The sequence below is a fragment of the Solea senegalensis genome, linkage group LG2 (genome assembly GCF_019176455.1).
Source record: "Solea senegalensis isolate Sse05_10M linkage group LG2, IFAPA_SoseM_1, whole genome shotgun sequence".
NCBI classification, from domain to species: domain Eukaryota; kingdom Metazoa; phylum Chordata; class Actinopteri; order Pleuronectiformes; family Soleidae; genus Solea; species Solea senegalensis.
In genome coordinates, this window is record NC_058022.1 from 20366698 (window position 1) to 20510876 (window position 144179).

Below are 144179 nucleotides of genomic sequence, written 5' to 3' on the forward strand. Positions count from 1 at the left end.
AAAAGAACCATATAATAGAAAATGTTATTTGTCATTCTGCAGAATACATAATATTGTGCAACCCTAGTCCGTGAATGTTGTAAAACTTACAAACAATTATAACAATATATATATTTGAATGATTTTATGGATAAACATGTCACTTTAAATCTGTTAAATTGCACAACCAGTATTCACTTTATGTACAGTTCTTTTTTCTTGTTTATATGCATATGTTTACACTTATTTTATGCATATATGTTATGTTAGTTTTTTTGTAATATTCTCATTCCTTGCATATATGCATATGTTTACACTTATTTTATGCATATTATTTTAGTTTCTTTGTAATATTTATATTTTTCTTATGTATATTTATACTTTTCTACTTTATGCTGGTGTTTTTGAGTGGACAGCAAAGTAAGAATTTCATTGTACAGGGAAACGTGTTTCTTTACTGTGCATATGACAATAAACACTTTGAATCTTGAATCTTGAATCTTGAATCTAATACACTAAACACAGAAACAGAACAAAAGGATCTCAAAAATATCCTTTATAAAACTATGCAATTGTTAACAGCGTATTCATTTTTGTTTTGTTCTGTTTTTCAGATTAAAATCTTTTATTGTCTGGTCTCTTTTCCATAAGCAAAACACAATTCAGACATTGATTACTCAAATGTACAGAGGGTTTGATACACATGCAGGCAGTCAGATGCAAAAGGGGCAACTGGATGAAGAAATCAGGGTGCCTGGGGAATCACTGGGGCAGGAATAGAGCAATAAGTGGTGATTATTTCAAAATAAAACAAGGTAAAAAGGATGACAAAACATAAAACATGACATGAGTCACACATGTGACTGTTAATTGGTGAGTTTATGTGATGCTTAACGACATTTCTTTTACTCAGCCATGAAACAACAAAAGAGCAAGTTTTAAAAAAGCTTTCAATAAGAATTATGATTGGAGCAAAAGAGGAAGTGAGGTGATGCTATGCAGTTTAGTGTCAGGATGGATGAATTATGCCAATAAAACATTGTTCCAAAGCCTGAATCCTGTTTATTCAAGGTTCCCTATGGTCCCCCTTTCATACACTAGTGGATTTTTAACATAAAATGATTTCTGACTTAAGATTAACCATGACATTATATCACAGACCCAATATTTTATTCAGACACAGAAAGATGTTGCTGAAAAGAGCGACAGAGCACAAAACATTCATTTAAAAAAAGTCCCTTTACTCTACTTTCCTAAAGTAGCTTTAGGTAGCTGCTGAAACTTTGAGGTGGTCATGTTCCCACATCCACGCCTATACAGGATAAATATGAAGTTACAGTTGTACTAGGTTAGCTCATCTTAGCACAAATAATGGAGACAGAGCGAAAGAGATTTCCATGGCTAATTTATTCAGTGTGACAAAATCTCACCCACTCTTTTTTTTTTCTTTTGTCACTACAAGCACAAAGCTTTAGACAGCAGTGGCATGAGGCCAGTCATACATTGTAAGTGAGTTCTTTCAAAATTAAAGGACCAATGTGCAATATTCAGGTAGGTTTATTGGCAGGCGTTGAATATAATACCCATAAGTATGTTTATGTGACGAATTAGCCGCCCCTGTGGCAAAAAACACCTGTCTGTGTGTGCCTTCTATAAAACAAACATATGTACTGTGTGGCAATATGAGCCAGAAAACCTACATATATATCTATATAGATATATAGATATATATATATAAACCATATATGCATAATGACAGTGCTAAACGATGTGGAAATAACATGAGCATATGTTGCATACCTCTTATACGGAGGAGGCACACCTTTTAATACCAGGTAATAAAAGGTGTGCCTCCCATGGGGGGACAGAATGTATGTTAGCATGTCATATTAAAATAAATATACTATTTACATTCATTTTGTTAAATTATAACATAAAAAGATACAAACTGACCGTGTTACATGTATATGAGTGTAAAAATTCTTAATAAAATAAATAATAATTTGGCTTTTGTAGCATTAGATTAAGTATTTTATATGCACTCGGGACAAACCAGCCAGAGCATGTGCTTCATGTTTTAAAGTATAGTAGATGGGTGAGTGGAGGAGTCTTCATTTGCTATTATCTGCAGTCTTACCGTACAACAGTCACTAATTAGTTCACACTGGACCTTTAACGTCATCATTAACCGTTCTATGGGCTATCAGCTCAGGGGCCCCAAAAATGGGTTTGCATTGCCTTCGTTGCAACATCCCTGGTAAAAATAAAAGGTCGTTATTTAAGGCGGGAAATAGTCCACCACGCTAACCCTGTAAAACCACACCCGCTCTTTTTTATCCTCTGGTTTTTGTATGGGTTTAACAAACGAGGTACAGTGCGTTCATTTTTAAGCCCCTTGTGTAGTTTTTGTGTGTCCTTCCATGTTTTGTTTTTTTCTTAGTGCAGTCACAGCCAGGCCAACTGTTAACCCCTGTTTACAGGAATATTGGTACGCTGCACCAAACCATCAACATTAATGTGAAAAACAGTGCTTCTCAGTTCATTAAACTCAATCTTTTACCGGAATTTTACACAGAACTGCGAGTCTTAAATATAACCGTGTTAACAACAGACAATAGTGCCAAAAATAATTCAGACAGTTTATGGCGTTCCTCCATGTACTAGTTTCCATCTTAATGACAGTGTGCGCCTGGGCTTTGTGGTGTTATGGTAGCAGCAATATTGTGTAATTAAACTAACTTGCCCTTCAGAGCCCAAGCCCTTCGCCACACCTCCACTCTTCTTTGTCTACCCTCACAGAAACACCACTACTGCTCTATAAGAATACCTCACCTCCTTTCTCCTTCATTGTGTGTGTGTGTGTGTGTGTGAGCACTTGTGCTAGCATGGCAGTTTGGCTGATGGTCAGACTGTAGTGTATGTGTATCAAACAGCACCTTCCCTCAAAGGAAAGAAGCAAAGTAAAGGTTGTGTGTGTGCGCGCGCCTGTGTGTGTGTCCTCATGGGGAGACCAAAACCTGGTCCTAATGAGGCGGAACCTCGGAACTGGTTGAGTTTAGGGCTAAGATTTTAATTGTGGTTAGGGTTAGGCATTAACTGGTTATGGTTAAGGTAAGGGGGAAATGCTTTGTTCAGGCTGTCCAAATGAATAGAATCAATGAGAGTCCTAAGAAGAATAGCAGCGCCGACCTATGTGTTTGGTATGTGTGTGTGTGTGTGCGTGTGTGTGTGTGTGTGTGGTGTGGTTAGGGGTGGGTGGGGGGGTTAAGTGGGCACACACACTTACACACATAGTAGACACTCTCACACAAACACACACACACACCCTGCATGGTGATGTCATCTGAAATGACATCATCCAATGGAGGGGAGCCAAGGGACCTGATGGGTTAGCATCCTCGAGTGAGTTAAAGGGGTGGAGAGAGAGAGAGAGAGAGAGGGAGAGAGAGAGAGAGAGAGAGAGAGAGAGTTGTACATAAAGAGGAAGAATAGACACTGTAAGAAAGACAGACTGTGATCTTTTGTTTTCGACATTACTGCCGCTGCCTCTTGTTCAATCTCCGCGTCCCTCTTTCAGGAATACTTGCTTCATTTCCATTTGCAGGTGTTTGTGTCCTGAGGGAAGTATATGCATGAGTGCAGCTAAAGTGCAGCTAGAGTGCATGTGAATCGATATGAGTGAGCTAATACAAACTCTTGCACATAAACACATCGCACACACAGTGATAACATCTGCCAGGCGGCACACACGCTACACATGTGTGTACTGCAGCATATGAATACATGCATACATACATACAACATGTTTGCATGTGTACACGTGGACATGGGCTCACAAATAAACACACTTGCACATGAAGTAGGGACACCTGTGTCTCTGCGTGTTTCCATTGTTGTCCACTTGGCTGTGCTGTGCTCCACACTGTGCTCCCTGCATGCCTGCCATCTGAAACCAGACACCTATGGACCAGCATCCTGCTGGAGTGAGACACCTCTCCGGAGCTACAGCCGTTGCTGAGGACAGTTCACTTGTCTCACTCTGATGCCTTCTCTGTTAAGAATCGGCAGACTTTGCTCTCTTCATTTGACAGCGAGGTCATGATAATGCCCAGTTTTCTTAGTTGCAGGTCATGTCTCTCGGACACTTTGATGAACTACAAGTAACACTCAGTGTTTGCTTTTAAGTTGGTGTTTAAAATGCACTGATGATTCAGTCTTCCTTATCGCTCTTTGCTGTCAGCGGCTAACTGACTCAACAGTTTGTGGTGAGGGACATGGAGAGCAGGGAAGAGAGACAGGAAGAGAATGAATGAGGGAGGGCTTGCTTGTTGTGATGTAAGTTCACAAAATGGAGGAAACTTTTTGGTAATGGCTAATCAAATAAAAATAACCCGAGAAGATCATTGTTAACTCTTTCTCTCTGTTTTACCCTGACCAGTGCACTTTTTTTAACACTCCAATGTAATTACTTATGTTGAACAAATAATGAACATAGAAGAGGAAGGAGACACTTTTAGTCATTATTTTCCCCTTTAAGTTCCTTCATGTTATGTTTTCTTGAAATGGCTTCTTGCATGTGACTGAATCCTCATGAATTGATAACTCACAGCCACAGACAAGAACGTTGTTCTGATTCTGAGCTCTCAGAGGTCACCAAAATGTCAATATTTACTTAAATGAGGCACTGCTACCCCACTCAACACACACACAAACACACACACACTGCCAATTTTTGGTCTTATTTAGTGCATCTGAACCCACTCCAATCACCATCCACTCTTCCCTACCTTCTTTCTTTGCTCTGCAGTATTGGTATAGCAACATTGGCACATCAGGCCCACTCCTACTCTCTTCTGATCTTAGTCATAGGCCTCACTCGTGAGGCACCGGCTGAAGCTCTTCCAGCCTGTTGATATGTTTGGCCACTTCTGTGTCTTTTCTCTCTGTGCCTTTATTACTTCTATACACACATGCTGCACACATGCAAATGGCGCCTATGTCCAGCTCATAACTGTGAATCAAGAAGAGAGAGAGAGAGCTGACTCTCTACTTTTGCCTGATTCCAGTTCAGTTTTTGAATGCACCTGAGTCATGGTGAGCCTTTATAGGTCAAAAAACAGAGAGCATACAATATAAGGTGTTCTTTGGAAAACATGTTGGGCTCAGGTCGCTAAGTTACCTGTTTATTCCCATTGTCCTGACAGGCTGAGCAGAGTAGGACAGAGAACTTATCACCGGAAAACTTCTTGTCCCTGTGGACACCAGCCCATAAGCACACTGTGAATGTGGGCCACCTTTTGTGCATGCAAAAGGTTGCATTGAGGGTCTGTCTGTGTGTTTTACTTCCTGTTAGGATGTGTCAGATTATGCTATCTACAGTAAATAACCTCACACAATACACAAGAGAGGTAAACAGCAAGTCTTTAATTCATTAACTTCTTCTCCAGTAGTAACTCTGTGACACGTTCAAGTGACCTTTGTTTTCTCGTCTCTACATGGGTTTCATGTCAGCGTGACTGTTTTTTTGATTTTACTGATGCTTAAGGTACAGTAACATGAAGGCCTCAGTCAGTGCAGGGAGAGGAATAATAAGGGTTAATGATGTCCTTTATTCTAATGATTCTCCAAAGCCTCTGCAGAGTGACGACTTTCAAATCACTTCTCAAAGCACATGAAGAGCATCCCAAAGTCTGGTTTTACAGCTTGTCGTATCACCGCCCGCGTCCATTAACATCCTGTGTTCTGTGGTTTAATATTCCTCAGATCTTCTTGCTCCTTTTGTCCACTTACTGCACGTCATGTACTGTAGTTTCTTTGTTCGGCAAAGCTCTTTCACGTAATTCCCATTCAGAGTGTTTTTGTCATACATCTTCACCAAAGCTGTGCCAGTAAATGCAGCTTTATACTGTGGCGATGACTGTGTAATTGACTGAGTGCTTTAGCACACACTGGACATCTTTGAATATAAGTTGTGATGGAGACAAAAGAGAGTGTAAAAAGCATAATGGGTGGGGGGTCCACTCAAACCCACTCCCAACCAAATGACCAACAGTTTATTTAAGAGGACAAATAGGTCAAACAGTTGCCAATTATTCCTCAATCGAAGGCAAGGATATTTTTTTTCTCCTGCTTTTTTTCCCCTCCTCCCTCCTTTTCTTTCCTGTGTGTGTGAGAGAGCAGCATCGTTCCAACTCGCCAACCAGCGCTCTCTGTTGACCTAGTTCTGCTCTGGACACAGGGACAGGCCTCAGCCACTGTGTCCTCTGGGCCGGTCCAGATATATTAACATGTTAACATGTTAACACTCAACGATAAGCTTCACACGCATATCATCCATAACCCCACTGATATTTTATCCATCAGTTTAATTGAGTGAACATCATTCATCTTGGCTCCGTCCCCAGCTGACAGGGATCCCATTGTCAGAGTGACAGTGATCGTGTTTGCATGCTGGCAGTGCATTTTCAGTCCATACATCAGAATCGAAGAAACTGTCCTGTGTGAAGTGTGAAGATCTTTCAGAGCTATAGCGCAGACTTGGCCGATACCTGTTTGTTTGATTTCATAAAGATTTGTTTACAGGATGTTTAGTGTGTGAGTTTTTTACAACATTAAACTAATAATATCTTTATAAATCTGACTGAGATGTGAAGTTGCTGCCTGTGTGTGCCTTGTTGCACACACACACACACACACACACACAGTTACTGAATCTTTCCTTGTGAGTCATATAGATTCCTCCCACACAATATGACCTTTCAGTTGCTTCTCATATTCTAAATATTTTACCCAAAAGAAGGTGTGTGTTTCTTAACGGTCCTCCTGCAGTTGTTGCATAGTTGAATGTACTGTACTTCTGATAGAAAAGGAAAAGTATATAGGCTTAAGGAGGAACTGTTACAAAGCTTAGAGCAGCAGGAGCCGTTCTGGATCATATTTCTTCTTCTTCTTTTCCGCTCCAGATTGTGCGCACGAGCCTCACACATCCAATATTTAACAATTTTCATTAAAGGACATGAACTTGGGTGCAAAAAAAAGCAAGCGTTTGATTGTTTTGTCCTGACAGACTGATGTGAGAAAGGAGCGGTCGTCCTTGGTCCGTGCGCAACTTGGAGACAATCGAAAACTTTTACAGATGTCTTTTACGCACGTCGCTGTTTTATTTTCAACAAGCCAGCAGTCAAGTGTAAAAGCAGACGCCGGGAGAGCACGATCCAAACTCTCTGAAACAACACGCTAAGGGTGTTTAAGGTGAAATCTCTCCTTGCCCCAACAGGGTTTTTTTTGTCTGGCATTCTCCATCAGTGCGAGCTTCTTCTTCATATCGATGACCTTTAAGAAAAACCGCAGCCCATCAGATAACTTTACCAAGCAACTATTTCTCTTTGCATTCTGACTGTGCATCAGCCCACACATCAGGCACATATTCAAATAGGCTACAAGCGTGACGTGTCAGAGACAGTGGCTTCAGTGGGTCTTTTCTTGACAGTTCCAGTCAATTTGGCACTTAAATGTACACCAACGCAGAGTGTTACCTATATACTGTGTATATATATATATATATATACATATTTACACACACATATGTATATATATATATATATATATATATATACATATATATATATATATATATACATATATGAATATATATATATGAATATACATATATGCAGTTGCAGAAAACTATGTGCATTCAAATAATTTGCAGTGTTTAGTCAAGTTAGTACAGTTAAGTGAATAACGACAGTATGTTTTCCAAACACCTGCTAATTTTGGAGTTTTGTCATATGTTGTTGAAATAGAATAGCCAACTGTCAGATCAGGTCCTGTAAGACAGAAATGTATCCATGCGCCTTTCCGGCACATTTCCAGTCATCAGCTTCATGCACGTGCGGGGTTACATCATGGCAATGTTCAAACAGATTTCTCAGTAGAAATCAAAGGACCAGTGACAACACAAAACAAACACGGATACATAAATATTTTTAAGAATGCATGTTTTCTTTTGTTCTTCGTCGGCGTCACAGTGTGACTCGTGGTCCTTGGAACAGATGAGCGGTGGTGACGTGATGCTGATGCAGAATAAAACATGAACTTTATAGAAACACACTCACCTCGTCATACTCACACGTGTTGGCACATTAGTGGTTCTTAAATAAGGAAGATACTATCAGTCAAATGGTTCATTATGAAAAAAACCTTGTCATTGAACAAAAACAGCATGTTTTGGACTAATTGACTCGGATTTGCCTCTGTCATTTGACCCTAAAATTTGTGCCACATATTGTTATTAGTAGTACAAACTTATTTGATATTCCTATGTAACGAATATAATCTATAGTAAAATGACAAGTTTCCACTCTTTTGCGCAGCGTCTTTACTCATACATGCCAAGGGTATAACACAGTGTCAATGTTTTGAGCTTACTGTGAATTAAAACTCCACAAAATAATGTATTATTTCAAAAAATACACCAGAGGTGCAGGATATCCAGCCCAAAGGCCTCATTGTGCCCGTTTCATACGAGCTCGTCGTGCGCGCATCAGATGTGCGTTTCATTAGCACTCGGCGTTCTCTTCAAACTCACCGTCAACCTACGGAACTTACATTTATCGTGAGGTAAATCTCCGGACTTTTATTTACATTGAGTGCAAACTTTTTTTTGCCTCATCCTGTGAGGTCAAAGCTATTCTTCTTCGGAGATATTTGGGAGCTGAAGACACTGGCTGATAGACATGATCTACGCTCGTTCATCTCCTGCATAATATGCCACTTGTTGTCAGGCGGTATGGAGAGTGAGAGAGAGCGAGAGAGCGTCTTGGTTGGTGGTGACTTCACTGACACCAACAACTTCCTGACGCAACGCTGCTGTAACAGCGGCGGGGAAACAGGGAGCTTACCTTTTTTATATCCGGTGAACCTACAGCACATGATCCTGTTTCTGCAAATAATGCGCCCCGACTCTCCCTCCGCGCTGCCTCCAAGAACAGCCACGGGCTCTATATATCAAACATTCCTGTCTTATTTATTTATTTATTTATTCATTCATTCATTTATTAATTTATTTATTTTTACAACAGCATGTGCCATACTTGTTGCATCGCTCTCCGGTCCTTTGTCGAAATCGCATTACCTGTCCTGTAGTTTCCGTCCAAACTTACTGCAGCCTACGATCATCAAAAATGTGATCACTCAAATAAAGTGAAATGATCTGCCTCATAAAGACAGATGTATGACAGAGGAACTAAAATGAATGACTGTATAGGACAGATTCTCAACTTCACCCCAGCTTCCAGTGAACATGCACATCATCATTATTATTATTATTATCATCATTATTATTATTATCATTGTTATTGTGATGGCAAAGAGTTGTTTTGACTTGGAGGAAATAATAACAGTGTAGTAACGCGTTCGCGTATCGTTACCGCCCAACTGCTCGGGAACTAGCGTTTGGAGAGGAAAAGCAAAGGCATGTAGGCTGCACTCATCCTCCAGCTCCGCGATGTATAGCGCATGTGTGTGTGTGTGTGTGTGCGCGCGCGCGCGTGTGTGTGTGTGCAGAAATCCAAAGTTACGGAGCTGGGGCTGTGTGGTATACAACCATCCCTGTTCCGCGCGCGCGTATAAAGGAACGAGGGTGGTTTATCTTGGACAGCCCTATCGGACCCGGGCACCGTGTCGTGTGGCGCTTGTCTATTCCACTTTGAAGAAAGGGATGCTGCTCGTCCCAGATCATGTGACACGAGCTGACGAGATGGACTTTGTCGCGGATTTGGATGAGGCTCTGTGTCTCAGCCTGTGCGTTAAAATGGCCAGCAGCCGTGCGAGCCAAAGCTGTAGTGCGCTCTGGTGTCTGTGCGTGTAGTGTGTGTGTAGCTACTCTCTCTCTCTCTCTCTCTCTCTCTCTCTCTCGCTCTCTCTCTCCCTGTATCCACCGCTCCGCCCCCCCCTTTTCGCAACATTGACGCAACCAAAAATACTGGAACAAAAGAAACAACTTCCTTGAAGCTTTGCTGAAACTGCACTTGAGTCGGAGAACGGAAGCTCGTTGTCAACTTGCCTAGATGGAAATGTCGAGGTGTGGGTGTCAGTCCGTCAGCGGCGGCCGGCGGAGAGAGAGAGAGAGAGGGAGCGGGAGAGAGAGAGATGCACAGTCGATGACTCCGGTCCGGAACGCATCCAGGCTTTATCGGGTAAGTGCAATTAAACAGTCACTGGAGTCATTTCAACTTTTTTTTTATGTGTGTGTGTGACCCCTTCGCGAGTGGAGTTTGTCGTGTACAGTGACAGTCACTGCGATAAAAAAAGTCATTTTTGCTCGATTCTCTGTGACGTTTAGAACAAAGTAAAGTCAGTTTCTGGCAATGCTGTCGAATTAATGCTGTACCATAGAATCATTGACTTCAAGAGCCGTAAATGATATTCTTTGTGCGGGGTGTTTATATGCTCCCTGTGCCCGAAATTACAAGTTTGTGCTCTGTGTGTGTGCGGGTTTTTTTTTTTTAATCCGATTGAGGAACCCATTGATACATTCACTGTCAACATAAAAGTCTGCATATATTATGAAAGAGAAATGACTTTATTTGAGGTGAATGTGGAATAACAACGTGCTGTGTGCGCTGACAGGACTTGAACACTGGCTGCCAGTTTGTTTGTTTGTTATTCGTGCAGCAGAGCAGTCGCCGGTTGCATGAAGATCCCGGTGATCGACAAACATGTCCTCAATAACACAGCAGCAGCAGCAGCAGCAGCAGCACTAATAATACTAGCCCTATGCTTTTGTTGGACACATATGTTGTCGCTGTGTCCTGGTGCGTGTATATACGTGTGTGTGTGTGTGTGTAACTTTGAGGTGTGAGCCGCAGTTTGGGCGGACGGTCGCTCCGCTGTGTCGCGTCGGTGTTTTTTACTGCATGAACAAAGAACTGGATGGAGTAGTCGGCTGGGGCACAGAGCGTCGGTGGAGAGCAGGCGGGCTGTTTACAATAATAACACGGTCGCGGTGGCGTCACGTGACTGACAGCGGCGCGGGCCAATGAGGAGGGCGCGTAGCCTTCAGCAACACGCTATATTTGGAAAGTGGTTACATCATCGAGGTAGAGCGGCTGCTCGTGGAGGGAGGGACTTCCGCAGGAATTCTCAGTTTGTAGTCCAGAAACAGGACAATGAAGGGATCAGCTTTGCTCATGGAGCTTTAAGTGTTGGCAGAGCTGCTGTCTATTTACACGACCTGGTTTTTGTCTCATTAGGTCAGGATGCTTCACAGCACTGTGCAATTTCAACATTTTTAACAAAGCACACATTTAGGTATACAGGTGATCTGATACCACACTCCCATTAAAATGTTTAAACTCAGGTTTAAATGGTACGTGGGAATTTATTTAATCAACATTCACTCCAGTGTCAAATTATGCTCATAGGTTTTGCCTCCTATCATCATTAGTGGGTATGATAGACTGTATGTAATGCAGAACCAGGAGTGACATCACCTCAGAACCGACTGTGTTCCAGTTGAGAAGTCTTAGAAAAACATGAATGTAAAGGTCTTAGTCAGTCATTGTTAGCAATACCAGTCGATAACAACCCTCTATGTGGTATTTTGCACACACAAACAGTTAAGTAAAGCCATGTGTTTCCATCAAGTGAAGCGGCTCGGTTTGGTACAGTACGGCACATGTTTTTTTCTCCAACCGTTCCATTTTTTGGCACCCCTTCCCCCAGGGTAGCAGAATGAAATGGTGCCAACCGATTGGACGACAGAAAAAGTCACTTTCTTGCAATCGTTGTAAATATCGCATGGACGTCGAGGCAACTGCCCACAGTCAGTTCTTTTATAATGCTTGACATCTTTGTCGACAAATACCGCAAACTGAGTAGGGAAAAAGAGCTGCTGGATGCGTTCATTGTCGCATTGGTACGTCATGCTACATATCTCATAGACTTGGCCATCGGGCACAGCCCACAACCCACCTACCAAGTAAAGGTACTGTTCTCAGTCGAAACGCAATCCTTACAGGCCCTAGTTGGAGTTTTGATTATAGCGTAAAGCAACACTTTGCAGGTTTGCTTCACAATGAAATTGATATAAAAGTTTGAATTTATAGCCTGACACTTGGCTCAAGCACTACAAATTTGTTCAGATGCATCTGAATTAATCACGAGAAGGAGCCTGCAAAGCTGCAGCAAAGTCGAAATGATTTTCACTGAGAGATGCTTTTCACTACTGCAGTTACGACAGTCTGTAGTAATAATGACAATGACAGTCATAATAATAATGATACTAACAAATGAAAGATTGCAGACATCCATTTGTTTCGTTGTGATTATAAGTAATTTTTCTTTCATTTAAATGTCAACACTATGAGTGAGTGTACCTGACCGAGTGTGCGTTTTTACACTTTGGTGTAGATGCAAATCCTCCTCCATAAAATTCTGTTCAATGCAAATTATATGCATTTTCACTATTAGTATCAGTGACACTCTGACATTACTTGGTTTATTTCAAACTAAACATGTAAGGTAATGCCTATCATTACAATGAGACAGATTTGGAGTCACACACTCTGTGTTGTGCTGAATGTTTAAAAGAAGCTAGACCACAAACTCTTATGGAGCCAGTCTCCATTTAGTTTAATTTCTAACAGAAAGTGCATAAAACAATCAGAAAACCCTGGTCAGCCACTCTTTCCTGGTGAAAGGGTGACATGACAACTGAATGCGAAGCGTATCTGATAGAAAGGGTGTAAAAAAAAGACAACAAAAAACACCATTAAGACACATGTGGAGCCCTTAAACACATGAAATAATAATGAGACGTTTACAAAAATAAGGAAGCTACAGCACAACATTTGGCAAATCACTGCAGAAATTAAAGCACCTTTATAGACAGGGGCATCAAAAAAAAATTGACAACAGGGAAACATTCAAGTCCCACGTCTGTCAGATAAAACGATAGACAGTGAAAATGTATGTTGTGGAATTATGCAAATTTACACATTACAAAATAATAACTGGACACAATTTTTTGTGAAAGCAAAACATGATTGGTGTATAGTTAGTACAAGGAGACAGGAGCGAATGTTATCACAAAACAAGCTCAAATGCATTGACGTTGACTGCAGTGTAAAGACACGTTTCAGTTTTTGGCGTCATCAGTGTAAGCGCAAATTCTGATACAGTGGCTGACAGAAATCCAACAATGCAGGACGCTGGGTGTGACAATGGAGTCTCACATTAGTTAAGTGTTAACACTCTTGAGTACAATTGGAATTAAAAATATATCTTAAAGGTACTGTGTGTGTACATTTATTGGTGAGGTTGCATGTTGTAGCTGAACATCATTCACCTCACTTCCAAGTGTGTTGGAGAACCTACGTAGCCTTCACTTAGTATCAAAAGTCAAAAGATGTTTAGTATGTCTGTTGTGGGCTATAGTAAAAACACAGTGGTTCTAACTAGTGGCCTTTGTAGAGCTGACCCTGCTCATTTTGAGTTAATGAAAAACAACTATCCATACAAGCAAGCAATTGTACATTTATTTAAAAAAATATATATATACATGTATACTGTATATAACTATTTTATTACATTTCTGCCACGTAAACATGTTTTGCACACACTGGAGCTTTAAAGGTTTACACACTCTGTGTATTTTATTTTGAAAACCGATCTTGTCATTCCAGCAGTGCTGTCTTTTTTTGAGCTTTTTTTCTCACACACACACACACACACATCTAAAGGTGTGTGGGTGTCAAGACATAGGTATCAGAATTTGGTTCAGTTAAATATGGATTTGCATCCCTTGGCTGTGAGGCAACATTACTAACCGATTCCACTCCCCTTTATATTTTCAGATATCAAACTTCACTTTGTGTGTAATGGCTGTGCCTACATTATGGAGAATGTCAACAAGCGTCAAGTGTAAACATGACTGAAACGTTATCATTATTTATATAGCGTGAACACAACAGTGGTGTTTCACACTGGTGTATGCATTTCTTGGAAACTGTTTAAGGGCAGATCCCTATCTGTAACTGTTGTTACAGTTAAATATAAGTGATGGCAACTGAAAAAAAAGATAATTTGCATAATACTGAAACGTAAATAAATAGTCCACTGAGTCTCCTTTAGCGTTTTAATCGTCAAATGAGACAGTGACTAATGTCAGACTGACGTAACATTCTTTGCAAATGGTCTGTTGGCCTTGTGGATATCGATCTGTCCTCTGTGACTTAATGATGGATTACTTGCGTGACAATTTATTTAAAGGTACACCTGTCAAAATACCAGATTTGTTTTAAATTCAGAATTTATGTATATGTTGTTTTCCTCATCAGTCAGTGGCGAGTCTTAGGTCCTGAGGTGAAGCTGCACTTCATCCTTACATTTATATAATAATAATGTGGACACAAAATATTTTCAATCCCTGGCTTCAGAGAAAACAGCACTGTTGACATGGGCCTTCAAAAAATGTCTTTGTCGAGGCCTCTCTAACTCTGCTGGCCTATAGGATTAGATCTTGCTTGTGTTTAGCTTTCCCTGTAATCCCTCTCAGCAGTCTGCCTCTGTGAAGAAAAAAACAAAACACTAACGGGTGTGGGCAAATGCAGTCGAGATAAAAAAAAAATTATAATAATTACTACTAAAGCAGGAAGCAACATGAACAATGTTTTTGTTGAGTGATTCAAACCTGCCCCAACAATAACATCACTTCATGTAGTAGTAGTACATACCTGTGATTAGTTTGTATTTCTCTGTGGATATTACAGTGTTTTGGCAGCTGTGTTGACACATTTAATTTTTTTTATGAAAACTTTACAGACAACAAGCTTAGAAAACAAAATTCATAGACTGTATTTTTTAAAACGTATGCAGTCTCTTCCTCTTTCTTTCTTTTCTTTTGTTTGAAAATTGAAACCCAGGAAGTATGATGGAAGTATCCGCTTGCCGCCAGGGACGACTCTACTGGTTATCTCAGTTAGAATGGAAATATATTGGAAAATAAGACACTACTTCTCACTTGATTTATAATCATAATCGGTAGACATTTTCAATCATTTGAAAATGATGTTGAGGAACATAGACGATAAAGCACTGCACTGCACATACGTGTGGACAGCAGTGTGACTGACAGCGGGTCTCTCTGATAGATGCCTGTTTCCATGTGACGTCTGTAAATCGTCTGTATTGTGTCTTGTGTCTGACATTGTGTCATTGCGAGACTACAGACCTATTGCAGTGTCTGCCATGAAGCTTTTGCTGACTTTTAGTTTCTTCACTTTGCCTCCCTTTCCTATTACTAAACACCAGTTTGTAATGTAATTTTAGCCGGCTCTATAATTTATGTGCACTTAATTTGACTGCCATGTGTGAGAATGTCTGTAAGATTATAGAGAGACAAAATAAAAAAGGACGTCTTGTGCTGTTACATCTAAAGTTACTGGCCAAGCATGTGATACTGTTTAACAGAACCCTGGCTATAAAAGTTTGTGTTTTTCTTCTTTTTCTTTTTCTTTTTTTTTGTTTTTACTCTAAGCTAAAAAAATTTATTATTTGATTAGGTCAGAGGATATATTGTTAGAAAACAAAGTTATAAATAATATTTATGATAGAAAATAATTTATGTGTGTGTGTACATATATATATATATATATATATATATATATATATATATATATATATATATATATATATATATATATATATATATATAAAAATGCAATTGTGTCTCGGGGGCTAATGTGACCACCTCACAGGCTTTGTGCTAAAAGAGGTCAGGGGTCTCTGTTGTGTTTTCAGGGTGACCTGCTAGTGACTATTAGCCATTGATAAATGTGATGTCCCACAAGTGTGCGGGGCTAGACCCCTCCAAATGAGGAGGTGTCACAATACGCCCCACACTAACCTCCCAGCCAACCCCACCTCGACTAGTGCACACACACACACACACAAACACACTCTGCCCTGCTGACAGGAGCACAAGGGGGCAGCTGCTACAGATGTAGAGGGGGAGGGGAACCAAGGAGACATCAATGGAGAGTCTCTCTCCAGTGTGGAGTTCTCAGTAGGGCTCATTGTGTTCTCTAAAGACCAAGACAAGGGAATAGACCACATTAATATAGTAAGCCTTTCGTCTCCTACACTTTTTTTTAGTGTGTTGCTCATTTTGACTGTTTCATTCTCTCTCGTTGCCAAATGCAGGGTTCATGCAGGTGCTTGAAATACTTAAACATGCTTGAATTGTCATTGTTGTGTTTTCAAAGTTTGAAAAGTGCTTGGATTTTGGATGAAGTGTTTGAATGTGCTAGGGATTGGAACTGTATTTCTTTCACAACAATTAACTGTCTGACTGAGTGGAGAAATGAAAATATGTTGCAAAAAGAAAACTGTTTTCGCCTGGGCCCCTTGTTGCTCTGTAAGTCTATTTACAGACAAAAACAACAACTAAAACTTTGTGCTTTCCTTTCATTTAGGATCCCTCTGCCATTACAGAACACAAACATGTATCGCACCCTCTCTTGTACTGTGATTTAAGTCAGGCAGTCAGAGGTTTTTATTGTCACTGTACAAAGTACAACGAAATATATCTATATGGAGTATAAATATTTTATAACAATTACCGTATTTTGTATAAATATGTGGAATTTGCTGAAAAGGCTTGTAATTGGATATTCAAAGTACTAGTATTTGACCTTAGAAAACATGTATGAACCCTGCCACTTTGAATTTAAGTTACCAAGTTAAGTAAGGTAAATTTCATAAAACCTGCTAACTTCACTTTATGTGCACTTAATTCATTTGAGTCTCACTTACTGAAGTAGAACTTTCAGTGAGACAAATAATCTTTTTTTACACCCTCCCTCTCTTTATGTAGTTTGTGCAAGGTAATCCTCAATCCTCAATAGGATGTGACGTCTGATGGTTTTCAAAAGAACGATTCACTGTTCGTTCGCACTCCAAAACCTAATGCTCTCGTGAAAAAGGTGATTTCAACGTATAGCATGAATTCAACAAGGCTGACGTGACGTCACCTACCGGTGCCACAAGTTGACATGAAAACTGGGAAGAAGATGCTGTCAGTCTGCTGCAGTACATCGATGCTTATCCATAGTTTAATTTCACACCCTGACTTTAATTTACTCTTGAAGCATGTTGTGAGTAAGAGAAATGCAGTTTGGTGGTGTATTGGCGGGCCACCACTCGAGCTGCAGGAAGAGATAAATAGAAAATAAAATGGTAAAACTCCTCCTTGAATACAAAGCAGTTGTGTAACAGCCAACCATGCGTGCAATTCTTCTAACATGGAATCAAATTACATTGAACTAAATGTGCCTCAGAGTGGCAACTTTTTGCAGCCGGGGTTATCTTGCGGTGCCAAACACCACAGTACATGACAGTGTGGCTCTTGTTTAGCTCGTCTACCAGAAGACAAGGGAGAGCCCCACTCCTTCTCAGCACTCCTAATGAAGAGATGCATTATGATGTGATTTCATTTGGGCCTGCAGAAAATGCTGCTGTGGATAACAGAGCAGTCTGAGTAGCATAGTTCATTTGTGTAGTAACATGTGACTTGTGTTTTCGTGAGTCATAAGGGTCTCCTGCCTAATGGAAGGCAGTGTGTGCTCATGTGACAGTGACACAATGCAGGATGAACTGTGTAGTATTCACCACAGCTCAGCTTGGCTACTGTTTGACTCCCATGAGCAAATTTCTATCCTGTTTTTTTTTTTTGCCATAGTTATACTAAGCGAAAAACAACTTCTGTTCATGTTACTGAAGGTTACTTAACAGTATACCAATCTGCTAGCACGGCATAGGTGTATTTGTAAATAGTGTGTATGTTTGTGTAAGAATGCGTGTGTGTAATGCCTCTCTAAGTACTGCATCATGATCTTCCCTATGGTCATGGTGGTGTTTTTGCTGGCTCATCCCTGCCTCGCCACATGCCTGTTTAACAACACAGAGCTCCTCCTTACTGGCTTCCTGTCCAAACCAGTTTATCTGTAAACAAGTGTGTTTTTTTCCTCTCCGCCCCATTGTCCACGCCACACCAGAATACATACACAATGGGCGCCCTCTTTCTCCCAGGCTGCTTTTGTACTCCAAAGTAGAAAACATATTTTTTACTTAAGAAATGACATGCTTCACGATGAAGGCCAAAAAAATAGTGACATTTAGAAAATGGAGGTAAATGTACCTGTGTATTTCACAGACAAGTAGAAACATTAACTCAGTTTAAGATTGGTCTCTATTCACTAAAGCACACTTCAGAACTAATACCAGGTTGCGGTCCATTCTTGTTCCAAGTGCAGCCTGATGGAGCCACTGACTGGCATCGCAGGTGAATGTTAGGTATTGTTATTATGTGTGCATTGGGATGAAATGGCTGCCTCTGTTTACCTTACCCGAGGTACACTGTGTTACAGTAGATATGTTAACAGCAGTGTTATTGTGGCAGAGCCCAGCCCCGTTCGTGCTTTGGCCATATGTACCACAGTTTGTACGTGTGTACACTTGTGTGTGTGTGTGTGTGATTTTGCCAAGTGCATCTTAAATTGAGAAGTATGCTGCAGAATTTCCTGCCTTTAATCTCTGTTTGAAAGGTGTGGAAAACAAATTGGTCAAATGTAAAAGGAAAAGAAAGGGCAGTTTAATTAAAGCTAGAATATCACTCAGTAGAGGGCATCCAGCTGCCAAGGCCAAACAAACCTACACATGTCTAGGTAGCTCTTCTAAGATGAATATAAAAACGAAAAGTAAGTCTAAAAATCTGCATCCACCTGGCCACACTCATAGACCTCAGTGCCATAAATATGTCTGGGGTTTTTTAAAGAAACTGTAGAATGTAGAATCCTGGAAATGCCCCTTCAATTTTAATCTGCACCATTTAATGGGCTCTTCCCTGGCCCGTGCCCCAACCCTCCACCAAGTTTGTTGCAAATCGGTTAAGTGTGTTTTGCATAATCCTGCTGACAAATAAACAAACAAACACCCCAACAAATACAGCCTCCCTGACTGAGGTAATTAGAGAGACCAATATGATGTCACAGCAGTTCAAGTTAAAAAATAAAATAAAATAAAATAAAAGCAGTGCCCTTATTTGCACTGTGGAAAATGAACTAAGTCAGAGTTCTCTCAAACCAAACTCAATATGCAATATGATCAAAAAGAGGGTGGAAGGAGAACTAAACCTTTAGCTCTCTGACTTAGAGTTAAGCTGTCACTGCTGTCTTTTGCTCCCTGACATGACTTGGTCCACATCTCCTTGGCCTTGGGACTCTGTGACCTAATAATACACATTCCAGATGTTATACTTCTGTCCTCTTTAACTGCAACTTTAACTGTTTTTTGTTTTGTTTTTTTTTTGGCTGTCCACCGATTGTGTTTGATAGGCCTGAGTCTCCAAGACAAGAACTATTGTGCTAACTGCAGATAACCACACATTCTGTGAATAAGGAGCATACATTCATAGTGCCTGTATCACGGAGGGATAGAGAAGTTAAATGTAGCATTCTTCTGCACACTCAGGGCCATGCTTTATATGCACTTCATACGGGAAAGACTCAATTTCCTGTGACGAAATCTTTGAAAATCCAAAAACTCAGAAGAGTGTGCTTGTGTATGTATATTTTAAAATGCTGTTATGACAAGACGTGCGTGTGTGTGTGTGTGTGTGTGTGTGTGTGTACGTAAAACAATCATTGAGTGAAAGTGTAATCATAGACAGATAACACCATTTAATGTGGGTCATCTGCAGAACAGTGTATTTTAATCATGAGGCCAGTAGCAACTCTGAATCACAAGAGTAGCTTGTGAAAGTTTTAGTTCAAGTTTTAGTCATTTTTATTCACTGGTGGCAAGAATTGTAATGTTTTGTCTGCACCTATAATTAGACACATAGAACATGTACAGTATTGGTCCACAGTGGTATCCGATAATAGCTAATGATGTCATTAGTATTGACTTTATTGGACGTATGATTCACACTAATATTGTATCGGGCCTTGCATCAAGATGGAGCTGTTCTATTTTCTGGCTGCCAGAATGGCAGGGTCATAATGGAAAATAGATCGAAGCCATTTCTATACTTGTTCAAGTATGTCTTTATATATTTGCCACATTTATTACCTTAAAACAACCTTTTCTGTTTGTAAACGACAAACAGACAAAAAATCTGTGATTTTACAACGTGGCTTAAAAAAGTTGTTCCACTGCTGCCTCTATCACTAAGTTCAAATATGTTATCATGTGACTTCCGTGTTTGGAATTGTTTGTTTGGATTTACTTAAGTGACACACACTTACCAAAAGAGACAGTCATAGACCAGCAACTACCATTTGAGAGAGAATGAGCTGCACAGAAACATCAGCTTCCACCTGGAAAAGACTGTCTAGAGGTTTAACAAAGCAGTGAAGATATCAGAGAGTTCAATTGGCATACGTTTTATAAGATGAGCCTTTTGTCAAGTGAGTGTTGCTTCTGTCCCTGTTGGCAGCCATGTTATTAGTGAGAGCAAGTGTCTGGGTCCTAGGCTGTTTTACCGATGGTGATGTACATGATCATTGAAACACCGTCATGATAATCTGTCAGTACCTCAAACAATCACACAACCTTAAAAAAGGACCTGCACTATCCCTTTAAAATGTACTTTTCTTCAAAAAAATACTGGTTCATGCAATTAAGTGCCTTTGCCACTGTTGGCTGTTTACTTATGCTCACACTGACATGCCCCCACATGAGTGACTGAGTGTTTAATGTTATTAAGCTTTTCTGAAGATATTCTATGGTTACACACCAATACATTTTAATTTAGGGAATTAAAATGTTGCAATTACAATTTTCAAAAATGTCATCTTGTTGCCAGATCTGTGTTGTGTTCCCACATTGTTGTGCCACATTCGATTTGTGACCTGTAAAAGAAACTGCACGTTGTTATTTATACATTGATTTTCAGCCGTTAAAAAAAATTGTGATACAAATTTTATGAATCAGAAATAGTGTTGATAAAGTTTTCAAAGGAGAGGCGTTCGGGTGACGGCTGTAAAACGTTTCTGTGGGTCGTCAAGGGTTAATTTGTGTCTCTGCTGGGCTGCGTGATCATTCGAGAGTGCATTTTCAGCAACCAATCACGGGCGCGGATTCTACTCCGCGTTCGACCAATAGGAGCGATGGGTGGCTCTATCGAATTTGAATGAGGAGTGTATCTTTCGGCGCCATTTTCGAGTGAGCAGCGATCGCCTCAGCAGCTGCGGAGAGAGGATGCTGCGAATATGTAAAGCTGTCGCCGAGACGGGGAGGGGGAAGAGTCCGAGCGCTCAAAATTAAACTGTGCTTTCAGGAGAGGGGGAAATCACGTTATTTCTAAGGAGACAGGTAAATGCCGCCACAACATTGTGCACTTTGGTTTGAGTCGGTCAGTCATGAACGGAGCGGAGGGGACGAATACGTGTGGAGGAAAAGAGAAGAGACCGACCGCGGCGAGGAGACGTTAGCCATTTGGCCAGTTTGTACTACTCCATAGCAGCTAGCCTGGTACCTTAGCATGCTAGCACACCGAGAGGGATTCTGACTTTGCTGCGCTGTAACGGTGAGGGAGAAAAAAAAATGCGCTCATACTGCGTTCCGTCTTATCCGGGCTCATGAGGATGGATTTATTTTAAAAATAAAATAAAATATAAATTGGGTTAGTGCTGTTTCGTGTGTATGAGACTGCTGTTCAAAGTTTTGGGGGAAAAAAATAGTATTTTGTTTCGTATCGGAGTCCAGTTTTTTTGAGCGGGAGGTGCATAGGCAGCCAGGGCAGAGCAGAGCAGAGGAGCAGCACCGTCGGCAGTGTCAACAAATGCACACGGCACCTACACTGGCTTGGGAGGGAAAAACATCGAAACGATAGACGGACACAGTGCCTTATGTGATAACTTAATTTTACCAAGCTCGTTAGCTGAGGCAGACTTTTCGTCCGAGCTGGTAAACTGCATGACGTTACGATTTGTTTGAAGCGGGTTTTTTCTTCTTCTTTTTTCCTTTTTTTTTTTTTTTTTTTTTTTTTTGTCTCACTGTTGGAGCAGAAAGCACCGGGTAAGTTTGTCATAGTGTGTCATAGTGTGCTCTTCTACTCAGTAATACCTTTAGCGATAAAGATTGTTTTATTGTACTGTCCTTGCCGTCTATATTACTGCGTACAGCCCTTGTATTCACGCCCCTCTGATTTCTATTGAAACAAAGAAATATATATATATACTTATAATAAAAACACTGTAGTTGCAAATGCTGACTCGGCATTCCCGAATAATTACATGGATCTTACCCTGTGTTTAGTGTGTGACCCGTGTTTGTATCTGTCAACAAATTTGAATGTGTTAAATTAACAGTAAGTGGCTTTGAGCCAAGTGACAGCAGCCATAGCTCGAAACATATGATGGTCCAACTTTAATAGGTGTGTTAAATGTGAGAAGAATGACTCATAACCACTAACGATACAGTAAAGTTGAATTAACGCTAGTTAATAAAAAATAATATTTATTGGTGTATTGTTAGTTGTGGTGCTGCTCCTCACTCGCTGGAATGAGTGGGGGGTTTTCAACACAGTTTGCTGTTGAATGCTTTCCAGTCATTGCCTTTTCTACTCTTACTAGTTAAACTATACTATATATTTTTCTTTTTTTTCTTTTTTTTTCCGAACCCTTATTACATTCGACTTCATGCACATTAAATGATAAAAAAAAACACCCCCTTGCTTTAATCTGTTTTAATAAGGAGTGAAACAAGGTGATCCTAATCAGTAGTTACTTGATAGGATTACAGCATGTGTGATGATTTATGCTGCTTTTGTGCTTTTCATCATCTTTGAGTAATAAAGCATATGAGAGGAAAAGGCTTCATATAATTGTGCTGCTGAACCCGCCCCCTTTTACTTCCCTCTAAGTAGGGATCGGTTTAATGCGTTACATAATGCAAGGCCATCCTATGTTTTACAGTGATGCATTTAATTAAGCAAATATAGTCTCTACTGTCGAGTATCAAAAAACTTGAAAATAATTATTCTTCTTGCACAGTTTCCATGGAATATTTTTCCTTCCTTATGAGTCACATCTTACAGTGTGTTTAGCTGTAGCCTATTTGTCATTCACACTTTGTAGCAGTAAGGCTAAGATTTCATGTTATTCTTCGATTAGATATGACGGGCCAAATCTAAAGTGTAACTAAATACCATGGACTTGTGTGTAGTTGTGTTTGCGTGGAATCCCTGACCATATAGTATAGTAATTGCTGTACAGATGGGTGCCAATTTCTTCAAAGAGACCTCCAACTTCATATAATTAAGTGTTGTTTATTTATTAAGTGCATTTAGTTGGAGGGAATTTATCAATGTATGTAATGTAATGCATATTTCCACGGATAACTAGGAATGGACAAAAAAAATATTGTAGTGTAAGACCTGGTGTGTCACTGACGAGAAAACACCGTGATTAGTATAATGAGGTGATTATCTGCTGAAGTTGTGAATACATTTGTTGATTTATTTTTTTGTAATGTGCCCCACATGGTGTATTTAAAATTGATGGTCAAATTATATGCAAACAGAGTTCTCATTTACACGGTAAATGTAATGTAACTGTGTTAATTATGCTTCAATATGTAACACACACACACTGTAAAAAAGAAAAAGAGAGAAAGCATGTCAAAATATTTTCATCATTGGGGGATTTTATTTTATTTTTTTGTCTTAACATTTTGGATGCTACACACCTAGTGTGTGTGTGAATGTGCACTAACCACACCATGCCATCGTATTTCTTGTTGAAAGTTGAATTTATTCAGCCATGTTATCAGATGCACTTTTAAAGATAGAAAGTCAAATTGCTCTAATCCTTTAAGTGGCTAAAATGTAAGTGAATGCTTTGCTTTTTAAGTGCAAACATGGGGGGGGGGTCATACTTTATAAATCTTTTCTTCAATTCCAGTTTAATCATTTGAAGTCATACAATATCAACTACACTCTGTGCCTTTTGCAGATATTGTTTACCAGAATAACATATTTTAACTGGTGTCATTTATAGAAGGGAGGAGATTTTTTTCTATATGTCACTTTATTATCAAGAGATTTAAAATCTGACAGTTTCCTCTCCTGGTTCCTTTTATAATATGTAGCTGTTGTACTCATACAGGTGAAATATGTGTAAATATTTTGCTCACTCAGTGGGAGAGAAATAGCAGCATTGTTGATTCACTGACTGTATGTAGTTGTCAGATAACAGTTTTTATTCCTGCGGTGCATGTTGTTGAAAGTGCTACAGGTCTATCTATGTCTCCCCTCCATTTTCTGGTATTTGCCTTTTCAGTCTCATAGAGCACCGTTGTGCTGTTTCAGACTGTTAACATGACATTCTGTGACTCATCATTCTGTCTTCTCAGACCCCTCCGGCAAAATGGGCTCCCACCCCCATTTCCTGGTGAAACTGCCTCTCTTCTTGTACTTGCTCACATGTGTTGTAGCCATGCTACAGAGAACCCCACCCTTCTCTTCCTCCTTTCTGCACCACTCAGCACAAACTTTATAGTATTCAAATTTGCTGTAATGGGAAAAGGTTTTCATGGCACATGTTGGTTATTTTCCAAAAGCTGGCCATGGTTCCACTTCTGCCTCAGCAGCATTAAACAGAACCTGTGAAAAGTTTTTTATCTGCAGGTATATGATTATATATTCATTTGTTCTGAAATAATCGAAAGAGTTGTCATTCTCGGTTAATGTTGAGTTGAGATGGGATATTTGGTGAAAATCAGTTGTCTGTTTATTGTTCCTGGTGTATTAAACCATAAAGTTTAAACTGATGGCAGCACTGCAGCTATGAGGGTGCCGGGTCCTCCTATGCTTCTTACAGGCATATGTTTTGCATTGACTTTGATTTTTGCATAGAGTTTATGTGCTGCATCACTATATTCTAATGACTCTGCACCTGTTTAAAATGATAAAGCTTTTAAATAGGATGACACTAACATTCTGAGAGTTTGTCACTTGCCTGCCTCAGTGTTGTCATGGTTTGTGTATGCTTCAGCACATTTTCAGTACATCCATTAGGGTGTAATAGTCGGTGGTATTTTGTGGCATGCTAGAATTATAATAATGTAATGTTAACTGGTCAATTGGCTGTTTTAAAAATGTTAGTACATTTTTAAGTTGTTTTTTGTGCTTGTTTGGCTCAGTGAGTTAGAGATTCCCTTTCTATTTCATTTTTTAAATGTATTATTTATGTAAGTACTTTTGAACTTGTACCGAGTGGATATGATAGGTAGTGAATTATCTGCTTGATTATTAGATTTAAGGTAGTAATATGATACCATGCAATAGCACTGATGGTAAGATTTGATATAGCAAGATTATTCCTCCTCTGACACATGTTTTTTTTTCCTTTCTGCTGCACAAGCCTTTTTTAACCAGAGGGTAAGAGATTAGCCTTTTTATATTAATGTGCAAGTGATTGGATTTGTTAAGAGGTATGATGACCTTAAAAATATTAGTAGTTGCCAGTCTGTGCATTTTTGTAATAATATTCTTGTTACACCTCACTTACTGCTCCAAAACACCTCACTTTACACACAGCCTCTGTCTAACACTTGTTGTCTTGTTTGGTCAGTTTTACAAATTTGATTTATACATATAATTTGGTATAATTCCAACTGTAACAATTAGCACCAGTATTTTGGTATTTTTTATCTAAATATAATTGATGTTTATCTGCTGTGTTTGTCATTGTATGTATATACTGTTGTTAGTAGGTCAGGTTTTAGAATATACTGAAGCTAGTACAATTATTACTAATGCCTGCTTTTATGCGTAATACGATTTTTAGCACACACAAGAATCATGGTGCATTTTATTTATTTGTTTTAATGCGTAAACTCGGTCAACTCTGTGACAACAACAAGAATTAGGTCTTTTGAATGTCCTCTGAAACATGGTGGGTTATTTTTAACCAATCTTTTTATTTCCATTGTAAACTAGAATAATGTCAATATCAGAATTTATCCAAGGTAGACATTATAAAGCATTCTATAATTTTATTTCTGTAATAGGTGCATAAGTGTATGGGTGTGTTGTTCAAATCTCACTCTTTAGCCTTGCTTCCTCTTTTGCCCCTCTTGCATATGTGCACACATGAAAATACAGCATAGAATCCACACGTAACATAGATATTTGTTTCGACCTCACTTGTGATTCTGTAAAGGGTCATTTGAAATTTGGATATATTTGATAATAGTTGTGTTTAATTATTTGAGGTGGTGGCTGCCATGCGTTTTTATAGTTTATGCCATTGGTCAAGTATAAACCAGGACCTCATGTTGTACTTCTGAAGTTGCATCACAGTGTTCTTTGTCTGCATCCTGTTTATTGCTGCTCTGTCTTTCGTGGCAGAAGGAGGAAGCTATAGATTATTCATATAAAGTAGTAAAGAATATTTGGTTATGTTAATATTTGCATTAATAATGACCCAATTTATACATTAGGAGTAGGGAGAGCAATTGTGTGTTTGCTTTAAATGTTTTACCAGACTGTGGTGTGTTAGGAGTAGTGTGACATACACTGCTGTTCTGGGGGGAAAAAGTTGAAATTTTGCAATAAAAAAAAATAGTTACTCCATCTTTAATTATTGTTTAACCTTCACACATTCGGTTTCAGTCATAACTTTCATTATATTTTTCACTTAATTTAACCAAATTGACTTTTTTCTTTCTTATCCATTGAGATCATTTTATTTACTGGTAAAGATATTGTGTACCTCAAGTGTAAAAAGTCACAGTCACCTGACAGTCAGTGGAGGTGGTATATACCTGTGGAGTGAAAAAATGACTTGGACGTCACTCACATATTTGTTAGTAATGTCTCCTGAAAAAGTGTTAATCAGACATTGATCCCAGACATGTGTTTCCACAAGTTTCTGGAGTTTTCTGCAATTCATTTGACAAGATGTGGCTGCAGTTTCCAGGGAATCCCAGTCACTCTTCCTGTTCTCTGCTGGACATATTTGGAAGGGTGTGTGAATGTAACAGCTTTTGTGGGATTACCACAAACCATTACAGTAGTGGTGTGTGTTTGCAATAGAGCAGAATCTCATATGTATCATCCCTACAATGAACAGTCACTTTTTTTTTTTACTAATTATTCATGTCAACACATTCAACTGCTTTGTCAATATGGAATAACTGGTTTTGTATTAGCTTATTGTGCCATAGAGATCACATGCTGCCTAGTAGACAATAGAATATGTGTCACCACTTCTAAAGTTGTGGCATAGACAACGTAGTATTTTTTATTTTATTTTTACTGTGTGTTGTGTCTTGCCAAACAAAACAATGATTTGGCTAGCCTATTTGGCACAGTGCATTTGCTTTTACATTTGCCTTATCATAGTCTGATGGATGGTTAAATGTATTAATATTAATCATTAATGTTTTTCAGTTTTGGTCTGTCAAACTAGTTGGCCTTGTGTGTTAATTTAATTTCAAAAACCTTCTGGACTCTGTTGACTACTGATGGACAGTGTTATAATTAGCATGGGTGTTATTATGTGGATATATGTGATTGCATTTCAGGTTTTTCCTCCCAGAGTCTAGAATATTATTGCAGATCTTTCTTTAAGTTTGTGCTTATACAGACAGAAGACTGAGAGTCACAGATGAGCAGACGCCAGCCCAGACCACTTGATCTGGGGTGGTGATGGGTTGTCGTGTCCAGGTCCTTGTACCCGATGGGGTGTTGGAGGTTACTTGACCCTCAACCCTGGGGTCAGGTGACTCTTTGAGGCCATTGTATGGAGAGCAAATGTTGCAGGAATGGGTTAAAAGGGCTGAGCAGTGAAGGTGACATGTCCGGGCATGCTTCCTTAAAGGAAAGTGAGAAAAATAGGGAGAGGTTAGAGTCCTTGATGTGAACAATTCTATTTGGACTTGGACAGAAATGATCAGGTCAAAATGAGAAAAAAAAGTACTTACCCGGTTTACTCCCCATGTGCATGTTTGGTGATTTTTACAATGATTTACAAGGTCAAATGGTAATTTCATGATGGTTCAGTTAAATTAATATTGTGCCGTCTGGGCCCCTGAGTAAATGAACTGAAAGAAAAAATTTAGAAATTGCATGACGGTTAACGGGTTGAATTTATTTTCTTTTGAAGCTCATATAAGTATATATTGTGCATTTTTCTGGCTTGTAAATATCCAGCATGTTCTCCCATTCATGACTTCAACATTTTATATTGTGTGAACAACTAAGAGATGGCCCGGTGTAAAAAACAAACAAAAAAAATAAAAATAAGCTGAAACCAGCAGATGTTTGGCATGGCATTAAATAAAAAGTTATATTTATAGGGTGTTTTTTTTTTTTTTCAGAGCTTAATATGTGGGACTTGAAAGGTGACACATGGATCCAAGACTGTGGAGATTTTGTCAAAACCCTAGACATGTAATAATGAGAAAGCACATACAAGAGCCCCTGATGTAAAGTTGTAAATTAATCTCAACATGTGGTGGCTGTTGTATCAAATACCCTGTGTATGATTATTTTATTTTTGGTACTTGGTGTACCCATAAGAGCACTGCTGCAGCATTGGATTTAATGTAGCATCGTTTCTTAGGGGGAAAAATGTTTTAGAGATACACCACATTTTCACTGGTGTATTTGTGAGTTGTGTGTGTGTGTGTGTGTGTGTGTACATGCATATATATTTTATTTTATTATTTATTAATTTGTGGTGGTGCTCAATTTTCATACTTGATTACATCGTATGTTGTTTTTTTTCCGTAGCTGTGTGTGAGAAATGTTTCTGTTGTGGAATAAATATTATGCATAATTAAATGTTCAGGTTCCAACTTGCCAGTTTAAAAAGGGCGGGTTAAAAAGTGCACTGCACTCTTCTTGTCCTTCTCATCTTCCTCCCTGCTACTACTGTTGAGTGTCTACATACATTCCCTGCCTTGTTTACCTAACACATTTCTGCTGTAATGCACACATATATATGTATAACAGTCAGAATTTTCTATGTTATACTCTGAGATAGATGAGGTGAAACCAATCCTGTGTTGTATTACTAATGCAATGACAGAAATATTTTATTTTTAACATTGGTCCGTAATGCTGCTGTTAACTGCTGTTATGTGTTAATTTGGAACAGGGATCAATTTGAAAACTGCCAGAACAGCTAAAGTAAAGAAGAACACAGGAAAATGCACACTGTCCTTTCCCAGCATTCAGCCTCTCGCTGTATAAAATGCACACATGCAATGCATGTATATTTTTAAATAATCCCTGCTTTATAGCTCCATTACCCCAACATGAATGTTGAGTAGAAGAATAAAAAGATTATGACCATGTCACCTTTCCTCAAGCCAATGAATGAAATCTTAATTTTTAGTCTTTAGTGTTGGATTTCTTTGTATTTTTTTAAAATACAAGGACGTGTGTTGGAGATGTCATAATGCTGTTTTCATTTCTGCCTGGTCCATTTCAGACCAAGGTCATAATTACAGGTCCATTGAGACCTCTAGTGGTAACACAATCTGTATCCAGTCCCCAACAGGATTATGATCAGGGTGCAGTTTTAACACGTTCACACACTAACATGGTTTTGTTTCAAAAAATAATTGTTTTAAAATTTTAAACTTTGTCATTAACCAATTGGCAAACACCGACCCATCCATGTTATGACCGAAATAGAGACTTTCATGGGATTTTAAAATATAAATAAAAGTTAACTTGTATTTTTGCTCCCTTGCATAGTTCAGTAGTTTCTGTTGGAGGGAACACTTGGCTGAGTGTCGTCATTTTCTTCAAACTCAATAGTGATCAAGCTACTGACTGAGATGTTGTAACTCTGGTCTGATCTGTAGATATTACTAATGTGTGTTACAAGGCCATGGTAAAATGCCACTGTGGTATGCTGACTGTGACTTAATTCTGACTCATGCGTAGTACAGTCTGCTATTTTTTCCCCCTGCCTCCTTGTTTACACACTGCTGAGCTGACACAAACCAATGTGATTTTATATTTATACCTTTGTTAAAGTGTCACTTCTTGCTGTAAAGTGTTGTCTTGCTAATTTGAATTGCTGTGAAAAGGGAATGCTGCAAAAGGACATACAGTGTGACATCATTTGAATACACTGTTCTACTTGGTTCTCAGGCCAACATACACAACATACTGCTAACTTGGTCTAGGTCTGCTTAAATATCAAATAGTGATTTTTATGACATATTACGATAGGATATGCGATTAAACTTTGTAAGTGGAGTTCAAGTTGAATATTAAAAAATCTGATTGGAAGCTGTTACAGCACATTCATGGCCACATAACTATGTGATTGTAAGATGTTTGTGTCTGCATATTTTGACCATACATTACACTATGATTAACACTGCTACACTGTTGTTTTGCTGTGTTTCAGATGGAGAGAGTGCAGTCATGGAGTAGACGGGAGACAAGATGCCGACGGACATCTGAAAGTCTTTCTGCTGGATCATACACGACAAAGCTAATACGAAGAGGGTACAAATAACAAAGAAGAAGAGAAAAGCTGGACACGGAGTAACCATGACTGCAGTTCTAGTGATGCTGTAGCAGCACGGAATGGTTTGTGGGTTACACAGAGATGCAGGCCATACTGTGCTGCAGCAGCAAAACCAGAATATTACACCTAACCCTCCAGTCTGTCACCATTCCTGATTGATATCAGCTTGTTTACTATCAAACTTGCACACGCAGCACTCGTCAACCACATTGGCACCACATCGAAAGATGTTTTTCCTGATAATAAAAGTTATTCACATCTGCTGGTGGTTTTACTGTAGCAGCACGTAAATATTGGAGTTAAGACTCTAGCTGAAGCCTCCAGTATTGATCGTGCTGCTGAAGCAAAGCTTGACCACTCTCAGTCGGTGCACGTCACACGAATTGTTCCGAGGTACATTGTTTACTCAGATTTGCACTTTAATATGTTCCTCTTTCTTTTTCTCTCTCTCCTTTTTATTTGTTTTTTTAAAACAATACCAGTTTTTCACTTCGTACTGTTCTGTGTATTTGCTAAATAAATAAATTGGGTTTTGTCTAATTTGATTTGATTTGTACACGTTAAGCTTGTCTTTATTTTGCATCGTATACACATACACACACACATATTTATTTATATATATTTTTGGCTGAGTATATGCGTAAATGGTGCTTTCCACGAAGAAGATGCACTGTTGGCCTGCGTGGCCTCTGCGCAGCAGCAGCTGCGGGATGTCCGGCCTGTTCGCACTGCGCGCGCTCTGACCAATAGATTTACTATGGATTAAAAACTGAAATACTCTTCTGCTTTTGGATTATGCACATTCATTTGGAATATAAAGAACACTCTTAATGTAGGCTAAAATATATTTAAAGATAAGTGTTTCTGCTCGGCCGATCATCACGACGCTCGTGATTTAGATGAAAAACGTTAGGATTTTTTTCTGATGCGGCTGGAACGAATGACACTGTTCAGTTAGCGCTGAAAACCTACATTTTAAAGGCAAGCGAACGCCCCGTGTGTGTCTACCAGGACCATCGACGTCCAAAAAAATATGTTCCTAATAAATTCATTAAATTCTTATTGCCACAAGCTTTTGTGGTGCTTTATTTTTATGATTCGCCGTCATATCCGGCTTTTACTAGAATAAAATGGAACCTAAAGCTGAAGATGAATGAATGTACACGGTTAAAGTGACTGAGCGATTATACCTGTTTTCAGAGTCGTTACCTTAATCTTTTTTCTCACGGTTATTGTTTTTTTTCTCATATGAAAGAGGTCCAGGTCTATGTTTCTTTCATTCTTCCTTTTTTTTTAATTGATCATTCATATTGCCCGTGTTTAATTGTGCATCTACTTAGTCTACAGGATTTGATTTAAAAATGTAATAGTAGGTTTTCAGTGTTGCAAAGCGGGGGCAAATACATTAAAATTATATTTAATGTTAGGGTTATTTTTTGTTAAATTCAAAAAGAATATTAGTCTGAAAACACACACTGTCAGTGTGAGTGTGCCTACTTCAATTTAGAAATGAGTTCATAATGTTCTATTTGCCCCAGTAAAGTGATTTAAATCAAGATATAAAATGTTTCTCTATTTAAAAAAAGAACTGTGTCCACACACACACACACACACACACACACGGCACATCAGTGTAGAAACAGATCTGACGTGCGGCCATTTTATCATCCAACTTATTTAACCTAAAATTATTTAATTTTATAATTAATAAATTTAATTTATTTATAACGTTTTGTGATAATGTGGGTCATCAGATGTGATTATTCATCCAGGAGCACTGAGGTCACAGACACTGAGGATGTGTTTGCGCACATTTCCCAGAAAACCTAAACATTGGGGAAAAAAGGAAAAGTGATTAAAAGCAGTAATATGACAACAAGAAAAAAAATGTTAGTAAGAGGAAATGGCACTGTACAGTGATACTGCAACTGAAATCAGCATGAACTGCTACAACTCTCAGAGTGTAAAGTGCGAGTCATTATCAGACACAAGGATGTAATAACTATTAAATGATTCACTTTATGAGTTACGTACATTGATTGTGTAGCTTTAGATCCACATTTATCGACATCTTAATCTCCATATTTAGGTTGGAACGGCTGACCGTGCGCCTTCATGGTCCATTTTTTAGAAAAGTCTTATTTCGGTTAGAATCACACTATCCCCCCCAGAAAAGAAGAAAAATACAATTGAATTAAAGATGACCAAGCTATATTCACATTTATTTGGAGTCCCAATTAAAAATATTAATATAGTACGTGGTACTTTTATTTCAATCCTATGTTTGCCTGGCAACAGAGGTCTATATATATATATGTGTGTGTGTGTGTGTGTGTGTGTGTGTGTCGTGACGCACATCCTGATTTATGGTCAGTGCTTACATCACGGATTCACTTTGTGGTCTGATGTTAGGATTTTATTCATTTATTTATTTATTTATTTATTTCTGCTGAATGTTTCTGCTCAGTGGAAACACAGAAAACAAGTAAACGATTGACATGTCTGATCTATTTCGTGGTGGCGAGCCAACGTAGTCATTGCGCTCATGCCAAATTTAAATAGTTCTTTTTATTGGGCACATCATTTGGTTTTGATTTCTTGCTTCTGTATGCGTTTTAATAATATATAACATATATACACACACATATATATACATATATATGTATATATAGAAATGTACATTTGAAAATATAGCGTGTAACTTTGCCTTGGAGCAGCCATGCGGATGTTGCACTTTGCAGGTTAGGCGTAAATGCGTCACAGTAATCAGTGCAAATAGAAATCACCTGTGTTGAAACACACTTTTTTTCCATTGTATTTGCAGCCTGCTGAACATTTCACACGGGTCCTTGTTATGCAACGTTTGTAACCTTGAAGAGGCTGCAGCATGTGACAGGAGTGAGATGGTGCGGAGAAGGCCACGGATCACACACACACACACACTGTGCACACTCATCCCATTACCAGCTCTCCCTAAACTGGTTTGACCTGTCACGCAGAATAAAAACAAAACAAGTGGGTGACTTACATTTCCCAGTTTTTATTCATCAAGAGAATGTATAAAGTATAAATATACAATAAAATAAAGAAGAAATTACACATGGTGGAAAGTAAATGAGGACCAGAAGTGGGGTCTGTTTTGAAGTTTTGGAGGAGGACAAAGTAAAGAAAGGGTTTCATATAAAGTAAGTGACAATATAGTGTTGCGCACCTCACGAGACACGTGGAAAGAAACATTTTGTATCTGTGAGAGCACGAGATGCCACGGGCTAGTAATTAGAACAACTACCAACTGCCAACAAAACTGACAGTGGAGTCAATGAAGTAGATGATGCATTCCTGGCCCGCGCCCATTAAACCCGCGCACATGTCAGTCAGTCCCTGCAAGTAAACATTAGTGTGGGCAAGGTGCGAGGACACTGTGGAGAGGATGGGTTCAAAGTGTGAGTGGATGTGCGCTGTCAGGCTGTGAGGCTGCAGCAGGAGCAGCAGCAGCAAAGTAAGAAAACACAGGGCGATCCATTTGGGCAGTCCTGTTCGTGAGCCTCCCACTCTGTAGGAGCCGTTCTCGTGGGGGACTGAGATCTTGTCCACTTCTCTGAGCCTGAGGGAATCCCACTTTTTCACATCGAAATTGCGCACAACGTGAACATCCATCTCCCTCCTGGAGGGCAACGTGGTCTCCTTGAGGAGCCTGAACTTCTCCCGAAACTCCTGCATCTGCTGCAGGAAGCACAGCGGGTCCGAGGCGCTCCTGAAAGACTCCGCGATGCTCAGCGCGCGCCTCTGCTCCTCCAGCGCTGCACTCAGCTTGGTGATCTCCGGGTCGTACGCTTGCATCACCACCAGCTTCACTGTTTCAAAGTCGGACAGGATCTCGCTCTTCTTGCATTCAAGGGCACTGATGAGTTTGTCGAAGTAGTCCGTCACCTTCTCCGCGTCCTTGGTCACCGACTGCAGAGCCTTTTTCTTGCTGCTCTGTAGTGTCTCCAGGCAGGACAGCATGTCGGCGCTCTGCCAGCTCTCCACCCCGAGGAGCAGCTCTTCAAACGCCGCCTTCTCCCGCTCATAAGCCTCCTCCAGTGAGCAGAAACGATGCCCTTTGTGGTCGTCTGTTGTTGCGCAAAAACCGCAAATTAGTTTCAAGTCCGTGGCGCAAAAAATATTCAGAGGCTGGCCGCAGTGTTGTGTGCAAGCAGACATTTTTGGCATGACCCTTATTTTGCTGTACTTCTCCACTATTCCGCGCAGAGAGTAGTTGATCTGCAGGCTGTTGGCGCCGTTGTGCGGCGTCTCTTTGCGGCATGTGGGGCATTTGAGCGGCGCTCTGAAAACTGGACCTCGGTGTCCCTCCAACAGTCCCTCCAAGCATCTCTTGCAAAAGCTGTGCGAGCACAATAACACCCGCGGGTCATCGAAAAGACCGCAGCAGATCGGGCACGTGAGTTCCTCTTCCAGCTGCTCCATGGTGTCCTGCAAACACATTATGCATGAATGCGTCAAACGTCTGCCTCATTTCAATAAAGTGCCCAATAAATCACGGCGTCATAGAAAACTAGGCTACACAATAACAACAACAATAACAATAATATGCACACTCACTCACTCACTCACTCACTCAGAGAGATGCTGCTGCTGCTGCTGCTGCTGCTGCTGCCACGTAACGCAGCAACAAACTAAACAGTAAAATGCTGTCGCATCACCATCGCAAAGGATACAGATGTTGCAGTGATGATCCAGCTGTGTCTGCAGTATTCAGCCATCCTCACTGTCTCTACAGTGCAAACGTAAATGTGTGGCTTTAACGGCTCCCATTGTCAGCCTAGTGTTAAGTAACATCCTGCTTTGATGTCGGTGTAAACAGCTGTTGTTGTAAGAAAAATCTTCAACCACGTCGCAGAAACCAGGCTGAATCAAAGTGTATCAAATGTATGAGGGCAAACGCTTTTCTCCAGGCTTTGTGTTGCAGCACAGTACAGTTAGCTGTGCTCAATCCTCAAACCACCGTCGCCCGAACCAATCCAACGCGACAAATTAGCCACAAACGCGGTTCACGTTGCTCCTGTTGGCAAGGCACTGAAGGAGGGCTGTGACAGATTTTGCAAGCGCATAGTAACATGCAACTACTGGACCAAAAGAATCACTCACCAGCTGCTGAGGACGCACACTGCAACGCAATCATGGCGCTTGTTGCTGTGCAGACTTCGCCCTTTTCCGGGTCCGGAGTTAACCGTTTCGGTGACGCACAAGAACTTGACATGCACTAAATCCGTCTGTGTCTGCGCGCACACACGCGAGGGAGTGAACTGTCACGCCTCAGAGGTGAAATCTGCCGAGGTGCGGGTTTATTTGACAGCTTCGTTTCGAACATCGGGGGGTGTTTACGTTTTCGCGGCAGCTGTGTAACTTGCAGATGGTCCCTGACAGTCGGATGGGGGAGGTGCTGTTGCTATGCAAAACATTACAGTGTGAAAAACTGTCAAAGAGATTTTTATCCCAGCTTGGCATCACGAGTTTTTACCCTGCCCCACTTTAGTCGGTCGTGTTGGGACATGTCAGTATATGCAAATGTAAACAGCAAGTTTGATAAAGGCACTTAGGTACAGGAACTGGTTTAAAAAAAAAAAAAACTTTAAAGGGATAGTTTTTCTTTAATTACATTTTGTTATATGTGGTATAATGACACATTATCAACACTGATTTCACATATATGCAGGCATTATGGCATTTCCCTTAAACTAGCTTGGGACCTGGACACTCACTCTTTCACAGCGCGTTTACATGCATGTTAAAAGTCCGGGTTAGGGTTAGGGTTACACGCAGTCACAACCCGAAAAGAACACAGACCAGGACTGAAAATTCATCCCCTTCAGCCAGATTGTTCACCATAAAAACAAACAATGGAGCGACACCAAAATTCTGTTTTTACTCTGGTGTTCAAACCTAAAAAGAAGCTGCCCAGTTCTATCCTTGCTTCCTCTCTTTGGTTCACTGGATAAGTCAGTTTGCATTTCCCACTGTAAGCGAATCACACCAAGGTTTGCCTGCAAGCGAACCAAGACCCACGTTTTCAGGTGGACCAGAATTAGCTTGTTTAGGCCGCACAAGAGTACAAAGCGGACTATTTGAGGAAACAAACTATGGTCTGTTTAAAGTGGACCAAACTGTTAGTCAGACTAAAATCAAGCTAGTCTTATATGCTTAGTCGGAATGGAGTTGGACTTTAGAGTTCTGCACATGCACCAGAATTTCCTCTCTGGTCTTTGACCTGGCAGTAGTAGGAGGTGACGTGTAAACTGCAGTACTGTTGCTGGAAATCATACAACAGCATCTTTCTATGGACAACACCTCAACCACAAGAGCCACACTCGATCTAATTTGTATCACGATTAACATCAGGTACAAAACATACAGAACCACAGCACAATCCATCTCACTGTCCATCTCGCCGTTCGCTGTTTGTTTTTCTGTGATGTAAATTTCAACAGGAAACTGATTCAATACGCGCTAGATTATAGAGAGATACAGCGCCACCTACAGAGGCGATGTCAGACGTACAGTACACATAGTGTATACTCGAATTTGACAAGTTGTCTAAGATGGTTGTCTTAACTCAATTAAACTGCATGTAAACGTACTGACCGACAACATGGCTGCCAGCAGGGACAAAAGGAAAACCCCATTCTTGCTACTCAACCAAAATCTATGCCTGCATAAGTAAGATATGTGTTTCCTCGCCGTTAGAAACTTAAGTTAGGTAACAGCTCTCTTTCTTGCACCCAACGAAATCTGTGTGTTCAGCTCACTGACACAAGGGCTGCTGGTCACCTGCTACCTTGTGTGGTAAGTTTGTGTCTCTTAGGTCTGTCCAAACTAATTAATACCAGTAAGTCACAAGATAAGTCACAAGATTACACATTTGAAGTCACCTATTGAGTAAGCAGTGGATGGAAAAACTCCAGTGTGCCGTGATGTAAAATTGTTTCATTTTCAATATGGACTTTGGTGTGGAGAGATAGGGGCTGACTGACAAGGGCTAATGGTCAGATAAAAGCCTGTCGTAATGTATTGGAAGAAGAAGTAGAATGATGATGAGAATGAAGGACAATTTGATCAGTGTTTTTCCACAATTTTCAAACTGTAATTATGGATCTAAAATGATGTCCCCCAGGATATTGAAAGATGGCCTTCTCTTTACAGCAATTTAGAAAAATAGTAGTATTAGTAAAACAGTATGTTTTTTACAAAGTAAAAAAAAGAGACATTAAAACTTAACTGACAATGATTACAATGACTTTTTTTAACATGTGAGTTCCACATTTTTGATCCTTGGTAACATTCTAATTTGGAATCGGGAAGTATACAGGAAAGACACAGCATATTACAGTATGCTGACTTCCTCTTCCATCTGATTCACACCAAACTCCGTATGGTGCTGCTCTGTTATGAAATGGTGTCACCGTGCTTCACGAGTCTACACATTTGCTGTGTACCCACCAAACTTATTCGTTTCACTTGTGGTTATGTAACGTCGATATCCAATAGTTACTTAGTCACGTGTAGAAATTTTGACCTTGATTTTCTTCCCTTGTTTCCATGCCATCAGGAGCAACTGCCTATCTTAACCGCTGTGATTGGATACAGTTGTGTAGCTGGGGCGTATGCAGCTCCGGCCTCTTCCGCGGGGTGTCGCTGTCGGTAACATGTGGCGTTTCAAAACGGGAGCGCTCGTTGGTTTGATGCTATGAGTTTATTACCGGATGTTTAGCCTGGTCAGTGACAGCGGACGATAATGGCAGCGATGTTTACGTGTTGTCTAGGCTGCTGCGGAGATGGCGGATCCGGGCATATTCCCCTCAAAGAAATGCCCACTGTCCAGCTGGACACTCATCACATGGGTAAGAGAGTTTGTCTTTGATACTCGTAAAGACAATTTGTGTCTACTCGCGGCTGTGACATGTTGGTTTCTTACTTCCGTCATTAGCTAGATGGCTAACTACGCTGCTAGTTAGCTGTGTATGGTCATTGCAACTATCCTAAATATGATGAATTTCTGTTTAATTTCGGTTTCCAATCACACCAAAAAATTGTGCTGCAGCTTCTCTGAAGCTTAGACATGAATCTTTCAGTTCAGTGATTACCTAATACTGGTATTTGTGTAATATTTTTCTATGTAATGTTATATGAAATGTTTCCATAGTTCCATATATTAAGACAAGCACTATGACCATTTGTTTCTACTCGGCTGTTTTTTGTTAAACAGAATGCAAACCAAACTTTGAGCTGCAACTCAATTTTAACACCTTTGCTGACAATAATAAAAGGAGCCTGCAAAACTAAACACATTTAAGAAGGTCAATATGGGCTCCATGTAATTTGAGGTTTAATTTATTTTCCCGCTTACGCTACTGTTTGTCATACTGCTTATCATATATATATATATATATACATATATACATATACATACATACACATATTTTGTAGTTTTATTGTATTGAAGAATTACCTTGCCTTTTTACCTTGATTTTATTTTTCCCTTTGCAGGCACAGATGTAGTCATTGTAAAGTGTGGTCGTAGGATATGTGGCCTTGGAGGCTGTCTGGCCAATGCTCCACTTCACCAGAACAAAAGTTACTTTGAGTTCAAGATCCAGTCCACTGGTAGGTGTTTGAATTCATGTTGATGGCTGCACTGTTTTCATTACTTCTCTTTTTTCCCTTCTGAATTGTTATTTTCTGGTGCATTCCTAGCAGTCAAAATTGATTCTTCTTCCTCACTGTAGCTTTTAGTTCATATGCAATCTTGTGACTGCTTGTAGCTTGTGGAATTCTGTTCATTGAGCTTTCACATGTTGTAACAAAGTAAATAAATATGTAAACTATTGTTAAATAATCTCCTCACTCTGAAGTAACAGACGTGCTGTACATCAGAAATGATATAACAATTTCTCTTTTCTCTAACAAAATACTGCTGAAAAATAAACACAACTAAACTCCATTGTGGAGATTATTTAAGTTTAGGAAACAAACTGTCTGTAAACCACAAATATGTAAACATTGACCACATAAACCACAACAACTAAACAACTTTTTTCTTAAGAGAACCAATGCATTGCAGAGTTGATTCAAGGAAGATGAAAATTGTTCTTCAGAAACACCATCATGTCCACATTGTCTGGTGAGAGGCTTGCTGCAGGATGTGGTGTGACAGTGTCCCCTGTCTCTGGCAGTGGAAAACCCTCTTACTGGGAACATATGTGGCTGCCTCGGTTCGAGCACACTGAGCAAATACTTGAACCCCTCATTCTCGACCACTGCAAACGGGCACATATGCAGTGCCATGAAAAACCCGGTCCAAATTTGTTGCCCGGTAACTTCATTTGAAATACACTTTGCAGCGTACACTGCAGCAGTAGGCGTTTCTTCCATTCCCCACTTAAATTAATCTTGGGATGGAGTCGTTAAACGTGCATCGACAATTAAAACGTGTTGCCCGTCACTCAGGGAAGTTTTTAAAAGACTTAAAAATGATGTGGGTCTTGTTGACAATAAGATTGTCATCTTTGTTTTCTACTGGGTAGACGAAATGCTCCCATACTGCTGCTGACTTAAATGAACTCGGAGGGTCTGCAATTTCAATGTTATTAGCCATGTTTCCTCCGCTCCTCATGTTGTTGAATTAGCGGTAGCCAAACTTTTGCTCACTGATCGTATGATTGGAAACATAGTCACATGACACACAGTTGGAGGAGGCTTGATGAGAGAACTTATCTTCAACTTATTTAAACTTATGGTTTTTCTTTAAATATTAACTAAATAGTTTGGTAGCACTGACAGCTCATTAGGCTATATCTGGATTGGAAGCACAAACTCTGGGAGTTGGAAGGGGCATGTTGATTCTGCCTTTTCCAACGAGGTTTGTTGGTTGAAGTGTCATGATTTCCGTTTTGACATGCATATTGTTGCAGGCTTATTCCATACACAGAAGCAAGAAAAAGTTAGTAAATTATTTGTAGCTTCCTCCAGATGTCTTAAAATGTGGCCACATCTGCTTCCATGTCAGTCAGTCAGTCAGTCATCATCTACCGCTTTATCCTCCACCAGAGGGTCGCGGGGGGTGCTGTGCCAATCTCAGCTACATCGGGCGATAGGCGGGGTACACCCTGGACAGTTCGCCAGTCCATCGCAGGGCCACACACAGCTAGAGACAAACAACCATTCACTCTCACACTCACTCCTATGGTCAATTTAGAGTGTCCAATTCACCTAATCCCCACATTGCATGTTTTTGGACTGTGGGAGGAAGCCAGTGAACCCAGAGAGAACCCACACACACGGGGAGAACATGCAAACTCCATGCAGAAAGGCCCTTGTTCCAACCGGGGCCCACCTTTAATACATCTTTCAAACAGTCATAATGTATGAGTAAAATGTTGATCACCCCCAAGGCTAATGGCACAATCAAAAGGTGCTCACATTCTGGAACTATGACACCTGGAGTCCAGTCAGTGACAGAAGATTGGAGATCTGGATTAAAGCTTCATTGACCTTCACTGAGTTGTTGAGTTGCCTGAATCTATTCCCTTGTCCACAGTTGAACTCTTTCCATGTTATAGTTCTGTACCTACACGTCCTAAAATGTTCCATTAGCATCGACTCTGAATGATCCAATCACCTGTTGATTGTACTAATTTTGGGTCTGAATCAATGCTCCCAATCCTGCCTCATTAAAACTGATTAAAAAAACATTTGGACATGTGTGGCCACTTTCCGGATGAGAGACTTCTTATTGCTGTAGTTTTAACAGACTTTTTTCACTGATCAGTTAGGAGTCAGTTTTTAATGGTTGAAATCTTATTTCATGTTACAGCAGCATCACCAGCATTGTTTCACTTGATTGCACGTCTTTTTTCCTCTCTCTCTGTCACTTGCACAGTTGCACACACTGATGCACAGCCAAACATGTTGACAGTGGACACATCTGTACAATAAGTTATGACATCAGTCTGTATTTGAGTACAGGACAGTAGAGGCCACATCCGATCTCATGTAGTCAAAGGATGCATCATGGACTCATTTTATTGCCAGGTGTGAATGGTTATATTTAGAACTATCCACATGTAATCCGATCACTGAGGATGGATGTTAATACCAGTTCTGAATGGGGCTATTAAGTAAGGCCATCCAAGTCAAGATTTTACTGTAAAATTGGTTGTGAATATCCCGTGCATGTTGAGCTCTCCCCCTCTCCTAAAATCAGCCCGTCTTTTTCATGAACTTGCAATTCAGACTTTGTTTTTTTACTTGGTGTGTTTAGGTGTGTGGGGCATTGGTGTGGCCACACAGAAAGTGAATCTTAATCAAGTGCCTATGGGCAGAGACACAAACAGCCTCGTCCTGAGGCATGATGGGACTGTGTACCACAATAATGAAGAGAAGAATCGTCTACCTGCCAACAGCCTTCCCCAGGAAGGTGACATTGTTGTAAGTATAAATGTATTGTTTGTCGTTTGTTAGATGAGATAAGTGCTGCGTTAGTTGCTTGTGAAGCTTTTTTTTTTTTAAATTGATTATGTCTTTATCCTGTCAAAATAATTAGAACTAATAGAATTAACATAGACACAAAACCTATGGAGCAAATATAATCAGACCAACAGGTTTCTATAGAGATTATGTTGTTTGACAATCATACAGAAATAATTAGATGCAGAGTAAAGGTGATGTACCAATACTTGGATTTCTTAATATCCGTCTTGTCTACATATGGGGTTGTGTCATGTGCTTCCAACACGTGACGCAACGAGACATAACATGTGACCTTTTTGAGTATTTACAAACTCCACAGACTAATCCTCTGTCTGAGGTTTGCTGGAGCACACAGTAATGCTGTAATACATGCACTAATAAGGATTGGATTGCCCTCGATTTGTCTCAGTTTGCCAAATGCACAATAAGTTGCTATTTGCCAACATATTACCTTCACTTGTAAATTCCAGGTGCTTATAAAGCTGTCAGAAATATGTGGTCTTCATTAGTACAGACAGTTTATGCACTGTAGATGGTTTAAGGGATTAAACAAGTCTCAACCATGGTTTGTTTTACCTTTATATATTTTTTAATGGTGCACAATTTGTAGAAAGTAATAATTTCCATTTCCAGGTAACACAAGTAAATGAATAGACAGAATAAATAACAGTGTCTTGGCACTTGTATTTAAATGGTCACATCAACTTTTAATCTCCAATGTTTTAAATGCCCTAAAATCTAGGCATTTAAAAGAGTCTGTTAGTAATTCCATGTTTGTCTGATGCTCTCAGGGCATCACTTATGACCACGTTGAGATGAATCTCTATCTGAATGGCAAGAACATGCATTGTCCCGCCTCAGGGATTCGAGGCACTGTATATCCGGTTGTTTATGGTAAGTTTTTTTGCACAGAACATATATATATGTATATATATTTGACTACTTTGAATCTTCTGTGTCTTTTTTCAAAAACTTTTTCTTCAATGATATACAGTATTATCTATTTTGTCAATTCAAACAACATATTCTTGTATAATAATGTAAGTTTTAGGGCCATATGCCACTGTCTGTGAGTGTGCACAGATTGCTTGTGACATTTTTTAAAGCCTGCTAGTTTTCAGTAATTAGTTGTAACAGTAATTTATCTTGATCCACATTCAAAACTATGCCAGTTTCGCTCTTTGATTTTGAAGTCTTTGATGCTCAAGCTGTGAGAACCCTGATGATACTTTCTGGTTTTTATAGATTGTCAATAACATTTACATAAATCTGAAGTGCTTCTCAGATTTGTCATTAGTGTAGCAGTTACATTTTTATACCACTGGAGGGCTGTATTTATGCATTTTTGCATAACAGTGGTTGGTGTAGGTCATAAGAAGGCTTTTTTGTTTTCTCGTTTGACCACAAACAGATTTTTATGTACCCACCATTGATTAGTCTGAGACAAATCTAACAAAGCTTTTGGGAGAAGAAGACAAACTTTGCACCTATTTTGGTTATTCACGACAAAAAGCTACTAATATTTCTGAGATACACGATATTCAATTTTCAATATTCAAAATTCATCATGATCAAGTCAATTAATATCATTATGATGTATCAATCAGTATAAATTAGATCATAAAATGCAGAGTGAGTGGGAGAAGGGAGAGAATTGTGAAAGTGTTAACATCCTTTTTGGTATGCAATAACTACTGTCGCTACCAGATCTGTACTGGAAAAGGGATTTAAAATAATATAGTATTATATTTAATTTTAGTAGGTGTATAAAATTTGTGCTTCTATGGTATCTTTCATTCATTTTTGTAGTTATTCATGAAAGCCACGTTTCCACTGAGTGTAACAGTTCGGTTTGGTACAGCACGGTACTTTTTTGTGCTGCCATTCACAATAATACCAAAATAACCGCTCCCAATCCTTCCATTTACGATTCGGTGACAGAAAAGCGGCACTCCCTTGTGGCCGGTGTTTCTTCAACGCCCGCTGTCTGTTCTCATATAAAGCTTGATGTCTTGCTTGATGTCTTGATTGATGTTGAGACAAACGGCCACAAGTCCAGCAGTAAAAAAAAAAAAAGAGCTGCTGGATGTCCTCCATTGTTGTCTGATGTGTCGCGTTCGATGTCGTCATTCGTTGGTAACAGGAAGTAGCTACATTTTTGCACATGCTTAGAACCAATCAGGTTTCAGGGACAGACCTGGTTGTTGAAGCCACCATAGTTTCCCTAAAGCACTTTGGAAATTGAAGGGTGAACAGGGAAGTCCTTCCTTTGTTGCAACATGCAGCCTCACCACCGTATGCCACGAATTCTGGCTCACTGGACCTTGGCTTTAAGTATAAATTGTAACACTTATTCATGTTTACTCATGAGTTTTTGCATTTGACATTTTACCTATAAATCGGCTGGAACTGAAAAAGAGGTAGTGACGTGAATAAATAAAGTCTATGAGTCAAACTATGTAAACAGCAGGGGCTGTTTACATTTTCAGCCCACTGTCAACAAAGACAACAGAAGTTTGGATAGATTATACTGTATATCATATTGAGAATATTTAAGGATGGGTTTTTTTTTTCAAGTGTTTGAAAGAAATACTACAATTTTAAATGAAAATTGCAGTGGCTTCAAAAGTGATTATATAAAGAAAAAAAGGTTGAATTGGTTTACATGTAAATGATGTCTAAGCTTGTGCTTCCCCTCTCGTTTTTGCAGTGGACGACAGTGCCATCTTAGACTGCCAGTTCAGTGACTTCTATCACACTGCTCCACAAGGGTTTGAGAAGATCCTCTTTGAACAACAAATCTTCTAAGGAAGCACTTGAGCTTCGACTCCACTTTACGTTGTCATCCTGTATATCTTATTGCAACCTCTGTGGCACTACATTTCAACCTTAATTGAATGTTATCTTCAAGTGTGGCTTGACTGCCTGTTCTTTGGTTTTACCCTGATTACTCTTGCCTCTCTTCCGCTGCTCTGGACTGATGATGGAGTATCCTTGAAGAAGTCCGGATTTCCAATCATGGGTTGGTTATGAATGGCCTTCAGTCACTGCTGATGGAAAACTCAAGTTATTACCTTCTGTCAATGCTAAATGATCCCATATTAAACTGAAACACGTACACTTGCTGCCTACATTCTCTCTCTCTATGTAGGTCCCTGGATCGGAAGCCATGTTTGATTGGCATAGTTTTATGAACATGTTTCTCAATGCATATTCTCCCACCAGCTGAACTGACATCTCAGTTTACGCTCTATATTTATTTTTATTTATTTGAATTACAAATGTATTGCATTGAAAATAAATTAAATTTTTTTCAGCATCTTGAATTGAGGATCAGCTTTAAATATGGATACATCAGTCAACAATGTCTCCACATGTTTGCTCTTCTTTATTAAAAAACAAACACAATTTAAGTGGGATGTTGCAGGATTGTTTGGATTTGAATTTGTCCAGACAGTGGGGTTTTAAATACTAACTGCATTTGACACCAGGGCACATTCCAGGGGATATCAAGAATCTGTGAGTTTTCACTGAGGTATGCTCAGTGCATATCACCTCTCTGTAAAGCCCTTTAGTTCACACTTTCCTGGAATATTTTTAAGATGATTTATTCTAAATGTCAGAATATCACCTGGGCTGGTGCTGATTTTCTCTGTTTAGAGATATGTGGGTTAAAAATGTCGATCTGTTGTGTTGTATTGGCATTGCATATCCTTTGCTGAAGTTAAATATTTCAACTGCTTATCTTTGATGAAGTGAACCTACTGTACAAGCAAATCCAAATATTGTTGATTCAATAAACCTTTTGTGTCTTGAAGCATCCCTCTGAAGTCTTGGTGATTTGTGTCTGAGTGGACTCAATTCTGCTGCAAAATAATTTGTGAATTTAATATTACTGTGGAAAACGGGACAACCCATGAAGGTAGCATCCTCACCGATGTCTACTGGTTAACATATCAGAGAATTCATGCGTCACTGTTGTGCCATAAACATATTTTATTTCACATGTTATGAGATTATCTATTGTGCTTAAGGTTAGTATTGTTTACCTCTACAAATTTTAAAACCAATTGATTTCTACTGCATTAAAACCCCCGTTAGCAGAGGTAGTTTGCTCAGCAATGCTGGCATGTAGCTAACCCAGTAAGTAGCATAAGAACAGAGGAATAATGACACTTCTTCAAGATAACTTAAACCTTTTGTCAAGCGTTTATTGTACAAAACACAATGTGCATGCTCAGCATCACAAATCAATCACATGTCACATCTCTGACATCTTATTGGTTTCTCCTTTAAGGCACTATTTTTGACAAAATGATGATAAAGCAAAAACAAATCTTCTTGGGGGAGATATTGAAGATAAAAGACATACACTTAAAAAATACTACAAAATAAAAATAGCTGAGCTTTCTTTTGGATTTAAAATATGGTTTCAAGAGGTTTTTTTTGCTTCTATTGACCCGATTCATGGGCCACACGGTGGTATAGTGGTTAGCACTCTCGCCTTGCAGCGAGAAGACCCTGGTTCGTGTGTGCGTGGGTTCTCTCCGGGTACTGGAGGGTATTGGACACCGTAGGAGTGAGAGTGAATGGTTGTTTGTCTCTAGTTGTGTGTGGCCCTGCGATGGACTGGCGAACTGTCCAGGGTGTACCCCGCCTATCGCCCGATGTAGCTGAGATTGGCACAGCACCCCCCGCGACCCTCTGGTGGAGGATAAAGCGGTTAGATGATGATGACTGACCCGATTCATAAGCCTAGGAGTCAGGACCAATATATTCCAGGGGCTGACTTTAGGGGGCAGTGTTGAGCCATTTCGCGACATCCATAGCTATGATATGAAAAAGTTTTCATGCATGTTCAAACCAATCAAAAGGGACTGCGTTTGGTAACAGACAAAAAATAGAAAGAAAGAACATGTTGAACTGTGGAAGGCATCTCTCAGTGTTTCTTGCCTGTCAGAAAATATAATTAGAAGTCGAATGAATATTTAATACTTGTTCTGTATATAAAACACACTGACGAACACACCAAGAACATCAATGGCCTGTTTGATCCTTTGATGTAAAAATATCAAAGTCGAAGTTTGAAAGAAAAAATCAAGAATTAAACTATATTTAGTGTACAAGCAAGACAGTAGCACGCAAGCAAACTACGACAACTTCTACTACTAATAATGATAAAAGCAACAATAATAATATGTATAATATTAATATTATTCATGGATTAGCTCCTCCCCTCACTCTGCGCCCTGTCACGCCCGCCCCCTCCTCCTCGTCCAGCAGCAACAGCAGCGGAGGAGCTGCCGTGCCTCGTCGTTCACTAAAGAGATCCGTAAAGCCGGAGCAGTAGAGAAACCCCATATAGCCATGGCAGAAAACGCCGGCTTGGATAACCACCGCATCAAGAGCTTTAAAAACAAGGGGCGTGATGTCGAGGTGAGTCGGTTTTGGAATGCGATTGTAAATTTATCAGTTTTATGTTGAAAGTGATAGTCTGAGGGCCTCGCTGGGGAGCCTGGCCCCGGCTGCAGTTGCTTGCCAGCTAGTCAGTTAGCTAGCTATCTTGAGCATTTCGCCATCAGAAGTGCTTATTGGCCTGTTTGTAGGCAATGTCGCTCCGTAATTACCCGATAGATGTCGAATGAACGCCAAGTCGCCCATCAAGTCTCCCGAGTTAACTCATGTACGAAAAGTCCACATTACAATTTCACCCTTTGAAATAATAGCATTAAGGACAATCAATGTAGCTGTCACTGTCAGCTAGCGTTAACTAGCTAGTTGGATGGACACCGGTCGCAAGCGAGGCCGGGCCTCGCCGGCACCCCAATGTGACATGTTTATACAACCAGCTGACCTCCATTAATACCAGTGTTAACTCGCGAACAGTACATGCAATTGACATTAGTAGCAAAACGTGAATTTTAAGTTTAACTAAAGCTACACGGTTGGTCCACATCCACAGTAACTAAACGCTGCCCCTCCTTGCTAGCTTGCTAACGTTGTCAAGTAGAGCGCTAGCGTGTAAAAACAGATGAGCTAACCAACACTTAGCTGCTAGCTGAGTAATTAAACAGCTACATTTCTTAGAATAACTCCTGAACCATGTGTACAGACACATAAATAGACATACGAAACGTTGAACATTAAATTAACAGTGGTGCAGAGAGGTACAGTTGTAGTAAAATAAATGATGTAGACAGATTTGCTCTCGCGGATTATATATTGTACAGTACGTGTGTGAAGCAGGGAAACCAAGTTGTTTGTAGTGAAGTACACTAACACTGAAAAATCGTGTGCTTGAGATGGATACATACATGCATTGACCACTATTTTGGTTCACCTGTCCAACTACGATTTCACACAAATATCTATTCAGTGGCAGCAGTTCATTGCGTTGAGGTATTCATGGTTAAGACAACCTGACGGGTGATTCTAGTAACTTTGAAGGTGGCATGGTTTTGATGATATTAGACAAGCTGGGGTATTTCAGAAACTGCTCAGCCACAGGGAGTTTTACACACAAATATCTTTTGGGTTTACAGAGGATGGTCAGTAAAAAAAAATAAAAAATCCCATGAGTAGCAGTTATCTTGGAGAAAAATGTATCATTGATGCTAGAGGTTCCTGTTTGACAATACAAATGTGCTCTATTTGTTTGATATCTGATGACTGTGGAGGCCATGAACATTGGCATGTTCAAGCAGTTTGAGCTTCGTAACTTGTGAGTTAGGATAACTAAGATTGGTGCATTGTGCATTGGGAGTTTATAATGACCTGTAATTTGTTAAAATATATTTTATAACACCCTCTCCCTGTGTCACTATCAGTTTTATTACTTACTTTAATTTCGTAATTGTTACTTTATTAACAGTGCTGCTTGCAGTAGAGCGTTGACAACGCTCAGTAGAGTTGGCTGGATAAACCACCCTGCTGGTGTTTTTGCAAAGTAAAACCATTTCACCTAATTGAAGTTGGTGCTTGGTTACAATCTATCTATGATAAATTAGTATTAGTAGTAAATTTCCTATTCCTAATAATTCCTAAAACTTGACCTAATTCTGTTAGGTAAGCTGTCAAATTTCATAATGGCCATGCTGTTAAAGTGACAGGTGAAATGGTTGTGGCTACCTCCGGAAAACACCATGCGTCCTAGTTGCAAATCCACAGTTTGAAAGATTTGCAGTACATTTCAGTTTTCATCATACATTAAAATGATATACACACACATATTCAGTAATACAGTAATGCTCAATGTGACTGAATCATTTATAAAAAAAGTTTATGTGTTATATATTATATAAAAATTATATTAAATAATTAAATATAAATATTAAATATGTGTGCAATTGTGTGTCACATACAGTATATTCTGGCCTAATTGTTTACCTGTGAAGACACATTCTTGTGTTTGGTTGTTGTGATGGGCTATGGGTACCCCAGAGGTGGATCCTGATTGAAGTTTCACCATGAATTGCCTCAGAACACAGGATGACACATAGGTGGTTGTTTTGAAACTTAGTCAGTGTGACAAGCACATGGCTACTATAACAGGCGGACTAGCAAAGTACATTCCTGATGCTATTTCAGGCATGTTAGATATCTGACCTAGGTCCTCTTGTGCTCCTCTGTATGAATTTAAGTTCGCCAAAAGGGATGACTCATACTAATGCAGAAGAAAATGTCAGTTTGTATATTTAGGTCAGACACAACAGCACTCCTTGTTTCTGACAGCATTAGGAAGCTTTACATTCCAAAGCAGTAAAGTCTCACTCACTTTATGTCATAATCACTAAGATCCTTATGTTTTTATGGATAAAAAAATTTTTTGGTTACTGTTTAGAATGGTCATGTAATATTAACCCAATATGATTTACTGAACAATTGGCAAACAATTGCATTTTTTTAGTGTCTACTTGTGCCTCCATGGGCTCGAGCAGTTTTTTAAAAATGTAAGCATATATTTATTGTAACCTAATGTTAAATGTATGTAGCCTATGCCATTGAATAAATGAATTGAGCTGAGTTGTATTAATTTCTCTTAATGTCCACATTGTACTATTACAATAATGTTGTTTGCAATGGGGTATTTTCTGTTTGGGTCAATATAGTGGCATTATTGTTATTCAAGCAGTGGTTGGGAGACACCACTCTGCAGCCTCCTGAGTTATGACTGTCCCAGATTACGTAACAGGCTATTTAGGAAGGCAACATGAACCTCTTTAGTCACAAGATGTTAGACCATCTCAAACTATTCTGGATGAACTGGAAACTCAACACACACACAAATCCAGCAATTTGTTAAGACTAATTACCCCACTTGTTTTTGAGATTTAAAGAACAATGGTGGTCTTTTATTTGTCCAATGCCTTTGAACTTGCCTTTTGGAATTATTCCTGAAATCTAGGCCATTTGCTAATCTATGCAAAAGACTTGATGTATATTTATTTCACTGCGTTAAATGCTGAGTTGCTTAAATGTTTCTTTTTGTTTGTGTTGCAGACTATGAGAAGACATCGAAATGAGGTGACGGTTGAGTTGAGAAAGGTGAGAGAAGATGCACCATTTGTCTACACACACACTCATTAGCCCCAGACTTCATGTCCATGTTACACCAGAGTAACAAGAATAGAAATCCCTGATCTATTCCCTGCAACTAAACAAACTTCTATGTAGTCAGCACACACATGGCCTGTCTGAAATTGTATAATATACAATAATAAAAAACAATAATTAATTAAATAATCATTGCCACAACTCCTAGACCTTTTGTGATATCTAGAAAATTCCAAACTATGGACTGGCAATCTGTCCAGGGTGTGACCCCACCTTTCGCCCTATGTCAACTGAGGTTGGCACAGCAACCCCGCGACCCTCATGTGGACGATAAACCGGTAGAAGATGGGTGGATACTGGAAAGCAGGAAAATAGTGCTTTGCGCCCATATACTTGTCATTACAGTAGCCTTAAGGACTTCTGCGGCACGACCATACAATCTCAGACAAGATTCACTAGTGTGTCACATGTGTGTCATCAGCTTCTCAGTACCGTAATTCCCAAATGGTTGAATAACTGCCAGATATTGAAAGTTATCTTGGAAAGGGGGGTGTAAAGGGGCAGAAGCACTCACTGACTGAACATCTTTTGACAATTCTACAGCCATAACATCAAAACTAAATCCAGGTGGCCTGATTATCACGATGGTCATATGAGGGTTAAAATCTGGATCCAGCTTCAGTCAAAGAATTACAAACCTGCCTCTTATTCCAGACAGGTGGCATTTAACGTGAATAAAGTTGAAAACGCACAGTCGCTTTATGTTTAGAAAGATTAAGTATGGTCTGTTGATAAAGCTTCAGAGTTGAGCATTTATTTCTGTGAACCTGGAAGCAAAGGTACACATTGCAGGAAGACATTTACTTTGTCATTGATATTAAAAACATCGCCCAAACATCAAGTGACCAAGCTCAAATATCCTCAACTCACCCACCCCACTTCCACTATTACTTTATATATTTTGTGCAATTAACCTGACATTTGCACACTTTAGCTGAATTACTCTCCCTTATGAGAGTTCATAGTTGAGACAAACCAACTCTGATTCAGCTGTGAGGCTTGGTTAAGATAGGAAAATCTCTGCATCTGCATGATTAAGTAGTAGTAGTAAGCATGCAGGTGCCAATAACTATTCAAGTGTTGTCCTTGTGAATGTCTTGTTTTGCATTGCAATCCGGTTTGAGTTTCCAGAGCATCTAGATTTAGGCTTATTTGTAGATTTTTGATACAACAAATCGAGGAATGTCAGTCCATCTGTTAATCACATAACTGTCCAATGGGTCTTGTGACTTACTAAGGGCACAAGAAGTGTAGTTTTTAAATTCCTTGATGCGCATTGTGACATAACAGGTGATGGAAGGAGCATGATGGCTTCAAACTTGGCAGGTGACTTATTAAGGGCTCTGGTGTGAGCTGTGCAGTAGAAATTTGATGGATCTATCACTAAACGAGCCGCCTACACATGCGTGAAGACAATTAAGAGAGGACACGCAGGGCAATGTGCCAGGCATGTGATGCTTAGTCAGTTGAAGCCCAAGATGTAGGTACTGCACTAGTTGAAATAAACATTTTTGGTAGGATCCTGTGTTTTGGATCACAGTGGGAGATCCACAACCTGCTGTTATTGCGCTGTACAAATATTTTTCACTCATTATTACTGAAAACTAGCAATTTGATGACAGACTAACATGATTAGCAGTTAACATGTGGTGGCATACTTTGCACTGAGAAAACGCTGTGCTTCTTCACATTGATTTTACATGTCCTTTTTAATATGAGTGTGCCACTAGTGATTATCACTTATAACATGAAGCTGTAAATTAAGATGCAAAAGTGAAAAAATGAATAATCTGCAGTGATTTTTGTTTTTTCACCTTATTCCTCGAAGCGCTTCTGGAGAAGTGATTATGGGTGAAGCGTCCGAAGCAGGAGCAGCAGTAAACTAGTTTTTTCCAGTGGCAAAACACAGTGGTGGCTGCGGCTGTTGAACGGCATCAGGATCGTGCTGTTGCAATGCATGAGCATCCTGCAGTTTGAAAATCACCCAATGTTGAAACTAAAACCCAGGCATGGTGATGTGGAGCACTAAGGCTCTTGCTTGGCTCTTTGTCTGATTGTGTCCCACCAAATGCCACTGATCTTATTGCTGTGTAAATACTGGTATTTTTTTTATTTTAATGTGTTATTATTTGGGGAATTCAGACACTTTGCATCGCATTGTTCTAATGTGACATTTACACACAGTAAAACTGTTTAGCAGTGTTAAAGTAACAGTAAATTTACTTTAACATTTACACTAATTTAGTTTAGTTATTTAACACAAATCCTGATTGTATCTTGTCCTAATCATAACTGGTGTTAAATTGACTGTTATATTGTTACTTTAACACTGCAAAATGTACTGTGTAGAAGGCATTGAATGATCACATCATCCCTTCTGCTGATAAATAAGCATGTACTAGAATGCGATATGCCACTGTTGTGGAGTGATGAGGTGGTCTGAAGTCCAGCACATTCCATTTTACAGGATCAGAGCAGCAAGAAGCACTACACTAGCTGAGTAGTCATCAGTGACGCACATCTGAATGGTGCACAGGAATCTAGGACAAGGGAATCTCCTCCTACCAATGACTCACATGTTCACTTTAATGGGCGTGTGAGTCTTTCTGCTCTCACATAGTGAGGGCCTTAATGCACTTCATAGTGGAGTGCCTTAAGGTTCAATGTCCTTCAAAAATGAGTGTTTGTTTACTCTGTAGATTAGTTAGTTGATTTGCATATTTCTGAGACTTGGCCACCTAGAATGACTTTTCATCTAGGCTGTGCTCTGGAGCGTTAAAGTTTGAAAGGAAGGACTGTTTATTAAAGAAGTCATGAATGCATCAATGAACATTTTGATCTGCTTGTCTTCTTTACCCCCCTCCCTCCTGTCAGAACAAACGAGATGAACATCTACTGAAGAAGAGAAATGTCCCGCAGGAAGAGAGTCTGGAGGACTCTGATGTCGACTCAGACTTCAAAGGAGTAAGTGTGGGTGTATGCTTGAGCCTGGAAATTATCATTATTAAAAAAGAGTGATCTAGCAAGTCTTGTCTTCTGTCTCAACCATTGGTCATGACGGTAAAATTACATGGGCAATCCATTAAAAACACTTCTTTTTTCCTTACAAATGTGAAGACACTCAGATGGCAAATACTGATTTCTCCAAATTTCTATGGCCAAATTCACACAAATTACGAAAACATTTTCCCCAGTTGAAATAGAAAAAGTATATGACAAAACTTATTTAGTGCCCATTCTGGAACTTTAGGTCATAAAAGGTGTTCATGGAGCATCTACAGCAGTGTATGTGTATTTGGTCCTTGGCCCCCTAGTGGGCTGTGATGGTACTGTATCTGGGCATGAAAATATGTTTTATTTTCAGTTTTGAAATGATTTACAAAACAAATTCCATAAAGTAGGAAATACTTAACAGGAATAAAATAACCATATTGTTTAAATTATGTGTTATTTTTATTTTGTTTTTATACTTATATAATAACCTAGTAAAGCAGGTCATTTATATACTGTTTATATAGTAATACTGTGACATATGTGCAGTTTTTCACTCAATGTATTTGTTCATTTAAATTTTAAGCAATGAGATAAATGGGAATTATGTGTTGATCAGAGTCATGATTTAAGGTCTAGGTAATCTCTTCAGTAATCTCCGTTGTGTCCTGGATCTGCCTCTGGGTATCTTTTCAGTTGGGTGAGGTGTCCAGGAGGCATCCTGACTAGATGCCCAAACCACCTCAACTGGCTCCTCCCAATGTGGAGGAGCAGTGGCTCAACTCCTAGCCTCTCCCAGATTCTTCAAGTCTTGATGACTTGAAGGAAATACACTGTTTTGCCCAGGTTGTGTCTTATGTGTCTAAACTCATGGCTGTTGGTGTTGTTGTTAGTGGATGGTTGGATATACTCACTCTATGATAGTGCTAATGGTTTTTTTTTTATTTCACTTTGTGCAGCAAAATGTCACTCTTGATGCCATCCTACAGGTAAGAGTTTGTATGTTTCAAGCTGTCCTCTGTACAGTACTGTACAAATGTTTAAGGCACTAAAAGCAATGTCATTTACTGTGCCAAATTGCTGTTGCTGAAGATTTTTGTTTTGTTTGATTGTAGCTGCATGTTTGTGGTTGTTATACTGCAGAATCAGTGTGTGTGTGTGTACTACATGAATAATGACAATCTAAATATCAAGTTAAACAAGTGTCTAAAGCCTCTGTGCAGTAAATGTACCAGCAGCAGCTTCTTAACTGGCTAATTATGTTATACTATTCATAATAGTTTTTGCTCTTTGTCACAATAGAATGCTACCAGTGATAACGCAGTGATCCAGCTCAGTGCTGTGCAGGCAGCCAGGTAAGTGACTGATAGAATACACACAAAGACAACAGATATTATTATTGAGTACTAGTGCACTACCTGTACCCTTTCCCGTGCAGTTATTTTCCAAGCTATATCAAGTTTGGCGCTGTACGCCTCCATTGGACAGTTGTGCGATTAAAAGACAGATGTTCCTCACATTTTTAGATAGATATGTATTTATATTGTTTTCCCATTGCTTTTTTTCAGAAAACTACTCTCGAGCGACAGAAACCCTCCAATCGATGACTTGATAAAGTCTGGTATCCTGCCCATTTTAGTCAAATGCCTGGAAAGGGATGACAAGTAAGTATGCTTCCAAAACAGTTTGCTAGCTTTGCAGCAACAAAGGCTGTTTATGCGTGAGGTTGTATTTATCCTACTGTGTCCACACTTGAGAGTGTGTTGAGGCACATAGGCCAGTTAGCTGTTTTTCTCAGTCTATGGCAGACCAAGCCAAATACAACAGCATTCCTGTCTCTCAGAGTTCCCCAAATCCCAGGACCTTGTGTTCGGGTAGGGGGGGACTAGTTGTCATTAAAAAACATTTAGGGAAGACATTAGAAACAATTTTGTCATGATAACCCACAACAGATTTGCATTATGTGAGACACAAGCTTATGTTGAGTTTGCATTAATAACGTTTTTTGTTTATTTATCATAGATTATGTAACATGTGGAGGATAAAGCAGTAGAAAATGGACGAAGACAGTAATGATCTACCATGTTGCTATAATACTAAGGCAGTAATGCAAGCTAATTGATTTGGATACAATGAGGTAATTACTTCAAATGACTTGCACAGCATGAAAAGCAGCAGCACTTGACATTACAAGAGTAGACAATGGGGGGCGATATGACGACATTAGATTGTGACGGATTAGAAAGTGTTGACGATCCACCAAAGCAGAGAGATTGGAGTTGCGTCTATAGGACACATTGTATCCATTGCTGTTCTATGCTCTTACATGGACGCAGTCAGGGTTGTGGATTTCTCGTTCCCCACTCTGTTTGATTCAGAGTGTAGTGGGAAGCCATGGCAGAAAATGAAAACAAAACGGAGGAGTTGGTCCCTAAAAAGAACTCCATCTCCATTATATGGAGTATAGTTTGGCTTTCTGGCACAAACAGCAATTATTTGCAAAGCCCAGACGTTAACGGTGCTGTTCGTACAGATTTTTCCAATCCTGCGGAGAGATCTGTGTCCATCTCTGTCTGTTCGGGGGTGTGGCTACCTCCCGCTGCCTGCAAAGCGATGGAAGCCACCAGTCACAGTGGAGAAAGTTAAATGTTCAAAAGTCTGGTTATGTTTCTCAAGAACTAGTGCTGATAATAGTCTTTACCTGAAGTGCAACAAAACCTTTGGTTGCGTTAGCTTTCCTCCTTAGCTTATAGACTGTGATCGGAAAGCGCAGGAGAGATATTTCCTCCATGACAGAAGCTGTAACCGCTTCGCGCTGACGCTCTTACTCCTAAAGGCACCGCAGCACTCTCACAACCTGTGTATAGGTGTTGTTAAACTTTTAAATAAAAACCATTGTACTTCAGAAATGTTATTTGGCCTAAATGCTTTTACACTTTTTTTTACAACATGTTTTAAATAGGTTAATAGTTTGGTTGCACTGTTCAGTAACTTGCAAAATAGTAAACCAAAATTCGGTTCAATCAATGTAAATAAAAAAATAAAAAATTGTGAATGTGTTTTCCTTGTAAGAAAAAAAACGTTATACGTTACTTAACACATTCTTAAATAAAGACCACCTGTCATAAAAACAAGAAAACAAGTGTTTTTGAAAACTAAAAATGTTATTTGTTGGCAAATAACAAACCGATTTCACCTTCTTAATTCCCAAATTTGAGCCAGCTCACTGGGCTTCTCTGAGAAGTCATAAATTAATCAAGCATAACATTCAACCGCCAAAACATTTTTTTCTGTTCAGTAATTTAAGTAATCAACTTTAATTTGTCAACTCAATCAAGGAATAATAATGTGCTTTACAATTTTGCCATATTGCGCACCCCTAAGTAGACAAGATGTATTCTTCAAATTATATCAGTGAATGCACAATAGGGAATAAAATTAATCTCTTCTGTCCACAGCTAAAATCTGAGAAACTGCAGAGAAGTGATTAAGTTTTTATCATTTTTAATGATTTACTAGCAGTCATGTGGAGGGTGATGTGAAGACCAGATCTTAGAGTGTAATTGGTCCCCCCCTGTCTGATGTGTCCATTGCAGCATCCACCACATAAACTGTTTCACTGGGGTTTCAGAGAATGTGAAACTGATTATTAATTTATTTTCAAGAAACTAATTGTAGGAAACTTAAACATCCTGTCATGAGCAACAAACTTAAAAAAGCCTAGTGTATTAGGTGCTTAGGACCTCAATGAGCATCGGAAAATGATGTAAATCATTATTTATTCCACTTTTAATGTCCCATCTACTGTGGAATCAAAACAAGCTTTCTTTGTTTTTACCTGCTGCTGTTTCCTGTTCCACAGCCCCTCTCTTCAGTTTGAAGCAGCTTGGGCTTTGACCAACATTGCGTCTGGGACTTCAGCACAGACTCAGGCTGTGGTTAAATCTAGTAAGTCGACCCTGCATTCTGTTGTCGCTACTTTTAGCCTGTTAGTCTGTGTTTGTGTACCGTCTGCAATCTGCCAAGCAAGCATATTTGTTTTTTTTCGCTCCCTGAGTCATGCTTTTTTTTTTTTCTTAGAATGGCCATTTTTCAAAATCAGAGCTAGGTTATCTACTAAAAATATGACTGGAGGGTGGGAAACGGCAATATGTTATTTTGTGACATTTTTGTTTCTTGCGTAGACCAAGGTTATAATAGTTTTGGATTTTTCATTAGTTTTTCATTTAGTTTTGACTGTTGTTTTTTAAATTAGTCAGTTTTAAGAGTGTTTATTTGCTAGTTTTTATTATTTTTTGTAAATGCTTAGCTGTAGTTTTATAGTATTTAGTATTTGCCAGATGCAAGATGCAAAAAGTTCATAAGTATTGTCTAAAAATCCAGCAAAATATGCCATTTTAAAAATGTATCAGGACAGATGAACCATCCCTGAATCAAATATAACAGCCTGCAAGAAATTAACCTGCAGTGCAAAATGTGCATCATAGTGCTGAGTTTGGATGCAATAATAAATAAACTTCATGAGACACATCACATTGCTTGTGAGCCAGGAGTCTCAATCTGAGGAAAAACAAGCAAAATTAAAAAAAAATAACAATAAACCCCTAGAGCAGAGTTTTGATTCACTTAGATGAACCAACTCAACCCAATGAACTACCACGAATGTTGTGTTTAACTATCTCACATTTAAAACAAAAACAAATTACAAACATTTTATTATGAATGAATGAAATGCTGTCTCAAATAAAACCTTTCAAAATTGCTGGCAGAAAAAAAGTAAATACACTTCATATGAACCCAAAAGGATTATGTATGAAAACTAAGCACATTTTGCGCTACAATTTTAGTTAGTTGTATAAACACACGATTCAGTTTCAGGGTTTTTTTTGTTTGTTTTTTTAAACAAAATAATTATTTTTTAATTTTAGTTTTCGTTTTGTTGGTTTCCGTTAACTATAATAACCTTGGCCTAGACATGGTCTCCAATTGTAACAGAACAAAACAAAACACATCAATCGAACCCTTATTTTTACTTTATTTGTAGAGATCAAGCAAAAATAAAATAATGAAACCGCAGCCTTGTTGATTTGCTAATTGCATTGTCTCAAATTGCAAATTTGATTTGGAAACGATTGTCTACCACTATTCTCTAACAATGACCAATGTCAAGGACCAGTGAAGGATCTTTTATTCAAATTCATTTTTAGTTTGATTCTGGAGCTACAACACAGTCAGGGAGAGTTTTTGACATCTTGATGTTTGCATGTCCAGATGCCGTGCCCCTCTTCCTGCGGCTGCTACACTCCCCCCACCAAAATGTTTGTGAACAAGCTGTATGGGCTTTAGGAAACATTATAGGTAAGTTTGGAGAGACACAAGTTTGTGCATGTTTGTATATGGCATACAAGTGATTCCGCAGAGTAATGTTGACCTCTGCCCTTTGCTTGCCCAGGTGATGGTCCACAGTGCAGAGATTATGTCATCTCACTTGGGGTGGTCAAGCCCTTGTTCTCTTTCATTAACCCATCAGTCCCCATTACTTTCCTCCGCAATGTTACTTGGGTCATTGTCAACCTCTGCCGCAACAAGGATCCACCACCGCCCATGGAGACTGTGCAAGAGGTGTGTGTGTGCTTGCATGCCTCATACCCTCATGTGCCAGACAGATGGATGTGTTGCTTTGCAGTTGACTGTGTCACTGCAGGCTGAGTCACACACAGATTTTCAGTCGCCAAATCAGCCTCATCCTCCCAGGGGACTTGGTGACTATAAAGCTTTTGTAGCACCATTTGAAGTCTGGTTTTGACAGTTTTTATCTTTTTAACTCTGTCCTGCTTTTGACTTAATCTGATCCCATCTATTATTCTGTCTACATTCAACCCACGCTCAACCTATTTTTCTCTCCCTCCAGATTTTGCCCGCCCTCTGTGTGCTAATATATCACACCGACATAAATGTAAGTATCGGAGAGAAGAATTGGTCATATTAGAAAGCCATTTTTGTAATTGTTACCTGTATCATTGGTGCACATGGTCAGTTTATGAACTTAAGTTTTGTGTGTCTGTATTAAGATTCTAGTAGACACAGTGTGGGCTCTATCTTATCTGACGGACGGAGGCAATGAGCAGATCCAGATGGTCATCGACTCTGGAGTTGTTCCGTTTCTTGTGCCTCTTCTCAGTCATCAGGAGGTGAAAGTCCAGGCGAGTCTCTATTTTATTGATTATTGACATCGTGAGCTGAAGATTTTCACTTTGATTCTTTGCAAATTAAGTTTTTATTTTTATTCTGTGTTATTCTGTTGTCCTAAAAACTGCAGACGGCAGCTCTGAGGGCAGTGGGGAATATTGTAACAGGGACAGATGAACAAACACAGGTTGTGCTCAACTGTGACGTCCTCTCACATTTCTCCAACCTCCTCACACATCCTAAGGAAAAGATTAACAAGGTACGATAACCTCCTTGTTTTTGACTGTGAGTCTGTTTTTTTAATGGCCTAACAAGCCAATTTGAGTAAGGTTTTTGCATGGGGAACTGCACTGAAGTTCATGGTATTTATGTGAGCTTTCTGTTTCACTCGTTTCTACTTGGGATGTAAATATATAAGATTTAAGAGGCTGCTCTGTTCATGTTTGCATACCCTTACTTTTTCAAATGCAAACTGCTGTGTATTGATGTTTATTTTAATGGAAAAATAGGGTTTTTCAAGACTAAAACACTGAAATAAATACGTTTAAATGGAGAGGACTATTGAAATTATTCATTGAAATTAAATTAAATTGGAATTTGCGATTGGTGTGTTTGGCAGGAAGCAGTTTGGTTCCTCTCCAACATTACAGCTGGGAACCAGCAGCAGGTTCAAGCTGTGATCAATGCTGGATTGATTCCGATGATCATTCACCAACTGGCAAAGGTTTGTATGTGATGCAAGAGCAGAAAACACATCTCTTGAGCTTTATATGCTTTACTCTTTATGTGGAATTGTCTCAACAGATGATACCTTCTAAAATTCTAAAATAGTCATTTTGGCATTGATTTATCTGTGTTCTATGTTTTTGTACTGTGAGAAGTAACACAACTTCTGATAAATGAATTGAATGCTGAATGCAAATGTAACCCAGTTACTGTATGCCTTTTGGTTATGTAGAAAATATCTGCTGTGTGCACATCATAGTAACAGCCTGCCTCTCTGCAGGGTGACTTTGGCACTCAGAAGGAGGCAGCATGGGCCATCAGCAACCTTACCATCAGTGGGAGGAAAGACCAGGTGAGCTGAGCCTTACAGCTAGTAGTGTAGAAGAAGTGCATTTGCCGTCAGATGAAATTTTTATATTTTATCATATATATATATATATATATAATGTTTTGAAGTTCTGAAAGCTCATTGTGTGTGAATGAGTACATTTGTAACCATGTACTTGTGTTGTAATCAAGTATGGATGTGGTGTGTATGTGTGGGTTTGTGTAGGTGGAGTTCCTGGTGGAGCAGAATGTGATCCCTCCATTCTGTAACCTGTTATCAGTGAAGGACTCACAGGTGGTGCAGGTTGTCCTGGACGGCCTGAAGAATATCCTGATCATGGCAGGAGATGAAGCGAGCACTATTGCTGAGATTATTGAGGAGTGTGGAGGTGTGTTCCCTGCAGTTTGTGGTTTTCTTAAGTCTATTTTACAAATTACTTTTCGTTTGTAAGAGTTCAAGGCCACGGTGATTTCACAAAATACATTTAATACATACCTTCTGAATATTTCCAGGACACGCTCAGGACTCAATTATTTCAATTACATGATCTTTTTAGAATTTGGTGGTCAAAGGTCAAGATAATTGTCATCACAAAACTTGTTTTAGCCTCCTGTGAGGTGAATTATTTTAAGTCAGTTGGCATTTAGTAGAAGCCTGAAATTGTGTAGACCTGATTTTACCATACAACAAGCAACTTATCACTTATGCTCCATCCCATTCCTCCCTTGCCCCTCCAACTTAGCCCTTAACTCCTCAATTTTTTCAGTCCATATGTAGGCATAGGGTGCCCCCATTCTTAATGAGGTAGGGTGAATGAAATTTATGGGCTAACTTGCTTTTTAATGATCTTTTTAAGGGTTCACTTCAAATGTAGGGTTATATTTCCCAGATTGTCAACACTTGTTTGCAGTCTATTGTCAGTGCTTCCCCTAGCTACAGCTTTAACAAACTGTTAAAACAAACACTGGGAGCGTTTAAAAAAAAATGCAGATATTTTTGTCTGCTTTTCAGGTGGCTGACGCAACACATTTACTGACGCATGTCCTCTGTCCACTGGTGGGAGTGTGCTCACCTGTGTGTGTGTGTGTGTGTGTGTGTGTGTGTGTGTGTGTGTGAGCGCACCCGCATGGGGCCGGAAGACCGCCGTGTGTGATACAATACAGATTGTATATGCGCAACCATGTAGTGACATGCCTTTGTGTTAATAAGATAAATAAAAGGCTATTGAGTTTAGACGTGTTCAGGTCTATACCTTGGAAAAGTAATCTTAAATGACTTCTGTTGTGATCTGGCGCTATAGAGAAAATAACATAAAGTTAACTTGACCTTCAAGGGGGGTCAGGGGGAAGCACTGATATATGGAGTGGTTCAAAACTACTGCATAATAACTATAGTCCATATGAGTGCTGTAACATTTTATACCATGTCATTTTTTTTCTCTTTTCACTTTTTTTCACAACATGGTGAGTCAACATGGCAAAAACTTCCTTGTTTTTTTTTTACAGGATTGGAGAAGATAGAAAATCTGCAACAGCATGAGAATGAAGATATCTACAAACTAGCCTTTGAGATTATTGATCAGTACTTTTCAGGAGATGATGTGAGTTTATCAACGGTGGTTTTAATAATTTTTCCTTTACAGTCAATAACTTCCTAATTGCGATCTAATGTCTTTTTAGATTGATGAAGATCCCATTTTGATCCCTGATACCACTCAAGGAGGAACCTTCAATTTCGATCCAGCTTCCAACATGCAAACTTCAGAGTTTAATTTCTAAAAGCCAGGACATTTGGTTCAACCAGCTGCGCGGGTACTCTGCAATCACCCCAGACATTCATCCATCTCTCCTCCAACCTGGCAACCTGGTACCGAAGGATTTACTTAGAATCACTTCTACTTACCACTGAAAGATTTACCCACCTCTGCACTGCGGGGTTTATTTCTTTCTATAAGGTCATCCTTCACAGAACACTGCAACCAATCAGGAGTCCTGTTTACTCAACGGGCACCATCACCACCTGGCAACCTGCATTGGGGAGGATTGTCGGCAATCTCAGCCAGTGCTTCAAAATCCAAATATCACACAAAAATAAAACCAGAAGAAAAAAAAATTCTTCAGGGCAAGATTTAATTGCCAAATGTCAAGTTCTCACAAAGACAAAAACACAAGACATTTACACTGACATACACAGATACCCACATATTTACGTACACACTTTTGAACACCCAAGAATTTGTGTGCATACTTCTGTTTGAAGCCATCATATCACTAATGGGGAAGAAATACTGCGGTTTGTTTGTAGTTTATTTTGTGCTCTCCCTCCTCTTGATTGTCCTCTGGTGTTCCTTCACCCATGTGCACGCACACTAATATTCTACTACACACATCGACACACTTAGTCACGTTGATACTTGATGGCCGGGCACCCCAGTAACCCTCTCTCACCCAGTTTAAAGAGTTAATCCCAGAGCTAAGCCATGAATTATCCACGGACCCCCACTGGCCTCCCAGGAGAGTCCTGTGGCAGGGGGAGGGGTGAAGGGCCTGAAGGGAAAAAAGAGGATTCCATGGTAAACTGACTGATATGACTTCTGACTCGATGATGTCACTTTTTTTTAACGTGACTACTGTTGAATTATAAAACAAAGTATGTTTCAAAAAAAATTGAAAATGTGAAGAAAATGCCATTTTTGTTTTTTTTGTCCCAAGACAAGTGTAAGACCTGCTAATTGCCAGCTCCTGATTCAGCAGAACAGCATTTTTTTTTTATCTTTTTCTTTTTTTGAGGGGGTGGGGGTGGTATGTGAATACCTACCATGGGAGTAAGCACCTTTAGGTGAAGGCACAGAGACTTGAGAGGAAGGGAACATGTCGGATGTAGCGTTTATCTTCCCCACACGACATCCATGTCTGCAGCATGATCTTGGTCACGGCCTGTGATCCTTTGAACTGTGTGCCCGGGACTCCCCTGTAATGTGAAACCAGGCGGGTTACAAAGAAAATACAAGTTGAAACTAAAATCGATTAGAATTGCTTATCTAATTTCTTTTGGGGTTAATTCTCTCTCCATTCAGATATTTTAGTTTCAAGTTTCAGCTTCTACTAGTTGAGTCTGTGGAGCTTCCATATGTCTGTTTTTGCGTTTTCCTTCTCTTTAGTCTTATGCACACGTCTGAGAGGCATGTTAATGTCTGCCTGCAGGAAGGGACCTTTTATTCGATGAAGACTAAACATGGAGTACAGGTCCTGACATTTACAGTACTTAACTACTTTCGATGAAGAGGTCACATGTCATCATTCAATTTGAATAATTGTACAAAAATGTGATGTGTATCTCTCCTTGCCATCAAATGAATATATGAGTATATTTACATAAAGCCTGTACAAAGCTGCTGCAGCTGACAGTCATTGGATGGACGATAACCTTACTGTCAAAGATGGCTGGGGAGGGTTTTTGTTTTTGTCTGAGCAATATTTCTTTGTTTTATTGTTTTCATGTTTGATTTGCATATGTATTGTGATGACATGCTGATGAATTGGATCAGGCTGTTTTTTTTTTTCTTTTAGTGGTGATGGGCTGTTAAAAATGTACCGTCCCATGTCCCAGTTGGTGTATAGGCTTGGGTTTGAGTTGTCAAGACTTACTGATCCTCTGGATGGCTGCTAACTACTGAGAGGGTCAGAGCAGGGGAGGGAGTGGGCATCAAACTGGGGATTTAAATACTGTGTGGGGTTGTTATGTGCAGCCCAGGCTTGTTTTTTTGGGACTAGCTGTTTATTACTGAACAAAACCATAGAGAGGGTGTACAGTCATGGACTAGCGGAATAGACCGAGCCACTTTAAAGATTTACAATTTTGTTGCCTTGTATCTGAATTGGATACAAGCTTATGTTTGTTGCAAGATTTTTACTTGCTAATGAAAAGTTGTTTTAAATAAAAAAAAAAAAAACTAATGGGAGAAAAGCAACAGACAGCGTTTTGGCCTCTGATTGTTTATATCTTTTTATAAATTTTAGATTGAATTCTTCTCTTTAAGGTGGCTCATTGATGCTTTCAACTCTTGTGCATATTAAAGAAAAGAATGAGTTGAAAATCATTGTGCCTTTTGTTTTTCATTTCAACTAAAAATAGGTTTTATTGAGTAGAAAGTATTCTTGCAGCAACTGGAGATGTGGGAGATTTTGCTCCCATGGTGTTGGAGTTAATGACCAGTCCTGCTCTCTGTTGTTGAGAGTAACTGCTCCCCTGCAGTCTAACCCATTGAACGTTGAATGCACAATTTCTCTCACTCATCGACAACCCTCTTCTCCCCGTACACGGTAAACAATCATTGCCATATTTCAGTCAGGGGATTTTGATATCATTGCCTCTCATCTCACCCTCAGGACATGATCTGTGTTTCTGATCCTAACCAAAATAAACTTGATGTTCAGCCACTGGATCCTTTGCGCTTGTAAGTGTTGTGATTCACGCACACAGCAGCTGTTACGTGTAAGTTATGCAAGTGTTAATTAACATCACTTAACACCCGACTGTTTGTCTGACATAGACTTTTTACCGACTGAATATAAGGTCATAGTTACCCGAAAAAGCTCATTGTATAAACATGTTTGTTCTGGAACCAGTGTAGTTTAAATTTGCTGACTCTGTGTTGTCAGATAGTGAACACTGGGGCCTTTGGATAAGCAATGTGATCAAAGAAACAGCATTGTGTGAAATCATGCCTATAAGTGAAACATGAACACGGCTCAACTCAGATCTACAGCAAACAGGCCCTAGGTTTGCTGTATGGTAATCAGTTTGTTGTAACCTGATTACAGCCTGGGGGCATGTACAAAGACATGCATTGGTCCGTACCTTCGGGCAAAATTTTAACAAATCGGAAAGGTCCCACCTTGTTGGCCTGAGTGAAAATTCAAATTGAATGTCCTTTATTAATTTGTATGTTATGCACTATGTACTCTTAAACAAATGTGTCTAAAGTACATAGCAATTCTTAGAAAATAAATGAGAGATTCAGCTCATTTTTCAACTTCATGAAACAACAGTTGACACTACATTTCTCCTTGTCATCTGCATTAACAATACAGCAGTCAGAATTAACAAAACATGCACAAATATATTACTCCATTAACAGTGGTTTAGATTCACTATATTTTTGAGTTTCTCTCTGACTACGACTGCATGAGTCCTCTAAGGTCGTCAGGCCAGTTATATGTGCTATATAAATGAAATTGCCATTTAGAACACACAATCTACACAATTTGGGTTTTAAAAATGGGCATAAAAAAAACCATAACAGACATTTTTGCAATAATTTAAGAATTTATAGATAGATTGAACTGCATTGGTCATAGAAAATCAGTATTAATAATCTTTGTTAACTATAGAGTTTGCTATCAGTAGGTTGAATTGTAATGACCTGCCTAGTTGGCAAAGTAGACTTGGTCAGAGACTTTTCTCCCTCTCTCTCTCTCTCTCTCTTCGGCCTGGACTCTGCGATCGATTGTTTTGGGCCTTTGAACACGTGACTTTATTTTTCTCCCCATTTCCGCACATAAACGACAGAGGAGCTTAGTATGGCGTCTCGAGCAGAGCAACCCAAATCCCGTCACCGACCCGTGTACCGGAGCCGTTAACGACACCAAACCCCGGAGCTACTTGACAATTCAACTGACTAAATAACAGGTTGGCAAAACTCTTGTGTTTTTTTTTTATGCTATAATAGTTTGGAGCTATTTTGCTAATGCTAACCGAGCCAGGTTAACTCGAGTTAGCGCAGATTAAAGAGACGCGGTCAAACAAACCAGTCTCGTATCAAATCAGTTTGCTTCGCTGTGCTGTGTCAGCGTTGTTGACAGTTTGCTGAATAGTGTTTTTGTAACAAAAGCCAAAAATAACGAACAATCTGTTTTCACATCGCCGCGAGGTGCTCTACGTCGGCTGTGCTCGCTGATTAATGTCACTCATTATTACTCAGGTGTGTGTTATTTAGCACCCATCAACAATGTTCACTGCCATCATAGTCCTCACAGTTGTTTTCTATAAACATGAAATTAGTTATATTGGAGGTTATTTATTTATTTTTTAATAGTCCCATGTAAAATGTTATATTCCATGAATGTGTTTTGACATAAGCCTGTGAAGCGACCCGTTGGACACTTCAATAAACGGACGCATACGCTCTTTGCATTTATAGATTAAAATAAGCATCTGTATTGGTTATATAAAAAGCAGTATTAATAATTTTTGTTAACTACAGTGATTGCTATCAGTAGGTAGAATCCATAACTGTCATTTTGTTATGTGAAATGATGAAAATAACATCCTCCTTCCGATTATTGGCCAAGTAGAAACATTAAGTGGCATTAAACAGAAACACTTAAATGTAAGTATATTCATAATGCTACTGTAGACAAGTGTGTGTGATGCTATCAAAGTGTCTTTCGCCAGTGTTTCTGCTGTCCAGAAGAGGACAAGGCCTGTAAAGTGTGCAATATTCCAAAATGAGTGAATGATTCCAAGGTGGATTATTTGTCTCTTGAAAGCAACATTGTGGATATTGTCTGATTTCTTAGCTCTGTATTAAAAATAAATAAGTTAAACTGCATAATTTTGTTTTTTCAATCATTTTGAAGTTTGGAAAACACTGATAAACTGATGATTAATGAAGAAAATAACTAAGCAACTAGTTGAGAGAATAATCAACAGATTAATCAATTTGGAAAATTTCAATTTTCATTAATTGTAGCCGACGTTTTGGATTAGGAGGTCAGTCCGGCCCGTTTCACAGCTTGGACACCATCTAAAGAATAGGTTGTTATGTATAGTATGTGGTTCTCCTTGTTTCAGTGTAGTGTAAAGGTGATGAAATATAATGCGCCCTGGCTGTGGGTATGCTTTCATGTCCATTCCCAACTCCTGCAGCACTGTTGTGGCTTTGTCCACTCAGACCTGTTTACAGTGATTTTGTGATTTACATTTGGTTTCTCTCCACAGACTGACACCAAGTGCATCATGGTGGATGTAACCAAATGGCCACTTTTCAGTGTGATTGGGCCTCAAGAGCTCTCCATGATACAGAAGGCATTAGTGTTTGGAACATCTGCTAATGAGGCTATTTACATAACCAAAGATGACGAGGTGAGTGGTCAAAGGAAAACCGAGGTATTGTTCTGGATTGAGAAGTGAACTAGTGCAGCAGTATTGATATGCTTTGGTTTGCATGTTTATTCAATGTCTAGTTTACATTATTGAGGTAGGAAGATTGAGTAGACAATGTTGCTGAGAGCTGTAGAGCCAGTGCTCCTGTCCTTGAATGTATCCTCTCGTATCAGGACTGTGCCTGCCAGTGTTGATGTTTGTGTCGGTTATGTGACCTGTTACCTATTCAGCTGACTCAGGCAGCCTCCGCTTAGTCCTACTTATCACTGATCCACATTACATGTTCTGTTTTTTTTTTCTCTCCCTCCTCTTGCCACTCAATCTCAGGTGTATGTGTTTGGGCTGAACTGCAGTAACTGCCTAGGCACAGGAGACAGCCAGAGCACCATCGTACCCAAGAAACTGGACTCCCTGAGTGGGAAGAAAGTGATCAGCCTGAGCTACGGCAGTGGACCCCACATCCTGCTGGCCACAGAGGGTAGCTGCAACAAGTTTCTCTGTACACAGTTGGTCTAAAAAGTGCTGTAGAATGACTAATCTGGTTGTGTTTCAGATGGAGAGCTGTTTGCCTGGGGACATAATGGCTACAGCCAACTGGGAAACGGGACAACCAATCAAGGAGTAGCTCCATTTCCGGTGTCTGCCAACCTGCTCAATAAGAAGGTCACAGAGGTGGCCTGTGGGTCTCATCACTCAATGGCTCTGACCGAATCGGGAGAGGTAAGTGTCCAGAGTAGCAAAAAAATCTTTTTACTGCACTAGTATTCAAATGGCAAAATGTAGGCCTGCTTAAAAAACTTTTGTAACGGTACATGTGACTCAACTTTAGTCAGAGACCATTACAGGGCATTAAGTCCCACTTAAGAAGAATTGAACCAGAAAGCTAAACTCCACCTTAAGAAAACCATTGTGCTTCCAGCTACAACAAATGGGGTCATCATCTCATGCACTGTACACTGCATTTGTTACTTGCTAAAGTTGTATCAACTAATTATTTTGCAGTTTAATATAGTAAAAAGACAACGTTGACCAATTTTATTTGTTAAAGTAGTAGCAGGGATGTTGATAGGTACATGTCCTGCGTCAAACTCACTGTCCAAATTGTGCATTTTCCTCAACATACGTTTTATTGTGGTGGCCTGTTGAACACTACACAACGTGGGCTAACTGGTGAGGAGTTGGAGCCAAAATCGTCTTACGAGACCTCTTTTTGATATGCTGTGTGCAAGAATAACTGTCGCAGCAGGGATCGTTCAAAACATGCACTAACTCGCCTTTACTACAACAACAACACACGTTAGTGTTGTAAAATTATAATGTTCCTCCGCATATTGTGTGCACAACATTAAAAAAGGTTTCTGGGACTTTATGGACTAAGTTCTTTTACTGGGGATTTGTTTCCATTTTGTGTGTGTGTGTGTGTGTGTGTAACAAAGGTGATCCTTATACATAGGATCAGCTTCCCCAAGACCCAAGATTTGAAGGATAAAGTAGTAGACATTTTTATGACTGAATGAACACATTATTATTATTAAAGACCCCCCCACCCCAAATTCAGCACAGACTACCTGGATTAAACAGGAGTTTAACAATACTATTTATCAATAAATAACAATTTTATTGGGGACCCATTTAATTTCCCAGGGACACATACAAATTGGCACCTATGGGTCCAGGGACTCACTACATTGAAAAGTCAATAGACAATTTTGGGAAATAAGGTTATTTGTATTTATTTGTGCATAGGATTTGGCTGGGACATACTTACTGTGTCTCATGTTCTGCTTCACATTTCCACATGTGTGCAGGTGCCCACGTTTCTGTTCATACCTTTAATAAGAGTCCATGTTGATCTACTGTTCCGGCCATGCATAGTCATCCTACATTATATCTTAGTAGTATTAACAGATTTCTCACCTGGAGTTTGCCCTTATTTTCTTTTCCTTTTATTTTTTGAGTCCTGAATTATACAAGTGTGGGTACCAGCAGACTTGCTCATGTAACCTAAAGCAGGTTTCCATGGTTGCTATCTTCTTTGTTGTCTCATTTGTCCAAAAAATGAAACAGGAAATTGGAAAGTGGCTTTAGAGACCTCTTGTTTTTCTGCCAGGTGTATGCATGGGGCTACAACAACTGTGGTCAGGTGGGCTCAGGCTCCACAGCGAACCAGCCCACCCCTCGCAGAGTGTCCAGCTGCCTGCAGAACAAGGTGGCTGTCAGTATCATCTGTGGTCAGACCTCATCACTGGCAGTCGTCGACAACGGAGAGGTGATTGAGTTACAATGGATCTCTGGAAGAAATTGCCCAGTAATATCTGACCAAAAACAAGTCCACTTAGGTTTTCTCTTGTCTCTGCAGGTGTACGGTTGGGGCTATAATGGGAATGGACAACTTGGACTTGGAAATAACGGGAACCAGCTCACTCCCTGTCGACTCGCAGCTTTGCAGGGTTTATGTGTGCAACAGGTTTGAAATAACACACTTGCAAACACTTTGAACACACATGGAATTTTAGATGAGGTCTCAATCTTATCAAGGACCAATACACACTCAAGGCCTTTTTAAGCAACTGTATCTTCAGGCAAACTAAGCCCTGGCACCCTTCTTTTTATTCCCTCAATGTTATCTCTGAAATGTTATATAAAGTACATTTTATAATATATACAACAACTCATGTGGTGCTACCCAATATGTAGAATCATATTTATCATCTGACATCTACCACTGTGTACTTCATTTATTTATGAAATGTAAACACTGAAAGAATCCTTGTGCATTTTATATCTTAATTCATTATCTTAAATGATAACAATAGTTTCAATTTAAGTTGTGGTCCAAATTTACTGTGTTGATGTACTGTTAACTGTTAGTTTTTGTCCACAAATCCCTGTGATTTTCCTTTTTAAAATTTGTATAAAATAACCTACCTAGTTACCAACAGTAAAAACATACGTATTCAACATGACACAAAATAAATACTCACATTTAATGAATGACTCAAATTAAAAATCTAATCCAACTATCCACTTTCACATTTTTGTATTTGTCACTATCTCTAACCCTTTTGCTGCAAGTAAAACCCCATAAGAGGGGGAGCAGCGCAAAGCCAAAAAATAATATATTTCCTGTTTAATGACCAATTAAATGAACTTTTTTTTTTTTTTCTTTTCTTATTGATAGATTGTCTCAGGTTATGCTCACTCCCTGGCCCTGACTGATGAGGGTTTGCTCTATGCATGGGGTTCCAACACATATGGACAACTGGGCACCGGCAACAAGAGCAACCAGCTGAGTCCAGTTCAAATCATGACTGAGAATGAGAGGTAAACCTCACCAATCTGTGACATCACACCATAAAAAAACTCTGCCCAAAAAAACAATTTTTTTTTTTCTGGCTTCTCTGACAGAGTTGTAGAGATCGCTGCCTGTCACTCCACACACACATCAGCTGCTAAGACCCAGAGTGGTCAGGTGTACATGTGGGGCCAGTGTCGGGGCCAGTCTGTTGTGCTGCCTCACCTCACGCACTTCACCTGCACTGACGATGTCTTTGCATGCTTCGCCACCCCCTCCGTTATGTGGCGCCTTCTTTCCATGGGTAAGACCAGGAGCACATGCAGTCAATAAAGAACTGAGGCTGGGTATTGGTGAAAAATATTTGTGATGCTATTGATCTCAATATATAAACTTTGATAACAAATCCTGAATGATAATTTTATTGATACAATTTTTGGAAAATGCATTTAAGAAAGAATATTACACATTACAGTACATTTCTTAGATGGCCTGGTTGTATTCTTGAAGTCAAACACAGCAAATTCTGTGGACTATCAAGTAGAGCTGCAACTAACGATTATTTTCATAATCGATGAATCTGTCGATTATGTTCTCGATTAATCGCTTGATCCTTAAAATATCAGAAAACATGTTACATTAAAAAAAATTTAAAAATGTTGACCGGTGTTCGTCAAATCTGGAAATGATGATGTTCTCAAATGTCTTGTTTTGTCCACAAACTAAAATGATTTCTTTGTTATACAGAGCAAAGAAATTAAGAAAATATTCACATTTAAGAAGCTTAAACAATCAAAGCTGATTAATTACCGATTAATCAATTATCAAAATAGTTGTCAATTAATTTAGTAGAGACAGCCAATCAGGAGCACAGTCTTGGTCAAACAGTATGCTGCATGCTTATTAGTTATGGATATCAAATGACGACACATTTTCGGAACTAGGCGATACAAAGTTTGGTATAACAAAATAAATATTATAAATATATTGACATTGGATACCCCGCCATATTTTTGACATATTTAGTTCCAGTTTAAATCTTTCTACTGGGAGACATATATGTGACACGTATGTGGGTGTGTTTTCCTGCTCCAGAGCATGACGACTTCTTGACTGTGGCTCAGTGTCTGAAAAAAGAGTTTGACAACCCAGAGACGGCTGACGTCAAGTTCTGCATCGATGGCAAATATATCTACGTTCACAAGGCGGTTCTCAAAATGAGGTCAGGAGTTTTCAGGAGCTCAAAGATTTTCAAGTCCTTTAACTTGCGCTGCACAATATATTGAACATTTTGCTGTCATTGCAATTTCAACATGAGCAGTATACATGTTGGAAATGGATATGTACATATTATGAACTGCAATGAGAGACATTGCAGTTTGGATCTATGTTTTGAGATTTACATTTCTTTCTTTCAACAAGCCAGGTAGTAGAGTAGGGCTGAAGAATTAATCCAAATGTTATCAAACTTGCAATACGATGCAGTTGCATCGCAGTAGGCTAATATTTGTTAAAGCCAAAATGTGTGTGAACATATCTTATTCTACAGACTGAGAACATCTTTGTTTCTCACAGTTCTGCACAAATACCACACAGTAATCATTTTAAATGTGTTTCTTTTTAATGAAAATGAGAAGAATGATATAAAAATTACCATTCCCTCGGATATTGCGAATCATACAGCAATTGCAATAAAAAAATAATTGCAATTAGGTATTTATTCAGAATCGTTCTGCCCTGTTAGATATGATGTAGCAAAACATATATAAAGTAGCTAAAACCATGTTTTTTTGGAATGGCCTACACTGGAAAAAATTCACTTATACTTACAATGAAAATATTTTTTAAAAACTTGGAAGAAATGATAAGTTATATAGTCAAGCTGCAAGTAATAATTATTTGTCTCTTATTTTCTCAATGAATCGATTCGTTTGGACAATAAAATGTTGATGTTCTCCAAAAACCTAGACAATATTTAAGAAGCTTAAAAAAATCTGATCTTATTTTAGTTGATTAAAAAACATCTCAAACTAATGTAAAAATATTATTGTATTGTAATAATAGTTTGTTATTACTTTAGTAAGTGATTGCAATTTTATTCTCTAATCATGGCATTATTCAACAGTGTATTTTTGATGCGTCTTTTGCAGGTGCGAACACTTCAGATCTATGTTTCAGTCGCACTGGAATGAAGACATGAAGGAGGTCATTGAAATCGACCAGTTCTCCTACCCAGTCTACCGCTCCTTCCTGGAGTTCCTCTACACTGACGACGTGGAGTTACCACCTGAAGATGCCATTGGTTAGAAACAACAAACACACATGTGATCTCAGACAATTCAGTGATTTGTAATGGCAGTGTAACTGTGTGTGTGTGTGTTGGTTCTCTCAGGGCTGCTGGATCTGGCCACATCATATTGTGAGAACCGCCTGAAACGCCTTTGTCAACACATAATCAAGAGAGGAATTACCATTGAAAATGCCTTCTCCTTGCTATCGGCTGCTGTGCGCTATGATGCCGAGGTTAGTTTTCACTGTTAGTCATTTAAAGCTCTAGTGTGTAACTTTTAAATATAAGCAGATCACACAATGCTGATAAAGACTAAAGAGAACATTTTTATTTTTATAGTTTTGCACTGACTCTGGTGTTCTTTTTTTTTTCTGAAATTCTTAATTCAGTTTTACTACTGCAGTGATTAATTGAGTGCTAAATTAACCATCGACTATTTTGATAATAAATTTATCGGTTTGAGTGTTGAAACAAGTTTTGTGATTTTTCAGCTTCTTCAATGTGAATATTTTCGTTTCTTTGCTCCATATAAAAAAAAAATACCTCAACTCCATGGACCAAACATTTCATTGGGAAAATATTAAATGTATTAATCGATTATTAAAGTAATCGTTAGTTGCAGCTCTAGACACACAGCTGCTGTACCTCTGCAAGCTAAACTCCAGTTTTCAGCTGTACAAAGCTGTCTAATGGTGAGATAAAGTGTTCCTCAATGACAAATGGGTTTCCCTAACAAACTTCCAGAATTCCACAATCTTTTTATTTGTATGCGATGTAAATTAGGGCTGCAATGTTTAGTAAACGCTGACACAAATTGATTTTACCAAATATGTCAAAGCTGAGCTTGCATGTCATAAAACCCCATCAGCAATGCACAAACATTTCAAGAGCAAGCCTCACAGGAGGCCATGTTTTTTTTCTTGTTCATGGTTCCTTGGTTAACAGAAAAATGGATTTTAGATTATTGATTTATTATTTCTTAAATCAGCACTTTGCCAGTCTTTGGATTTAAATGAGCATTTTGTTTAATATTTATATTTTGTAGTAGTGTCCTAAACAGCAGCAATGTTTATTAAAATAAATATTTTTTAATCAAGTATTTTATTGTCTTTATTGTTAATTAGCACATTCCCAAAGCAACCTCAAGGTAAACAGAAAAGCTGGTAGCTCAAGAGAGCCATAGAGTCCTTGTGTGATTTGTTATCCGATTAGGTGACTATTTGTTTTAATAATCAATTCAATAAAAAGTTAGGTAAACACTGAGATAAGGTATTGTTCCATTATGTGTATTGTCCATTAGATGACCATAGTGTGATAAGCTACAGCCTAGGTGTTCTCATTTATCTCATTCATGTCTTTAATTTTGTTTTGACCAAAACAAGTAACACATGCTTTCTTCTGTCATTCAGGACCTGGAAGAGTTCTGCTTTAAGTTCTGTGTCAATCACCTGACTGAGGTGACCAAGACGGCTGCTTTCTGGCAGGTCGACGGCAACTTGCTCAAAGATTTTATATGTCGAGCTGGCCGCTGTGGAGCCTTCAAAAACTGAACTCTGTTTGAAGTAATTGTGAAGAGGCTCTGAGACTGGATGTTTTCAGCCACCATCATGATGCTCTACGTACCTTCACTGACAAGATGGTTACACAGTGGAAATCTTTGGATAATCAACCGTTACTGTCAAGACTGCTGTTCATCTCATTCCATTCTTGAACCAGATTTTCATTACATGAACTGTCTGCTGAAAAGTACTGACATAGAGCTGACAGGTCGCAGCATCACTGCTCAGGACAGTTTTGGTCATTGTTTGCGTCAGTGCACGACTGGCTTGACATTTGTACTTCCTGTGTAAAGGAGGACACTACTTCTCAAACAAGTTGTTTCTTTTTAACTTGAGATTTTTGCCAGTTGCCTTTTATCACTTTATTTTTGTTCTACTTTCTGTTTAACTGACCAACATACAGTAGTTCTTCAGTGTTTGCACTTCTATCTTTAATGTTTTTGTTATGCTTTACTGGAGGACCACATAATAGTTTGGATGTGGTTCCTGATACTTGGTTTTCAGATTGAGGTTTGTGGCTCTTTGCACTTGCACATGTCTGGACGGAGTATTTTGAAGATGCTGACAATGTTTGGGTCATTGTTATTATTTTTATTATTATCAATGTTATTGTTGCTTTTATCATTTTTATTATTCCCAGTGGCTTCCAACGCTATAGTGCTACTTTATTTTTCTAGATTGTATACTCAAAGATAGAAACTAAGATCAACCTCAGATTAGGGCGCCTTCAAATAAAGTGAATTTCAGATTAAGGGCCCCTTCAGATTTACACCAAAGGCTCCTCCCTTTCCCATGTGCATCAGGGAACTACATTTTTTTTCTACACTGTTCAACTCTCAGCCATTTCTTTCTTCTTTTTTGGTTGATACATTGGGTTTATGTGGGCAGAGTTGTGGCATATCCTTTCATGTGGGCCTGTCTTGGAGGCGAGTCTGCTTGAAATACACATTTCATTACCAAAAAACGTTATCTAGAAACATAATCAGAATCCTTTTGACCTCTGCATTTGTTTTGTCTGCTATCAGAATTAGATTTGCCAGACCCCCACTGCTCTACAGATTATATTCTGTAAATACTTCTAGTCTTAAACTGGATTTGTCTTAAATTTTACATTGCATAGGTTGTAGAGTTATCTTTTGCAGCTATTTAGTTATTGTACAGAAATGTTGACTGGCGGTTCGGCTTAGCTGGCTGCCAGTTGTATCAGATATATGGAGCTATTTAAACTCAGTTTAAGGTGTGAGGTTTTTCAGGGAGTTAGGCTGAGGATACAGTATTAACATAAATTTCATCGTATGGTCACATTTGCACTACTGCTGTGGTTGTTTTGAGGAATATTTTTGCTAATTTCAATGCTGAATATTTCAAATTTAAAATGCATAATGTTTTAAAGATTGATATTGAATATAAAAATGTGCCAGTTACATTTTGGGACCTCTGCAAGCAACTGAATTAAAAACAGATCTGCTTGTTTTTTCTGTGAACAGGTGTTTTTAAAGTGATTAAAGAATATTCATATTACCCAAATCATTTCATGATTGCGTTAATCACAACTCACAACAAAGTGAAACACTTTTTTTTTATAATAGAATGTATTAATTCTGGCTATGTATTTGACAGGAAACAGGTTATGCCAACAATAAATGTGACATCAACTGAAGTATATTTAACCTTTTCCCATTATTAATATTTAAAAAAAAATTTTATGTTGTTGGGAATTGGGAAACAATTCTTGTTCCAGAACAATTAAACCAAAACAAATTATTTCACTGTGCTGGACTTGACAGATTCAGATCCATGTGTTTGCTAATATTTAGCTCTAAACTTCTGCATTTTGTCTTTTTTCATGTCCTTAAATTACTTGATTGAACTTGGTTACTTGATACTTGAGTGTATCATCTTGACAAATAACGGGAAGTCTAGCAGGAGTGAAGATGATCGAAGTATCCCTGCGGCTCTCTTCTTCGCCCACTCCTTCTCCCACACACCCAGATCCACTGGCAGAGGTGGTGCGACAGGTCGGCTCATCAACCCCAACTGGACTTCCACTCTATACCCACTGCCACACTTCTCTTCACAGTCGTTTGAATTTCAATCTATCATTGTTGTCATCTACCGTCCACCAGGCCCATTGGGACACTTCTTGGATGAACTAGATGTCCTCCTTTCAAACATCCCAGAAAATGGTCCACCACTTGTTCCTCTTGGCGACTTCAACATCCAGTCAGAGAAGTCATCCGATCTACTTTTTCTACTTTACTCTCTTTCTCTCTCGCTCCTTCTCCACCAACCACCTTGACCTCATCTTCATCAGAAACTGCTCCACCTCTGACCTCAAGGTAACTCCACTTCATGTCTCTGATCATTTCTTCATATCCTACTCTCTCCCACTCTCCCAATCTCTCACCAATGACACCAAACCCCCCAGATCCATGTCACTGTTTGACTCACTGAACGGGTGGATGGAATTGTAGAGCTAGTTTACTAATGCTACCCTAACCAAGCTAAAACGAGTTAGCTCAGATTAATGAAAGCAAACTTTCACATTGCAGCAAGGCGCTCTGTCTGATGTGTACGGTACTATTATTAGTGGTTTACAATGTTCATAATCCTGCCGCCATAGACCTTTTGTTCTAACTACATGAAATTAGTTACATTGGATTGCATTTATCCATCTGTCCCATTTCATATTTTATATATAATCGTGTTTTGACATGTTCCTTTTCCCTTTTAACAAACTATGTACTGTCCTGCCCACAGTGGCGCAGGTGGTTAATGCCAGTTGGAGTTTGCATGTTCACATTGGCTGTTTGTCTCCATGTGGTCTTGTGATGGAATGGTCCAGTCCACAACCACATTCCCTCCACCACCTTTCCCAATACACAGGTGACAACGTCTTTCCAACTGTTTCTGAATCTGGCGCTGAATGATCCTGACGCAACATGTACTAGCCAATCAGATTTTGATAAACAATGGTAGGGACAGAGTGGGCGAAATACGGCAAAACATTAACAAAGACCGGGAGAAAGAGACTGGATTAAAATAATTTAGTTTGGTTCAATTTTATGACAAATTGGTCTGATGTCCAGTTGAATTTTTTTTATAAATACAGAAAAAAGCAGGATTAACCATACCTGATTAATAGAGCGGACACCAAAATGTCCATCTTGTACATACCAGCGCTTGTTTACTTCTGAACAGCTGTGAGGAGGGCATACCGGCTCCCATCTGAATCCACAGTAGGCCCATATTGCCACCTACTGGTGCTACAGTGTATTACCTTCATGAAAATATGCACAGATGTCAGAAAAGTTTAATTATGCACATATAAAAAAAGTGAGTGCTTGTTTCAAAAATACCAAAAATATTCCCAGAAATACACCAAAGGACTTTTATACTTGACACCAAAGTCCGGAGCCATTTGGCTGTTTAACACACTTAATAACAGGTGGGTGAAACTCGTGTGTTTCTTTATGTTGGAATTGTTTGAAGGTAGTTTGCTAATGCTAACCTAGCCAAAACGCCAAAACAGCAGTCTCATTACAATTCCGCTCACTTCGCTGTACTGTGTCAGCTTTGTTGACAGTTTGCAGAATAATTATCATTAGCCAGCGAACTGCTCAGTGTTTGTGCCTCATTATTGAAAAGGTGTGTGGTAGTATTATGTAGTGGTTTAACAATAAAACATAACCACATTAAATTATATATAAATGAATATATATTATATACACACACACATATATATATATACATATATACATATATGTATGTATATATATATATATATATATATATACATACATATATATACATATGTATGTATATATACATATATATATATGTATATATATGTATATGACTACAGATCAGAAGGTTGTGTATTCAAATCCACGTCCGGGTCAAAATTCTCGGGCAACGTACATAAACGTGTGTGTCTATCACTAATTCAGCAAACCCATGCACACATGGGGAGAACATGCAACTCCATTCCTTTTTAAATGGTGCCACATTTGTAAGAGAATGTACATCAGGAGTGTCCAAGAGGACATCGCTCGCCCCCACTGAGCAGGGTGTTTGAGAGACTACCTCCAGAATTTGGGAGTGGAGAGGATTGAATGGCCTGCCTGCAGTCCTGACCTCAACCCCACTGAACCCTTGTGGGATCAGCTTGGACGAGCTGTTCGTGCCAGTGACCAACACAACATTGGCTGACTTCCAACAAATACTGGTTGAATAATGGGATGCCATCCCACAGGAGTGTGTAACCAAGCTGGTGACCAGTATTAGGTACCACATTTGGCTGTGCATCATTCTTACCTATACTACTGAGGCCCCTGTTTGTTAAATGAGTGAATAGTTTAATTGACAGTATGTAAACGGGTGCAACCCACATACTCATCTCTGCTGCACAACCCACAACACAAATTTCCAAATTAGATTGAGATTGAAACATGGATTAGCCTATCAAGGCCTAAGAGGAATCTTCATCTTGAAGTTGTTCTTCCAAAAACATAGCGATCAATCCATCCATTTTCCACCACTTAATCCTCCACATGAGGGTCAGGGGGGTTGCTGTGCCAATCTCAGCTGACAGTGTGATCTGTCACTTTATAGATCAAAGTTCCTCAACACACTTCAAAGTTCTTTAATGCAGAAATCTCCTTTAAAGTTCTTTAACACAGGTCAAAGTCCTTAGCCAAGTTCAAAGCCTTCCATTACCAGAACAAGAATATACAGGCGACAGGGGATGCTTTGAACTTTGCTGAAAGTGAAAATAGAGTGGTGGAAAATCAAGAATTGTGGAGGGCAGCATAACACATCATAGTGTACCGCCTGCCTGAAAGTTATTAGAAGGAGAGTCCCAAAGCCCACCACCTACCTGTGTATTGTACCCGTTAATGACGCCAAACTCCGGTGCCAACTAGCTGTTCAACTAACAGGTGGGTGAAATTATTTTGGCATTTCTTCATGCAACTGAAAAACATTTTCTGAACCAAACAACAAAGTGATTAATTGAGAAAATAATCGCCAGATTAATCAATTATAAAATTATACATTAGCCCTGGTTAGGATTGGGAGTAGGACAGTCCTGCCTGCCTGTTTCACTGTTTAGACATCATCTGAAGAATGGTCAGTATGTGGTTCTCCTTTTACTAGATCACTTTGTTCTTACATTATAAAGGTGACCAAATAACGAATGCTCCCTGGCTGTGTGTATGCTTTCACGTGCGTTCACAACAACACCTGCAGCACAGTGCCAGCCTCGTCCATACAGATGACAATATTTTTGTGGTTAAATTCTCTTCACAGGCTGACAGCAAGTGCATCATGGTGGATGTAACCAAATGGTCACTTTTCAGCATGATCGGGCCTCAAGAGCTCTCCAAGATACAGAAGGCATTAGTGTTTGGATCATCTGCTAATGAGGCTATTTACATAACCAAAGATGACGAGGTGAGAGGTAAAAGGAGAGGTGAACTAGTGCATAAACAATACTGATACATTTTTGGTTTGCAAGAACTTGTGCCCCGGTCCTTAAATCTCTCCACTCGTGTCAGGACTGTGTTAATGATTGTGTCAGTTATGTGACCTGTTACCCTCCTCAGCTGACTCAGACAGCCTCTGCTTAGTCCCGCTTATCACTGATCCACATCCCATGTCCTGGGTTGTTTTTTTTTACCTCCTTTTGCCACTTATTCTCAGGTGTATGCTTTTGGGCTGAACTGCAATAACTGCCTGGGTACAGGAAACACACAGAGCACCATCGTACCCAAGAAACTGCACTTCCTGAGTGGGAAGAAGGTGGTCAGCCTGAGCTACGGCAGTGGACCCCACATCCTGCTGGCCACAGAGGGTAGCTGCACCAAACATGTACTTCTTTTCTGTCACGGCTGGTCTAAAAAGTGCTGCAAGATGATAAATCTGTTTGTGTTTCAGATGGAGAGCTGTTTTCTTGGGGACATAATGGCTACAGCCAACTGGGAAACAGGACAACAAAGCAAACAGCAGCTCCATTTCTGGTGACTGCCTATATGCTCAATAAGAAGGTCACAGAGGTGGCCTGTGGGTCTCATCACTCAATGGCTCTGACCGAATCGGGAGAGGTAAGTGTCCAGAGTATCTAAAGAACTTTCACTGCACAAGTATGGGTCAGCAAAATGTAGGCCTGTTTTAACACCTTTGTAATGGCACATGTGACTGAGCTTTAGGCTCTAAATCCAACCACAGAAGTTGATCCCCCTGAGCTGAACAACTAGAAAGCTTCATACCTGGTAAATAATATATGTACTGTATATACTGTACGTACATGTATACACATATATGTATATATTCACATAGAAAAACTTACACAGTATGTGAACAATGTATCATCTCTTGCACAAGAAAACAAATGAATCATTTTTAATTTCAAAAGTGAATGATCAAACACTATGTTTGCACAGATGCCAGCAAATGTGGCTTTATCTGGCTAATGAGGAAATCAAGGATGAAGTTAAGCAAGCCAGGAAAATTTGATGTGGCATTTGGGATAAAGGGCTGAAATGACTGGATGCAAGTGGACTGTGAGAATGATACAAAAAAGCCTGTACTTTTTCAAAAGTCAACTAAAACTGAATGTGAACTTCAGAATACACGTCATACAATGCAATATAAACAAACACTAGAGGAAAGCACTGATGATTTTGTGACCTGAGCTAGAACATTAGTACTTAAATGCCAACTCATTGATGAGGAGCTGATTGAGTTTATCATTGCTAGTACACCACATGATGCTCTGAGGAAAGACCTGTGGCAAACCTCAGGACTACTCCTTGGCTGATGTACTCAAAGAGGGATGGAAATATGAAGCTTTATCAGCAGGCAATGAACAGTTAAACAAGCTTGGTCTGTCAAACTCGGGAAAAGTGTATAGGACAAATGTGCAAAAAATGTGGCACCAACCATAGACCATGTCAGTGTCCTGCAAACTTTGACGAGTGCTCTGCATGTGGCGCGAAAGAGCACTGGAAAAGCAGATGACAACAAAAGCAAAACCTCAATAAAGCACCCATAGTAATTCTCGCCTGGAGAAGGATCTCAAAAGAGCATATCCAAACTAGTTTGATGAAATATTATTCATAGATCACCCATGAAACTGCAGCATTCACATCGAAAACAAGCTTCAAGTCGACAAACTAGTGGAACACGATGCATTGAAAGGTAGTTTAACACACTGACTGATGCTCCAGCCTTGCATATAGCACAAAGAAAGATGGACAAATATGCCTAGACTCACAGAAACTGAATGCTAGCCTTAAAGGACGCCCACACAAGATGAACATATTGCTGGAAATGTCTTCCAATTGGACTAAGTGTCTCTCAAGAATGTTTTCAGGCCAAGATGGACCAAATCCTTGAGGGTCTCCACAGTGTGGTCAGCATACAGTAGCTGATGAGAGTAGCAGTGTGCGGCAAGGACGACAGAAACCTAATCAAACTTATGGAACAAGCTGCTGAAACAGGCATGGTGTTTAACAGTGATAAATGAACAATAAAGTAGCACAGCATCTTTGGGAACACACAGACAGATAATGGCATAACACCTGACCCTGCTAATATAAGAGACATTCAGAAAAAGCCTACCCAACAAAACAAGAATGAACTTCAAAGACTCATGAGAATGCTAACGTACCTTTTAGCCTACATGCCAATGTTTGCAGAAAAAGCTCTCACCTTGAGAGGACTACTGAGAAGTGATGCTCCATGGATATGGATCATCAGAAATCTTTTGAGGATATAAAATCAGCAATCACAGAGGATGCATGTTTGAAATATTATAAGGCTAATACTAATGAAACTGCTATAATTGTTCCTTCAGAGATTAACTTGCTGTAGAATCAGGAGTCATTTTCAAAGGGAGACAGGTACTCATTCCAGACTCCATGACAGAGGATATCCTGAAACAGCAAGGCATTGGCCATCAGAGCATAGAAAAAACATTTCAGCTGGCAAGAGAATGTATATATTGGACATATTGACATGGCTTGTTCTCACATTGGGATTGGGATTGTATGTTCAACCTGAACATTTTTGTAATCTCTTCAGATTACAAATAATGTTCACACGTTATTCCAAATTTCCCCGAAGTATAAATGATGATGTGTACCTGGTACTTACAAAATTACTTGTGATGTCATTTATTTCTCCTTTATTCAAAAACACTTGGTAGGTACCCAGTACTTCAAATAGACTTTCCTTCTTTCCTCTGTTTTTTAGTTATTATTTTCCTTTATCCTCCTGTTGATACTCAGTAATTCAAAAATATTAAAGCTATAATGTATTACTCCTTTCCCCTAAATGTCCCACCATATGTAGTCAGTAAATGAGTACCTCTAAGTACTTTTTATGTACTATTCTTACTGTCTAGAAGAATTACACAATACGTACATGTTGGGTATTTACACTGTAAATCACGGGCTACATTATATGTCTCTCGACTTTCTGCCAGGTGTATGCATGGGGCTACAACAACTGTGGTCAGGTGGGCTCAGGCTCCACAGCGAACCAGTACACCCCTCGCAGAGTGTCCAGCTGCCTGCAGAACAAGGTGGCTGTCAGTATCGTCTGTGGTCAGACCTCATCACTGGCAGTCGTCGACAACGGAGAGGTGATTGAGTTACAATGGATCTCTGGAAGAAATAATCACACCAAAAACAAGTCCACTTAAGTTTTCTCTTGTCTCTGCAGGTGTACGGTTGGGGCTATAATGGGAAGGGACAACTTGGACTTGGAAATAATGAGAACCAGCACACTCCCTGTCGACTTGCGGCTTTGCAGGGTTTATGTGTGAAACAGGTTTGAAATAACACACTTGCAAAAACTTTGAACACACATGGAATTTCAGATGAGGTCTCAATCTTATCAAGGACCAATACACAATCAAGGCCTTTTTAAGCAACTGTATCTTCAGGCAAACTATCACCGTCCTTTTTATTCCCTCATTATGTTTTTCTGAAAGATATGTGGAATGATATTTATCATCTGACATAATACTTTTGAACACTGAAATAATCCTTGTTTTTGTCTATTTTTGTATCTTTATTTCCCCAGTGTGGGATCAATGAAGCTAAATCTAATCTAATATATAGTTAGTATTATTATTATACTGTGTTTCCTTAGGCAGCCCATGGCCTGAGCCAGGTCCCCATTCGCTCATTATTAATTGGACCCTCTAAATTGACCGCAGCCATGGTGGGCCACAACCAGTGTACTCCAAGTAAATGGGTCCCCAAATACGTGGATCATCTGCTGTGGCGACCCCCAAGAGAGGGAGAAGCAGAGAGCAAAAAATATATATAATATAATACAGTATTAGTACATTCTCTGTTAAATAATTGATCCAGTGACCAGTTAAATGAACTGGTCACTGTATCAAGGGGTTTCTCTTTTCTCCCTGGGAGATTGTCTCAGGCTATGCTCACTCCATGGCCCTGACCAGTGAAGGCTTGCTCTACACATGGGGTTGTAACACTTATGGACAACTGGGCACCGGCAACAAGAGCAACCACCTGAGTCCAGTTGAAGTTGTGACTAAGAAAGAGAGGTGAGCCACAGCAGTCTGTGACATCACACCGTGGAAAATCACTCAATCCACTGTGGAATACGTCAACATTGAGTGATTTCTTTTCTCTGGCTTCTCTGACAGAGTTGTAGAGATCGCCGCCTGTCACTCCACACACATGTCGGCTGCTAAGACCCAGAGTGGTCAGGTGTACATGTGGGGCCAGTGTTGGGGCCAGTCTGTTATGCTGCCTCACCTCACGCACTTCACCTGTACTGACGATGTCTTTGCATGCTTCGCCACCCCCTCCGTTATGTGGCGCCTTCTTTCCATGGGTAAGACCAGGAGCACATGCAGTCAATAAAGAACTGAGGCTGGGGATCGGGGAAAAATATTTGTGATGCTATTGATATCAATAACTTGACTTTTATATTGATTCCAGAATGATACTTATTTTGATATCAGTTTTATGAAATCCATTTACCAAAATTACAATAAAATTTTGGTAAAAATTCAAGTCAAACACTAATAAGTGGAAAATTAAGTTTGTCCTGGCACTTTAGATCTTCTCATTGATTAAACTTGGGCTGCAACTCACAATTATTCTCATTATGGATTAATCTGTCAATTATTTTCTCAATTTATCCATTAGTTGTTTTGTCAAATGTTAAATGTTGATGTGTTTCCTAACCCTTGAAATGATGATCTCAAATGTGTGTGAGCTGTATCTCTGGTCATAACTTCCTGAACCGATTGAGCCAGCCAATCACAGACACTGTTAGATCTTGGTCATGCTTATTAGCTCTCTAACTCTTTCTACTGGGAGACGTTGATGTGTATGTGGGTGTGTTTTCCTGCTCCAGAGCATGACGACTTCTTGACTGTGGCTCAGTGTCTGAAAAAAGAGTTTGACAACCCAGAGACGGCTGACGTCAAGTTCTGCATCGATGGCAAATATATCTACGTTCACAAGACAGTTCTCAAAATGAGGTCAGGAGTTTTAGCTCACAGATGTCAACATAAACAATATATATATATGAAAATAAAGACTGACTGTTTGGAAGAATTTTTTCTTTTTATTTGTTTTTAGTTTTTTTCATTTTATCACTTCACTCCACCTTCACTTCACACCTCGTACTCCAACTACGAGTTGTGCAGAGAACGTAGAAGACAAGTGCTGAGACAATTGCAATGAGAGACTTTGCAGTTTGGATTTATATTACTATGTTAACATATATTTTAAATTTATTTTAGAAATGAAGACGTGGACATTTTTGGGAATGGAAGTAATGCATTTTTAGCGTCTGCATAGACTTCTCACAATATACTAACTTTGTTAATTTACCACAAGTCCTTGATTGAGCTGCAAGTAGCAACTGTTTTCATAACTGATTCATCTGTTGATTGCTTTCTTGATTTGTTTTTTTTTGTTTGATTCCTTTGGTCCATAAAATTTTGAAAAATGGTTGATTGGTGTTTCCCAGACCGCAAAATAATGATGTTCTCAAATGTTGCCCACAAACCAAAGTGATTTCTTATCATATGGAGCAAAGAAACCAGAAAAAGAAAGTCACATTTAAGAAGCTGAAAATCAGCTAAATATTGCATGGCTTCCTAATATTGTGCAGCCTTACATGTAATAATAAAATTGAGATGAGTCATTGAATTAAGATTTGAAGATTTGTGATGACGTCTTTTGCAGGTGTGAACACTTCAGATCCATGTTTCAGTCTCACTGGAATGAAGACATGAAGGAGGTGATTGAAATCGACCAGTTCTCCTTCCCGGTCTACCGCTCCTTCCTGGAGTTCCTCTACACCGACGATGTGGAGTTACCACCCGAAGATGCCATTGGTTAGACATAAACGTCACTTTGTGATCTCACAGACTTTCAGTTTGTTTGTACTGGCAGTGTGAGTGTGTTTTTGTGTTTCCTCAGGGCTGCTGGATCTGGCTACGTCATACTGTGAGAAACACCTGAAAAAACGTTGTCAACAAATAATCAAGAGAGGAATCACCATTGAAAATGCATTCTCCCTGCTGTCAGCTGCTGTGTGCTATGACGCTAAGGTCAGTCTTCACTAATAGTCTTCATTTCCCTGCTCTTTTTTGCTCCATACCAGCAAAGTACACAACACGACCTAATCAACACATTACAAACTTACCAACCAAAGTAACAGTAGACCCGCAGCTGCTGTATCTCTGCCCTTAAGACGACCAAAGGTTTGATCAAGTGATCAAGTTATCATGACAAATTAAACCAGCTGTTCTCTTTTATCTCATTCATGTCTTGGATTTTGACCTACATGAGTAACATGTGCTTTCCCCTCTGTCATTCAGGACCTGGAAGAGTTCTGCTTTAGGTTCTGCGTTAAACATCTGGCCGAGGTGACCCAGACTGATGCTTTTTGGCAGGTCGATGGCGACGTGCTTAAAAGTTTTATACGTCGGGCCAGCACTTCAATAGGGCTGCTACGGTGTTGCCACCATCCACAGTGCAGACAAAATAAGGCAACCTCTCTTTAACATGAATAATGAAAATAATGATTTGAAATGGATTACTCACAGTGTATGGTGTGTACTGTAGTGTTAGGTCCCAGCATGCCAAGTAGGACCCTTGTTGTGGATTGCACATTGGATAATAAACATGGCCGGTTGCCTTGTGAACACATGTCATCATAAGAGTCTCCTTTAACCTCCAATGTTTATCATTGTACTCTTTGCAGCAAGAAGACCCAGGTTCGAGCCTGCTGTGTGCGTGGGTTTTCTGCGGGTTCTCCGGCTTCCTCCCACAGTCCAAAAACATGCAATTTGTGGATTAGGTAAATTGGACACTCTACATTGACCGTAGGTGTGAGTGAGAGAGAGAGTGGGTGGTTGTTTGTCTCCATGTAGCTCTGCGATGGACTGGAACACAGTCCAGGGTGTACCCCGGGAGAAGATGGATGGATGTTTATCATTGTACCTGATGAACAATAGAACCTGGTGTCAAAAGTGAAGTAACTCAAACTGAGCCAAACTTCATTTGAGACGTGCACCACCGTGCGCTAGCATTAGCAACATTAGCAAGCCGCTGCTAATCATTTTCAAATCACCTTCAAGGCAGAAGACTGGCCTAAGTGGATTAAACATTTTGACAGGCTCTGTATTGCATCCGGACCGGACACACAAGTGGATGAAGATCAAGTCAACATATTGATCTACTCGATGGGGGAGGCTGCGTGCGGAGGACATACTCGTGTCGCTGCACCTCAACCCCGAAGAAGCAAGTGAGTACAACATTGTCAAGGAGAAACTAGATGGTCACTTTATAACCTGCAGAGAAGTTACATTTCAGAGTGCAACGCAGGAGACGGCCTCGTCAGCTGACTGCCTAAAAGATAAATGCTTGTCAGAAGAGCTCCAAATGGACACTGACTTAACCCTGGAAAAGGCCGTTACCAGAGTGAGACAAAGTAAGCAAATAAAAAAAGCTACAAGAAATGCTATTGACTAACTTTAAAGGAGACACCCACCTTGACAACATAAATGTACAACTGTGCAGCCACACAAGACCAAAGCAGAGTGACGCACTGCCGAGAGATATTAAGAGGAGAAACAAATTCATTAATGTTTAAGTGCATCTCTTGCTAAGGTGATAAGAGGTGAGTCTGGTGAGGTGAGTCATAATAATTTCAAAGACTTCAATGCTTTTGACCCTTGCATTTGTTTTTCTGCCGTCAGACATAGATTTGGCCATGCCCTCAATATTCTTCAGATAATGTATTGTTTAGTTAGTTAGTTTATTGTCCTCTTTTCACAATTTCTGTACATTTGCATGTCTCACTAAGTCACAGCAGAGAAACAGAGAACGTGAAAAGATCAGACACAAAAGAAAAAGATGAACATAATTTAAGTCAATTCTAATGTTGTTATGTGAGAGCTATTTTTTTTATTCATATTCTGCTGCAAATGTGATGTAGAAAAAGGAATATTGACCAGTGACTGATTTTTATAGAAAGGTCAAGATTTTAAGTTCCATACTTTTTGATTATATTGATTTGGGGTGGTCGCTCAGTGGTTAAGACTGGTACCCTGTGTGCAAAAGACATCATGGTTGCAAGTTCAACTCCACCCCTGGCACATTGTACTCAGTTCCTTTGGATAGAAGTGTCTGCTAGATGACAATTAAAAATAGGAAGATTTTTTTTCTTTGATTCAGGACTTTTGTTTTCTGTCGTTCGTGTGTTGAGTGCAGAAAACCTTGAGGTCCTAAGCTAGTGAGTCAGCTGAGCTGCACCCACAAACTTGTTTAAGGTGGAGATGGCTGAAGGTATTAGGCTTCTGCTGAAGCAGGCTTTGTTGCATTTCATACTTCTGAACCTCCTGTGATGGCCTTGCTGTTTTGTTCTTGTAGTTTTGTAGACCAATTATTTATGTGAAAGTGTACACCACCACAATGAACTTGAAATGTTGTGTTGTGTGGACCCTCAGCTTTAATTTGAGGGTTCGAACAAAAACAAATTGCATTAACCGTTGAGGAATTATGAGAACTTTTATACATTATTGTCCATTTTCAGGGAAATATTTGTAAATAATTGTTCGAATGACTAAAAAGCAGTCTCGTGGCCAGCTGTGGCCTGATGCCTCATTATCTCCTGTCAGACAAAGGAGATACATGCCTGCAGTGTTGACATGAGAAAAAACTCACTCTCTAAGGAGAAGCTGAAAAACAGTTTCTCAGCCAACAACACGACGTCTACAAGAGATCACCAACTACAGGAGACCATGCCCCGACATCGCAGTGAACTGTGAACTGGCTGACGACCTGAAAATCTGCCAACATTCACACCCATCACCCGCTCCAGCATCAAACAACCCTCGTCTCCCCCTGCACCACCCTCACCCCTCCCTTCTGAGCCCCCACCATTACTCAGGATCTGTGGAACCTGGAGCTGAACCTCTCCAAACTGTGGAGATGACAGTGGACTTCAGGAGTAGCCCCCCTGCTCTGCCACCCCTCACCATTATCAATAAATCTGTTTCTGCTGTGGAAACCTTCAGGTTCATCTTTTAGACCCCTTCTGAAGGTGATGAAATGGAATGCTCTTCAGTGGCCGTCAGTCAACTGATCTCATGCTTTTCAGTCACTGAAGACTCAGATTTGTTTATTTGTCATATGAAAGTTAACACAAAGTCAACTATGGAGTGAACGGAAGATTTGAATGTATTTAGTATTGCTGGATATGTATTTGTATTTGAGAGCAAACAAATGTAAATTTCATTGACAAATATGACACCTTATAAACAATATAAAACATTTAAGAGCACAGACCAGTATACATTAGTTCTATAATCAACCATGTACCACTTTTTTTTACTGTAACATTCGTGAGGATTATAAAACATCAAACACATTCGTATCATACAAGTTTGGATTTCACAGTGCTGAGCTTGTCAGGATTCAGAGATCTGCTTCAGCTGTGAACTGCTGCTGCATTTCACACACGTAACAAATCTCAAGGAGCTGCTGATTGGTCCAGACTCATCTCCTCACTGCTGTGACGACGTCTTCCATAGCTGCCACTGCCTTCATCAGCTCCGTTTGCTTCCGTTTTAACTCTGGGAAAACAATAACATGCCAATGTTGAATTTGAGTCAAGGTTCATACACCTTTTTCTAGTCAATTCCAAGTACTTCCTGTGTTTATTTTCAAGCCTTTTCGGCTCCTTACAGCTGTATTAAATGATACATTTACAAATACATTCATACAGTACAAACATACTCAACATGCTTTCATTTTTTTTTAATTCACATTGAAACAGATGGGGTTTATGCTATTAACAACCAAAAGCAATTTTCATAGTAAGATATGAATTCCAATAAAAACACTAACGTTCTGTGTTTGTAAGTATGTCAGAGCATTTCCAAACACTTATCCCAAATCCAAGCTCTTTTCTAACCTGGATAAATGATAGCTATCTGCTCTGTGCTACGTCTATACGTCTTCCATTTAGCTGTGCGTTATATATATCCATATATCCATATATACTGTCTCACTCTCTGCATTCAGTATATAGCTCTCTCTCCCTGTCTTGTTGAGCAGCAGTGGCGTTAAGTCACAGTTTCAGTTCCAAATGTCAGGACAATAACATTATTTTATTCCAGGAACATTTTTATTTAAAACAAAGTTTATTTCTGCACATTGTTTTCTTGATACTGTGTAACTGTCTGTAATAAAACTGCCTGTGTGACATTTTAAACATGAGGCTGTGACTTCGAGATCACCACTCAGCTAAAAAATATCAAGTTATAACTTTTGGTCCATATCGTCCTATTTAGCACCTTAAAGGTTGAACGTCACCTTTCTGCTGCTTGTCCACAAACTCAGTCAGCTTCCCAGACGCCTCCATCACTGACAGAGCCAGATTATAATCTGCAGCGAGAAGAAAGGTTACTGCTAAACTGCACTATTATATTATATAAAACATTAATGAGTGTGTGAAGAAGATGCTGTGGTAGGAAACTTACCCCCCTGACCGGCCTGGTCGGCCTGGATTCTGTTGGAGATGTCGTTTAGCATCTTGATAAAATCAGTGAAGATGGCCTGTGTGCATCCTGCTGCGTTGCAGCTTTTCCAGAAGCTCGAGGAGTCGATGCTGACCCTGGGCCTCGGGTCACAGGGAGGGGCTGTGGGGGAAAGAGAGGAGGAGCTAAAGGATGCGCGGACGGCTTCAGGCGGAGCTGAGGAAATGGCCACACTGGTGCATGGAAGCGAGCCAGCAACACTGCGTTGTTCGGAGCGGGCAGGAGAGGGTCCAGCAATATGAGGATTAGGCCTCTGCTTAGAACTGGATCCTGAGGAGGGAGGGAGATATGAATGAGATATATATATATGTATATATATACATATATATATATATATATGTATACACATATATACAATATTATAATTATCTATTATATATACACTGCCTGGCCAAAAAAAGTCGCCACCTGGATTTAACTAAGCAAATAGCTAAGGGGTTGCTGCAGTTGGTCAGGTCTAGGTTCAGCAACATTATGTGACCTGAATATAATGAATGACCAGATTATTCCACCAATGCAGTTTTTCCTTCCCTGATGACATGGGCATATTCCAAGATCACAATGCCAGGATTCATCAGGCTCAAATTGTGAAGTTGTGAGTTGTTCAGGGAGCATGAGGCATCATTTTCACACATGGATTGGCCACCACAGAGTCCAGCCCTTAACCCCATTGAGATTCTTTGGGATGTGCTGGAGAAGGCTTTGCTCAGTGGACTCTCCCATCATCAATACAAGATCTTGGTGAAAAAAGAATGCAACACTGGACGGAAATAAATCTTGTGACAGTAGCTTATGAAAACAATGCCGTATGAATGAATGAGTGCCGTTATCAAAGCTAAAGGCAATCCAACGAGTATGTGACCTTTTTTTTAGGTGGCAACTTTTTTTTGGGCCAGGCAGTGTATATATGTATAGATTTATATATATACACACACACACACACACACACATACATAGATATATATATATATATGTATATATACACACATATATTTACACACACACACACACACACATACATATATCTATGTATATACACACAGATATATTTACACACACACATACATATATGTGTGTATTTATATATATGCACACACATATATATATACATATATACACATATATTTACACACATACATATATATATGACTTGTTCGCATTTTTAAATTTGCACAGAAGACCTAACATATGTTGTTTCCCGTGATTTGAAAATGATTCACTGGTCAGCCTCATTAATGACCAAACTGAGCACATTTGCTACGGTGGTTGAGACGGACCACGGAGTGAAAACAATGAAAAGTGCGCTCTTAAGAGTCCGTCAACACGTATTTACTAAGATCTACCTGGATCCCCTGCACTTCATCCTGACTGTACATTATTTGGGGATAAAGCTGCGCGTAGAGAAATGATCCGCGTTGGATACGGAGAAGAAAAAAAAGAATATTAATCTATACAATTGCAATGCCTTGACATTAGTGACGTAAGTACACATAGTCCCAGCCATAACAACAAAATTGCATTAAAATAAAAAACAATAGTACAGAATTGGCATAATAATTTCTTTCAGTGTTTTGGTTTCGGCCAACAATTTTCATTTTGGTGCATCCCTAATCCCTAATTATTCTTGTTATATACATAGGGTTATGCGTGAGATTAATATGCATTTTTATGACTGGGTACAAATTCTGCAAGTATTGTCTAACATAATAGTCCACAACTTACTACTAAACTACTAAAATGGGCCCAGCTAATTCAAAACCTTTTATAGAATTCATTGAAAAAGACTTTGTTTTTTAAACATTCAGCAGAGAGAAAAATGTCTCAATAACAGCACCTATAAGCTGTGGCATTATTGAAGTTAAAAGGGGGTAACACTTCCTTTTTAAGGTTTGTGTAATAAGATGTAATTAACAATTAATAAACCTTATACATAACTCTTTATAGGTGTTCCCATCCCATCCCTCCCCCTATATAGTCTTAGGTATGTGTGCCGTGGAATTACCAGGACATAAACACGTATTTTAGCCATGAGATGGTCAGACTGACTCATATTTGCAGCTGTAATAAAACGGTTTAATGTTTGTAAAATAATACAACACATAAAGCTTCGAGATGAATTGCAGAGGTGCAGTATATTGCAACCCAACAACAAAACACTAAAGCCTGAAACACCACATTGGCTCCTAAGTCCCAGCATCCTCCTCCTCCTCATCTTCTCTTTGCCCCATGAGTCTCTGTCGCTCAGCAGCCTCTTCCTCATCATCACCAGACTCTCAAACTCACAGTTATAACAGAGTGTTGGCCAGGAGGTGGCGCTGTGGGCCGCCCTATGGGTTTTCCACTCCACTAACACTAACTAACAACCACACCAATTCCATTGTGGGTTCTTGTCAGGATGGCATTTCAAGGCTTTCTGTCGAAAAGCTTTCCTGATCTATTTTCACTGCAGAGGTGCTTCCAGCGCTAAGTAAACCGCACAGGTCCATTAGTATATCCATGGCCTTTTGTCAGTCAACAAACAGTTTTTGTTAGAGCTTAAATAAAAGACTGACTGAATGTGAAACTAACCTTCAGCTTGCACAGATTGTTGTGGGAGTGCAGGGCCTGGTGCAAATCTTGTGGTGCAGCTCTCGACTTCCTGAAGCAGCAGACTCTGTGACTCAGCATCCTGAGAGGAAACAAACACACCATAGTCACCTGTGCATGCCTTTAGACAGGCGTGCAAATAGAGAGAGGATATGCAAGGCAACGTGCCATGATCGTTATGCTGTACTAGTACTCGTCTAATGTCCACAAACCAAAATGATCCAGTTTTAATGATTTCTTTGTCATATGGAACAAAGACACCAGATAACAATTACATTTAAGAAGCTGAGAAATCTAACTGAAAACACTAATTAAGCAATTGTATAAACATTCATTCATTGATTAATTAACAGCCTTACTTATATGTTAATTATATTATATATTATATATATATGTTATATTTATGATTTATGATATTTGTGAAAACTTACAAGGTTGCTAATAAAAAAGAATTCTTCATTCAAAGAGCATTTATCAGTCTAATTGTTATTTACATCTTCATGTTTAGGGCAGGTACTGTATGTTCTATAATAATTTGATTGTTTTCTTCATTAATCAACTCGTTGTTTTAGTCCATAAAATGTGTCAAATGTCTTATTTTGTCCACAAACCAAAATCATCACATTATAATGACCTCTTTGTCATGTTGAGCAAAGACTTTTAAGTAGCTGAAAAATCATAGAATTATATTTTAATACTATGGCTGTCAACGTTAACGCGCTAATTTAAATAATTTAACGCCTTAAAATAAATTAACGGCATAAACGTTGTTTGTTTACTTCCGGTGGCGATGTGGTCATTAAAACAGTCTTTGAATTTAAATATACTTTTTGTGTTGATTCTACATTCATTCCATGATTTTATATAAATAAATATCTGTTATAAGCTTCAGGTTTATTTTCGCGATTAATTATAAAGATTTTGCGATTTTTGATCGATTGACAGCCCTATTTAATTATTCTGTTATTAACAATGAACAATAATATACAACAATTTATATCAATATGCCTCATATAAGACCTTATAGGTCTATAAAAAAGACATGATGCACAATATGCAGCAACAACTCACTGAAGAAAGTATCGTTTCATCTCCAGATTCCTGCGGATTTCCTAAAGGGAAACAAAGCAGACGTGTGTAAAACATTTTATTACATGCACACAGTGGTTAAGTCTGCTGAGACTGTTCACCTGCGGCGGACACCGTGAGACTCTTGTCGTCGTTTCTGTGGAGACAGAACATCATACAAGAAACTGTTGTGATTGTTAAACCCAGTGACCAGAAGAAAGACACACATTTGTTATTATTATTAATACATTCCAATGAGATACTGTATATGGCAACAAAATCTATGATTACATTTTTAAAGGTTGTTGACAGAGTTTCAAAAAGGTGCCGATTTACACAGTTGTCATTTTTTGTGAGTGTAAGTTGTGGTGATCATGGACGGTGGTGATGTGTGAGGCAGCATCTGTGTATACACTGGCTTCTTTTATATGTTGACCTGTTCGCAGTCGTCTCACACGAGATGGAAACATAGAGAGACTCATGTGGAGCTCATTTTGACAGTGCTTTAAATGTCTGTATTTAAAAGTAACACGCTACAGTTTTAAGTAAACTTTCACAAACTTAAGGTATTATTGAGATTGGTTTTTGGAAGACTAACTGACAAATGACCGTTTAAGTAAAGAAACATCCTTAGTGCACTTTTATTTTCACAGAGAATTTGCTCTTACTTGCTGAACTGAAGCACAGTCAAGACGTGGAGAAGAATGAGAGAGAAAAATACCATCAGTTATTTAAACATCTAAGGCCTCGAAATGATGATATTGATGAGGAATAATATAAAACCTACTTGTTGCTCAGGAACAGAGTGTGCACTTTCATCAAAGTCTGACTCTATAGGTGCAAATATATTCATATCTGTGTTAGGTTGGTCCTCTTCTGTAAAAGAAAATGATGAATATACATGTGTATGCATATTAATGAATTTAACAGAGCTATACTCTCAGTTTAGGGTTAACAGTGCATTTTGTGTTGTAATAGGGTTACAAAGTTACCTGAACATGACGGACTGTCTGATAATATCCTTTTCAAGGGGATCTTGAGTCTGTGGCAGAACAAAGAGGCGAAGTACAGTATATGTAGAAGTCAAAAAACATTTTAAAGAAAATAAACCGTGTATAATTGCCGAGTCAGATAAATGATATGTTTATAATACAAGTAATTATTTGCAGTAGTAATGGATACAAGCATGAGATAATAAACATCAGAGGGTGCATCTTACCTGTCATCAACACGTAACCGTTTCTGTTCAAAAGCAAAAACAGAATGCTTATAAATCACTGAATCACTGTGAAATGTAGGACTGTAATCAACCAAAGAAATTCTTAGTCGACTGAAGCCCTGAAATTTTGACTAAAAATCAACTAATCAACAGAGTCTGAGGAATATTTAGTTGATTTGGCTCTGTGCATGTCCTCACAGAGAGCGAGCCTGAACATAGGAGCTCAGCTTCGCGGCTCAGACACAAATAGATTGCTGCCGTTGTTGTGGGCGAGTGCGCCTGCAGTTGTAAAACGAATCAACGATTATTAGACTAAAACATTGAAATATACCAATTCTGATATGTTCATATACTCAAAACGGACGGAGCAACCTAACGCAGAAAAGTTAGCTTACCGTTTTTCTATGATTTGCCATGTTTGTAGTCGAGCTGTGATACAAAAACTGTTGCTTGCAAACTTTGCATTCCACTTTTTTCCCGCCATTTATTTTTGTAAAATGCTGCCACACTGCTGATGTCTTTGACATGGATGTTAGAGGAGGACCGCCTGTAGCCTAAAATGCAAAGCTTGAAATTAAATAAAATCACCGGATGTTAAAGAACGTGGACGTGGATGAATGTGTGAATTCATCTGTCCCTAGTGGGTTGGGCTAGTCCAAAAGAGGGGTGTTCTCTGAAGACGCGCTCCATTAGCACTTGGTACTTTCTTCCTGACTAAATTAACCATAGACTGTATGAAATCAACATGGCAAAAATTAACCAATAAGAACTTTGGAGCCAGAACATATCGACCAATAAATCGACCAGTCGACTAGGAGTTTACAGCTCTAGTGAAATTAAATTAATTTTTTTTATTTCCAGTGAAAATGAAAAATATGTGAACCTTGGGGGACCTATGTGTCACACTGCTGGATGAGCTTGAGTCACTGCTGCAAACAGACTCTCCTGCCACTGTAGAATCAAGTGCAACAGACATTTCACTTAGTTATCAATAAGGTAAAACACCATGAAGCAGAAGACATGAGATGTTTAGAGCAGGCTTACCACTGCTGTTCCTCTTATGTGAGGATGGAACATGTTTATCACAATACAACCTAAGAACACACACACACACACACACAGGTCTGGTTATTTAGATTAATAAAATAAATGAGTAACTAATATGACTCATGAAAGAAGTGGCTTACAAAATGTAAACATACTCACATGATAATGCTATTAGACAAACTTTCCAAACTGATATTTCCTTCAGTCTTTTCACAGGCAAGACAGTAAACCTCATGAAAGTAAAACATATTAATTAACCGTAAATCAATATAAATTTAATAACTAAGAAAAAGTAAAATAGTAGTAGTTTAATCATAAATCACTATAATTACAGTCAAATACAACCATCAATAAAGAACTTGAATAGAGGAAATCAGCCAAAACTATTTTTTATGGTTTGTTTATTTAGTAAAATAGACATTTTGGTATCTGCAAATATAAATGCTGATAACAGTCTGTCTGCCAACAGGCTCTACTCTACATTCATTTCCATTTCAAAAGAAAGTGCACATTAATCTGACCTTGAAAAAGGTTCCCCTAGATATTCAGTTCCCAATTTTTGTTCCCAACATTTGTTAAAATTTATTTTGAACTGTGACGTAAAGTAGTTAACGTCTATGTAGCAAAAAAGTGACATTCATGACGTTCCAACCTTAGACGATCCAGCTCCGTTGACATTGTTGGATGTTCCAGCTACTGCAGAGTCTGAGTCCATCCCATTTTCAGAGCCATCGTTCTTGGCTCCTCCTGCACATCAACAATCACATAAAAAAAAAGATCAACAAATTAGGGCTGTCAATAGATTTAACAAAAAAAAAAAAAAGAACAAATTATTCTCACATTTTGAAATTTGTTTAAATGTTTGCTTTTCTTCTAATGACTAAATTAACGAGTAATCAAACAGTGTGCATTTCAGACACCATTGTTTAATTGTGTCTTTCTTTTTAAACATAGAACTATGTGATTTTAAAGAGACTTAGGCCTATCAAGCGCCAACCGGGTCATCTTAAAATAAAGGCTCAACATGGATGACTGCCATCCTGTATGCAACATGTGTTAACATCACAACAAAAAGAGAGGGAGAGGGAGAGAGAGAGAGAGAGAGAGGAGAGAGAGCACAGTCACGCAGGGTACGTGTTCAAACAGAAGTCTCCAGGCAGCTGCCAGCATATTATGAGCACTATGGGTTCCTGGAGTGGTTAGTTTGCCACTTACTTTCCACTCATTGGCAACGATGAGGAATTCCTCTGCACAGGTCTCAGCAATTAGCCGCGCCTCTATTTTGTCAGTCAATGCCAAGGTTTTACAATTTCCACTCATTGTCAGATAATTGTGCCGTGCCACCGAGGCAGTAGTCATATTGCACAATACTTTTGTTCTATCGATGGTTCTGTCGCTCAGCTCCCGCCCAACAATCCCTCACCTCTCTCTCTCTCTTCAGCTACTATATCAGTCTCTCCTCTCTGACTAACTGCAGGCAAGTGAATGTTTCGCGTGGATAATTCCCGGCTTTCATGTCAGAGGTCAGCACACACCAGAAGTAAACAAACTGGTGTTAACTGCGCTAAATGATTTTATCGCGTTCATCTCAGCTGTATTAATAGCAACGATTGACAGGGCTTTAAGATCGATTTCATTTAAATTTTGAATATTCATAGGGCACGAGAACGCTTTTTATCCAGCGGCATGTTTACGTCCGGTTGACGCCCACAAGCGCACCTACACACAATGGCCGATGCAGGTAAAACTCCGCTCAGCAAGCCGTCCCAACTTAAGTCTGACGCCTGGAACCATTTCGGATTTAAAACAACACAGAACAAAGTGCCAAGCAGAGGTCAGCTATTGTAGAAATACTACAAACCTCAGAAACCACTTGACAAGGTATCACACTACTCTAACGTTAGCTTCCGACAACAAGCCGTCCGGGGCAAAACAAAAGAAACTGAGGGAATCACTAACATTACCAGCCGATTCTCCACGGGCCATAAAGATAACAGAGGCCATCGCAACTTTTGTTTGCAAAGATTTACGCCCGTACTCGGTAGTGGAAAGCGAAGGCTTCAAGCGGTTCGCTCAGGTGCTTGAACCACGCTGGTGTGGTATGGTGCAACGTAAACATCTGACTGAAACTGTTATCCCCATGATGTTTACATGTGTGAAAGACGACATCCTAACGAAAATGCAGTCAGCAGAGAGGGTCACCATAACCTGTGACACCTGGACTGTCAACACAGTCGTACATGACAGTGACTTCTCACGACATCAACAACGAGTGGTGCCTCATGTCTCATGTGCTCATGTGACCACTGAGGTTCTCACCAGCCACACTGCTATTAACATAGCTGATATGTTGACGGGGGCCATACAGGAGTGGGGACTGACCAGCAAAGACCCAGCAGTCGTGACAAACATACAAGTTTGCACTTAAAACCTGTTGTTTTTGGTGAAGAGAAAAAATAAAGTTGAGCCATTTTCATTATTTAAGAGCAGATTGAATCGAATTGTGATTAATCGATTCAGAACCAAATCTATTTAGGAAATTGGCCATGATCACCCAGCCCTGACGACTAATGCATTAACTTTGACAGTCCCACAATAAATACTTTTAAAAACGTGGTCACAGGACAGACAGAAAGAAACCATCAGATGCCCACTTACCTTGTGGTTGTTGACAATGTTTGGGGCAGAACAACCTGATGAATGAAAAGTCATACAGATCATTTCAGGATATTCATTCATTTCTTTTCATCTGCAATTAAATTAGGCCCCACTTCAGAAAGGAAGCTCAACATACTGAGATGAGAAACTCTGTTGTTTCTTAATGAATTTAATCAAATCAGCATAGGTTCACTCTGCACGTGCGACGGCACTTTAAAAATACAGCATGCATACAGCCCTGATGCTATGATTGATGATGGCAACTGAAAAAAAAGTTATCCTCATATTTAACCCCTCTTGAGACCAGTAATACTATGGATAATATTATATTCCTGTAATATTATATGTGTAAAACTATTTATATAGCAAAAATATGACATAGTTATTATATCATATCATATCTAACATGGATCTCTAAACTTGGTTCTCTTGGGGAGGCAAAATTTAAAAATATTATATATGAAATATAATATATAAGAGCTGATGAGACTGGTGACTGACAGTTTAATAAACTAACCCTGAATGTTAATTACAGACAACACGGTAAAATTGGACTAAAATCCATATGATATGGACTGAATCAATGAATAAAAGAGGAAATGAACCAGTGCTATGAAAGAGGGAAGGAACTGAGAGAAACTCCCGAACAGGTTACTTTGCCATAATAACTCTTTCTGAAAAATGAACAAATTCAGAGTTTTCACTAAACCTGCTTTCTGAGCAAACGATTTTTTACTGAACATGCAGCTGGACAGATGTGTTGGACTGACCCGTAAGTTCCCCTCTTTGGATCTTCAGTAATCTTTGCTTTATCCTCAATAGCACAAGGATAGTGGTAGGATTTCTTGCAGCGTTTCACTTCACACCCGGCAGCAGCGCCCTTTTTCTTACATTTGCTGCAGGTCTAAAGACATCAATCAATCAATAAATGGATGAATATATAGCACTTTACATAGAGATAACATTTAAGACAGAGTGTTTCACATACAAAGAAATACATCCACACCTCAATAAATTACAGCTCTAACATGAAGACCAGCATCAAATAAGGAACCACCTGAAGTAGAGTATTAAATGAAATATATAATATCTGTCTCCTCAGACTGCTGATAATAATATAAATGTACTAATAAAATCCTACTATCAAATTGGCAGAAAATAATGTGCAAGAAACATCTCTAGGATGCACTGGGACGCATCCTCAGTGATGTATCCTGGGATCATTGGGTGTTTCGGGTCTTGCAACATCATACACCCTCGCCCAGGCGACCCAGTCGGGGTTGATCAAGTCCTGACTTACGTCCCAGTAGCAGTCCACGGATCAGCCCTCTTAATCCAAAGCCACCTTGTGGCCTTCTCTGCGGCTCCACTCGCGGATTGGATGGCCCTCTTCTTGGCTGCCCCTGTAACACCCGGCTGAGGACTTTACAAAGTGAACGCCCTGCAAAGCCTCTGCAGCCGACTTCTATAGGCTCATAAAAGGTTCTCCAGCCTCTCGCCTTGCACTCCTCCACCAGTTCCTGGTACTTAGCACATTTCCTCTCATTGGCTTCCTCAATACGCTCATCCCAGGGCACCGTAAGTTCCAGAATGATCAGGTGTCTTGAAGCCTCAGAGGTAATGATCATGTCTGGGCGGAGACTTGTTGTTACAATGTGCCGGGGGAACCTCAGCTGCTTCCCCAGGTCGACCTGCAGCTGCCAGTCAGAGGCAGTGTGGAGGAGGCCTGTTGTTAGTTGTGGGCGTGCCTGGGGTTTCTCTCCAGCTTTGAAATAATAAACTGAAAATAATAAACTGAATTAAAGAACATTCAACTAAACTGAAAGCCAAACTAAAAGGGTAGGTTTCTACTAGGGCTGTAATCAACCAAAGCAATTCTTGGTCGACTGAAGCCCTGACATTTCGACTGTTGAGGAATATTTAGATTATGTGGCCGGACGGACGGAGCAACCTGGCGCAGACAACTTAGCTTACCGTTTATATGATATGCCATGTTTGTAGTCGAGCTGTGATATGCAAACTGCTGCTTGCAAACTTTGCATTCCACTTTTTTCCCGCCATCTATTTTTGTAAAATGCTGCCACACTGCCGATGTCTTTGACATGAATGTTAGAGGACTGACTGTAGCCTAACATGAAAAGCTAAAAGTGAAATAAAACCACCGGACGTTGAAGAACGTGGACCTTCTCTAATCGATTTATCTCTAGTGGGTTGGGCTAATCTAAAATAGTGAAAACAAGGGGGGTGTTGTCTGAAGACACGCTGTTACCTGTGATACAGTGGTGCTCTGAAAACACCCCCATCAGCACTTGGTACTTTCCTCCTGATGAAATTAACACGGCAAACAATCGACCATTCAGAATCTTGGTCGAGCCAGAACGTATCGATCAATAGAGATCGCCAGACCATGTGACCAACACACGATGCATTCGGGGGGGAAAGGCACAATGCCGGTAGTCCTCCATGGTCCCAAGTAGTCTGGCTGTTTACTTTTTTTACTACTATTGCTACTATTGAAGCACACACATGAACACAAATACGAAAAAGGACAACAAACGGAACGGGCGAAGGCAAATGCAGCGGGTCCATATCGAGAGAAAGGAAACGCGAAAGAAAAGGCGCGGTATTTGCAGAAGATAGAAGGATGTGCATTTGGACTCTCTGGGTATCTCATAGGACTACTGGAATTAAGCTAAGTATCACTTCTGTAGGTCTTTCTTATTTGGTTGCTATTTCATTAATTGCTATTTGATCTAACTGTGTTGCTTGACTTTAGTGACTTTTGACTTGTCTGTTTAGTTAAGGTGAAAGTTATTTAAAGATATTTTGTTTGCTAGGTCAAAGACAAAAGTTGTTATTGTTGCTGTTTTGACCTAGTTTCTATTGAGCCATCACCATCACCAGGTGAGAAGTTTCACTGGCTACAGGGGAGTGGCCAACACAGCTGTAATCAATCAGCCCCTAATCAGGTGTCTTTTAAAAAGCAGTACTCACTTTGAAGAGGCAGCTTCAGCGGCAGACTCCTCAGACGAAGACTCAGGAAGACAAAGACAAAGGAGTCTAAACCGGAGTCAAGACTCAGGAAGACAAAGACAAAGGAGTCTAAACCGGAGTCAAGACTCAGGAAGACAAAGACAAAGGAGTCTAAACTGGAGTCTAACAAGGAGGCTAACCAGGCTAAGTACCTGTCTGCAAGTGTTTTTCTACCTTTTCACATATGTGCCTTTTTTCCATTCCTGTTCATGTCTCTTCTCATAGATATTACAAACCTCACAATCACTCACAGCATCACTGTAACCTGTCCTCACTTATCTATCCCACCCACTCCACACACATCCAACACCTTGTTGCAGGGGGCCTGTGGAACTGCCAGTCAGCTACCCGCAAGGCTGAGTTCATCTCTGGCTTTGCTACTGAGCAATGTCTGGACTTCCTTGCTCTCATTGAGACTTGGATAACACCCTCCAACACAGCCACCCCTGCGGCTCTCTCCTCCGCCCACTCCTTCTCCCACACACCCAGATCCACTGGAAGAGGTGGCGGGACAGGTCTGCTTATCAACCCCAACTGGACTTTCACTCTTTACCCTCTGCCTCACTTCTCTTCACAGTCGTTTGAATTTCATGCTGTAACTATAACTCACCCAGTAAAACTCATCATTGTTGTCATCTACCGTCCACCAGGCCCATTGGGACACTTCTTGGAGGAACTAGATGTCCTCCTCTCAAACATCCCAGAAAATGGTCCACCACTTGTTCTTCTTGGTGACTTCAACATCCAGTCAGAGAAGTCATCCGATCTACTTCTTCTACTTTCATCTCTTTCTCTCTCACTTGCTCCTTCTCCACCAACTCACAGAGCTGGCAACCACCTTGACCTCATCTTCACCGGAAACTGCTCCACCTCCGACCTCAAGGTAACCCCACTTCATGTCTCTGATCATTTCTTCATTTCCTACTCTCTCCCACTCTGATGATCTCATCTCATCAGATATTGCACTTGTCCATCGTAACATTCGCTCTCTCTCTCCCTCCTCTCTCTCCTCAGCTGTTCTATCAGCACTTCCTTCAGCTGACTCCTTCTCCCTCATGCATCCCAACTCTGCCACAGACACCTTCCTCTCTACTCTGTCCTCTTACTTCCCGGCGGGTTCGTAAGTCCTCCCCAGCCCCGTGGTTGTCGGACTCAGTGCCTGCTGAGAGAGCCACCATGCGGGCAGCAGAAAGAAAATAGAGGAAATCAAAACACCCTGATGACCTGCTTTCCTATCACTCTCTTCTCTCCACCTTCACTGCCTCTATCTCTGCAGCCAAACAATCTTTCTATCAGACTAAAATTCAATCCTCTTTCTCTAACCCCAAAAAACTCTTCTCTATCTTCTCTAACCTCCTTGATCTCCCAACCCCCCCTCCTCCCTTCTACCAATTCACTTTGTCAACTACTTCACAAAAAATGTAGATGACATTCGCTCTTCTTTCTCAACCCCACCTCCTGATCTCACCACTCCACCAACCACACATTCAGCTCCTTCTCTATCCTCTTTCTCCCCTCTATCTCAGGATCAAGTTCTTTCCCTAATAACCTCTGCCCGCCCCACCTCCTGCCCCCTTGACCCTATCCCCTCTCACCTTCTTCAGTCAATTGCTTCTGATCTTCTTCCTTTCCTCACCCACCTCATTAATACATCTCTGTCATCTGGTTGCTTTCCGGACTCTCTTAAAGAGGCCAGAGTGACCCCCCTCCTAAAAAAACCCGTCTTGACCCGTCTGAAGTAATAACTACTCTAGCTACTGGGGTTCTGTCTTGGGCCCTCTCCTCTTCTCGCTATACACCAACTCTCTTGGTTCGGTTATTCGCTCTCATGGTTTTTCCTATCACAGCTACGCCGATGACACCCAACTCATTCTCTCTTTTCCCAGCTCCAACACACAGGTAGCAGAACGGATATCCGCTTGTCTGACTGACATCTCTCAGTGGATGTCTAACCATCACCTGAAACTCAATCTCGACAAGACTGAGTTTCTTTTTCTCCCAGGAAAGGGTTCTCCCACCACAGACCTAACCATCACCCTTGACAACTCTGTGGTAACTCCTTCTCATACCGCAAGGAACCTGGGTGTGACACTTGATGACCATCTCTCCCTCACTGCCAACATTGCTGCAACAGCTAGATCTTCCAGATACATGTTGCACAACATCCGAAGGATACAGCCTCTTCTAACCCAAAAGGCGGCACAGGTTCTGGTCCAGGCTCTTGTCATCTCACGCTTGGATTACTGCAACTCCCTCCTGGCTGGTCTCCCTGCATGTGCCATTCGACCTCTGCAACTCATCCAGAATGCAGCAGCTCGACTGGTCTTCAACTTACCAAAATTCTCCCACACTACACCGCTCCTCCGCTCCCTTCACTGGCTTCCTGTAGCTGCTCGCATCCGCTTCAAGACTCTAGTGCTTGCGTTCCATGCTACAAACGGATCCGGTCCAGCCTACATCCAGGACATGATCAAAACCTACACCCCAGCCCGCCCACTCCGCTCTGCATCGGCAAACCGGCTTGCTGCCCCCTCACTGAGAGGATCGCAGAGGCACTCGCAGAACTCGAGACTGTTCATTGTCCTCGCCCCAAATGGTGGAACGATCTCCCCATCGACATCCAGACAGCTGAAAGCCTCCACATCTTCCGCCGCCGACTAAAAACACATTTCTTCCGACTCTACCTCGACTAAGATGACAAAAAAAAACCAAAAAACTTGTACATCGCACTTATGACTAGCACGTCATAGTTTGATCTACTTTACGCTCTTACTTACTTCTAGCTCTTATTTGTACCTTATTTGTAAGTCGCTTTGGATAAAAGCGTCTGCTAAATGACATGTAATGTAATGTAATGTAATTGTAGGAGCCATTTCTTTGTGTAGCTGCTGCACTACCAATTTATGCCGACAGGTGGTGGGTGTGTTCTTTTTGATGTTATAAAGGTGGGAACTTTGTGTCACTGGGCAGGTGTTGCCGGACGGAAGAGCACACAGTTTTTCAACCGCTAAACGATATGCTTTTGGCACGGTGGTCTCCGTCACTTACTGTCATTTACTGCTGTTTATTGGACTTGATCTTGCGCCTAAAAATGTGAGAAATAAAAGGTCGCATATTAAGCAAAGCAAGCGTGTGGACTGGATTTCATTGGACGTACAAGAAAGCGTATCAAGCGCGTTAATAAGTTTAGCCTGTCCTGCAGCCCCTCAGTGGCTTTAAGCTGGGGCTTAGCCACTACAGTAATGTAATGTGTAAAAGGGCCAGACCCATAGGAACCCTCGGTGTGGACGTCTGATGTGAAGGTCCTGCCGAACTTTCAACATACGACAGACAAACCTGATTTCCTAACTAACACATCACGCATAAAGTAAATGTAAAAAGAGGGCAGATTTTTCTCTTATTGAATGTCATTCCCAGTCAAACACTGTTGTTGTTGATGCTGCTGCTGCCGGTGTGTTAGTGGTGACTTGCTGTAACGTTGATGAATGACTGTTAATGTCCTTTCTTATCCAGTTGTTGGTACTAGTTACTATGATGAATGTTACTGGAATAACATTTTAACCAGTCCATCACAGCGGAGCTGCGTACAGCTGTGCATCATTAACAATACTTCATTCAATACATTATTTACTGTTCAATATACTGTTGTATCTTCTACAATGGAGGTACATGTTCTGTACTTTTACAAACATTTTGTCGCGTGAACAGGCCATAGAGGCAAAGTATGTTCTTCTTGTGGAATCAATGTGCCTTACTCATCCCCTACCTCGAGGTGTCATGTCATATTGTACATTTAAAAACTGTGTGAATTCAGTTTTGCAGTGTAATAACTGTCTGTTCTTTTGAGTGCTATATTGTGCAATTTTTCTTTACAACTTATTTTTTACAAATAAATAATTTTTACAAAAAGCCAAAAAATAATTTATTTGCATATAATGGGTACAAATTATTACATGTACATGAAGGTGAAAAGCATGACATAAAAAGATAATTTGGTAATTAAAGATACATATTTACAAGTCAGTCAAGGTTTACATTCTAAGATGATGGCTTCAGAACAACACTTCGCACATTGACCACAGCATATAACAACAATCTTATCAAGTAAAGTCTTTTCCTCGCCTTCATATTTGACCACGACACCAGACGGGTCAAATGTATACTATATTGAAATTGCCTTTTTGTTATTAGTAGTATTTTTATTATTATTAGCGTTATTATTTTATTCATTTGTTTATTCATTTTCATCTATTTTAATCGTTCCAAATAAATCAATCAATCTTCTCGTCCTGGCTCTTAACCGGTTAAACCTGGATGTGCATCTGAGACACGGCTTGTACCGTTTCTCTGCCAAGGTGGAAAACGATAGAAGCCTATTCCTTTGTTCCTTTCGTTTGTGGCAGTCGTGAGCATGACTATGACAATTTACTATACAACAATAATTTTATGCACTGCTCCCGCCGAAGTTATATGTCTGTGCGAAGATGCCTTCTGTACCCAGGATACATTGCGTCATTACGTCACATTGACGAGCTCTATAAAGTTTACACCATGGATGTATTTTAAGAACTGGATAGAGCACCGCCCCCTCTGCCTTGATGACAATTGGTGGCCACTCGTGGTACTGCAACAAAAAATACTCATGCGGCCCAAATAGCAATTTTCCCATTGACCGCAATAGTAAAAGAGACGCCTGAAAAACTGTTCATACCTCGGGAAATGGACACAGGCATTTATAGATCTTTATATTCTATATATTCTATATTTTGAATTCATGGAGTTTCATGGAATTTATAAAACCTTCCTAAAGGCCATAAAAAACCCAGCAAAATCTTATTTTCCAGAGTGGCATCACAGATGCACGGTCATGTGGTGTCTCGGTGCTACTGTCAGATATGAAACTTTTATGAGAAATGTGAATAAATGAAGGCAATGTTTTGTTACATTTTTAAAAATATTATTGCAAAGCATGTTTTAGTTATTTATTTGTCACTAATTAGCATTTATTTTCAAACGTATTAATGAGCTGCTGTGTGGATTCATTGAGGAGAGGAGACTGACATGCTGCACTTTATCACTTTGTTCAGTCCCGGACATCGTGACACAGATGACGGTGTGGACTGTGGAGCTGTGACTGTATGATGCACTGAGACCTGCACTCACTTCACCACTGAGTTATCAAACTACTTTTAACACATTGTTATTGTTCCTCATAATTTGATCATGAGCCTGCATTTTGATTATTAGCATAATCACACACACATATCAGTGAATGGAAAATCAAACATAATTCCTGTAACAACACAAACTAATAGCAGATGAATCATTAAATTGATAATTTTAACCTGTAATTACGTCATTATACTTTTCAGCTTACTGTATTCACTATCATTGGTTTTGCCATTCATTTACAAATCCATAGTTTAAAGCCCAAAGCAAACGTGGTATCGGTATTCATGAAATTTGATAGTGCAAGTCAGTAGCGTACTCCCATCAGAGCAGGTCGAGGACGCAGACGGTTTGTTCACCTAGCCGAGAGGCATTATGGGAGAAACACTACTGCGCATGCTCTATGGGCCACACAACCCGGAAATAAACTCAGAAGTCAGAAACTTTTTTTGGTGAGCAACTCCATAGAAATGAACAGAGCCAAAGGGACGGTGCTCTATCCCGTTCTTATAATACAGGGCTCCAGAGTGCGACCATTGTGGTTGCACATGCGACCAAAACTTGCACCTAACAATTTTTCTAGGTCGCACTGGTGCATCTGACGCTGTCCAGATGAAAATGTAAATGTCTTTTGTTAGCACATCATCTCTCGTGTTCCTCTGTGACCAAACTCACCCATGCTAGGATCATATCGTGGTCTAAACCAATGAGAGACAACTTGGCGACTTTGTTGCTAAATCTGCCGACATTCCAACTCCCCCTAGCGACAAATCTAGCCACCTTGTCTGGTGTTTGGAGACTCTAATGTGAAAGTACGTATCACTCTGCAGATACTGTGCTCAACAAGCAGTGGGTGCTAACGGGATCCCCTTCCACTCCCAAAGCACTCACAGGTGGTCAGTCTCACAGTAGCCTCCGGTCAACAACATTTCGAATCGAAACTTTAAAAAACACAACGTGTCTATAAAACACATTATATGCAGTGACAAGTGTGTACAAAAAAATGGCACTTTCCCAGCTCCATTTTAGTGGCAGGCAGTAATACTCAGGTCCTCTGAGGGATCTGAAATGATCTTTGAGATATGAAATCACAAAGCACAAGCACCTTTATTTGGAAATGTTTTATTTGCTTAATGTTTTAGTTAAAAACGTTCAGCTTTAAACACCTTAATCTTGTTTAAAAATCATTCACATTATATGAATGTTATGGAGAGTGATAAAAAGGTGACCTTACGGCGTTAAAGGTGAAGCAATGAAAAATGTGGATGGTCCTAAATTTTGTGCCGGTGCACCTAAAAAAATCAGCATCTGGCCCTTAAAGGAGACATAATATACCCTATTTCCCCAAGTTAAAATAGTTCCCTGGTGTCCTAATGAACATGTCAGTGACATACTTTGGTCAAAATACCATAAGGATGAATCACCATAGCAGTTCAATAACCCTGCCAAAACACGGCAAACACACACCCACTTCTTCCAGGGGGTTTCTGATTTGTCCTCTTTACAGCGCTCACTGTTTTATCGCTATACTTACACTAAGGGGGACCACGAAAAAAGGCCTGAGTACTCTTTTTCCACACTTTGGCGACTGGTAGGGCCTCCAGAGTCCCAAATATAAGTATTGAAATGGTTAAAACGTTGATTTTGCATAAAATGACTGGATTAGAGCAGCTCAAAATGCTAGTAATATTATTTTTTTTACCAGTTTATTTCCTCGGTTGACTTCATCCCTCACATCCTCAACAGAGAAACCGAAAAGGTCGTCAAACTCTGGCGTAATCTTGCAATATAGACCAGAGGCATATAACTGTAAAACAGAAAACAATACAACAAGTTAGGAGAAATGTCTCATTCATTCATTTTTATTTTAATTTTATTTCTATTGTTTTAACTACCTCAACCTTGAGTTTGCAACAAACTAAACTGAACTGACTTTGTGGATATTTGTTTATTTAAAGTAAAAATGTGTCCCTCTCAACACAAAATATGAAAACAACTTTTGGCTGTTGGAGAAATGTTATTATTTGATATTCAATCAATGTTTGCAAAATAAATTGTAAGATGCAGATATAATATGCATTTTAGGCTGTAGTTGCTTACATTGTGAGGACTTCTCCACCATTGCCTCTATATCTCTTGGTATCCCGGGCCAGTAAAGGACTCTCCTTGCTTTGGCTTTTGTGAGCTGCCAAGGCCAGCCTTTCAAGTGTTTTAAACACACAGCTTGTAACACACTGTGTGTCGAGGTTGCACATTTCAGCTGCCTCAGTGTCTCCTCACTCAGGGCGTCCGTGGCCTCCAAAGTATACACAACTCTCTCATCACAGGGGTTCTCGTCAATATTTTCACCTTTCCCACCTGAGAGTGTATTGGCAATGTACAATTTCTTGCCAGGTGTGTACGTGATGGTTAGCTCCTAATAATTGTCAAAGTTGTTATTCCAAATTGGGATGTTATGAGGGCTAAAGTTATGTTTGTAAATCATTTTCCACAGTGAAAGGACTTGTTGGTGAGAAGCAGGGAGTTTGGTTAGTAATTTAGATAATACAAAATCACATTTCAGCAAGAATTTGTAAGTACACAGTCTGATACTTTCATTTCTGGATAATTTCAAAATAATAAAAAGGACTATTGGCAAAATTGGTGTCCATGACATGTTTTGAAATTGAGTGATATCAATCTGTAATCAATTATGATTACAATATTTTTTTTACAATAATATAATTTTAAACCAAGTCAACTGTTTGTATCCCTGTTTACATTTCTACATATATCAATTCATTTATTTTCGTTTTTGAACTCCTCAGTTATCCATTTTTTAAGTTCTTTCGAGAATCTAGGTGGCCATGACTACAGCAACTCATTAGGATTTAAATCAAAGTCTCCTCCAATCAGTATATAATTTGTAGGACATTTGGCTACAAAGTAAAATTTGGAAAAGTAAAACGTTCTTTAAAATTCAGTAAATATTTATATTCTTGTATATGAGGTTAATACAGGTTATTATATTTGCTCAATGAGGAAGATCCAAGTTTTGGATTGTTCATTAAATTTTTTGGGATGGAGCAGGATTTGGTTAATTAAAAAAAAAAAAAAAAAAAAAAAGATTCACATTGGTCTTGTGCTTTTTATTCCATTTAAATCTACAGCACGGGTACACTTAGATGCAGAGCCGGCCCTGGGCATAGGCAGTATAGGCAAATGCTAGGGGCGCCGTCATCCACAGGGGGTGGAAAAAAAAAAAATTATTATAAATACTACTTTATTTTTTTTTACCAGTGCCATTATTACTATTATTTCGAAACATTAAATAAGCCCACAGCAACATAAAGTCATAGAAAGGCTATTAAATAATGCAGAAGCCTTTTTTCTGGGTGCAATGAGCCTTTGTGCTGTGTGAGGGGGGCGGGGTCAAGAGTCCAGCTGCCTGAATCCGACAAGACTGTGACCCAGAGACGAAGAAAAAGATTAATGACACTGTATCGGAATTATGTCCACAAGACTGAAGCCACCCGGCACCCAAGGAAGGAAAGAAGAGGAAGAAAAACGTGAAAAAGATAGAGGTACAGTAATGTCAATGTCAGAATCAGAATCAGAATCAGAATCAGAAGAGCTTTATTGCCAAGTATGATTTGCACATACAAGGAATTTGTTCTGGTGACATAGGTGCATACAAGCATACAAAGTTTAAAAAAGAAAGTGAAACAGTAAGAAGTTAAGTGAAACAGTAAAACAGTAAAAGTTAAGTGAAACAGTAACGTATTGTATATATACACAGTATATAAATGTTTTTTGTTTTTTTGTTTTTTTTTTTAAAGATGAAAAAGAGCACTACAGAAGAGCAGTAAAGAGCAGTACAACTGGGCAGTAAGTGAGTAACAGTGAAATATTCACCAGGTGCAAAAGTTCACGGTAATGACGTTAATATAACGCATAAAGGATGTAAGATAATGTGACATGTAGAGGCAGAGGAGGAGTGTGAGGAGTCAGAGTGTCAGGGGGGCGCTCCGGGCCTTGTTGATAAGGCTCGTAGCAGACGGGAAAAAACTGTTCTTGTGGCGTGAGGTTCTGGTCCTGATGGACCGCAGCCTCCTGCCAGAGGGGAGTGACTCAAAGAGTTTCTGTCCAGGGTGGGAGGGATCAGCCATAATCTTTCCTGCACGCCTCAGGGTTCTGGAGGCGAACAGGTCCTGGAGAGATGGAAGATTGCAGCCAATCACCTTCTCTGCAGACCGAATGACACGCTGCAGTCTGCCCTTGTCCTTGGCCGTGGCAGCAGCGTACCAAATGGTGATGGAGGAGGTGAGGATGGACTCAATGATGGAGGAGTAGAAGTGCACCATCATTGTCTTTGGCAGGCTGAATTTCTTCAGCTGCCGCAGGAAGTACATCCTCTGCTGGGCTTTTTTGATGAGAGAGCTGATGTTCAGCTCCCACTTGAGGTCCTGGGTGATGATAGTTCCCAGGAAGCGAAAGGAATCCACAGTGTCAACTGTGGAGTCACAGAGGTTGATGGGTGCAGGTGAGGCTGGGTTCTTCCTGAAGTCCACGACCATCTCCACTGTCTTTAGAGCGTTGAGCTCTAGGTTGTTTCGGTTGCACCAAGTGACCAGCTGGTCAACCTCCCACCTGTAGGCGGACTCGTCACCATCAGAGATGAGTCCGATGAGAGTGGTGTCGTCCGCGAACTTCAGGAGCTTGACGGACTGGTGACTGGAGGTGCAGCTGTTTGTGTACAGGGAGAAGAGCAGAGGAGAAAGAACGCAGCCCTGGGGGGATCCGGTGCTGATGACCTGTGAGTCGGAGACATGTTTTCCCAGCTTCACATGCTGCTTCCTGTCAGACAGGAAGTCAGTGATCCACCTGCAGATGGAGTCAGGCACGCTCAGCTGGGAGAGCTTCTCCTGGAGCAGAGCCGGGATGATGGTGTTGAAGGCAGAGCTGAAATCCACAAACAGGATCCTGGCGTAGGTTCCTGCAGAGTCCAGGTGCTGGAGGATGTGGTGGAGGGCCAGATTGATTGCATCGTCTACAGACCTGTTGGCTCTGTAGGCAAACTGCAGTGGGTCCAGGAGTGGGTTGGTGATGGCTTTCAGGTGTGAAAGCACAAGACGCTCAAAGGACTTCATAACAACAGAGGTCAGGGCGACGGGTCTGTAGTCATTAAGTCCTGTGGTCCTTGGCTTTTTGGGAACAGGGATTATTGTTGAGGTCTTGAAGCAGGCTGGCACGTGACATGTCTCCAATGAGGTGTTGAAAATGTCTGTGAACACTGGAGACAGCTGATCAGCGCAGTGCTTCAAGCTGGATGGGGAGACAGAATCCGGACCAGCTGCTTTCCTGGGATTCTGTTTCCTGAAGAGTTTGTTGACGTCCCTCTCGTGGATGGAAAGAGTCAACACTGAGGTGGGTGGGGAGGTGGAGGGGGGGACATTTAAGGTGGGCATTGGTGGAGATGCCCAGGCCCCTGCTGAGGTGGGGGAGGTGGAGGTGAAACACTGGAGCTGGGGGTGTTGGGAGGTGTTGTGGGGGATGGTTGCAGGACTGTCCCTCTGTCTTTCAAAGCGGCAGTAGAACTCGTTCAGGTCGTTGGCTAGGCGTTGGTCGTTAAAGGAGTGGGGGGCTTTAGGCTTGTAGTTGGTGATCTGCCTAAGCCCTTTCCAGACAGACGCAGAGTCGTTGGCTGAGAATTGGTGTTGGAGCTTCTCAGAGTACAGTCGTTTAGCCTCTTTCACCGCCTTGCTAAACTTGTACTTTGCCTCTTTAAATCTGTCTTTGTCTCCACTCCTGAAGGCCTCTTCCTTATCCAACCTTAACCTTCTGAGCTTGGCTGTGAACCAGGGTTTGTCATTGTTGTAACTCACCCTAGTGCATGATGGAATACAGCAGTCCTCACAGAAGCTGATGTATGACGTCACAGCCTCTGTGTACTCATCCAGACTGTTGGTAGCAGTCCTGAATACATCCCAGTCAGTAGAGTCCAAACACGCCTGTAGATCCTCCACAGCCTCACTGGTCCACTTCTTTGATGTCCTCACTACAGGTTTGCAGAGCTTTAGTTTCTGCCTGTAAGCAGGAATCAGGTGGACCATGACGTGGTCAGAGAGTCCCAGTGCAGCACGGGGGACGGCGTGATAAGCATCCCTGACTGTGGTGTAACAGTGATCCAGAATGTTCTCCTCTCTGGTCGGGCATTTAATAAACTGTCTGTACTTGGGGAGTTCGCGAGTGAGGTTTCCTTTGTTAAAGTCACCTAGGACAATAACTAGAGAGTCCGGGTTGATCCGCTCCACACACAGTATCTGATCGGCGAGCATGCGCTGTGCGTCCTGCACGCTGGCGTGCGGTGGGATGTAAACACCGACCAGAATGAATGAAGCAAACTCACGGGGTGAATAAAAAGGCTTGCAGTTTATGATGAAAGATTCCAGGTTCCTCCACCTTTTGTTTTGCCGGAAAGTTCCGTGTCTCTGTCCGCTCTGTAGAGTTGGAAGCCTGCCAGCTGCAGCGCAGAGTCCGGTATTAATCCACACAGCCACGTCTCCGTGAAGCACAAAACAGCCGATGAGTAGAAGTCCCTGTTTTTCCCCAACAGCAGTTGTAATTCGTCCAGTTTATTGGCCAGTGAACGCACATTAGAAAGAAATATTCCCGGTAGCGGTGTGCGTAATCCGCGCTGGCGAAGACGCACGAGCGCACCGGCCCGTTTCCCTCTCCTCCGGCGTTTCACTGCGTGGACAAAGGTGAGCACACCTTTGACCATAATGTCCAAAATTTCCAGTGTTGGGAGAAGAAAAGTAGGAAATAAGTCCGCTGGTGCTGTTACCCTGATGTTCATGAGCTCTTCTCTGGTGAAAGAGCTCCGGGTAGAATCGCAAAGAACGGAGTTAAAACACAAAACAAGACAAAACAACGCGCACCAACACACCGAGGCAACCATCCGCGGCGCCATCTCAACAACATCTACTATGTGATGAAGTTCATGAAATTACTAGTTTAATGCATCGTAGTTACCGTTGTTGGAGCAGAGTGTTAGCTTGCTAGCTTACTTCAGACGATTGCGACATTGTTTAATAATCAATAAATAGCTGAGTCGACGCGTGTTAATGTTACTCCACCTTAAATTCATCAGGGACGTTTGGAAACTTAACGTTAGGCCTGTTCAGGTGTTATTTTACACGTGTCTTTCCTGCTTGTATGTCAGTTAAAATGCTTTTAGTTGTCCATCCCCTTTGTAATAGGGTGGTTGTAAGCCTTTGGTTTTATGTGTCACAGTTTATGTTTGTTAAAGTTTACATCAGTGTTAAAGTGTATTACTGTTAAGTGGGACACAATCGTGAAATGGAACCAAATTTATTGGATAATTTAAACTTTTTTAACAAATAAAAAACTGAAAAGTGGGGCGTGCAATATTATTCGGCCCCCTTGCGTTAATACTTTGTAGCGCCACCTTTTGCTGCAATTACAGCTGCAAGTCGCTTGGGATATGTCTCTATCAGTTTTGCACATGGAGAGCGTTTGTGAACAGCAGTCTTCAGCTCTTGCCACAGATTCTCGATTGGATTCAGGTCTGGACTTTGACTGGGCCATTCTAACACCTGGATACGTTTATTTGTGAACCATTCCATTGTCGATTTGGCTTTAGGTTTAGGATCATTGTCCTGTTGGAAGATAAATCTCCGTCCCAGTCTCAGGTCTTTTGCAGACTCCAACAGGTTTTCTTCCAGAATGGTCCTGTATTTGGCTCCATCCATCTTCCCATCAATTTTAACCATCTTCCCTGTCCCTGCTGAAGAAAAGCAGACCCAAACCATGATGCTGCCGCCACCATGTTTGACAGTGGGGATGGTGTGTTCAGGGTGATGAGCTGTGTTGCTTTTACACCAAACATATCGTTTTGCATTGTGGCCAAAAAGTTCATTTTTGGTTTCATCTGACCAGAGCACCTTCTTCCACATGTTTGGTGTGTCTCCCAGGTGGCTTGTGGCAAACATTAAAGACTTTTTATGGATTTCTTTGAGAAATGGCTTTCTTCTTGCCACTCTTCCATAAAGGCCAGATTTGTGCAGTGTACGACTGATTGTTGTCCTATGGACAGACTCTCCCACCTCAGCTGTAGATCTCTGCAGTTCATCCAGAGTGATCATGGGCCTCTTGGCTGCATCTCTGATCAGTCTTCTCCTTGTTCGAGATTACATTACATTACATTACATGTCATTTAGCAGACGCTTTTATCCAAAGCGACTTACAAAAGTGCATTTAAACATTTGGGTACGAATAAGAGCTAGAAGTAAGTAAGAGCTTCAAGTAGAACAAACTATGAAGTGCTAGTCATAAGTGCAATACAATTTTTTTTTTTTTGTCGTCTTAGTCGAGGTAGAGTCGGAAGAAATGTGTTTTTAGTCAGCGTCGGAAGATGTGGAGGCTTTCAGCTGTCCGGATGTCGATGGGGAGATCGTTCCACCATTTGGGAGCGAGGACAGTGAACAGTCTCGAGTTCTGCGAGTGCCTCTGTGATCCTCTCAGTGAGGGAGCAGCAAGCCGGTTTGTCGATGCAGAGCGGAGTGGGCGGGCTGGGGTGTAGGTTTTGATCATGTCCTGGATGTAGGCTGGACCGGATCCGTTTGTAGCATGGAACGCAAGCACTAGAGTCTTGAAGCGGATGCGAGCAGCTACAGGAAGCCAGTGAAGGGAGCGGAGGAGCGGTGTAGTGTGGGAGAATTTTGGTAAATTGAAGACCAGTCGAGCTGCCGCATTCTGGATGAGTTGCAGAGGTCGTATGGCGCATGCAGGAAGACCAGCCAGGAGGGAGTTGCAGTAATCCAAGCGTGAGATGACAAGAGCCTGGACCAGAACCTGTGCCGCCTTCTGGGTTAGGAGAGGCCGAATCCTTCGGATGTTGTGCAACATGTATCTGCAAGATCTAGCTGTTGCAGCAATGTTGGCAGTGAGATGAAAGTTTGGAGGGACGGCCGGGTCTTGGTAGATTTGCAGTGGTCTGATACTCCTTCCATTTCAATATGATTGCTTGCACAGTGCTCCTTGCAATGTTTAAAGCTTGGGAAATCTTTTTGTATCCAAATCCAGCTTTAAACTTCTCCACAACAGTATCTTGGACGTGCCTGGTGTGTTCCTTGGTCTTCATGATGCTCTCTGCGCTTTAAACAGAATCCTGAGACTATCACAGAGCAGGTGCATTTATACAGAGACCTGATTACACACAGGTGGATTCTATTTATCATCATCAGTCATTTAGGACAACATTGGATCATTCAGAGATCCTCACTGAACTTCTGGAGTGAGTTTGCTGCACTGAAAGTAAAGGGGCCTAATAATATTGCACGCCCCACTTTTCAGTTTTTTATTTGTTAAAAAAGTATAAATTATCCAATGAATTTCGTTCCACTTCACGATTGTGTCCCACTTGTTGTTGATTCTTGACAAAAAATTTCAATTTTATAACTTTATGTTTGAAGCCTCAAATGTGGCAAAAGGTTGAAAAGTTCAAGGGGGCCAGATACTTTCACAAGGCACTGTATATATTCATTTCACTGCACTTTACTGGTTTTTGCACTCTGGTTAGACTGAATTGCATTGCAATGACAACAAAGTTGAATGAATCTCATCACATTTTCATTATTAGTCTATATTAGTCTCATTTATAGCACACCAAACATCTGTTTTTTTATTAAAATGTAACATGCAGTCGTAACATATACTTCTCTTCTCTCTTTAGATGCACTTTTAAAATATTTCAGTACCACCCCCAGTGACACAGCATCAGGTGCTCCTGTCCCGTCTACCTCTGCACAGCCCAGTGATACAGCATGAGGTGCTCCTGTCCTTTTTAATTTTATCACTTGTTTCTTTCTTTAGTTTTTATTTGGTGTGATATTTTTTACTCAAAGAAATAAAATCTTGAAAACACACATGCAGTTTCTGTGTGATTGTATGAAAGTTGATTGTGAAATTGACTGCTGCGATGCAAGGGGGCACCAGCTAAAATCTTGCCTAGGGCACCAAATTACTCAGGGCCGGCACTGCTTAGATGTTTCAATGTGGCAGCTTTATCTTGTTCTGTGCCACAGCCTGGCCACCGCAATACTTTTTTTCTGGACCCGCCCCTGCAGGACATGAGCTGAAACATACGTACAGTACTACTCCTGCAGAGCGAGTTGCCATAACGGAAAATGATCACTGTTGAGACCAAAACTTAACATTGGATACATCAGTGTGTTTCTTTAAAGAATGCTTTGACCAACATTAGCTCACCCGCTTCTGGTAAACATCATACTTACCAAGCAGTTCTGATGAGCAGTCACCCCATCTTTAGTCGACAGTGGTCCGGTTACACTCGTCTCCTCGGACCGCTGACACATTACACACTTCACTTTACGACCGTCAGCCATTCGTACAAACTATTCGCTCTCCTTAAAATAGCGCGCTTGCTATTGTTAAAGCTGAGATAATTGTCACTCACTATACACACGCCGTCATGCCAGCTGCACAAGCGCGAAAGAAAAACTTCCTCGGTTTGTGTCTGAGCAAAGCAAAGCCGCTGTTTTTGAGAGTGGTTGCCAGGTTGCTATGAAAACATCCCCTATTGCAATCTTGAGCTTCTAATAGATATATTAAAACGTTTCCAGTCAGTGAAATCACATTAAAATGTTTGTAATTTGTCATCATAATTGTTTATGATGATCGTTTGCTTGAAACAGGTATGTTTTAAATCCAATGTTACTTTGATGCTTATGTATAAATCTGGGCATCAACCTTGAAGGTTTAGCTATGACACAAATCTGATACCATACTCAAACCTCTGACGTTTGGAAGGATCCAGCTTACCATATATAATGTTTGATTCCTTAAAATAATAAAAAGAAACACCAAGGCTGCACACTCAGTTACCCACCTATATAATTTTTGTTCATCTGCAGCAGAAAATTAATAAAGCAAGGCACCTTAATGTAGCAACATCAATTCATCTTGCTATTGTTTTCTGTAATCATAGGTGAAGAATAATACATTCAGTTTGATGATAATAATCACTGGTCAAGCAAAAATGTATGGTTTTATTTTATGGGTTGTAAATTCATGTAAGTTCATGTTTTAAAATAATTAGTATAATAATATTAGAATACTTGGTATTATCAATTTCCTTTAAATATCACCATCTCCATTTTGTGGTTGTTTTTTCTCATGTGTACGGTATGATTTTTAAATCAGCGCATGTTCAGGAATGAGGCTACGCCTGTGATCTGTAAACGGTGGATTGTTACAAACCTGGCAACACATTCCACTTTCACTTTCATTTCTTGACATCACACACGCTCACACACACTGTAGATACATACACACCCACATATGCAAAATAAGACACACAAAAATAATTATTGAATTATCACAAATTGTTTATATATATATATAAAAAAAATAAACAAGTCACAAGTAGTGACACCACCTTACTCAATGTACAATATAGCATCTCCAATAACAAACATTTCATAATGGACTGATATTAATAAACAATATCTACATTCAGAATATGGTCCCACCACAGGGAATAAGTTAGCGCTATACAATGATTTCTGATTATTCACAGGAACATATTTAATCTATAATGTACATAAAAACAAAACACAGTAATTCAGATCATGAAGCCCACACAGCATCACAGACCAGGAAAGAATAGAAGCCCACACACAGAAGTCCAGAGAGCTTGAGGCAAAAGAGATTTCCACTGTGAGTGACCACACAGGGAGAGAAAAAACATAAAGATGGAAAAAGAGAAAAGTAATCTCAAATCAAATGTTAAACACATGTAGGTGCTTTGTTTTTGACAAATAAATAAACATGTAGGGGGGAGCATCTCTCAAGGAACATTATTTCAAGTCAATGCTGAATGTACTTCTCCCTTCCTTTTTTAATACAGTTACAGTGGAAATGTAAACAAAGGGTCAACACAAATAGATGCATTAACTGAGATCAGTCCTGCTGGCCCATCCATACATCTATTACATTATAATCACACAGATCCCTCATAAAAACAAACAACGTGTGTGAATAGAGGACAATGATGACTTTATGCAACATATTCATCTCTTCTGTATCCTCCATGTGCAATGGTGCCAATGTCTTTAACATTTGGTGTGTGGGAGAAAAAATAGATTATTACAGGAAATCTGACAAGTACTGATGTTGGCATTACAGCACAAATAGCCACGTGATGCTAGCATTCAAGAGGGCAGTCCGGTGATGGAGGAAGTGCTGTGGAGTTCAGGGTTTGATGTCAGAGAAGCTCGTGTAGGTCTCACTGCAGCTGGACGATGTGCTGAGGTTTCCAGAGCCACTGCCTTCTGTTACAAACGCACAACGTCAAATAGAGATTAACGTACAGATGCAGTGTTAGAGTTAAGAGGGGCTCAAGACAAAATGCCCTTAAAATTGTACTTAATTTAAAATGTGCATGATAATGGATTTGTGTCCGTAACATAAATAGTTAACTTTTGCAAAATGGCCAGCTAAGCATTCATAGTATCAACAATTCTTGACTGTGGATATGAGTTAAAGATTGTAAAGTGATGGTTTTACATCAAATATTGGTCTGTCATGCCAGATAACATGTCTTCCAAATTTTATTTGTGATCCTTTGTTTGAATACCTGAACTGGTGAGAGACTGGCAAGACTTGGACTTCCCAATGAGTGCGATGAGATTAGCAGCAGCAATCCAGCCTTCCTTAGAGGTGCTCAGATTACGCACCAACCTGCATGACCACACACACACACACACACACGTTTCATTATAGTAAGAGCTGAAATAATTGTTCCCATTTATTTTTTTTATTTTTAACAGACTGTGTTTGCTCACCACTGTCCATCATCTCCTTCTCTGACCAGCTGAACCATGTGTCCGCTCCTCACTGACAGTTCTGGAGCGTTGCCTTCCTCATCGTCAGCCATCACTGTATACTTTCCAGCACACTGTTCATAGTGAAAGTGAGAAAAGAAACAAACGAAAAAAACGTCACAATAACATCCAAGATTCTTCTTTGCTATCAATGCAATCCTTGTTTTTTGTAAATCTGTAAAACCTATACTGTATAGATGTATTCTACCAGCCCCGGCGTCAGGGGGTCATTTAGGGGGGCAATATGCCTCCTTGCCCCCCCATTGGCTGTCAGAGGGGTAATGATTTTTTTTTTTCCTGCTGATTTTTTTGTTTTGTTGGGAGGAGTCATAATTTGTTTTGTGTGTCACGTTGTATTAATCCATATTCAGTTAAATATCAGTAATATCAGCATATCAGTAAAATTACAAATACAAAATAAATATTTATTTTGCATGCCGATTATTGCGCCAATCACAGCTGCAGCGGGCTCTCCCAAACACGAGGCCATGGTCACAGTGGTCCTCCACTGCAAGCCCGCACAGATCATTTTGAAGAAATTTCCCTCTAGGCTTTTCAAGGGTCAGAAACGCTCATTTGTTGCCCTGTGGTACAACCATAGAGACTGGCTAGAATACAGTGTTAAAGCTGACGCTGCATTTTGTTTTGCATGTCGAAAGTCTGGGACTGTAGATTCTGTGTTCACAAAAACTAGCTATTGTGACTGGAAACACGCAGCAGAGAGAGGATTGCGCAAGCATGAAGAGTGTAAAGAACACATGGAAAGTGTGGCAAAGTGGCGAGAGAGAGTGAAGAGGGCTGATTCAGGACAGGAGAATTCTACCCTTGTGAATGAAGGCCAGCTAGCCAGATATTGGTACTACATCGGTGCTATTATCGACATGTCACAGTTCCTGGCCATAAACCGATTGCCTCTCAGAGGGAGTGTGGAAGGATTTAATTCTCAAGGTGATGCAAGCTGTGGACTTTTTTTGTCATTGTTTGAGTTTGTATCTCCATGAGTAGAGAAGATATTTATTTAAAGAGGGTGTGATATTGTGATTGGTTGTACAACTGGTTTTCATGTGCATATGAAGGGAAATTTGTGCTTGTTCCGGTAATAATAGACCGTATAGATTAAGTACAGTATGTATGTTTATATGTGCAGATCTGTGGTAAAATCAACACTGCAACATCTTATATGTCCATATAAGGCGTTGTATATGTGTTTATAGGTCACAGGCTTTGAAAAATTTTTTTTTTCATCTTCCTATGTGTTGAGTCAAAGTTATAATTCATTTACATTTTTAGTAGTGATATAAAGTAGTCATAATTGTGCAGAAGTCACAAAATAGACCGTTTTTCTTTTCTTTTTGTTCAAGTGAACTTTCACAAATTCAATCCGATTTTAAACATATTGAGTACTTTTTGCTTAGCTGTGTTTATATAGTTTGTGAAAATGAAACAAAATGTTTAATCAGGTTGCTTTGGTTGTCCTGCAAAAAGGATATAAGACTCTCTGTATTGCACATTCTTAGTGTACTATAGTCTAATATTCTACTCATTATTTCCAATGATGTTTCCAGCAGCAGCAAAACAAAACATTCACAATAAACAGATGCTGTACCGTTTAAGGAGCAAATTGATTCTCTGTGGCCCTCAAGTGGCCAAAAAGAAAGTTGCAGCTATAACTAAACATTTTTTACATAGATATAGATAGATAGATAGATAGATAGATAGATGGATGGCTGGATAGACTCAAAAATGAGTCCTAATATTTTTGACTGTTTAATTGGGCTCATGCCGCCACAGTGATGATGGTGATGATGATGATGATGATGATGATCACACTGTGACTCACCAGCTTCTTGCCACTGTCATCCTCTGGGTCAGAGTTGAGTGGATCCTCAGCACTGGAGTAGCCATCATGCTCCTCAGAGGCATCCATTAACAAGGAAGCCTTGTTCCAGCCTGGAGAGAAGAGGGCCACATGTGAGTTAAGTTTACATTAGCTGTCGGAAATGTCATGTGAGAGAGACCAGCAGTGAGAGATCTACAGGAGGAAAACGGTTCAAACACAGAAGATAGAACAGCTGTAGTGTGATTCAATCAGTTCTACAGGTGAAACCAAAAACTGGGGAGAAGGGCATGCAGTTATTTATTTCACCGAGCCTGAGAGAAACATCAGATGGGCAAAGTGAAAACAGACCGTCTATAAAGACATTACAGTAGCAAAACAGTGCAGCAGACACACAGGCAGCATGGGCCTGCTCATGTCAGTGTACCTCTCCATTTTGTCTGTAATAGACTAGAAGTGCTAAGCCATCTGGCCCTGCTCAGGTGGAGATGGGGAGGACCTGCGTCTGAGGGACAGGGAGCAACGGAAACACAGCTACTGCAGATCAAACCTGGCCATGCTCAAGCTTCATGGATGACAAAGTAACCAGAAACAGTTGGTGCCGAACAGACTCACTCACCTTTAAAGCCGAATGGAGTAGGGTCACTCTGGCGCTTCGTCTTGTGGTCAGGGCTTGTGGGGGAACCTACCACGAAGCAGGTAGAATGGCAAGGATGGCAAGAAGGAAATGGTGGTCAAAATACTGACAACACTTGAATGACGGTGATAAAATGCAACACTACAATCTTGTGATGCATTTTAAAGGAAGGAACTGCATTTTATATGACAAATTACACTGGATTGAATAACTCTGGAGTCAAGATATGAGTGACACATGGACCTTTGTCATGGGTAAAGTAAAACTTCTTGTGTACTCTGATCATGTTTTCCCAATTTCAGTTACAAATATAAGTCACAAAATAAACCACATCCAGATTTTTAATGATCGTTGAGTAATAATTCAATACATTTCCTCTGTCTCCCCAGAGGAGGAATACACTGATGATATGACGTGTTGCATATGAAATGACGCTGGCCTTCAGTTACCTTTCTGAGCTTTCAGGTTACTGAAACCTTGTAAAGTAAAGCGCTTTTTAGCCACAGCTGCTCTGTCTGAGGTGGGGCTTGTCACAGTCTCATCTTCTGACCCAGGGGGAAAAACAGGAATACAGGGGAGACACAAAAGGAAGGAAGGAAGGTAGGAAGGTAGGAATTAAGGATTTTATTAAGGTCAAAATAAATGGACACATTCAATAAAGAGAAGAGAAGACTGAAAATATAGGGGAAACAAATGGGTGCAGCAAGGGCTGGGTATTTAATTTTAGTACTTGACTGGGTATCAATCAGATTCCGGTACATAAATAGTTTATCTCATCAGTGTCATTAAGCCAATAAGCATGCAGCATGATGTTTGTCCCAGATCTAACAATGCATATGATTAGATGTGTTAAGATGTGCCAGAAGTTATGAACAGAGACATAGTTTTAAAAGAATCTGTGTGACTGTGACTGTGCTGTGGTTTGAGGGCCCGGTACCTTCTTAATGAATGAAGGCATGATGAGCTAAACTAAGGCTGCAACTAACAATCATTTTCATATTCGATTAATCTGTCGATTAGTTTCTCAATCATTTGTTTGGTCCATAAAATGCTGAAAAATGTCAATGTCAAAAATGTTTCCCAAACCTACAAATGATGTTTTGCTCACAAACCAAAATGATTCAGTTTAAATGATTTCTTTTGTTATATGGGACAAAGAAACCAGAAAATATTCACATTTAAGCGGCTGAAAAATCAGCTTGTTTTAATGACAAAAAACCCCCACACTGATTAGTCGATTATCAAAATAGTTGACGATTCATTTAGTTATCAATTTATTATCAATTAATCATAGAAGCCCTAATAAAGTGTACAAAAGTGTTTCTCCATATTGAATTCAAGGAGACAGGCTTGCAAAAACTAACATAACAACAGTTTTAATAGTTTTAATCCTCCTGGAATCAGTATCGAAACCCATATCTCAATATTGATTCCAGCCCTGGGTGCTTTGCAAAATGTGATCATGACAAACACTAGAGTTGTATACATATAACGGATTTGCTCCGTTTGCTTACCTTTTCCTGGGGGCTTTGTTGAGGAGGAGGAGTTGATGTCAGGGCTGCAGGGCTCGACTTTCTTCTCCTCTCCCCTCTTGAAGCTCCTCTGACCAGTCTTGAAAGGACTGTGGGTGAACAAAAGTGAAATATAACAGTCAATGGAAGGATTGATTAAACACAAATGGAAGTGTGTGCTAAACCGCGTGGAGAGAATAATAAAGAGTAAGTCAGGTTGTAAACATAGACTCACCTGAGATTCACTGTTCCACTGGATGTGGAATGGGATGGGAAAACCTGGTCTGGCGCCCTCTGCTGGCTGGCTTCTGAAACACGGATGGATTAGTGCTTCAGTTTGTGGATAAATATTGATATTACTATGACTTGAATTGAAGTTAGGTGTACTATTACTGTACCTCTGCAAGCTTCCAGCTGAGTTGTCAGAACCTTCCTGATCTCCTTTACCCATGTGGTTTTGATTTCAGTTGTTGCTGCCTGAAAGAGAACAGGTAGATTATCTGTATTTAGATGGATTTTCTTGTCTTTTGGCCAACATGTTTACAGTACAGTGGATTGGGCATTTGTTTGTCACCTTCATCTACCTCAGTTTAAAATACTCCAGGACAAAGATGAGGGATTGTTTCAAAAGTGTATTTGTTATAATACAAACAACCTCAGATTCAGTGCTGCTCACTGATGTGTTTTGGATAGCAACAATACAGGACAGCGGAATGATTTTTTTGTTGCTATTTCGACATAAATAAATTATGGGGACTTTCACTGTTGACAGTAATTTTATTTGTCATGTGCACAGAGCATGCAGGGAAATGAGGAGGCTTGAGACTTGAGTAAAGTTCAATACATAATTACATAAAATCATGTAAATAAAACTGAATTTTTTAAAACAGGAGCATTATGTTAAGAAGCCAGATGTCCAGGGTAAAGATGTGTCAATGTACCTGAACAATATAAACCTCTTCTCTTGAGTTGCACCACACTTCAAACTTCTTGTTGTCACCCTTTGCATTCTCAGTAATGCCCACAGCACTCATCTGTCAAAAAAAGAAAATCAACATTTGAATGAAATAACAGTGAAGGACACAGACAAGTGACAACACTGCTGCTGCTGCTGCTCCTTACATTCAGAGACTGTTTGAAGCTGTAGGAGGGAGCTTTCTCGTAGCCTTCCCCATTCTCCTCCCTCCTTTTGCAGAAGAGCAGGGCTTTCTCATGCAGGAAGAGGTGTCTCTGCATGGGCTTGAAACGGGCCAGATCCTTGACCTTGGCATGACCTTTCTTGTGCTCTGTCCACACGCTGAATGAACCTTGCATCAGGAGCTTTCCCAGCTCACCCATATTACCCTAAGACAGATGAAAAGATTTAATAATGGACCACATACAGTACAGTACAGTGCTATAGCTGATGTCATTGCTACATATATTCATCCATCAATTATTTTATATCAAATAATCATACTATTAAACAGGATTAATATATATATATATATATATATATATATATATATATATATATATATATATATATATATATATATATACATATGAATATATGTGCTATGTGTGGTTGATATTCTGTGTGGTTCTGTCCATTCTATTCTAACAGTATTCTTTCCATTTTGTATCTTGTTGCTTTGTTGATCATTGTTGTATGTTGTATAACGACCATGTGAGTAATCTATTCTGATTGAGACACCACAGCAGGACATCACACTGCCAGGTACAGTATATACATCAAGCCTCAGCTTTGTAACTGATTAGCTAGGGTCCTGTTTAACACCGTACCTCATATCCTGTAATGGCGATGAGGTGCATGGAATCATTGACAGCCTTGAGGATGCCTAAAATGGAGGTCAGTGCCTCCTGCAGGTCATTTGCCCCCTCACAGCCCTTACTGTACTTCAGCATTTCCTGTAGTTCGCAGTAAATAAAGAAACAGCTCTATAGTAAAGACTAAAAAACACAGTTTAATAATCTAGTTGACATTGTTGCTAACAGACAGTGTCATACCTTCAGTAGCAGCTGATATTTGGTGATCCTCTGCACAGGTTTCAGTAGATAAGAATCTAAACCCAGTTTATGCTCCAACTTCTTCTGACACTCCTGATGCAACCACATGGAAAAAAGATTATATGACATAAAAACACAGAACTTAAAACTTTGTTGAAAATCACAAGGTCTAACAAAGTGGTCACCTGGAAGAAGGCACAGTCTGAGCACTGTCTCCACAGACTTTCAGAGCGAGGCTTGTTGTGACAGTACTTCTCATAGATCTGCAAATCTGTCATCTGAGGGAGAAAAGAAGGCAGGGGAGAACATTTCAGTGTAAGAAACCTCCTAAGCACAGCTGGATTCACACCTGTTGATGAGCTGAAAATGTGATATTTCACTCACTCTCTCCAGAAAACACCTTCCAACCAGTTCTGGGAAGTCTGTGTACTGCTCCAGCTCCCTCAGAAAAGTCCTGGAAACAACACGATCATGATAAGAAAACAAAACAATTGCACATGGTGGTTAAATGTGTTCAGATGTGTTTTGACAGACAATGGCAAACTGTTTCATAGTGTGCTGCCTTTGAATGGCAGAGCACTTTGCAGATGAACTGCTTCCATACTCATAAAAGCACCCAGCGGCATTATCAGAGTCAGTTCTATTCAGTTTATAGAGTTCAGTTATTGCTTGATCTTGGTGGATTTAAAGCACACAGACTCTGGCGGGTTGAGACTGGCACTGCCACCATTTTGCAGGATGTGTTTGTGCCATGTGGTTACACCAGAGAGTCATGTGACATCTGGAGCTCTATAGAAGACATGGCTGAGGTAAACATTTAAAGTGGAAGCATGCATTATTTTTACCCTAATTTAACAGCTTCTGGGTTATTGTCAAATGCTTAGCTAGCTAACATGTGTTAGTGGAAAACCAGCCTTGCAAGATCAGGGCCAGAGTCCTCAGAATCCAGAGGTGTTACAAAGTCTTGGGTCTGACGAGAAACACAAATTGCTTACTCACAACCCCTACTGGCTATGAGATCAATTATTTTTTATAATTGTCTTTTATCTAATGGTGAGAATTGAGAATTTCACAGCTTGGGTTTCCGTTAAAAACAAATGCACATGGCTAGGTGAGGGGAAGGGGAGGTGGAGCATCAGCAGTGATATAACAGTGAGGTAGACAATGGAGGGATGGATGGATGTTTACAGTGGTGATGTTAAAAATATGTACTCCGAAACTGTAGGGGGAGCGCTGTAGAGAAAAAGGCACTTTAATGTCTATTGTCGTCTATGACAGCTAGATGGCGATCATTCACCTCTTGTGGAAGTGGTAAATTTCAGGCATGTTGCCAAACAGAACCTCCTTCTTGTTTTGTAAAGCAGTTGGGATGAGGTGAGACATCGCTGGATTATCCATCTCAGAGGCATAGCCCTGTAACACACATACAATCATAATATCAAACTACAGGCACAAGGCAGATGGTGATGATGATGACGGTGAAGATGATGACGAAACCTCCTGTAGGTTGATTACACACCTGCATCACACAGAGTAGCTCCTCAACGTAAGCTCTCTCAGTTTCCAGCAACTCATTCATAACGTGCCTGCAGACAGAAGGAGGATGGGAGAGAGGAAGGCAAAAAGAGAGAGATCGAATAAAGCATTTGGTGCAGTCAGAGACAGTAAATGTACAGCACTATAGGTAATGACAACTGTGTCCACACAGTCCATCTGTGTAATTTGATGAAGATGAATGAGAGACGGCTGATCCCCTCACCTCCTGAGCACTGCCAAGTTCTCCTCCTCCTCAGACAGAGAGGCATGTCTGCTGATACTGTGTCCATTCTGCAGTTGGCCATTTCCCTGGGAATCACCATGATAAGTGACAGACAGTATAAACATTCAAGAACAAGCGTGCAGACAAAAACAAAAACACAACACTCACTTTCTCACAGTTGTTCCCACAGTCTGTCTCTGAGCAGTTGTTCTCCTGCTTTTCTCTGTGAGCTGTGGATGAGTAGTGAACAGTGTTTTTGGGTTATTATTATTTGACTATACAGTATCGTCTGAAGCGCCACTCACTCAGAAGTGTCAGAGCCGTCACATGATCAAGTTGAGTCACTTTATTTCTACCTGTAAATTGTTTTGCAGTGTTTATTTTTCATTTTTTAATTTTAGATACTTTATTAATCCCACTAGGGAAATTATTCCCTGCATTTTGACCCATCCTAGAATTAGGAGCAGTGGGCTGCCACACTGAGAGCGCCCGGGGAGTAATGGGGGTCGGATACCTTGCTCAGGGGTACCCCAGCCCTTTCGACCTGGTGGGGACTTGAACCGGCGACCCTCCGGTTACAAGCCAAGTTCCCTTTTCCACCCTTTTTTTTTTTTTTTTAAACCTTTAAGACAGTGGCATCCTCTGACCAACTATCTTTCCAGCAACACAGACATTAAAAGCCATAATAAAATATGAAAAAAAAAAGATTATAAAACTGATTAAAAAGAGTGACATAAAAGTGCACCAGGTGCCTCCATTCATCAGTACTTAAAATACATAATAAATAAATAAAATTAACCACTGGACCAAGACTAAGATAATACATAACGCAAAGGTAAAACCATAAAAACTAAATAAATTGTTTAAAATAACTTTTACTTCAGCTGTGCAATGGCTACTGGAACAATATCAATTTGTTTTACGTCACTTCTCTTCGTCCAGAGGGGAGAAGTTCAAATTCACTAATTAGAGGTTAGTCTTTTCCAAATTTTTTAAATGATGACCCTCTTTTTAAAGATGGCATTGCAATCCAATTCACAATATAAACAGTGACAAGAGCAAAGAAAAAAACAACAACCTCTATGCACGTTATTTAATAGATGTTGCTATGATGACTACAAAAAAAAATCAACAAAAACATGAGCACAGCCAATAAAACAGCAGTAACGCAAGGTAAACATCTGTAAATCCAGAATTATTTTGAAGCAACTGACTCCACCTGTCATAATTCTTCTGGCGGGGAGTTACAGTCTTACTTCAAAAGCTCTAATAAAAGTTTGCCCACTTTGACCAGTAAGTGCTTTGTAAGTACTAAAAAGGTTTCGTTTTAAATCAGCACATGCTCTTTGTGTCTGAGACTGACCTGGTGAGCTGTGGGGAGATTTGATGAAGGCCTCAGGTCTGGGTGCTACGGGCTGCACCGGCCTGGTTTGTTTGGCAGCTAACTTCTTCAGACTGACCCTCCTCTTGTCGTACATCTCCTGCATGGACACCTGCTTCTGGGAAACTCGCTCCACTTGGTCCTGACACACAGGAAAATGTCAATATTCCAAATTAATTTAATGCTTGTTGAAGTTGTTTTTACTCATGTATTGGCAGAGATGTAATAAATAATATTAAATACAGTATATACTGTCAATAAAACCTACATTTTACACACTGGACCTTTAAGTGGATTAATAATATAATATAAGTATTTATCTTTACCCATAAGTATTTGTGTATAATTTCTTTGTAGTATAATATTTTTGTACTTTTTAGGATTAGTCTTAAGGGCCTTGCTATATGTCGGCAGCCATCTTGTGCCAACATGTTTCTACAACAGCGCTAATGGACAAACCAGCCAGAGCATGGAGTCCTCAGTTACATACAATCTGCCGTCTCATTATTAGCCATCAGTAACTCTTACACAACAGCGACAGAGCGTGTATTTTCTTTGTGCTTCTACCTTGAATTGCTGGTTGAGCACTGCGTCATATTCTCTCCAGATGGTGCTGAGGTCTGGCAGCTGGTTGTGGCCTGAATGATCCAGATAGCGCTCCAGCTCCTGCAGAGCTAACTCAGCGCCCTCATGTGACTGACACTTGTCGACTGGCTGAGATGCCAGCAGGTATATACCATCATCAACCCATTTAGATGCCTAAAGAGGACAGAAGGGGACAGTGAATCAGAAGAAAATAATAACATACAAGACGAAAGACAGTGGGCAGAGTTTCTGTGTGTGTTGTTTATGTCTCACCCTCTCCAAACACTGGTGTAGCTCAATGACTTTGAGGAGATGTTCCTTTTTGGCATTCAGGCTGCTGCTCACATTCTCACTGATTGTTCTGAGCTCGCTGCATTTGGGCTGAATGGAATCTTCAGCGTAGTGTGACTTCTGGATGAGTTCATCACCCTCACGAGACAAGGCCAAGGCTCTGCTCAGCACCTCCTGAGGAGCAGTGTGGTGTGAAAGTTATCATCTTTTAGTGTTATCTGTCCATCCGCCTGTCTTGCCGTCAGTATCAGAAAACATTTTATATAGTATTAAATGATTTATAAAATGTTTTTCTGCTTCACAATTAACAGATTTATTCAACTTTTGAAAACAAATCTTGAATTATCGGACTTTTAACTTTTTTTCGATTATCATGATGATGTTTCTGGTCATGTTGCCCAACCCTAAATTAATAATTCTACAAGGCCATATTGTCAATTTGTATACGTATGAATGTTTTGGTAGACAAGCCAATCCAGTCCAATGTAATTTAATCTAATACATAAAGCACTTTTAAAAACAACTACACTATGATTAAAAGACATTAAACACATAAAGACGAAACAAAACAAGTAAAAAGTATACAAAACAACGAGACAACAATTAGGCAACATAAAAACAGCATCTCACTCAAAGAAAAGAAGATATTTAAGATGGTGACTGATGTGACGTATATAAGATGGTGATTTACAAACAGTATCAAAGAGAATCTAGTATCTGACCAGTCATTAATATAGACAGAGCTCTGATTGTGAGGGCCTGGGTTTCACTTACACAGACTTTCTCCTCATAGGTGGTGAGTTCACAGAGGATGTGTTCATCATGGGCTGGGCTGACGCCAACGTCAGATAAGGTTGCCAGTTTCTCAGACACCTGATCCAGCAGAGCCCTCACCTGCAGCAGAAACGCCACACTTACTTTTCAGGGTTGAGAAGAAAAATATGTTGACTGAAGTCTGGTGCAGAAGATTTTCACTACCGCCGCAACAGTCTCCCGCTCACCTCTCTGTAGTGGTGCTCAAAGTGGCGCAGTTGCAGACACTGCTCCAGTTTGGTTTTATGCCTCAGCCAGAATTCATCAAAAGCCCTCTCTGTCTCATCGAGCTGAGACAGCAGTCTGACAGAGGAGCAGAGACAGTCATGAAGATGAAAAAAAACAAACACACAGTGGAGTAAAAACTCAGTGGAGGGAGAATCAATAAAGAGAAAAAACCACAGTCTTGATGGGAAAGGAAATGTTTTGGATAGGACTACAGCCTAAATCGCAAAAGAACAGTTTGCACATGTTTGTACATTGTATATTTTTGCTGTATGTAGTATTATTCATATTATATTTTTACCATATTTATCTTATATTTTGCCTGCTACTTTTGTGCACCTGCGTCAATTTGAATTTAACCTGTCAGGGATCAATACAACTATGTCTGATTGTATCTTATCGTATCTTCATCATCAATAAAACAACAAACCAAATGTTCAAATGACATCCTGTGTTTGTTTTCTCCAATTAACTAAGTCTTACTTATCAATATCAATATTGTGCGTTACTTAAATGTCATGCTATGTCTAACTATGTCTATTATTTAGTCTCTGTTCAAGTGGAAAAAAAATCACATCAGCTATCTCTCATCAAACTGCAGTGTAGGACTTTTTTTCATTTTACCCAAATGATTAATAACATACTCAGTTGCACATTATCATAATAATAATTAATAATAAAAGCAATTAATTGCAACTTTATTTTCCATAATATTAATCCTTATTTAATTCATCCCTGGAGAATCAGCTGGATTCTATTTTTTTCTTGAAGCCTAACCTTTGTACAGTGGCCAGGTTCTCCAGTTCATCCTGGTTCATGTTGTGGTCAGGATTCCGCGTTACAGGGTCATTGATGCTCTCCAGCAGGCTGTTACCTTGATCCAGAACCACCAGCAGATCATCCTATGGCACAATGGGTTAAGTGGAAATACATGAATAATCCAAACAGACATCAAATGTACTGTATAGACAGTATAGTTATGAATGACGTTACCTTCATTTTGTCCTTCTTGTTGGTGTGTGTGCTGAGCAGGACGGTTGTGGCCTGGATCTCATTTGGGAGTTCAGTTTCAGCCAGCTCGGTTCCAAATGTCTGCAGGGTCTGTGCAGTTTTCTTCACCATCAGTGCAAAGCCTTCAATAGCCTGATTGAGTGCAAAACAGCAGCTTGTCATGATAACTGGAAAAATGCTGCATTTGTAGTGCCAGTGTAGAATAATGCTGATAATGGGAGTATTTCATATTTACTGAACAGTTTGTGAAGTATTTCATCCTAGACACACTTAAATTTAAGGGTTCTTTGTACACTCCAGAGACTGGAGATTGCCAAGTTTGATGAACCAATCCCACATGAACCGAAAGACGGATTCACAAAGCACTAAATTATACCCACATAAACTTAAAGAGAATAAGCAGGCTGCATTAATATTGTTTTTTTTATCATCTTATTGCTTCACAAACTCATGATATTCTCCACACTAATGGCACTTTTCATGATACAGTTCTAGCTCTACTCGATTTGGAATCAGGCACGTTAGTACCTCCTCAATGTGGGCAGGGTCGTCCTAGTTACTTGTTAACCACTAGATGGTGCACTAAGTTTCTGGGTTTTGTGAAGTGAGGGAGGGTTTTTACTCAGATTGTCTTGGTCTGACCTTCTTGAATCATCTGTGTCCTGTGTCTTTCATTGTTCACATTTATTTGCTGCTCACTTCACGTTTACTTTGTTTGCCAAGCTTGTGTAAGCTTATGTACATACAGTGCGATGACAGATCCACTTCTCATGGCAGTATTCCTGTGTTCCACCGAGTTCATGTGTCAGCTGAGAGCGGTCGATGTAGGAGTGCAGCTCAGTCACAGAGCTCAGCATGATCACCTGAGTCAGAAACACATTATGACCTACATGCTATTTGATCATAAACACAACATTAAAGGTCCAGTACATGGTCTTCGGTCCCCTCGTTTGGTTGGTTTTCCATTAAAATAGTACCTCCTCAACGTGGGCGGAGTCATCAATGCACAGCTGCATGAATATGTCGTGACTTCGTTTTACACGCAACACACACACAAATTAGTGACTAGTGACTTGTAAAGCAATGGTTTTCAGTGTAACTGAATTATTAGAAACAGTTAATTAAAAATATTTGTTCAGTACTTCCTCCATGACCGGAACACAGACTCCGTCTGACACAGTCACTGGACTGAAATACAGTGGCAGGGTTTGTGTTGCCGCTTTCACCAGTGCTGTCGCTAACTACACCAGACTCCTCTGTTAAATGATGGGATTTTAGACGTTTCCTTGGTAACTGTTGGAGATTAACCCACATTTCTAGGATTATTAAGTCTTTTTAACTGATCTAGAGTTCAGCAATGTTCGGCTTAATTCTTGTGTTGGACATCTTGCTCATGCCTCTTCCTGTGATGGCACTCTGACTAATCACTGCACGACAGGAAGCAGGGACAACCGTTAATGGACAGGCTGAGGCGAGGTGTACCACGCTAGCGGAAAAGGATGGACTTTGTTTGCATGTTCAAATTTTGCTTTAAAAAAGGCTGGTTTGCCTGTTTAGGCTGCTTTAGAAACACAGTGGCACAAGATCGCATAAGGTTATCCTCAAGCTATTTTTATTCAAATTCTGCCCAAAAAAACCCTCTAAATGTTACACACTGGAGCTTTAACTATAATATTATTTTTTTTTTTATTTATCAAGGCATACTTCTCTTGATATCATAGGTCTTCAAACTGTTATTTGCGTTGTGATCTTTTATAAGCTTGGACACGCATATTACATATAACATTGTGTAACATTGTGAGAGAGAGTGACTGCACGCACCGGCACCTTCATCTTGAACTCATCCTTGTTGAACTTGAAGAGGATGTCGGACAGTGTGCGCTGTAGGAGAGCGGTGGGCCTCAGAACCAGAACCAGCTGGAGGTTCCCTGGGAAGGAGCCCTAAAAGTAGAGAGCAGACAGACTGTCAGAGGATCCTCCTCCACCCAGAGTCAATTACACCGAGCACTTCCTATACATTATTCGCTCCCTCATGTATGCATGCACATGGGAGTGTGTGGACAAGTACAAGACAACGGGGATGGGGGGATGTGGGGTATACGGCACCGTCCTGTGACAGGGACATTAATCTTCATGTCCCCATGATACTTCTGTGCGAATGAGGGAAAAAAAAACAAAAAAACAACCACCACCAGAGAGACACGTGTGTGCAGACAAAGGAATTCAGGCTTTTATTCAGCCAGGTTGTATTGTCGGGTTTTAAATGGATATATTTGTATGAAGCACAAGAAAAACACTTCTCATAAAGAAATGATTTGACAAACAGTTACTGTACTCGACTATACAGGGGAAATTCATATTAGTCCTCTCAAATAGCCATAGCCTGACTGGCTGTGAGTCTACAGATACTGGTCTTTGCTTTAGCCCCTTACCCTAACCTTAACCATCACAACTAAGTGCCTAACATAAACCTAATTGTATCCCAAATCTTAACCATGACAAAGCCCTTTAAAGTTGTGGGGACAAGATAAAATGTCCCCATAGGGTGAAATTGTCCTCACAAAGACTGGCACTGCAGAGTTCATTTATAAACACACTCTGTGTCATCAGATCAAACTCAGCTCCGCACACACACACACACACACACACAGTAACAGATATTCCAAACACACTGACCCACATTCACACAAGCTCATGTACACACGTGTGCTCATATAGAGTGACGCACATGAAGACAAAAGAGAACCTTTCAACAGCAGAAATATTTATCTTCTCTGTCCACACCACAGTCCATGGTCCACACATGTGCACGCAGACTAAATAACCTCGCTGAGTAAATACGTCCCATGACAAACAGATACACAGCGGTCTGGAAATCCTTTTTTTTTTGGCATGATGTATTTAGCAGTCTGGCTGAATATCCCCAAACAGGACATTATTACAGGGCCGACTGATGCACCCCCTCCTCCCCAGCCTGTCAGCCTGTAAGAGTCCCCCATGTGGGATTAATAAAGCTTGATTTAATTTGAAATGAGTCAGTGGGTCTCCCAAGTCTCTGGAGACAATGGGTGGTGACACTCATCTCTCATTCTCTTTCTCCCTCTCAGACATCTTGTCTTTCATTGTGTCCATCAAAGGTCTGTCAAACCTAAACCATTTAGCAATTACTTTTGCATTTTGTAGAAATCTTGAAAAGAAGAAGAAGAAAACGTCTATGTTTTGGCACTACACTGGTAGGGGAGATAATATACTATTGCTTTAAAAATCAGGGGATATATTCGACTGTCTGTAGATGACTGGTTTTATTATTTGTGGGAAAAACACTCCATGTGCAGGTAGGAATAAAACACATTCACTGTGTCTTTATTTGACTGAGTATCCGTCATCCATGTTAATTAAGCTGACTCATTATTTTAACTAGATTAGTTTTGGCCTTTTGTTTAGAAAAAAGTGTTTTGTTGACGAAAATTAGATGAGTGAAATCTAAATGAAAGCACATGACTGTTTATTTTCCCAAATAGAGATAATTACACATGGCATGCAGTTATGGTGATGGGGGAGAGTTCAAGGACGGTGTTGGCCCATTTCAATGGCCCTCGGGCAGGTAGTAGAGCTGCTAAATGGAGATGGGAAAGCGCCAACATCTCTGTCTATGTGACCCAACAAATGTCCTACCCTTGTGGATGAGGGGTGCAAGGACAGAGCCTCCTGAAAACCCTGCTTCTTTCACCGTTCTTAGATTTATTGTTAATAGTATTTTTTTAGTTGATTAATATTCTAAGTATTGCGCACGATACAACAAAAGATGAAAGGAAAGAAATGATGTCAACAATAATCATCAGAGCGAAGCAAAAAAGCAAAAAACAAGCCAATAAGTGTTGTATCATGTAATATAATTGTCATCTCCATTCTCATAACTTAGTTTTTATACTACAACAGAAGATCAGGGGGCTTTCATCCAGCTGCGTTTGCAATATTATAATTTTGCATAAAGAGTGACTCGAAGAATTCAACCTACATTTAGGATATAAACTGAGAAAAATATAAAGTGGAGTTAATGGAATTTCTATGCTAAACATTTATTTAAATCACACTTTGGACTAACTGCCATAAATGTCCACATAACATGACTATACTCTGTATATGGACATATTTACATAGCTATGGTTGTTTTAACTTATTAGTTGATCAAATAACTGTTTCTCTCAGACACAAACACAGACAATGGACACACAGAGTCAGTGCATGGTCACATCAGTAGACTAACTTACTGCAATACGAAGCAGGGTCCCTTTAACAGCCGCCCATTTGTCCTGCCGGCGATCAATGACCAGGATGAATCCCACGCCTGTCGACGACAAACTGGAACACAGAGGCAGCAATTTATAATTAACACACTGGCCTGTTTCACCCACAGGGAGTTTAGAGAGCAGAGCTTGATCTTGATCAATCAAAAAAATCATACATTCACACCCAGCAGCAGAGACACAGAGAAAGTCAGATTTGACAGAAGCTGCTCCATTATTTCTTCAACAATGTAATTTCTCTTAACGCAGACTGTCATTCAACACACTCTTATCTATATACGCTATATGAAATATAGAGATATTCTCTTCTCTTTTTTTAAGCCCGCCACAGTTCACAGCTTGATGATTTTACTTTTGATCTTCAGCTCCAGGTTTCTTGGCCATCAACCTCCAGCTCCACATTCTCTCCCCGCCCCCTTCCCACCACATGTTCCTCTATTATGTGCCTACCTGAAAACATGATGCACCTTCACCACCGCAGTGTCAGTATATATTCTGCAGAGATATCCCAGTAATCAAGTAGTTGCTTTCATACCTCTCCAATAAAACCAGGAAAAAATGAAGAACACAAAAGAGATGAGTAAATCCCAATGTAGAGGGCTAAATGCCACAGACAGTCTCAGCACGCTGCCTCTGAATGTTCCTGTGCAGCATCTGTGATCTATATCCAATGAGACACAAGCATATAATGAGATGACTACTAAGCAGAGCAGCTCTTGTAGCCAATCAGTGAAGATGTAGAGTTGTGGGGCGGGGACAGGCTCAGAAAGGATGCCACTGTAAGAGAATGAGGGTTTTTTGAGGTTTTGCTAAAGTGTACAGTGTTTGTGTTCATATCTGTCTCTTTACTTCACACTCAGTCTTCTTTTCTTCCTGACAAGAGCTTATCTGCCTGGGAGACATTTCCGGCTATTGCAATGAGAGGGTGGTATATGATGAGCATACTGCTATTCAAAAACGTGATGATGCTACTAAACCACAAATGTGTGTCATATAACTGCCCCCTCTTTATTGTGTTGTATATAAAATGCTTGTGGCCTGTTACAAAGCCACATATATTTTTCATTCAAATGAGATTTTAAATGTATGAAAACCATTAAAGCATAAAAAACGTCATCATAAAAACAAATGCAGGAACTTTGCTTTAACCTGGAGCCCTTTCATAGATTTTTTTAAAAGGTTTTGCTCATCACCATCCAAACAATTACATCAAAAAGGCAACCAGGCCCCACAAGTGACACATTTTAGGGAAAAAAAGAAGATTAAATGAATTTACAAATTATTCTCCTGCCTCAAACTTCCCCCATCGAGGTGAAACCCTCCACCTCCTGTGTGTTATTAGACACATGTGTCTATCATATTGCATTAATGCATACTGATACTTCAGATTTCCAATTCCCTTATATCAAAAATGCTTGTTGTGGTTGCACATGCAAGATAAACGTTTAATTGCTCACTTTAAAGAGTGTGGAGGCAAAACGAGGTTGAGGTAACAACAGCCACACTGTCCCATCCTTTTCTTCGGAACTTTATTGAATCTATAAACCCAAAGGACGCCTGTCTTTTTGTCTGTTAACCATATTTGCATATTTTTGCTTAACAGGCTTCAGACCTGGCAGGTGACTTACTCAGGACACCAGTGTGTGCAGTGTGGACGCTGACGTTGTTTCTGGCTTCTGCTTTCAACAAGAATAAAGCATCACAAAGACTGCCAAATATCTTGGTGTAAACATTTTTAGTGAAACCAATACAACAGAGTGGATCGATGCAGACCTGAACAAAGCTTTACTATACAATATTTAGGCTCATGTGACAAGAATTGAAGTCACATCCATGCAGTTAACCTATTCTTTAATCATAGAGAAAATCTCTGCACTTAGATGCTGCAGTTTATTCATATACGATGCACCATGTCATGCCTTCAGTGCCATAGCAGAGAACAAGCCAAATGAAGCAATAGTCATCCTGTGATACTGAAACTACATTTCAATTAAAAAGGTAACGTTTAACATTAACGTTAATAGTATGGTAATAACTTTTCAATAGGGAGGTAATATTATGGTAATACTACCTTGTTTCTAGTTCAATGCCCAGGTTGGTAATGACAGTGGTAATAATGACTTAATAATAATGAAGGAGGTGATATTATAGTAATTTCATGTTGAAATATCCAGGTAACCGCTTGTTAATAAGAATTTCTATAGGCTACAGTGTAATACCATCACATGTTTGTGAAACAAAAGTAATAATTACCAAGTTGAAAATCATCCTCTCTTTTGTCCCAAACACATGTTCCATTGTTATTCACAAGCTATTACCTAGTGTTTACTACTATTGAAATAAGATGATGCTACATCTCCATTTTTATCTCCAAAATGACCAAACTATGTATGTAAAGAAAAAGAAAGATAACTGGCATGTGGGTGAAGAAATGTGCCTGCAATTAATATTGATCCAAAGATATTCATTTCAAACATGCAGCAGCTGGTCAAGGTCATAATACACAGATGTAGGACATTTGCCCCTGGTTGTGGACTGTGCCCTGTCAGGGGTGTCGGTCCCTCAGGTAACTCCAGCCATCTGTTTGTGTATTCAGTATTTGACCCTCCTTCAGACGAGTGGTAACCTCCATAGGCTGTGGAGGAGGTGAATTTAGACACTTATAAATTGTATCTGCCTGTTATCTGCAAGGATGTAGGAAAATAAAGTCCCATTGTTAAGAATAGAGCAAAAAAAAGAAAAGAAGATAAATCCTGAGTGAAATAAGAGGAAATCTAACAGAAATTTAATGGAAACACTTGCTATTCTGACAATGCAGTTTGTAATACTAAAGGCGGCAATGATGACTAAATGAACACCTAATTTGATAATTTTGATAATTAATTAATTAATTAATAGTTTTTTAATAACTTAAACAAGCTCTCAGGTTCTTTAATGTGAATATTGTCTGGTTTCTTTGCTTCATACAATAAAGACATTTTGTTTTGTGGACAAAACAAAACATGTGAGAACATCATTATTTTTAGGTTGGGGAAAGATTGGAGAAGACATTTTATGGACCAAAAAAAACGACTAGATTAATTATCTAGTCTAGATTAATTATTAATCAATTATGAAAATAATCATTTGTGGCAGCCCTATACTACACAGTACATGCTTTAAGGCCTGAGACACACATATATTACACACGCAGCTTTGCTGTCTACATGTATTATTCACACTGCACTTATTATTTTAACACACTTTGCCACTGCAGGCAAAGTGAAGGACAGACTTGTCAGACAGGAAGAGGGGCTTAAAACATTAAGGCTAAAAGAGAATGAAATAGGAAAAATAGGGGAACAGGAGATTGTTTTCTGGTGTTCAATATCTGGCAGAAAACATGGGCTTTGTCTCCCCTCCCCCAGTGTCTCATCTGGATTACCCACGTGTACACAGACAATCTGCTGAGCACTGATAAAAAACAAACAAACCTGGATTATGACTTGGCTATCTTAATAATGCGGGAATCACAACCCTCTCCTTATTTATAGACTGGCATCTGTGTTGACAATCTTGTGCACGTCTTCTGCCACCTACTGGCAGACATCAGTCACAAAGCCATCTTCACAAATAATATCTATCCTTCCTTCATCCACACATTTATTGTGATGAGCAGCCAGTGAGAGACTTTACCTGGGTACACTGGTCAAGTACGTCAGGACATTATGAAACTCTCTGTCTGTGATCTCTCCAAATGCAGGGAATTCTGGGAACACAATGACGGGGCTGCCATTATCTCCTCTACCCCCTGGGGAAGAAAAGAAAAGAGAAGGAGCTTTATTACATGAATTCACATGAGAATGTACTCATATTTATTTTCAAAACTAAAACTTTAGACATTACACTGGAAAAAGCATTCAGAGAACACAAACCGCAACCAATGTGACGGTCAGCACACTCACAACGTTAACAAATATATTGGGTTTTTTTTTAGATTTAATCCAGATGTCTTCCCAGATCATCACTATACTTTAGTATTTTCTGCCTTTGGCGATGACCTAATGTATGTCTTTTAGACATTGCTGTAGCTATAATTTCTGTTAAATAAATTGCTATCTTTTAAATTGTTATTTCATTTATGTTTTGTGTGTGTGTATATAAGTGTAAATGAGTTCAATGGGACACAAAAGCACATCATCGTGATTCACATGGGTAGTGAATGTTTTCTTTCTTTCTTTCTTTCCCTTTTCTTTGTGCCTCTCACTGTTTTTCTTACTTTAACATAAAGTGGACATTTGGGTTAGAAATATGTTTAAGATAGGTGTTTATACTTAATTTGGGTTGTACAGATGTTCTGCTTATATCAGTTGTGTAAATAGCAAGAACATGGACATACATTTTGCTTCAGTTTACTCCTTTCTGGACAGCACTCTCTTGTATGTTGTTATCTTTTTTATTAAATGTTTGAAATAAATGTGTTTGTTTCATTCATTCATTCACTACCTCCTTGGCAAAGACAATAATAGGCAATGGCCATTTTAACTGATTACAGCGTTCATGGTGACAGTAAATACTAGAGAACAGTGGGGAGTACGAAGAGATGGTGGCCACATGGGGGCGCTAATGTTAAAGTTGTGCATTGGGTGACTTGAGACTGCAGATAAAATAGACATGATCTAAGGTGACATATTACTATGTTTCATGTGTTTAAGTCTGAGAAAATAGGATTGTAATGTGATTTAAATACATTTTCTTCAACATATCCAGGTTGTTAAATATGTATGTAAAAAACATAAAAAAAATCTTTTATCTTATCAATTCTGTCTCCATTCAATGCTTATTTAGTGAAATAATAGCATAATTCTGTTATTAAAAGGGTAAGGTAAAGGAAATGTAATGGAAGGAGGCGATATTGCAACATGCCAACTACTTTAGAACACCAAAGAAGAAGAAGATATAATAAATGTCAGCTCATTCTAATTTGATTTATTTACAAATTAAGTCATCTTTTTTCTTTTATATAACACACGCGCACACACACACACACTCTGTCTCCTTGTATGGAATAGCTGCACTGTCAGAGCATGTGACTGGAATATCAATCCGTCTGCCTTTTCTCCTCTAATCGCTATAGCAACAGCAAGTGCACGGTCATGGTTTCAAGACTTGCTTTGATCTTCGTCTGCAAAATGGTTCCTGAATCTGCTGCATCCTCAAGGTCACCTCTGACACACACACACACACACGGACATGGACACACTAAGGACAAGGTGTGTATTTGAAGTACTATTGGGACAATATATGAGAAAAGTGTGGCAAATATCTTGCAATTGTGGCGAGGGAGAGTTCAAACATCGTGAAAAGCCACTTGTGGGGACAGAAACAAAACCATTAGAGGCAGTAAGACACATGTGGTTCAGCTAACAGTAGCAAAAAAGACAGTATGTAAACCTGCCAACCAGTGAAGAGGGAAAAAAGGGGAGGGGACATTTAAATGGAAAATGACAGAATATAACTGCTGAGATGAATGATATGCAAATATTCAATGGGATACAAACAATTCCTTATATGGAGGAAAGGCTTATTAAGACATGATAAGAAAAGACAGATAGCAGATACACAGTATATATATATATATATATATATATATATATATATATATATATATGTGTGTGTGTGTGTGGGTGTCACCTGTAAGGAAGGCAAACTGCTTCCTGAGGTCAGGGGTGATGTCAGCAGCGTAGAGAGGACTGCTCTCCAGCTGCATGATTTCATCTGGAAAACAGAGAGACATGAAAATGTTAGTCAAATGTCAGAAGTACAGATGTTCAGGCCATGAAGCTCCGAGTTCAGATTCCAGTGTCTAGTGAAAGGGTTTATAGGCAGAAATTGAGCATACAGTACCAGCCTGGTACTGTACGTACCATAAGTATGTTTGTATAAGTGTATAATCGCTGTAAAAAAACATTGCCGTAGAAGAAGCCCGGATGCATTTTGCATTTTGAAGCGGAAGTTTACAATGCAGACAAAGAGGTACAGCTATGTCTATAAACTCATTGTTTAAAACCAACAAGGCAGAAGAAAGAAGTGGCAGAGAGGGCGGGTGCATGGAAGGAGAAAGTTGTCAAAGATTGCTTTCATCCTTTTTGTCGTGCAAAGGCCAGCATAGGAAAGGAGGACTTTTGGAGGAATCTTTTGCACTTGTATTATTACTTCACTCCACGGAGTATTGTTTTAGTGGCTCTGTGTGTCTGTCTGTCTGTCTGTGTTTCCACACTTATCAATATGACCAACAGAGGCCAATAGAGACTTATGCGTGAAATGCTATTTCTGATTGTTTATTTTGTGTTTATTTAGTTGGAGTGAACTGCGCAGCAATTATCAGATCCAATGCACCAAGTTCTGGTTCATGCTCAACCGAGTGTGCATGCTGAGTTGTACCAGTGGACCTCCTCACATAACCTGAAACAGGGTTCTATGGTCCATCCAGCTCTTAAAAGCCCATTTGTTTCTGGTGGGTGTTGGCCTCCACCAAGGCTGTGTCTTGTCCCCAAACTGTAATATTCAGGGATTGTATTTTGAGGCGCAGCCATGGTGATGAGGGGTTGCAGTTTGGCGGGTGGCCAGAGGATGGCATTGTTGCTTTTTGCAGCTGATGAGGTCATGGTGGCATTATTGGTCTGTGATCTATATCGCTCTCTGGATCGGTTCACTCACTTGCAGTCTTATTCACAAGTGAGAGAACAATGAAACGTGAGATTGACTTGAGAACTGGAGCAGTGGGAGTGGTATGGCATCCGCTCTA

General features: G+C 39.9%; 7 protein-coding genes and 1 long non-coding RNA gene across 24 annotated transcripts in view; 5 read left to right on the forward strand and 3 right to left on the reverse strand.

The window, feature by feature from the left end:
• Positions 1-9947: 9947 nt before the first annotated feature.
• On the forward strand, positions 9948-31090 carry LOC122762690. Of its 2 annotated transcripts, none has more exons than XR_006358759.1 (2): positions 9948-10178; positions 30423-31090. It is a non-coding gene; the product is annotated as an uncharacterized LOC122762690 (long non-coding RNA). The 2 variants fall into 2 exon arrangements; XR_006358758.1 differs by lacking the exon at positions 9948-10178 and adding an exon at positions 20761-21357.
• Positions 31091-33565: 2475 nt separating this feature from the next.
• Positions 33566-35742, reverse strand: trim13 (tripartite motif containing 13). Its single transcript, XM_044017877.1, is given in 3 exon segments — positions 33566-35018; positions 35694-35705; positions 35707-35742. Coding segments are annotated over 3 exon segments (1221 nt in total). The 5' UTR covers positions 35728-35742; the 3' UTR covers positions 33566-33830.
• Positions 35743-38297: 2555 nt separating this feature from the next.
• On the forward strand, positions 38298-45888 carry spryd7b (SPRY domain containing 7b). The gene is made up of 5 exons (XM_044019868.1): positions 38298-38443; positions 39090-39206; positions 41863-42029; positions 42863-42965; positions 44782-45888. Exons 1-5 carry the CDS (start codon positions 38338-38340, stop codon positions 44877-44879), a joined length of 591 nt encoding a protein of 196 aa, XP_043875803.1. The 5' UTR covers positions 38298-38337; the 3' UTR covers positions 44880-45888.
• Positions 45889-47341: 1453 nt separating this feature from the next.
• On the forward strand, positions 47342-65362 carry kpna3 (karyopherin alpha 3 (importin alpha 4)). Its single transcript, XM_044017684.1, has 17 exons — positions 47342-47507; positions 50571-50615; positions 53559-53648; positions 54635-54664; positions 54978-55030; positions 55244-55339; positions 57538-57623; positions 58947-59033; positions 59128-59297; positions 59587-59631; positions 59747-59878; positions 59995-60123; positions 60484-60588; positions 60871-60942; positions 61144-61306; positions 62424-62518; positions 62598-65362. The coding sequence occupies exons 1-17, from the start codon at positions 47439-47441 to the stop codon at positions 62694-62696; spliced, it is 1566 nt and encodes a 521-aa protein (XP_043873619.1). The 5' UTR covers positions 47342-47438; the 3' UTR covers positions 62697-65362.
• A 1092-nt stretch (positions 65363-66454) lies between these two features.
• LOC122765214 (RCC1 and BTB domain-containing protein 1-like) lies at positions 66455-76756 on the forward strand. Of its 2 annotated transcripts, XM_044019357.1 has the most exons (12): positions 66455-66609; positions 67921-68064; positions 68413-68563; positions 68639-68805; positions 70196-70354; positions 70445-70552; positions 71267-71409; positions 71494-71684; positions 72476-72602; positions 73531-73682; positions 73773-73903; positions 75080-76756. In XM_044019357.1, exons 2-12 carry the CDS (start codon positions 67939-67941, stop codon positions 75218-75220), a joined length of 1596 nt encoding a protein of 531 aa, XP_043875292.1. In that variant the 5' UTR covers positions 66455-66609; positions 67921-67938; the 3' UTR covers positions 75221-76756. The 2 variants fall into 2 exon arrangements, 1 of the variants encoding a protein (XP_043875292.1); XR_006359937.1 differs by lacking the exon at positions 72476-72602 and having other exon boundaries at positions 75080-75183.
• A 407-nt stretch (positions 76757-77163) lies between these two features.
• Positions 77164-87429, forward strand: LOC122765152 (RCC1 and BTB domain-containing protein 1-like). The gene is made up of 12 exons (XM_044019274.1): positions 77164-77247; positions 80540-80683; positions 80906-81083; positions 81167-81333; positions 83718-83876; positions 83957-84064; positions 84670-84812; positions 84915-85105; positions 85634-85760; positions 86473-86624; positions 86710-86840; positions 87111-87429. The coding sequence occupies exons 1-12, from the start codon at positions 77164-77166 to the stop codon at positions 87294-87296; spliced, it is 1770 nt and encodes a 589-aa protein (XP_043875209.1). The 3' UTR covers positions 87297-87429.
• Positions 87430-89896: 2467 nt separating this feature from the next.
• phf11 (PHD finger protein 11) lies at positions 89897-118670 on the reverse strand. 3 transcript variants are annotated; one of them, XM_044018120.1, is made up of 18 exons: positions 118416-118670; positions 109820-109924; positions 100686-100819; positions 99916-99950; positions 97910-98004; positions 97417-97487; positions 97255-97304; positions 97094-97161; positions 96211-96233; positions 95984-96033; positions 95779-95864; positions 95660-95667; positions 95114-95148; positions 94995-95035; positions 93906-94005; positions 91281-91607; positions 91114-91185; positions 89897-90371 (listed from the first exon to the last, which is right to left on the reverse strand). In XM_044018120.1, the coding sequence occupies exons 1-18, from the start codon at positions 118524-118526 to the stop codon at positions 90295-90297; spliced, it is 1488 nt and encodes a 495-aa protein (XP_043874055.1). In that variant the 5' UTR covers positions 118527-118670; the 3' UTR covers positions 89897-90294. The 3 variants fall into 3 exon arrangements, with proteins under 3 accessions (XP_043874055.1, XP_043874054.1, XP_043874056.1); XM_044018119.1 differs by having other exon boundaries at positions 95779-95867; XM_044018121.1 differs by lacking the exon at positions 97417-97487 and having other exon boundaries at positions 95779-95867; positions 97255-97267.
• Positions 118671-119510: 840 nt separating this feature from the next.
• mcf2lb (mcf.2 cell line derived transforming sequence-like b) overlaps positions 119511-144179 on the reverse strand; it is a 35882-nt gene continuing 11213 nt past the window's right edge. For 3 of the 13 annotated variants that reach the window (XM_044019095.1, XM_044019083.1, XM_044019096.1), the window contains exons 2-33: positions 143066-143149; positions 141068-141182; positions 137357-137447; positions 134907-135026; positions 133832-133948; positions 133068-133217; positions 132852-132976; positions 132038-132152; positions 131811-131930; positions 131019-131210; positions 130728-130919; positions 130143-130302; positions 128948-129009; positions 128780-128865; positions 128540-128606; positions 128318-128433; positions 127405-127474; positions 127206-127298; positions 127021-127113; positions 126796-126921; positions 126133-126354; positions 125952-126044; positions 125409-125487; positions 125246-125318; positions 125014-125120; positions 123949-124044; positions 123482-123547; positions 123290-123367; positions 122866-122975; positions 120987-121099; positions 120779-120882; positions 119511-120473 (exon numbers count right to left, since the gene is read on the reverse strand). In XM_044019095.1, the coding sequence (XP_043875030.1) occupies positions 120394-120473; positions 120779-120882; positions 120987-121099; positions 122866-122975; positions 123290-123367; positions 123482-123547; positions 123949-124044; positions 125014-125120; positions 125246-125318; positions 125409-125487; positions 125952-126044; positions 126133-126354; positions 126796-126921; positions 127021-127113; positions 127206-127298; positions 127405-127474; positions 128318-128433; positions 128540-128606; positions 128780-128865; positions 128948-129009; positions 130143-130302; positions 130728-130919; positions 131019-131210; positions 131811-131930; positions 132038-132152; positions 132852-132976; positions 133068-133217; positions 133832-133948; positions 134907-135026; positions 137357-137447; positions 141068-141182; positions 143066-143149 (3515 nt within the window). In that variant the 3' untranslated portion in view covers positions 119511-120393. The remainder of the gene's footprint in view (positions 120474-120778; positions 120883-120986; positions 121100-122865; positions 122976-123289; positions 123368-123481; positions 123548-123948; positions 124045-125013; positions 125121-125245; positions 125319-125408; positions 125488-125951; positions 126045-126132; positions 126355-126795; positions 126922-127020; positions 127114-127205; positions 127299-127404; positions 127475-128317; positions 128434-128539; positions 128607-128779; positions 128866-128947; positions 129010-130142; positions 130303-130727; positions 130920-131018; positions 131211-131810; positions 131931-132037; positions 132153-132851; positions 132977-133067; positions 133218-133831; positions 133949-134906; positions 135027-137356; positions 137448-141067; positions 141183-143065; positions 143150-144179) is intronic. The other 10 variants (XM_044019088.1, XM_044019085.1, XM_044019084.1 and 7 more) reach the window with 10 other exon arrangements.

Excerpts from the sequence above, each read along its gene's own strand:
- spryd7b (XM_044019868.1), top strand. The coding sequence starts at position 38,338 with ATGGCAGCGATGTTTACGTGTTGTCTAGGCTGCTGCGGAGATGGCGGA. Across the intron at positions 38,444-39,089 it reads GCTGGACACTCATCACATGG|GCACAGATGTAGTCATTGTA; the intron begins GTAAGAGAGTTT and ends TTCCCTTTGCAG. Across the intron at positions 42,030-42,862 it reads CCCAGGAAGGTGACATTGTT|GGCATCACTTATGACCACGT; the intron begins GTAAGTATAAAT and ends TGATGCTCTCAG.
- kpna3 (XM_044017684.1), top strand. The coding sequence starts at position 47,439 with ATGGCAGAAAACGCCGGCTTGGATAACCACCGCATCAAGAGCTTTAAA. Across the intron at positions 47,508-50,570 it reads ACAAGGGGCGTGATGTCGAG|ACTATGAGAAGACATCGAAA; the intron begins GTGAGTCGGTTT and ends TTTGTGTTGCAG. Across the intron at positions 61,307-62,423 it reads GATTATTGAGGAGTGTGGAG|GATTGGAGAAGATAGAAAAT; the intron begins GTGTGTTCCCTG and ends TTTTTTTTACAG.
- LOC122765214 (XM_044019357.1), top strand. The coding sequence starts at position 67,939 with ATGGTGGATGTAACCAAATGGCCACTTTTCAGTGTGATTGGGCCTCAA. Across the intron at positions 68,065-68,412 it reads ACATAACCAAAGATGACGAG|GTGTATGTGTTTGGGCTGAA; the intron begins GTGAGTGGTCAA and ends ACTCAATCTCAG. Across the intron at positions 68,564-68,638 it reads CATCCTGCTGGCCACAGAGG|ATGGAGAGCTGTTTGCCTGG; the intron begins GTAGCTGCAACA and ends GTTGTGTTTCAG.
- LOC122765152 (XM_044019274.1), top strand. The coding sequence starts at position 77,164 with ATGATCGAAGTATCCCTGCGGCTCTCTTCTTCGCCCACTCCTTCTCCC. Across the intron at positions 80,684-80,905 it reads ACATAACCAAAGATGACGAG|TTACCTCCTTTTGCCACTTA; the intron begins GTGAGAGGTAAA and ends GGTTGTTTTTTT. Across the intron at positions 81,334-83,717 it reads CTCTGACCGAATCGGGAGAG|GTGTATGCATGGGGCTACAA; the intron begins GTAAGTGTCCAG and ends ACTTTCTGCCAG.
- phf11 (XM_044018119.1), bottom strand. The coding sequence starts at position 118,526 with ATGGCTGACGGTCGTAAAGTGAAGTGTGTAATGTGTCAGCGGTCCGAG. Across the intron at positions 109,925-118,415 it reads CTGCTCATCAGAACTGCTTG|TTATATGCCTCTGGTCTATA; the intron begins GTAAGTATGATG and ends TCTGTTTTACAG. Across the intron at positions 95,036-95,113 it reads TCTCACGGTGTCCGCCGCAG|GAAATCCGCAGGAATCTGGA; the intron begins GTGAACAGTCTC and ends GTTTCCCTTTAG.